Genomic DNA, 113549 nt, shown 5'->3' with positions numbered 1-113549 from the left:
TATTTGACCGGAAAATTTTTTAATTCGTTTTATGGATTGGGCCATACAATTCAGGAAAAAAATAACAATGAACCCTTATCGGTTCTGTCACAATTAAAGCACGATATATTTAGAAATTAGTCCCATATGTTTCAAAGCGACGGGTAAAAATTTACAAAAAAAAAAAACCAAATATCCACCAAATTTAAAAGGACGATGGCAAAATTACCTCTAAAATCACTTGCAAAAGCAAATACCGAATGCATAAGTAATACTTAAAAAAACATACTATAAGAGTAGACAAATACTTCTGAAAATGAAAACTTATTAAACAATAGAAGACAGACAAAAATATATATAAAACTTAAAACTACATAAGTCCAAAACATAAACAAATTAAGAAGCTGGCGAAAACCCATATACTTTTAAAAAAATCAATTGGTGATCAATAGAATTACAAATTATAAAATAATAAAATTAAATAAATTAAAATGCCTTGAGTCTTCAACCATCACAAGATATGTTCCAAGTAATTAGAATCGCTACTTGAACTTGTATTTTAGTTCGAGTAATATACACCAATATGCATTACTTTATTTGAATAACATTTTGTAATAGAATTTTTAGATTTCACAAGCTAAGTTAAGGAATTGACAGATATTAATAATATAGTAAAATATTCATGATAATTTTTTTAAAATTTATTGTGAAAAAATTACACTATATCAAATATTAACCCAGTTTTAATATCAATTTAAAAAATTATTTAATTTTTATTAAATTAAAAAAAATTCGCAGCAAAAAGTTGCAATATATCCGTCTAAAACTCTTCAAATCTTATCTTACCCGTAAAAGAATCAAACTATTTGACCAAATTATTTTGATTCCTTTTTATAATTTTAATTCCATTTCTATGTAATGTAATTTCTCGATCCTGAGTTAATGAATATCTCGTCATCTAAATAACAAATTCATAATATGCTTTTTAGAAAAGGCAACTCGTTTTAATTAAGTTGTAAATTTTAAAATTTAATATTCGTATGAATTTAATCTCTCCACTCGTATTTCAAAATTTATGTTCAGCTGTTAAATTTAAGTTTACTATAATGTTATTTTTTTAATTACATTACTATCAAATAAATATTCTTATATTTCATAATATATCCATCTAAAACTTTTCAAATCTTATCTTACCCATAAAAGAATCAAATTATTTGACCAAAATATTTTATTTCGTTATTATAATCTTAATTCCAGTCCTATGCAATGTAATTTCGTGATCTAAGTTAATGAATTACAATTATTTAGTCATGTTTCATCATCTAAATATCAAATACATATACTAAAGTGAATTGCTTTTTTTTTAATCAATTCAACATGTAATATTTTGATTAAAATACGTCATAAATCTTTTCTCTTCATAAATTTTGAAATTTGATATTTGTACTTTTATTTCTATGAATTTAGTTCTTCTACTTATATTTTAAAATTCAGATCAAATTGTTATCACTGTTAAATTTATTTTGTTAAATTTAAGTATGTTATACTGTCATTTTTTGAGTTACATTGCTATCAAGTGAGTTTTTTTTTAATGTCACACTAATAAATTTAACAAAAAGAAAAATAGTTTTAGCAATTGTACCTGAATTTTGAAATTAAAAAATAAATAGACTAAATTTCTAGAAATAAAAGTACAATAACTAAATTTCAAAAATTTGAAGAGTACATGTTAACTCAATATTTATATAATTAACTCAATATATATTTAAAGTTGAAAATAATATTTAAAATATATTAGAAAATAAATGTAAATTCTAGCTGAGTGTAATGGCCCAAATTTGAGGTTATCGGAACAGTGGTTTCGGAACCACAAATCCGATGAGAAAAATTTTATTTTTCTTATATTTTTATGGTCTAAAATTTCACAAAATGATTTTTTGAAAATTTCGTTCGAAAATTTCGACGTTTGGGCACTCAATTTAGTCAAAAGGACTAAATTGTAAAAAGTGAAAAAGTTGAGTTCTACATGTTAGAGGTGTCCAATTGTTATGAAACTTTAAATTGGAGGTCCTTATATGGTAATTATACCATTGGTAACTTGGTAGACAAAAATGGACGTGAGATAAATGAAATAGAAAATTTTTAAGTTAGGGGCAATTTGGTAATCTAGTAATTAAAATGAATTAAAAGGGAAAAAGATGGCAAAAATCATCATCTTCTTCATATGAACGAAATCAGCAAGGGGGGAAGCCATAGTTAGGGTTTTCAAGCTTCCAAGCTCCATAGTAAGTGATCCCAAGCCCCGTTTTTAATGTTTTTTACGTTTTTGAGATCCCGGTAGCTTAATTTAGCTTATTCTAGCAATAATTTAACCTAGGGTTTATATTTGGAAAAATACCCATAGGTGAAAAGTGTTTATTTTGATGTTTTATGATAGAATATGAAGCTAGAAATTATGTTAAACAACTTTTGCTAAGCGATTTTAAGTGAAAACGAGTAAAACGACATAATCGGTAAAAATACCTAATGTTCATAAGTACATGTTAGAGTGGGAATTTGATGTTGCCATAGAAGGGAAAAATGTTCAGAATGTTATAAAACATAAGAATAAGAGATGAAGTTTAATTTCCGAGCCTTGGGGTAAAAATGTAATTATGTAAAAGTTTAGGGGCAAAATTATAATTTTGAAAAAGTTAGAGTCGAGGGCTGTTTTAATGAATGTGATTATTAAATAAGTTAAATTTACTATTTTAGATCAAGAAGTACGAAACTCGAGGTTAGACAAAGGGAAGAATAAAGTTGAAGACTAAGTTGGTGAATTTGGCTATAATTGGTACCGAGGTAAGTTTACGGTAAATAAATGCAATATTTCAATATTTATTATTAATGCTGTTAATTTCCAGCAATTATGAATTTATTTTATGAATTTATTTGATGATGATCCAAGCATGAAATGATAGAGAATTAAAATTTAAAAGTCCCGTTGATACATAAGGATGGTACTGGATACGAATGTCATGACATTTGGGTAAAGAGATCCCATGTAAGACCATGTCTGGGACATGGCATTGGCATCCTTAAGATCATGAGAGGTCCCCTGTAAGACCATGTCTGGGACATGGCATGGGCACCGAGACGAGAGGTCCCATGTAAGACCATGTCTGGGACATGGCGTTGGCACCGAGATGAGAGGTCCCCTATAAGACCATGTCTGGGACATGGCATGGGCACCATCACGAGAACATCCCATGTAAGACCATGTCTGGGACATGGCATGGGCACCATCACGAGAACATCCCATGTAAGACCATGTCTGGGACATGGCTTTGGCATGTTATTATCAGAAGAGACCCGAGTATCCTTATTATTCCAATGTAGCTCAACGGGCTTGTAAACGAATCATGTTCATGAAAGTTCAGTTTAAAGCATAAATGGCAAGCTCAGGTAAGTTGTAAGACTTAAGAACTTATTATACTATCAATTGATGTTCAACGATGCAGCAAGGATTGAGTAAGTTATGCACACAAGTATTCTAAGTAAACAAGTAAGAGAACTAGTATGAGATTAACTAAAGAGTAAACTAGAGATATAGACATTGAGTTTAATTATTTAAGTTAAATATTGTTATTTATTTGCTAGTAAACTTACTAAGCTTTATGCTTACTTCTTTTATTTCTCTTTCTCTTATAGTATTGCAAAGCTACTTCAAGGATCCTAAAGAAGTCGGAGATCGTCCACACTATCAACTACAACTGCTCGGTATTTTATATCGAAACACGTTTGAGTTATGGCATGTATAGGGATTTAGTTATTTTGTATGTTTGTAATGATGATTTTGCTAATGAGTGATGTGTAAGTATTTGATGATGTATGGTTATTAAAATGATTAAGGATGAAGGTGTTTGTTGTTATGAAAGATTAGGTGATAAATTATGGAAATCATGAAAGGATAAAATTTTGCAAAGAAACAGAATTCAGGCAGCACAGTGACGTGAATTTGAAAAATCACCCAAGATAGTATAAAATGAATTAGAGGGTGAATGATATATGGAATTAAAGCTTGTTGAGTCTATTTTCATGGAAAAATAACGGTGTAGAAAAAGGAAATTTATATTTTAAGATATGTGAATTTAAGTAAGATAGGGTCAGAACTATTTTTGGAGTCCCCTGTTCTGAGTTTAGAAAATAATTACAAATTGTACAAAAATGGTTATGAGTTGAAATTTACATGCTTAGATTTCTTAATGAGTCTATTTTCTGTAGAAACAAGTAAGAACTTCATATGAAAATCCTCCAGTGAGAAAACTTATTTTTAGTGACTAGAGGTCAGGGCAGTCAGGTGGTGAAACAGGGGAGAATTTAACTAATAAACTGTACTAATTTGCTGAACCAAAAATTCTAAAAATTTTATGGTGAGTAGATATATGAGTCTAGTTTCAGGGAAAATTTACGGAATTAAATTTTGAGTTCTGTAGCTCATGTTATAATTAATTTAGTAACTGCTGCGCGATTGGACAGATTTGCTGCGAATAATGAAATAAATTTTCAAACCTAGTTTTTATGCTCCGAATTGGTAAGATAAGCTAAGTAATGCCTCGTGCTCGACTCCGGAAACGGTCTCGGGTAAGGGGTGTTACATTTTATTGGTATCAGAGCAGGTTTAGTCGGTTCTCGAAAATACTCAGTAAGAATAAGAGTCTACCTATACATGCCATACATATATATTTTGATAGTGTGACGACTCCTGACGATTTTAAAATGTTTTCTTTTATAGTTATGAATCCTGAACGAGCTAGTACAGATGAAGTAGAGAGTAATGCACCTATTCCCGCAGAAGGGACGGTGCCATCAGATGTTAATGTTAGTGAAAGACCTGCATCAGATAGACAGGGAGGAGGAGCTAGAGAAGCCTTCTTCCAAGCCATGACTGATTGGTTTGCCGAGTTCGTTCGTACGAATCCAGCTGTAAGACCTCCACCCCCTCAAGATTCACAGGTTCCCCATGTAGCTTCCCCAGCTGCAGGTATATTTATCAGGGAGAGACCACCTGTTGATAAGATTAGGAAGCAAGGGGCTGAAGAATTTCGGGCTACCAAAGATGACGATGCAGAAAAAGCAGAATTCTGGCTTGAGAATACCATCTGGGTTTTTGAAGAATTATCTTGTACACCGGAAGAATGTATGAAGTGTGTGGTCTCACTTCTCAGAGATTCCGCTTATCATTGGTGGAAGACTCTCGTGTCTATCGTACCGAGTGAGAGGGTTACTTGGGATTTCTTTCAGGAGGAGTTTCGAAAGAAGTACATCAGCCAGAGATTTACAGAGCAGAAAAGGAAGGAGTTTCTTGAGCTAAAACAAGGTAAGATGTCCGTGACTGAATATGAACGCGAATTTGTCAGACTTAGTAAGTATGCTCGGGAATTTGTATCCACCGAAGCCAACATGTGCAAGAGATTTGAAGATGGGCTTAATGATGACATCCGACTATCAGTGGGTGTATTGGAAATCAGAGAGTTTGTTGTTCTGGTAGAAAGAGCTTGTAAAGTAGAAGACTTGTTAAAAGAAAAAGAGAAGAGCAAAGCTGAAGCTGGAGCGCAGGATACAAAGAAGAGGCAAATGAGTAAATCATTTCAGTCTACATCTAAAAGGCCTAGGGAGCTCTCTAGCGGATCACATTTTCCACATATATATTCTGGCCGAAGCAGAAGTAGAAGATTCGAGGGTTTTAGAGCTCAAACCACTACAGTTGCAAGTACTGGCAGTACTCGACCTCCTAGACCGGAATGTCCTCAATGTGGGAGACGCCACCCCGGAGAGTGTAGAGCAGGTGAAAATGTTTATTTTAGATGTGGAGCATCCGATCACTTTATTCGGGATTGTCCTGAAACAACTAAAAGAGAATAAATAACGAGTGCGAGATCAGGTAATGCTCCTACCAGAGGTAGACCGCAGAGAAACCCAGGAGTGGGGGCAAGTAATAGGGGTGCATTCAAAGATTCAGCGGTTAGATCAGATGTTAGAGCACCTGCAAGATCATATGCTATTCGAGCTCGTGAAGAGGCGTCCTCTCCTGATGTAATTGCGGGTACATTTTCTCTCTATGATACTACTGTTATTGCATTAATTGATCCTGGCTCTACACATTCATATATATGCACAAAATTAGCATTTGTTAAAAATTTGTCTGTTGAACCTACTGAATTTATGGTTAAAGTCTCGAACCCCCTGGGCCAGTTTGTGATAGTGGATAAAGTTTGTAAAAATTGTCCACTGATGGTAAAAGGTATTTGTTTCCCGGTTGACTTGATGTTATTGCCTTTTGATGAGTTTGATGTGATATTGGGCATGGATTGGTTAACTCAGCATGATGCAGTAGTAAACTGTAGACAAAAATATGTTGTGTTGAAATGCCAGAATGGAGAATTACTTTGGGTTAAATCTAATCAGACAAAGGGATTATCCGATATGATTTCAGTTATGACAGCTCAGAGGTGTGTTAGAAAAGGGTATGATGTTTATTTGGCGTATGTGTTGGATACTAAGGTATCTGAGTCAAAGATACAGGCAGTGCCAGTTGTATGTGAATTTTCTGATGTATTTCCAGAGGAGTTACCAGGGTTGCCACCAGAAAGAGAAGTGGAATTTTCTATAGATCTGATTCCGGGAACTGCCCCAATTTCCATAGCTCCGTATCGTATGGCTCCTACAGAATTAAAAGAGTTAAAGGCACAGTTACAGGAACTTGTTGACAGAGGTTTTGTTCGTCCGAGTCATTCACCTTGGGGTGCTCCAGTTCTGTTTGTGAAAAAGAAAGACGGGTCTTTGAGATTGTGTATTGACTATCGGCAGCTTAATAAGGTAACTATAAAGAATAAGTACCCATTGCCTCGAATTGATGACTTATTTGATCAACTGAAAGGTGCCACAGTATTTTCAAAAATTGATCTCCGATCGGGTTATTATCAGTTACGGGTAAAAGAGCCAGATGTGCCAAAGACAGCTTTCAAAACCAGGTATGGGCATTATGAGTTTCTGGTTATGCCGTTTGGGTTGACTAATGCACCTGCAGTATTCATGGATTTGATGAACCGGATATTCAGACCGTATCTAGATAGGTTTGTAGTAGTTTTTATTGATGACATTTTAGTTTATTCTCGGGATGAAACTGAGCATGCAGAACATTTGAAAATAGTGTTGCAAATTCTGCGTGAAAAGAAACTTTATGCTAAATTCAGTAAATGTGAATTTTGGCTTCGAGAGGTAGGTTTTCTCGGACATATTGTATCCGCAGAAGGCATCAGGGTAGATCCGAGTAAAATTTCAGCTATTGTCAATTGGAGTCCACCGAAGAATGTATCTGAAGTTAGAAGTTTCTTGGGTTTAGCTGGTTATTATCGGAGATTTGTACAAGGGTTTTCTATGATAGCTTCTCCAATGACCCGTTTATTACAGAAAGATGTTAAATTTGAATGGACAGAAAAATGCCAGCAAAGTTTCGACCGATTGAAGGAGTTGTTAACGAAAGCACCTGTGTTGGTACAGCCTGAATCGGGTAAGGAATTTATTATTTATAGTGATGCATCATTAAATGGTTTGGGTTGTGTCTTGATGCAAGAAGATAAAGTAATAGCCTATGTAACACCCCTTACCCGTATCCAACACCGGAATAGGGTACGAGGCATTACCAAAACACATACACTTGTAAACGTATTTAACCGAGTTATAAAATTTCATCAAAATTAAAACTTTCAAAATAATTAACATGTTTCTATAACTTTTCACAATATATCCTCAAAATATTATAATCATAATAATTAGGGCCTGCGAGACCCGATACATACTCATGCAATTTAATGCTTCATTTCCATTTCATTCAATTCGCAATTTCTCATGCTCATAATTTAAATCATATCACTAGCAATTTCCATTTAATTCACGTACAATTCAATGACATCAAATTCAAAACTAATACGTATTTACCATTTAACTCAATGTTTATTGATTATACCATTCAATAACACATTTATGAAATTCTCAATTTAGCAATGAAAATATCACTTTAGTTTGAATAACAACATCGTCCTGATATAAACACACTACCACTTATCCATTTACTTTAATTCTTTTGGGCCCATTTGTCACTTACCATCCTTAATCAAATTAGGGAACGGTCACGGAAAATTGAGTACTTCACTTTCACTTTGCCATAGTATAACTATGGTCTTACGTATGATCACTTATCACTTGTCCCTGATCAGATAAGTGTAGCCACCTATCACTTTGTTTCTTGATCAGATAAGTGTAGCCACTTATCACTTTGTTTCTTGATCAGATAAGTGTAGCCACTTATCACTTTGTCTCTTGATCAGATAAGTGTAGCTAAAGCTATCACTTATCACTTTGTCTCTTGATCAGATAAGTATAGCCGAAGCTATCACTTATCACTTTTCACTTGTCACTTGATCAGATAAGTGTAGCCGAAGCTATCACTTATCACTTTGTCACTTGATCAGATAAGTATAGCCGAAGCTATTACTTATCACTTTCCACTTGTCACTTGATCAGATAAGTGTAGCTAAAGCTACCACTTATCACTTTGTCACTTGATCAGAAGTACTCAAATCCGGCGTTCCGCTCAATTTGATCATTTATTCATATATCAGGCTTACCAACATGTGTTAATTCATAAACCATTCATGGTATTATTTCATGCCAAATCATATACTGAATATACCATACACACATACTATGAAACTTTATTTTCACACATGAGCTTAAACCATGACCAATAATGCACAAAAATAAGCATCATTCATATTTCATCGTTTATGAGTTATAATCAAACATATGACCATTTATACACGAATCATTCATATATTTCCCAATTTTCCTCCTCCTCCTCTCCATTCCACATCCTTAATGTGTATAACACACTTAAACAACATTAACCATAATTTCAACACTCACTAACATGTATATTCAAAGCTGTTTATCCGAGTCAGAGTCACTAAATTATTTTTATCCGGAGCTACAGAGCTCCAAATTAAGATCCGTTAATTTTCCCTGAAACTAGACTCACATATCTTCATACCATAAAATTTTCATAATTTTTGGTTCAGCCATATAGTACAGTTTATTCTTTAAAATTTCCCCTGTTTCGCTGTCTGACAGTTCCGACCACTCTTCACTAAAAATTAATTATCTCATTGTACAGAATTCGGATGATGTTTTAGCTTGTTTCTTCTAAAAATAGACTCATTAAGGATTCTAACCATATAAACTATAACTCATAATCATTTCTGTACAATTTTTAATGATTTTCCAAAGTCAGAACAGGGGAACCCGAATTCATTCTGACCTTGTCTCACAAAATCTATTATATCTCATGATTTACAATTCCATTGCTCACGTCATTTCTTTTATAAGAAACTAGACTCAATAAGCTTTAGTTTCATATTTTATTCATCCTCTAATTCAATCTCTACAATTTTTGGTGATTTTTCAAAGTTACACTACTGCTGCTGTCCAAAACTGCTTTAGTGCAAAATGTTGATTTCCATTTTGCCCCAAATTTCACAGTTTATACAATTCGGTCCTTTCTCAATTAACCCCTCAATTAATCTAATTTTCTCAATTAGTACTTTACTAGACATTATAAGTTGTTACACAAATATTGAAATTCAGAATTTCCACATATAACTCTATCTTCAAACTCTTTTACTATTAGGTCCCAAACATTCACTTTCTATTCAATTCTTTCAATAAAATCAGCATATGAACAATTTAAAGCTCTAATTTCATGCTAAATCATCATATACTTCCAGCACATATTCATATCAACTTTCAACTTCTTTCATAAAATCAAAAACTAATGGATTTAACAAGTGGGCCTAGTTGTAAAAGTCATAAAAATACAAAAATTTCAAGAAATAGTCAAGAATTGAACTTACTTGTAATAAAAATATGAAGAACCAGCTTGAAGAAGCCCTTCCATGGTGTTTTAGCTGATGAGAATTCAGAAAAATGAAGAGAAATCTAGATAATTCCACTTGGGTCCTAACTTTATTAAGCAAATTTTGCAATTTTCCAATTTTGCCCTTAATTCTCCTTACTTTCTTGCTGATTTCATGCCTCTGCCGTCCAGCCCAAATAGACCTTGGGTCTATTTGCCTTTTAAGCCCTCTTCCTTTTATCATTTAAGCTATTTAATCATTTCCCAAAATTTTGCATTTGTTACAATTTAGTCCTTTTTGTTCAATTAATTATCGGAACTTTAAAATTTCTTAACGAAACTGTAATACTAACTTTTTAACACTCCATAAATATTTATAAAAATATTTATGGCTCAGTTTAAAATCCCCGAGGTCTTGATACCTCATTTCGATTCTAATTATTTTAATATTTATTTCTAGTGCACTATTCACTATTTCAAAAATTTTCCTAACTTCATATTTAACTTATACTTACTAAATTAATAATATTTTCTACCCATTTGTCGAATTTAGTGATCTCGAATCACCGTTCTGACACCTCTGAAAATTCAAGCCATTACATTTTTTTTTCGTCGGATTTGTGGTCCCGAAACCACTGTTCCGACTAAGCCTAAAATCGGGCTATTACAGCCTATGCTTCAAGACAACTTAAGCCACATGAAAGAAACTACCCGGTACATGATCTCGAGTTAGCTGCTATTGTATTTGCATTGAAAATATGGCGGCATTATTTGTATGGTGAAAAGTGTCATATTTATACTGATCACAAAAGCTTGAAATATTTGATGACACAGAAAGATTTGAATTTGAGACAACGCAGGTGGCTTGAATTGATAAAGGATTATGATTTGGTTATTGATTACCATCCGGGTAAGGCTAACGTGGTAGCTGATGCTTTGAGCCGAAAATCTCTATTTGCTTTACGAGCTATGAATACCCGGTTGTCACTGTCTAATGATGGTTCAATCATAGCTGAATTGAGAGCTAAATCGACATTTCGTCAACAAATATGTGAAGCTCAGAGGAATGATGAGAAATTACAGGCTAAACGGGTGCATTGTGAGTCAGGTAATGATTCAGAATTTCAGATTGGAACTGATGGTTGTTTATTATTCAGAGGCAGAGTATGTGTACCGAAGAATTCAGAACTTGTACAGAAGATTTTACACGAAGCACACAGTGGTATTATGTCCGTACATCCGGGAGGTAATAAAATGTATAATGACTTGAAAAAGATGTATTGGTGGCCGAGTATGAAACGTGATATCTCTGAGTTTGTATCAAGATGTTTAGTATGTCAGCAGGTTAAGGCTGAACATCAGGTACCTTCGGGGTTGCTTCAGCCAATCACTATACCGGAATGGAAATGGGAAAGAATCACTATGGATTTTGTATCTGGGTTATCGTTATCTCCGAGGAAGAAAGATGCCATTTGGGTAATTGTCGACCGATTGACAAAGTCCGCGCACTTTATCCCAGTATGTATGGATTATTCTTTAGATAAATTGGCTGGATTGTATATATCTGAGATTGTTAGACTACATGGAGTGCCTGTCTCCATTATATCAGACAGAGATCCCCGATTTACGTCTCGTTTCTGGAACAAATTGCAAGAAGCTTTGGGTACTCAGTTGTATTTCAGTACTGCATTTCACCCTCAGACAGATGGCCAATCTGAGCATGTAATTCAGGTATTGGAAGATATGCTCCGATGTTGTGCATTAGAGTTTCAAGGTAATTGGGAAATGTATCTACCTTTGATTGAATTTGCTTATAATAACAGTTATCAGTCCAGTATTAAAATGGCTCCGTATGAAGCTTTGTATGGTAGAAAATGTAGAACACCATTATATTGGACAGAGCTCAGTGAAAAGAAGATACACGGGGTTGATTTGATTCGGGAAACAGAAGAAAAAGTAAGACTGATTCGGGATAGTTTAAAAGCAGCTTCCGATCGTCAAAAGTCATACGCCGATCTTAAACGAAGGGAGATTGAATTTCAGGTAAGTGATAAAGTATTCTTAAAAGTGTCTCCTTGGAAGAAAGTTCTCCGGTTCGGTCGAAAGGGTAAATTGAGTCCAAGATTTATCGGACCATATGAGATTATAGAAAGAATTGGACCAGTTGCTTACCGATTGGCTTTACCACCGGAACTCGACAAAATTCATAATGTATTTCATGTATCTATGCTACGACGGTAGCGATCAGATCCTTCACATGTTATTACTCCAACAGAAGTAGAAATTCAGCCGGATATGACTTATAATGAAGAACCGGTTAAAGTATTAGCACGAGAAACAAAGGAGCTTAGAAACAAAAAGGTAAATCTGGTGAAAGTGCTATGGCAAAAGCACGGGATTGAGGAAGCAACATGGGAACCGGAAGAGACAATGAGGAAGCAATACCCGAATCTCTTTACTGGTAAGATTTTCGAGGACGAAAATCCTAAAAAGGGGGGGAGAGTTGTAATGGCCCAAATTTGAGGTTATCGGAACAGTGGTTTCGGAACCACAAATCCGATGAGAAAAATTTTATTTTTCTTATATTTTTATGGTCTACAATTTCACAAAATGATTTTTTGAAAATTTCGTTCGAAAATTTCGACGTTTGGGCACTCAATTTAGTCAAAAGGACTAAATTGTAAAAAGTGCAAAAGTTGAGTTCTACATGTTAGAGGTGTCCAATTGTTATGAAACTTTAAATTGGAGGTCCTTATATGGTAATTATACCATTGGTAACTTGGTAGACAAAAATGGACATGAGATAAGTGAAATAGAAAATTTTTAAGTTAGGGGCAATTTGGTAATCTAGTAATTAAAATGAATTAAAAGGGAAAAAGATGGCAAAAATCATCATCTTCTTCATATAAACGAAATCAGCAAGGGGGGAAGCCATATTTAGGGTTTTCAAGCTTCCAAGCTCCATAGTAAGTGATCCCAAGCCCCGTTTTTAATGTTCTTTACGTTTTTGAGATCCCGGTAGCTTAATTTAGCTTATTCTAGCAATAATTTAACCTAGGGTTTATATTTGGAAAAATACCCATAGGTGAAAAGTGTTTATTTTGATGTTTTATGATAGAATATGAAGCTAGAAATTATGTTAAACAACTTTTGCTAAGCGATTTTAAGTGAAAACGAGTAAAACGACATAATCGGTAAAAATACCTAATGTTCATAAGTACATGTTAGAGTGGGAATTTGATGTTGCCATAGAAGGGAAAAATGTTCAGAATGTTATAAAACATAAGAATAAGAGATGAAGTTTAATTTCCGAGCCTTGGGGCAAAAATGTAATTATGTAAAAGTTTAGGGGCAAAATTATAATTTTGAAAAAGTTAGAGTCGAGGGCTGTTTTAATGAATGTGATTATTAAATAAGTTAAATTTACTATTTTAGATCAAGAAGTACGAAACTCGAGGTTAGACAAAGGGAAGAATAAAGTTGAAGACTAAGTTGGTGAATTTGGCTATAATTGGTACCGAGGTAAGTTTACGGTAAATAAATGCAATATTTCAATATTTATTATTAATGCTGTTAATTTCCAGCAATTATGAATTTATTTTATGAATTTATTTGATGATGATCCAAGCATGAAATGATAGAGAATTAAAATTTAAAAGTCCCGTTGATGCATAAGGATGGTACTGGATACGAATGTCATGACATTTGGGTAAAGAGATCCCATGTAAGACCATGTCTGGGACATGGCATTGGCATCCTTAAGATCATGAGAGGTCCCCTGTAAGACCATGTCTGGGACATGGCATGGGCACCGAGACGAGAGGTCCCATGTAAGACCATGTCTGGGACATGGCGTTGGCACCGAGATGAGAGGTCCCCTATAAGACCATGTCTGGGACATGGCATGGGCACCATCACGAGAACATCCCATGTAAGACCATGTCTGGGACATGGCATGGGCACCATCACGAGAACATCCCATGTAAGACCATGTCTGGGACATGGCTTTGGCATGTTATTATCAGAAGAGACCCGAGTATCCTTATTATTCCAATGTAGCTCAACGGGCTTGTAAACGAATCATGTTCATGAAAGTTCAGTTTAAAGCATAAATGGCAAGCTCAGGTAAGTTGTAAGACTTAAGAACTTATTATACTATCAATTGATGTTCAACGATGCAGCAAGGATTGAGTAAGTTATGCACACAAGTATTCTAAGTAAACAAGTAAGAGAACTAGTATGAGATTAACTAAAGAGTAAACTAGAGATATAGACATTGAGTTTAATTATTTAAGTTAAATATTGTTATTTATTTGCTAGTAAACTTACTAAGCTTTATGCTTACTTCTTTTATTTCTCTTTCTCTTATAGTATTGCAAAGCTACTTCAAGGATCCTAAAGAAGTCGGAGATCGTCCACACTATCAACTACAACTGCTCGGTATTTTATATCGAAACACGTTTGAGTTATGGCATGTATAGGGATTTAGTTATTTTGTATGTTTGTAATGATGATTTTGCTAATGAGTGATGTGTAAGTATTTGATGATGTATGGTTATTAAAATGATTAAGGATGAATGTGTTTGTTGTTATGAAAGATTAGGTGATAAATTATGCATGGAAATCATGAAAGGATAAAATTTTGCAAAGAAACAGAATTCAGGCAGAACAGTGACGTGAATTTGAAAAATCACCCAAGATAGTATAAAATGAATTAGAGGGTGAATGATATATGGAATTAAAGCTTGTTGAGTCTATTTTCATGGAAAAATAACGGTGTAGAAAAAGGAAATTTATATTTTAAGATATGTGAATTTTAGTAAGATAGGGTCAGAACTGTTTTTGGAGTCCCCTGTTCTGAGTTTAGAAAATAATTACAAATTGTACAAAAATGGTTATGAGTTGAAATTTACATGCTTAGATTTCTTAATGAGTCTATTTTCTGTAGAAACAAGTAAGAACTTCATATGAAAATCCTCCAGTGAGAAAACTTATTTTTAGTGACTAGAGGTCAGGGCAGTCAGGTGGTGAAACAGGGGAGACTTTAACTAATAAACTGTACTAATTTGCTGAACCAAAAATTCTAAAAATTTTATGGTGAGTAGATATATGAGTCTAGTTTCAGGGAAAATTTACGGAATTAAATTTCGAGTTCTGTAGCTCATTTTATAATTAATTTAGTAACTGCTGCGCGATTGGACAGATTTGCTGCGAATAATGAAATAAATTTTCAAACCTAGTTTTTATGCTCCGAATTGGTAAGATAAGCTAAGTAATGCCTCGTGCTCGACTCCGGAAACGGTCTCGGGTAAGGGGTGTTACACTGAGTCTTAGCCTGGTTGGTTTCGACATTATTGTCTGTGCATGAGAACGTGAGTTTGAGCGAACTGAAACACGTTTATCCTCTTGTTTAAGAGTTAGGAGAAATTATGGGTAATTCCAAATATTATATAAATAAAAAAAGGAATTATGTAAATATATGCTATAAGTATTTGTACTCTTTGAAAATATGAAATTTAACCCTTATACTATCATTCTAGGAATTTAATTACTTAACCTTTTAGATTTTAAAATTCAGATTCAACTGTTAAATATTGTTAATTTTTTTGTTAAATTCAAGTTCATTACAATGTCATTTTTTCATTACATAATTATCAAGTAAGTTTATTTTTTAAATGTCACACTGACAAATTTAATAATAAAATTAACAATATCAATAATTGAACTTAAACTTTAAAATCTAAAAATTCTTAAAAAAGAAAATATAAAAATTAAATTTCAAATTTTTAAAAAGTACATGAACTTATAATATATTTTATCCTTAAGATTATTACCTAACATCTTAAATATGAAATTTATTTCAATTCTATGAGTGGATTTTAAAAACTTATATATTTTTTCATTTATTTAAATTTTTTAAGACTATTAAATTGTGATATACTTACGACATGAAAAAAATTTATATAAAAATTATTTTTATTATAATCTATGAAAACTTGAAATTATAAAGTTAAAAATTTAAAAACTATGGTGTTACGTTATAAAAATTTTATGTAAAAATTAAAAACATTCATATAATAATATAATTTATTTTGTAAAAAATAATTAAATTTCAAATAAAATATATTTAAAAAATAAATAAATAGTTAAGACACTCATCATTTTAATCTTATTTTGAATTTTTTACTTTTTCAATAACAATATATTTAATAAATTCTTTTAGATATCTAGACAAGATGCACTACAGATTTACTTCCATCACCGTTACTATACCAAATAATTATGGTTATGATTATAAATTAGTCAAGATTACTTTTGTAAAAACAGAAACAAACAGGGGGCGGGGCAATTCCCAGGCAATAAGAAAAGAAGAGAGACCCTACCCTAGTGTTCTTGGGGGAATAGGTCAGCATGCCCTCAAACCAAAAGTACCACAAAAAAGTACACTTTATTTTTGGATGCTCCCTTATGGTGTACGACAGGGGGGTAGCCCCCCCCCCTTGCCCTGCTATCACCCACGTTCACAATTTATTGGCTTAAACCGTCTATAGGTGGGACCCACCCTCAGAATGAAATGCTATGCTTGTTGCAGCCTTTTTTGATAATGACACATCGGTCGCAGGATATCAGAGACTTAAAATTTGCTGGGAATTTGGAACTCTCAGTCTCCACACTACTCGTATGTGTATAGTATTACAATACGTATATACTGTATTAGATTTGATGTCAGTCTCTATTTGTTTTTTTTATATAATGACTTGAGTCATTTATAGTTATTGTTCTACTCTTAAATAGGAAGATAATGTGTTTTAATACACTTAAATTCATTTCTTCCTACGCTGACAATAATATCAATACTAATTGAGTTAAGACTCAATCGACGATAATAATTAAATCTTAATTCTAAATTATAATATTAGTAAATTAATGATATAAGATAGAGAAATTAAAGGAATTATAAACTAGAGATTGCAATGGTTTTATGGTTTATATAGAGAGAGGATATTGTACATCTGATTTTAGATCTTAGGTTGCAATAATTTTAATATAATGAAGTGTTCCTAATTAGAGATTTAAAACAACCTTTAATTACATGCCAACAACCTACAAGTGACGTATAGAAATATGTTGAGATTGACATTATTGTTCATGTGAACCTCAAATTAACCTCAAAGTAATAATATTACATTGCATATGTAGAAAGGAGCCATAGCTTAGAAATGCTAATGAAAGATTAAGAAGGGTCATGTCATAATAATTAACAATTCATAATAGACATCAACAAAGGGGAGAAATGTATAATGTGATGAAGCAAGTTGCTTAATGATTAATTAATACTTTAATGCCATGACAAATCTTTCACAACTTTGGTTGCCATCCAGCTAAATACAGCAAAGCTTTGATTGGTTTTCATTATTTTATTATGAATTATAATAATATTATTATTAGCCTACGGGTCAAGTCTTTCTTTCAAACTCACAAATTAGTCCTTGCCATGGCTTCATTTGGATTGAGATACAATTAGTCTAATTGAATATATTTGGTGGTTGGATTAGCCTTTAATTTAGGAACGCAGCATTGCTGTTTGATTTGATAATTGAAAACTTCAAGTGAGGTGTTATACCAATGTAAAGCAAGCTACAGGAAATTAATAAGAAAGGGACAACTTATTGTCCAGATAAACAAATCTTAATCTAATATAATCTAATTCATCACTAAAATTAGTCATTCTATTAACTGCGGGAGTTAGTTGAGGTGGCAAAAGTCTCTCCTACCTTAACTAATGGTTGAGGGTTCAATCTCCCTATTGGGTATAGAGTGGCTTTAAAACTCGTGGTTAGCATTTATCCCTTAATGAGCCTATAGAATATGAAAAATTAGTTATTAGGTTCGCTGTAATTTAAATATAGTATTTTTGAAAAAATTAAATTACTATGGTCAAAATATTTAATTTGATTAATTTTAAGAGTGGTACCAATTAACGCATTGGCTTAGAGTAGTTCAAGACTTACTAAAGCTAGAGTGACAGGTATGGGTTGTGCACATATATCAGGAAGGTAACCAGCGGCAAACCTCGTGGCTAAACTAGCCACTGAACAAGGAATGGGTTTACAGCTGGTTCAACACCCGCCGGAGGAGCTGCTACGGGTGCTGCAGGCCGATAAAGAGGGTTGGTCTATGCCCACAACAATTTTCACATTATCTTGGTGACCTGTTTCGAGTTTTTGCTTTATTCATATTCTTTGAAAATGATTATTGATTGAACTTTATTTTTTAAATATCAGATATAAAAAAACAAGAAATAAAATTCAAAAACTCAAAGAATACAAAAAACCGTAACAGATCAAAACGTGTTTCAACAAATAATTTTACTGTGAAAAATTTTTTTTGATCAAATTCAAATTGGTCCAGCTGTAGCCAAAAATTTATGATGGGATCTGAGGGGTAACAATCATACTAGGGCTGTGGGGCAGACTCAATTTCATGGAACAATCTGGCCATCTTTTTATCATAGAAGTGCAACAAACATGGATATAATTCCAAATTTTTCAATGAACTGATGGAAGGTTGTGAGATTAATGATAAAATTAATAAAGCAAAAAAGTTGGGCGAGATTTTGATTTTTCAATTCACTTTAAGTAATACAACAACAAAAGTAAAGCTTACTAATATTGGTCCATATGAGTGGTGATGCACTTCATGGAAACATTAAACAGATCCATGAAACTATCATAATTAATCCCAAATAAAAAAAGTTTGGTTATCCTTTTTTATTGAAATTAAATTCCTCGCAAGCTTTATAATTTTATCAAAATTTCCATTTTCTCCTTTGAATCTGAATCATGTAATTTATCACTTTTTTTACTCCATTCTCCCCTTAATTGTGGATCATATAAAATTATCTTAATGATTACAACCTTTTTTCCGTTAAAATTTACAGTTTTATATAGAAAATATTAGCCTTTTTTTTCTCATTAATTAAGATCATAATTCATAGTTGGGTGTGTTCCTAATTACAATTTACATTTTCAATCCATCTTTTATCCAGTTTTTTTTTTTAATTTAGTGAAATAGGTCGTTTTGGGAGAGGATGTGTGAAAGTGTGCTCAGCTGAACAAGCTTTCCTGCTGACATGCCAGGGAAAGTGTGTCCAGTTGAATGCATTTTCCGATAATTACAAAGAGAGCTTGTTTAGATCACGCTTTCACACACTCTAAAAAATATTTTCCTAAATTTTCAAAAAATTGACTTATTTGATTAATACTTTTTTTACATATATGACTAATTTAACCTTCAATTTATCTTTTAACTTATATATAATATATATTTAAAAATAGGATAAATATTATAAAACAGTAATTTAAATATTAAGTGTCAAAATAAATTTATGACTTGAGAATGGAATTGTAATTAAACATTCAAACAACTTGTTTGGTGAATTTTAAAAAAAGTGAAGTAAAGCAAAGTGGATGTGATTGTGAACAAATCATATCAAACACTTGAATGCTTATGACTTATTATTTTATTTTATGCAGGGAAGCTCTTTTATTGAAGAAACGGAATCCATTTGGCTTGAAGTGAAAGTCAAATATTTACAAACCATAAGAGCTAAGCTCAACATAAGGGAGCGAGAATAAAAAATCTACTCTTTTAAACAACATGAAGGATGACTTTTCATTTTGATATGTCAAACCAAAACGTGATGATCAGAAATGACAAATCGGTTACTGTATTTAATAAAAATTATATGTTTTGTTAATTAAAGATAAAAATAGTAATTTTTAGTATTTAATTTGGGTTTTATTAAAAATTGATTGTTAATATTATTAAATTTGAATTTTTCATTATTTGTTAATAAAATAAATTTAGTGTTAATTATGAATTTATTTATTTTTATGTTTAATTTGTCAAATACAATCTTTAAGATATTTTCATCAAATTAACTTTACAATCTAAAAATTTAGATTGATACATTAAAGTATCAATCAAATGTAAATACATAAATATTATATAAAAAATGTGAAACTCATATACTATCATGTACATTATTTATTTGAAAGAAGCTTGTATCCGTTCTAGGCTTGGGGTATCTTCCCTTTTCCTTTTCCAATTTGTTGCTGCTTGTTGTAAGCCATCCTTTCTAACGTGCTTGCTATTAATAAAGATTACTTTCTCTATTAAAAGTAACACTTTTTCAAAGTGGAAGTCCTTTTTTAAGTAATAGTTAGTATACTACATAACGGGTTGGATCACATGTTCCTGTTTTTTTTTTTTTTGGAAAGTAACTAATGTGAATGTCATTAATGAACAAGGAATAGATTAACACGCAATTAGTCAATAATATTTGGACTGATACCAAAGAGAAAATGTGGTTCCGATTTTAAAGACAATATTATTAGGAGGGACACTCACGAACCTCGAATATGAACCTTAAAATAGATATACATAATATCAAAAAAGAAATATTTGAAATGAAGCAAGTTTTAAAGGCATAACTCGCTTTTTAAGTGTGCTTAGTTGTAATTTACGCTTTCAAAGTTGTGAAAATAAAAATAAAAAGTTGATAATGGGAACAAAAATAGAAGAGTAAACTCTACAAATGGTTACTCAATTATGTTTGGTTTAAAATTTTTTAATTAGCCTTTAACTTTTGAATTTGTTCATGTTTTAGTCACTCGCGATTAAATTGATAAGGGAAAGCCTTATTCTAACTGGTACAATAACACATTTAGTCCTCAATACTTACATTTTCTATCAATTTGATCCTAATTCTAAATAATTCAATAAATTTAACCCTTCACATTTACAATTTGTATCATTTTGATACACAAACTTCTCAACCAAAGCTTTTAGCTTTTAAAATAGAGGCATTTCACATCTACTATTCTTTTTATTTATGGTTGAAATTATCCAATTCGGTATATTACCTTTTTTTTATATTTTTAAGAAGTTAGTGTTAGAAGTTAACTAAACACCATTAAAAATAATAGAAAATAAAAATTCTAAAAATATAATATATATAATAAAATTATATAAATAATTTAATATTTTTAAAAAAATAATTTCCACTTTGACTAGCATAATTTTAGAAATATCTTTTAAGAAGTTGGATCTAGAACCCATCAAGGTACTAATTCGAAATAAAAGATTGAGCCAATCAATCCGCGAACCAATTGAGTCCGACTAAAAATTTCATTAAATTGACGATTGAACCGATTTTCTCTATTTTTTTCTTTAAAATTATGCTAGCCAAAGTGAAAAATATTATTTTTTACAAATGTTAAATTATTTATATAATTTTATTATATATACATATATTATATTTTTAACATTTTTATTTTCTATTATTTTTAATGGTGTTTAGTTAATTTCTAACACTAACTTCATAGAAATATAAACAAAAAGAGTTATGTATCGAATTAGATAATTTTAACCATAAATAAAATAATTAATAGAAGTGGAATGCCTTTGTTTTAAAAATTTGAAAGCTTTAGTTAGGAAGTTTGAGGACTAAATTGATAGAATTTGTAAATGTGAAGGATTAATTTATTGAACTGTTTAGAATTAGGATCAAATTGATAGGATATGAAAGTATTGAGGGCAAAATATGTTATTATACCAATTAGAAAAAGACCTTCTGTTATTAATTTAACAATGAGTAACCAAAACAGTAACAAATTCAAACTTTAGTGTCCAAATTAAAAAATTTTTAAAGTTAAGCGACTAAAACAGAAACACAGGCATAATTGAATGACAACTTATAAAACTTACCTATAATATTAAGATAGAGATGGAAGTAACACGGTTCAAATTCATGTCATAGTATAAATGATTCAGCTAAATGATTTTATTAAAATTTAAATGATTAATATTAAAGGTAACATCTCCACGTAACTTACATTAAACTAAATGATTTTAATAAAACTTTAAAAAATTAAATAAGAATAATTTTATTTTTGATAAGATCATAAATTTATTCCATCATTAATATATAAATTTATATAAAAAGAAAAAAGAATTCATGTTACCTTCCTTTTATGATGATATCTTCTGTTGGTTACGGCTTTCATTTGCTTGGTATTCATTGCCAGTGGCGTCAAAGAATCTATGCTGTTTTGTCTGCATGTCTTCCAAAAACTTTCATGTTCCCTGGTGTAGGAATTTCTCGCACACTACATGCTTTTTCTTTTTGACATGCATTTGACTCACATATGGATGTTTTTTTTTTCTATTTCTATTTCTGTGATATATTTAAATGTTAATTTACGACAATTTTTCACCATTATTTTTTTTAAAATGTAACTGTATAATATTTTCGTCTAAATAAATAAATAATGTGGTTATAATAGTTACAATGATGTTTGTAAATTTCAAAAACGAAGTCCATTTAATAATAAATATTACTAACCTTTTAATTTGTTGATTAATGATTCTAAGCATTGGAGTTAATTATAAAAAAAATTGAAAATAGAAATTGCCCTAATGTTGTTGTCAGTGTCTTTCACAAGAATATTCTCTATTGCCACATTATGGTTAATGGCATAGTGAGAAGTGGGCTTCCTAGGAGCTTCCATTTTAATGCATAAATGTTTATAAACTTTATAATAAAGTAATTAATGTAACTTAGCCTTAGCCACGTGACGAGCCTAAAAACAAAATACAGATGTAGCATTTCACTAAAAATTTGGAATCCTTAAAGGTGGGGAAGTTGGCAGTTTGTTTATTTAATAGAAGTGTTAATCATATATTATTATAAAAATGCAATTAATATTTTTATATAACTTTTTAAACTATTAATATTTTTTTAAATCTCTAAATTGAAGTTATTATACGCATAAATACGCTTAATTTCACGTCCTTCAATGTATTACAATAACACCGATGTCAATAGAACTAAGGCTCAATTAATTAAATTATTATCTTTCTAATTAATATTGTTATAATTAAAGACGATAATGATGGTAGAAGATTGCAAAGCAATAAGAAAAAAAATAAGAACACATAGATTTTACGTGGAAACTTTTTTGGAAAAAAAATCACGGGCAGAAGAGTTTCAACTACATCTATTTTAAGGGTTGAAAAACTCAGTTCTAATCAAAGTCCGATAGTAGAAGTATAGTTTTATACGGACTCAACTTGTGCAGTATGATCCGTACCATGGGGGCTCCACCCCTACATCCGGTCGCAACCCCAATCCAGTTTTGTGCTTAATGGTCCACACCCCAGCTTCCACAGATCCCCTTATTTTATCACTGTATTTATTTTTTCAACAAGTGACAGGATTCGTGTCACATAATCTTTAACAAATATAAAAATGATGAATTCAATAAAAAAGAAATATTTAACTAATACCTAAGCATAAATGATTTATTTAATTGTAGCTAAAATACTACTCTAAACATTATCTTAAATCTTAGAGTTAGGAGCTAATAATGACTGATACAAATTATTAATGAATAATTTGTTTTGGGGGGAGGGTGGAGGTGAAGTGCTAAGATGTTGATTAAAGAATAGTAACGAAAAATTTGTATAAAATTATTGAAACATTAATTGGAACGTATATCTTCTTGGTTGTAGATACCGCAAATCTAGCTTAGCTAGCTGTCATTTGTTGTTCCTACATCAAACACTGAAATGATAGAAAAGGAAGACCGTGATCCATTTACTGTTAAAAAAATTTATAAAATCAATTTTAGTCCAGTAATCCTAAACTTATCTTATTTTGATACCAATAAATTTGAGTTCATTCCAATTATTATTTGAATATAATTCTAAAATTATTTTTATTTTTAAATTTAATAAATCAAATAATTTATTTTATTCGAATTTGTTTTAATGTGGTCATGTATAAATCCATGGTTGAGAAAGAGGGTTTTTTCCCCTAATGATTATAGTTGTAAATCATCGATTTCAAGCAAACCTTCTCTACATGTTTAATTTACTAGTTTGCTTTATAGCCATCTCTTTCTAGTGTATGTGGTGGCTGATTTGTGGGCGACATGTTTACAAATCATTATCCAATTTGCCACAAAGCTAGCTCGGTTCCAGCCATGCAACGCAATCTTCACTATTGTTTAATCAAAAATAGTAATCATATCATATTAGAAAAAAAAAAAGAAAGAAAGTCCGAAATCTTAATTCTTTAGCCACTTCTCGTCTCGAGTAGCTGAGATAGCACTCAATCTTTGCTCGTTTACCACTATAATCATTAATATTTGCTCGTTTAGTCTTCAAACCTGAGTTTGTTCCAAAGATAGAAATAATGGGTCGGTCCCCGATTTTGAGGAATTGGGTATAAATAGAATACAATAATTTATGCACATATTGGGTCCTCTTCAATGGGGGTTTGGACCTTAGTCCAGTGAAATTTCGAGGAGCATTTATATTTCACTTTAAAATTATACACGAAACCCTAGACCAAGAACCATATGTTCTCCGTGATATATTTTTCTGATGGAACACTTGGACGGCCATAAATGGTTCAAAATCAAAGAGACTACATATATCTATGGTTCCTATCAGCTTACAATGTTTTATTGAAGCCGATCAACATCAAAGCTCAAGGAACCATGGCTGCCAGTCCCTCGGTGATGAAGTGAGTCGGATGAACTGTAGGAGACAAATGAGTAGTATTATCTACCTGTTCTGAAGCATTTATTGTGGTTAGATTCTTCTTCTGTAAAACTGGGTTTAGAATCAATCTCCTTGTCTGGTTTCGTAATGGATTTCTTCTCCATGGCATTTATGAACTTGCGTAGATGTTTAATATACTCGGGATAAGTTTCCAGGTTGCAAATGGCCGCCACCTTTCACCCATAAAGGCTCCTATTTTTCCTTCATAAGCTCCCATAATCGTTTCGCATGATACCAATCGACAACCTCAACGTTTTTGCCATGCAGACATTTGTATAACTAAAAGTGAAGAACTAAGGAAGGTAACCAAAATAATGATGCAATGGAAAAGATACTAACATGTATAACTGGATTAGAACCGGACAGTTGACTCGTCGTATTTTGTCTATGTTCTGCAAATATTCCGACCGAATGATTTTTAAGGATTGCAGCAGAAAGGAAGTGTTTAGAGTTTAGAGGAAGGTAAAAATGCTTTGAAAATATCAAACCAAAATGCCCGAAAGGGTGGCTCCCCTTCCAACAGATTGGCCATATCCCTATATTCCTTCTTCAAACAATTGTACACTGCCTTCATGTAGGGGAAATGAAAGCAACTTATCATATAGAAATTTATACATACAGGTAAAAACATTTTTCTACCAAATAAAATTTTCAATCAATTTAAAAATCAACGGACACTCGTCGATTGAGTCTTAACTCAATCAATATAGACATTGTTGTCAATACAAGAATGCGTGCGCTCGAGTTCATTGAAAAGAAATTATGAATAATTTTAGTCATTGTATAATGAGATAATTAAAAAAAAATCCGGAATGTTTCAACGTTGTTTACCCTCAAAACAAAGAGAAAGACAAGAAAAAGAAAGAAGACGAATAGATACAAACTTAAACACTCTTCTACCTTGCGGGAAGATCTTCATGTCCTGAATAATAATAACTGCAAAATAAATAGCATTGTAGCGGGTATAATTTAGTGGTAAAAGTGTGATTCGTTCTATTAATCCTAAGAGTTAAGCGATTCCTTGATTTGATTTATATTCCGAACAAAAATTTTATTTTTTAAAAGAATTTAATTATTTACCTCTCAACGAAAGATTTGAGGAAGAATATAGATCGTCGCTATTTGGATCTAAGGGCCAATTAAATTATATATATTTAATTATATTCTAACTAAAAATTAAATTATAAAATTATGAAACATAATTTTTTCTTTCAATTGGATCAAATACTTTCAATCGAATAAGTATGAGGAAAAGATTCATAGGTAAAGATAGAAAAATGTATTTCTAATCACAACTAAATCTTCATTTTTTTATGGGATAGATTGAAGCAATAATAATAACAAAAGGAATAACACAAATAAGATAATTGGACATAAAAAAAAAATTGAGGATTCATTTTTATGCTATAGGAGCACCGTGAGTATCGGAAACATGCATAAATTCTTCTCAAATATCCTTAATTTTATTTTCTATTTACTTATATAAGATGGATCAAAATATGGGTTAACCACATTTGTGTTAAATGCAAACAAAGAAGAGTTTAAGCCATTTCATGAAAAGCTCTTTGAGGAAAAAAAAGAGGGCTTGTGTTCGGACATTAAATAAAATGAAAATTCATTTATTTATCCATTTTTATTTTTTTAAGGGAAGAAGATAAAATGGAGAAGTTACAGCCGGCCAACCTGAAATTAAAAGCAAGCAAAACAAAATAAAAAAAGAAAGCGTTGAAGGAACATGTTGCTTCAACACCAAGCATCATATGTCTTCTGACATATCTTATACACACAACAAAATAACACAAAACATACAAACAAAAACAGAACCAGGGAATCCGCTCGGCAGAATGAATGATTCGTATTGCCGTTATTATCGTATCTGCTATCTCCCCACTGTTGCTTTGTTGCATAATCAATATTCAGAATGATATAATTATTTAGGCCAACATTGGAGATGTCTCCTTTAGAGTCCCCCAAATTTGCTGATTTTGCCTTGAAAGAATAAAGATCAAGAAGGCTGTTACTAAGGGATGCTTGATTTCCAAATGCACCACTATGTTTCGTTTGTTGTGTGTTTGATTGTAACAACAAAGGGTTGCCTGAGGAAACATGTAGAGTATTACACGAGCCACCAACCGCCATTCTGGCATCTTGGAAGTTCGGATCATTAACACGATTAAATTCTCCACAACCGTTGGTGGGCTTGTTCTGTGTCGGTTGATTGAGATCTACCGATGTTGGGATCCCATGAAACAAAGTTCCATTTTTTTTCTGGTTTGCAGGTACCACGGCTGGCTGGATCTTCCCAGAACCATTGATCAGATTATTCAATGTTTGACAATGTCCAGGTTGAATCACGCTAGAAGAAATCCCATGTAGGGTTAAAGCAGCTGAGGAGTTCAGTCTCCCAAACATTCCACCTGGTTGATAAGATGGCAGAGAGGCACTTGAAATCCTTCCAGTCACTGTGTGAAAATATCCAAAGCCGTCCAATGGACCCATGCGGAAGTAAGACGGATCTTTACTGCCTAATGCAGCAACAATGCTGTGTCCTATGTAAAGCCTATATTTCTGCAAGACAACATAAGATAGTAAGCTTAAATACTGCACACTTTATAAAAGCTCATACTTCAAGTATATGCAATTCTCCCATGTGTATGGCCCAGCCTAACTCTTACAATAGCTTGAACTGAAGTTGCAATAACTTCATTAACAATGTGCTAATTCTAACAAGGAGTAAAACGGTAACAAAACACTCTACTAAAACTAGCAGATTGGTTGTTACGTTTTCCCTTGTGAGCCTCAGCATTCATAAGGACATTACCTGTAGATGGCTTGCTACAGTTTCCCTTTTGAGGCCTTCAACATTCATAAGGTCAAGAACTTTCTTCGGAACAGCCTCTGAATCATTTAAATGAAGAGAAAATGAAAAATTAAAACTAAAAATGAGGCTGGTATGCTGCGTCACAGTAAGAGACACTAATCTAAACAGCATAAAACTCACTATCAAGACCCAATTCGTTGACAGCTGAAACAAACTTCCTATGCACCTCATCAGACCAAACAACTCGAGGCTTTTCCTGGATCGAGGGATCCTCATCTTCGTGTCCGTTATCTTGGTTCAGTGCATTAACGTGATCTTTAAAGTCAGGTTTGTTTTTTCTCACAACGTGTTGCCATATGTTTTTTAGCTCCTCGATGCGAACTGGCTTCAATAAGTAGTCACAAGCGCCATGAGTAATCCCCTTCATTACAAGCTCTGTATCGCCATGAGTTGACAACACTGGAATTTCATCAAGAATGAGATAATATGGTATAAATCGCTCTCAAACACTTCTAATCTACTATTCAAATTTAGATCCAGGATAATTATGGGTTTATAAAACCATCAAACTTTACCCAAAAAAAAATTTCATTCATTCCACAAATAATTCAAAAGACAAAAGAGGGGAAAGAGCAAAATCAAATGGGAATAATTCAGTGCCATAAAATGGAAAAAAAGGGTAAATACTTACTGATTACAGGTAGGTCCATTTCAAGCCCCACGAGTTCAAGAAGCTTAAAGACATCCATGTCTGGCATGTTAACACTAGTAATAACCAAGTCATATCTGTTCCTGTTTTCCCTCAACATTTTGAGGGCCGTAGTTGCCTGATTGGTTGTGGAAACTGCAGAAAAAGAAAACATGCATGATATGTCAAAAAGAAGCCCACTGTCTTAGCATTGTTACAAGTCAAACCTAGCATTCTACAATTACAAAGACCCTAATCACTTCAAAGCACAAGACACAGATCTTCCTGACAGAAGCATTTATTTAACATTTTGAGAACAATAAATAAAACTTTGAGTTAAAGATTGAGAATAAACAGAACAGTAAACACGTAACTTGTGAGCAGAATCTAGATGTAAATTTCAACCTTTGAGATAAGAATAAAGAAAAATTTTCAAGAGCATTCAAAAGGGAAAACAAAAACAACCACTAACCATGATATTGGCATTTACGAAGGAGATTTTCCAAAACTTTGAGACAAACAGGATCATCATCAACTGCTAAAACATGCATGCCAATTGGAAACCGGTCCTTACCACCATCTTCACCATTGGAACCACCCCTTTTCTCCTGCAGGGTCATTGATAAAATAAGGGATCCAAACACCCACCCAGATACAATCTTTGTCAAGTTTATCGACTGTGCCTATCTAAACTCAGATAGCCAAAACAAAACTGAAATGGTGGAAAAGGAAAAAGTAAAGCTTTGCAATTAAAATGATAAGTAATTCTAGTACTATAAATAACAGACTTTACTATATCTGCCCTATGACTCGATCAATTAAGTAATCTTAACCGTGGATTTGGGTTTATCCTACAGAAATTTAACAGTTTTATAAATATTTCATTCAAATGTGGTGTAACATCAGTATTATTTTTATTTTTTAAATGTTACTATTAATTTAAAATTATATTAAATGTTATATAAAAATTAAAAAAATTAAATTAAATTAATACTTGGATAATTATTATTAAATATTTCATTAAATTTAAAATTATCATATAATATAAATTATTTAATTTAAATAAAAATAGATATATAATTTTTTTATTTTTAAAAGTTCTAAAAAAATTATATAAATGTCCATAACTATTGTATAAAATTGTTTTAAAGAATAGTATTTTAATTTCTCATTTTTAACATTTTTTTATGCTTTTACTTTCTTCAATTCTTTTAAATTTTTTAATATTAAATTAAAAATAAATTATAATTTAATTAATAAATACAATCAAGTATATCACACAAAAAAAAACTAATATATGTTATATTACGAGGTTTTAATGAAATAGTTATGTTTACATTATATTTATATGACATTTGATATAACGTATGAATGGCATGTATCTTTTTAAACATTTAAATTATTTTTAAGTGCTTTAAAAATATAGTTTTAACATATATTTAAATTTTAAAATATTAATCCAAATAATTTTTGGGAATATTTGAAATAAGTTTATAAAGAAAAAAAGTTGAAAAAAATATTTATTTAAAACTCCTATTCAAATACAATTAAGAAAGAAAGAAAAAATTTAAAAATGTTTCTATAATAAAATTTTCATATATTTTAAAATATATTTTAAACAAGTCATTAAATATAGGCAAAATGAACATTTTAATGACATAATTTTTTTGGTGTTATTCATGTCTGTTTTATGGTTCATGGTTGCCCCTTCCAACAATTTTATTAAAATATTTATGTTTTTGCTTGCCGCTTTGGACTATCTAGGGTTAATTTATTCATCGTATTAAGTGCTTGCAATCACTCCAGATATGTCGTGATTGAGTTGTGATAAAAATAATTGTTAATATGTGATAATGCTTTATTGATGTTGAGACTAAAACCTTTGTTGTGTTGATAGAGCTTGTCTTCACCATCTACAACAAGTGTTTGTTATTTTTTTTCCTTGAATTGTATGGTTCATTAATTGAATGAATTAATGAATTTATCTTTCAAAAAAATATAGGATTTAACATTTAAGAATATTTAATTTAAAATTAATAATACAGTTTTTAAAACAATAAAAAATATGTTTAAAATTTACAATCGTTATTTAAATAAATTAAATTAAATAAATATTAAAAAATAAAAAGAAGTATTTAATCTAATATATACATTAATCTTAATTTTTTTAAGAATTACAAAATAAAAACTAAAAAACAAATTAAAAAATTAAAGATTTTTAACTAAAATTATAAAACAAATTATATTAAAAAATTTTTGTATAAATGTTTTTTTATTAATATTTGACATAAATATTCTAAAAATTAAACACTTATATTATTTTATTAAGTTCTCAATTATAGTATTTTTGAGATGCTGTAAATTTTGTAACAAAAGTTTAACAAATGAATATAATATATTTTAATTTATCTATACAGCCAAATCCATCCATCACAAGGGATAAAAAAATTAATTTATAATGAAAAATTAAATTGTTTAAAAAAAATCAATATATGATATTTATATAATCATTACCATTAAATATTTCAAAAAAATTATAAATAAAAAATATTATTTTAAGAAATATAATTAACGTATTATATTTTAAAGTTAAAAATAATATTTTTTTGATAATTGGAGAGGTGGAAAGGAGTTGCTTAAAATTAAACCCCAACTTTCATGCCTATAATATAATACTCTAGGTATTAGGCCAAAAATTAAAGTTATTATATGATATATATGATATAATAAGTGAAACATATTTTAACTCTACAATAATTAAGATTGTTGAGGCATTTTTTTGAGCAATCACAATAATAGTTACAATATATACATATTATGATTCATAAATTTTTCTTATTTGTTGCATATTTTACCAAAGTTATTTTATCCTTATTGATTTATTTCAATAACATGCAATCACAATAATATATGGGTTGACTTTATAAAGATTTATCTCAATACTTTGTATTAGACCTGTCCATGGGCCGGGTCGGTCCCGGGCCCGTGTGGGCCTAAAATTTTGCCCAGGCCCGGCCCGGGAAAAATAATAAGCTCGAGCCCGGCCTGGCCCGATTTTTAATAAACACAAAAGAATCTTTTAAAAATAAAAATATTTTAAAAGTATTTTAAAATTAAAAAATTAAAAAATATATTTATTATATTCGGGCCGGGCCGGGCCGGGCTCAGGCCAAAAAAAGTTGAGCCCGAGCCCGGCCCATTTTTTAAACGGGTCTCATTTTTTTGCACAAGCCCATATTTTGGGACTATATTTTTACCCGAACCCTCCCATATTTCGGGCGGACCGTCGGGCCGGGCCGCCCAACCCATAGACAGGTCTACTTTGTATCCTTATTTTAATAGTAATTGATTCGATGAGAATTAGGTAGATCATGATGATTTGCTTGGTGAAGATGGATTCTAGATCTATACAATTAACCCTCTTTATAACAACCTTGTATGTTTAACAATATTTTGAATGTTACAGAGAGAAGACTGTTATACATCTATATCAACATTCGAGACACTTATAACAATATTTGAGATTTAAATCATATTTGAATTTTTTAAAAATTCAAATTAAAAAACTATAATATATTAATAACATTTTTAAATATTGAGATTTAGATTTTATCTTTAATAAATTTTACAAATATAACTTCATCTATTAAATATTATTTTCATTTAATAAAATATAATTGATATATTTTTATATAAAATTTAAATATTTTATTAACTAAAATTTATTATTTTCGTTTCACTTAAGATTAAAACTAAATTTACTAAAATTTAATATAAGAGACTGTTATAGAAACTAATTTAATAAATACCTTGTTATTGTTCTTGACTTCTTGTTTTAAATGAAAACTTGTTATTAAAGGTAAAAATAAAACATAAAAAGTGGTTTTACAACAAATTTAGTTGTTACAGTTAGATGATGTTATAGATGTGTTGTTGTAATGAAATTATGTTATAGACACTGCCTATTATAGCTGATTCCAGTGGTTGGTTTGACCGATTGATTTTATTAATTGATTTGACCAACTAATTTTATTATCTGTTTATTTAAAAATGTTTAGTAAAACTTAGTTAATAGCTGAAAAATTGATGTGTAAAATGACAAATAAGAACATGATACATTTTATTGTGAAGTATTTATTTATTTATAATACTTTAGTTTTTATTGGGTGAAATTATTGAAATAAAACATTATTATATACCAAGGAATTAAAACATTCATTATAGAAATTAATTAGAGAATATTTTTGAAAATTTAAATAAACAAATTTCTTAAGTTCATTATTTGCAAACATTAACTTTGTGGAAATTGATAAATATTAATAGTGTATCGATATAATTGTACACTATATTCTCAGTGATAATTATGTCATGTTCTTAGTATGTAAATTAGTGATAATTATGTCATGTTCCTAGTGATAAATTAGTATGTAAACTTTAGATTTTAGAGATGAAAGTGAAAATTAGAGAATAGATGATACTAATATCTTGACACCCTATTAGATCTGAGAGCATATGACAATGGGAGTAATTTTTGGACAAGTATGATCAGATATATCATTCCACATATCTCATTCCCAATCCATTGTGAAAAAGTAGTTCATCCCTGCCTTATTTGTTTTGGAGGTTTTAGCTCAAACTAACCTTCATCTACCAAACGCTATAATCAAATGGTTTGAATACTCAACCTTCTATTTATGTCCAAATCTCAAAACCCTGTTTATTAAGCACCTTGTAGTCTAACTATCAATTAATAAAAGTAAAAATTTTAGTTTATTAGAATTAACAAATCAAATTATTATTTGAATTTAATTATAAAATTATTTTTAATAATGAATATTATAAAATTTTATAAATCAAATGAACTTGTTACAAAGATTGAAATAATGGGTCGGCCCCGATTTTGAAGAATTGGTAGAAATAGAATACAATAATTAATGCACGTATTGGGCCCTCTTCAATGGAGGTTTGGGCCTTGGACCAGGGAAATTTCGAGGAGCATTTATATTTCACTTTGTAAAATTATACACGAAACCCTAGATCAAGAACCATACGTTCTCAGTGATATTTTTCTATCAGACCATAAATGGTTCAAAATCAAAGAGACTACATATATCTATGGTTCCTATCAGCTCACAATGTCTCATAGAAATCGATCAACATCAAAGCTCAAGGAACCATGGCTGCCAGTCCCTCGGTGAATGAATTCTAGGAGACAAATGAATAATAATATTATCTACCTGTTCCAAGGCCTCACTCCTTTTTGGAACCAGCTACCTTCTTTTTAAGTCTCAAGCATTTATTGTGTTTAGTTTCTTCTTCTGTAAAACTAGGTTTAGAATCGAGCTCTTTCTCTGGTTTCGTAATGGAAATCTTCTCCACGGTGTTTATGAACTTACGTAGATGTTTAATGTACTCGGGATAAGTTTCCAGGTTGCAATGGCCGCCACCTTTCACCCATAAAGGCTCGTACTTTTCCTTCGAAAGCTCCCACAATCGTTTCCCATGGTACCAGTCGACAACCTCATCGTCCGTGCCCTGCAAACATTTGTATAACTAAAATTAAAGAAGAGTAACTAAGCAAAGTAACCAGAGCAATGATGCAATGGAAAGGATGCTTACATGTATAACTAGAACCGGACAATTGACTCGTCGTATTTTGTCTATGTTCTGCAAATATTCGGACCAAATGATTTTTAAGGATTGCAGCAGAAAGGAAGAGATTTAGAGTTTAAGAGTAAGGTGAAAATGGAACTTACTTTGAAGATATCAAACCAAAATGTCATCTTGACAGGATAAAGGACCCTAATGCCCGAAAGTATGGCACTGTGAAGAACAACTCCTCTTGGTCTCTGTAAACGAGAAGCCAAATGTAGGGTGGGTCCACTTCCAACCGATTGGCCATATATTATCAAATCTTCCTGCGTAACCCCATATTCCTTCTTCAAACAATTGTACACTGCCTCTATGTCATAGTATGTGTTCAGCTCTGTTGGCTGTCGCAATTTCAGGGAAAAAAAAGGAAGCAGCTTATCAGACATAAATTTAGACATACAAGTAAAAAACTAATCCACAATGTTGTGGTGTTGTTGACCCTCAAAGGAAAGAGAAAGACATGGAAAAAGAAAAGACGAATAAACACAAACCCAAAGACCTATTTACCTTACCGGATGATCCTCCATATCCTGAATAATCATAACTGCAAAATGAAAAGGAAAATAAATAAATAATATCTAACAGGTTTTGCCTTTAAAAAACCATTTTAGCTACTTTCCCCATACAATTCATAAGATAATTGGACACAGGGTGAGTATTCTTAATTTTAATATTTATCTACATATTTAAAAAAGATTATTCGAATATGGTCAAACACATGGGTGTGAAACGCAAACAAACAGAATTGAAGCCATTTTCATGAAAAGCTTTGTGTTCAAACATTACTTAAAATTACAAATTATTTATTTTTTAAGGGAGGAAAAGTGATAGCCGGCCGACCTGTAATTGAAGCAAGCAAAACAATGATGGGCTGAAATTGGTTTTAATAATAATAATAATAATTTAAAGTTGACAAACAAGATTGGTGGTTCTCAAATATGCAAAGACAAAGAAAAACAAATTAAAAAAGAATTCCATAAGACAAAAGCGTGTTGCTTCAACAGCAATTATCATAAGCCTTCTGACAAATTTTATGCTGAAAACAAAATAGTACAAAACATATAAACAAAAACAGAACTACCGAACTCAAAATACATTAAACTCGAAAGGCAAAAAAAAAAAAAGAAAAAAAAAAGAGAGAAGAAGAGTTGAACATAATCAAAATCCAAGCAAAAGATGAGAAACGAATAAAAAGATAAAGGAAGGTACCTCATAATATTGACGCGGAGGTGGGCTCTGAGCTCAATGAAGAGTTCATGCATTTGGCCTAAGTCAGCGGCATTGCCATGGGAATACAAGAGGGTTAACTTGGCAATAGGGTGTTTCCAATAGTTGGCTACGACTTTATTGCCGCCTTTGGTATCGAGCAAATGAACATCCATGTTCAAATCAGCTCTGATCCCCGGCAAAACCAGCCTCCCATCTGAATCCTTGCAAACTTCGTACGTTGGTGGATCTGGTGGGAAAAACGCAAACTTTGCGGCCACGCTTGACGTTACGTTCCCCATTAACAAGACGACGGAAGAGAACGAAAGGCACAGTTTCTTTCCCTTTTCTTCAGATACGAAACTGGACAATACATGCAATGAACATACAGGCAGGCAGGCCGGCGAGAATTTGTTTTATGATGTTTGGTTCGAAAGGGTATTGTTTCCGTTGAGTTTCCTTGAGAGTTTTGTCTTTGAATTTCCGTTGGGTTTTGGTGATTGGTGATAGGTGAATTGGTGGTTTATTTGGTTTTTCCTTTTTGGAGGGTTTTTGTTTGTTTTATTACTTGGTTACACTGAGGATGATGAAATGCCAAAATCCAAATAAAGGGGAAGAATCAAAGGATAATTGGATCCGATCTAAGCGGGTCTGAGCTGGAAGTGTTGCTGGAGAGGAACATAAGCCTAGAAATATAGCTATACTATTGCTAGCTAATAAGCTTTTTTTTTCCAAGTACTCTACTTAGAAGCCATGGATGTCTTCAACATGATCTGGACTCTTTTCCTTCTTTCATTTTCTGATTGACAATACCTAGTTTTGGAATTTTACCACCTTACCCTTTACTAATTAAGTATTTTGATCTTAATTTTGAATGAAATTAAAGATTAGTGCTGTCTTTATTTGAACAATTATCCCAAAAAAATGATTTGGATATAAAATATAAAAAAATGTTGTGATTAAAAAATGTAAACAAAATTCTATAATAATAAATTAACACCTATAAATATCTGATAACAAATTCATGCTAAAAAAGTGAAGGGTGTTTTTGACATTTAAATTGTAAAGTTGAATGTTCCCTTTATCCAAAACAATGGGTTGTTCTTAAAACTAGTGCTCTAGAGTTGGACGGAACAGATATTAAAGAGAAAATGAAATTTGTAAATTTGGACGGCTGAGGTTCGGTCAAAGGCAGGTGGGGATCTTTAGGAAGGAGAGAAGATTTCAGAAAAATATGAATAAAAAAATTTGTCAGAATCCGACATTTCTTTTTCCTTTCGTTGCTTTGTTGAGTTCAGTTTCAGCCCATGTTTTTGTAACAAACGTCTTCCAACTTTGACCATTTTTACCAACAACCTTTTTTACTGTTTGGTCATCTCCAAAATTTACTACTCTTTTTCATTTCAACTTTTTACTTAAAATTTGGGTCTCCACTGGAGAATGGATTTTTATATGAAAAAGAAAAAGAGAGAAAATATAGTATTGTAGTAAATTTAGTGATTGTCTAAGAAACAAGTGGGGGTTTTGAGTGGTTTTAATAACTAAATAGAGATAGGTGTATCCTCAATTATTGATGTTCAGATAACGTAGAATTAATTAATTATGATGAATGTTGGAAGTGAAATTGTGAACATGGGGATTATGGAGTGACATTGGGAGAAACTAAAATTAATTGATTGGCCTTTGCCTGTCTGTCTTTCGGCTTTCAAAAAAGAATGGATGATGGCATTACCAAGGGACAGGTAGTGGTCCTCCTAGGATGTCTCTGCCATGTTATCAATATCCACGGCTAGTGAAAATGAACGGTTTTGGAGAGATCCCCCCATAATTATACTTCGGCAATTACTAAAACTGAATCTAATTATTCATTACTACCTTAATTAACACTCAAATGATTATAAAAAAAAGAAGAGAGGCTACAGTTCCATGCAGAAGCCAAGATTACTCTTACTAGAAGTACAAATAAATTATTATATATAAATATGTCAGTGATAATTAATTTAAAGTATTAATTGACATTAAAATTGAAATTTGAATCTAGACGATCTTATATTAATATAATACATTCTAAAACATAATTACGAAATAATGAAAATAACAAAAATGTCATGATAACAGAAAACTGGATCTAGCTTCGGTCCAAAGGAAAGGAAGAGAGTGAGTCAAAAAGGACATAGAATATAAGATAAGTTGGTGCACAAATAAATATGAAAAAGAAAGAGAAAGAGAAAGAGGCAGGTCTTAAGTTAAAGGTGCTATAATAGTATGACTAAAGAAAAAGAATAAAGTTTAGTCTGAAAATATGTTTAAGTATATGCAATAGAATAAAAGAAAAAGAAAAGGGAAAGGAAAAGTGACCTGTTTAAAAAGTGTTTAACAAAAGAAAGAGTCTAATATTTTACAATATATGCTATAAGCCTATAATCATGATTGAAGAAATCTAGGTAATGGATCATCACTTTCATGTGCACAAATCCCTTTTTCATTGCCAAATATAATTGATTATTTTAATCCATTTCTCTACCTTGGCCATCATTAACTAGTAGGTTATGGTAACAGTCTTATTACTGCTACTTTTTCAATTCAATGTATTTGAACATAAAATAGGATAATATTATCCTTCAGGAATCAGGTGTATGTATGACTATATTTTATGAGAAGATAGAATATATCAACGTTATAGAAATGGTTACGGAGTACTGAATCAAGATGAAACTGTGAGCACATCAAATCATAAATTAATTGGTCAGCCGTTGCCACCTGTCTTTCCTTTCACCACACTCTTGCCAAAGAATAGGATTGCTTTGAGGGAGCATAAGCAAAATGATATCTAGTCCCCTGCAAAGTTAAACCAGCCAATTGAACAGCAAAAAAATCGAGCCAAGCTGTTCATAAACCGTTTTACAAATGCTCTGTTTTTATTTACAATCCTATCGGTCAGAGATTGGCTGTGCGCCCTGGACCCTGTTTCAGGTTGTCAAGAAAACTACAAGCTGAAAGCTAGCAGTTTTTTTTATCATTTCCAAACATATAAAGCAGAACTCTCCATATCACATTAACAAATGTTTACCAGAGAAGATAAGTCATATTCCTGCTACATACGGATGACCAGTAAGCAAGATTCAAGACTATTATTTAGATTTTAGCAGATTAATTCTGTTGCTGGTCTCTAAAGAGTGTAAGAAGTCAAACTCAACACCAATCAGCGAGAAGACTCTCCGTTCGATTTGAATAGTATGTGCTCCTCCTCTAATGTTGTCTCATTTCCAACAACAGACACCCAACTTTCGGAGATTTTATTCACTTGTCCATTCAATATCTCAACTAAAGTGAAGGCTCGGTAGGTGCCATCAGAATTGGATGCTTGCAGGGAGGTCTCATTTGTGGATCTCTTAACCCTGGGAACTATGGCCCCATTCAGGTATATGATGTTGTCAGTCCCGACTACAATCATTTTACGAAGACCATTCCCATGTGCCAATTCCTTATGCATGTGACCAAACACAACAAGTGGAATGGAGACGTTAGTAGTCTCTTTCAAGTGGGAGATGGCTTGTGCTAGATCTGTACCAAAAGATATTTTTGTTAGCTTTGACAAAATAAGGCCATTAATCTATTTCAAACATAGACAAACATAGTTGCATGAGGAAGGACATTTGATTTATTAGTTTTGACACTCCTACATCTGGTCTTCAGCTTCATATTATTCCACCGATCTTTTCAAGCACAAAACAGAGTGAGATAATTAAATTATTTTGAAGGGAAGGTAAAACACTGTATTGAAAGGAGCCTAACTCTGATAAATTACCTGGATCACCATGATCACCACCACCAAACACCCAGTCTTTTCCACAAATGTCATTCAATTCACTGCCAAGACCTGCAAAAAGTAACGCCTAATGCTTTTATAGGAATACCCAATTGGTCTTAAATAATGATTGAAATGGCAAGTCCATACACCTGTGGGTCCATTATGTGCAAGAGGTATAACTAGATGATCTTCTGGGGTCCCAAGCGCAGCTTCATAGATTCTCTTGGCACTTCCTTCCATATCTTGGATTCCATACCTAAATGGCACTCCAATTTGGTAAATTGCAACATGCATAAAGATTGTAAGACGAGAGCCAAATTCCACAATTAACAATCCCATTAGCACAGCCAGCTTAACTTATTAGATTGTTAGATTACAGAATAGTTTAAATCTAATAAAGTCGATTCAAGTGTTTTGCAAAGTTAACAGACAAGCCAAACAAGATTTATCTAAGAAAGGAAATAGTAGACAAAGGTTGAAATACAACCTTGCAGAAAAGTGAGTCATTGTGGGGAAAGAGTAAAAGTAACCAAACATACAACAAGAGAAAAGTATGAAAAGTCAACAAAACAGGTAGTAAATTAACAAACAGCTGCCACTATGCAATACTACCTTGCAGACAGAAGCCTTTTCCGAAATATTTGTTGACCACCGCACGAAAATGGCCGTCCACCAACAATACTGAGCTTTAGTAAAGGAAAGTCCAGACGTTTGTAACCTACATGTTCCTGTCCAAGACTATAATGTGAAAGTAACATTATTATCAACTGATGCCCTTCAAACGCTACAACTTACAAATGATTATAATATGCTAAAGGACCATATGATGACACATACAATAAACTGTGTCAGTAGCCAAAGTCCTTATCCATATGTTCTCATTTTTAACTTTTGGCAACAGAACATCATTATAGCCAAGAGATTATATTGATATTTGAAACAAATGTACTGGACTAATCCAAGCCTCAAATTTTCACAGTTACCATCTAACATGGAAGAATAAAAGGAACAGCGAAAATTACAGAAGCATGCATTCTCAAAATTCCTTTTTATAGGTCAGCAAAGCTCACCATTCTAGCTGAAGTTGAACTCGATCCTTCTTCCTAAACAAGAAAAGATGTGCTGAATTAGAAATCATTAGATTGTCTAATGCATAGCTAGCAACTTAAGACATGAACAAGAACCACCACATCAAAATCCAAACACACCCAACAGGCATATTAGTCAATCCATCGGGCATAAGTAACTCACTTAGAAGAAAACTGTTGAGTGCTCCAAGAATCATGATTCCCCAAAATAACTGCTTTGGGAAAGTTGAGAGCAGCGACATCTTGAACTAGTTCGAGATTTTCATTACCAAAATCACCTGAATGAAGCAAAAGCATGTGAACAAGGAAAAAAGGGGAGAAGCAAAAGCTTGACGGATGTAACAGGTTGTTCAGGTAGCGCTAGAGCTAGACATTGGCTGCATGATTTAGGCACATAAGCTACAGTTATCTAATTTCTTTTAAATGAATGAACAACTCTAGAGTGTCTCAGACATATCCGAGAGTGTGAAATGGAGCCAGAGTCTAGCCACAACATGGTTACAACTTACAATACATGTTTCTTTTCAACATGACTCACCTATTGGATCTGGAAAAATATTAGAGGGAAGACTCCAAAAGTGACTAATCATAGCACACATTGGTTGGATAAAGAGGAAAGAGGAACCTGCCTGTGAAGAGCACCAAATCCGGCTGCATTTCCACGAAGTCTCTTATCAGATAGGTTTTTGAGATCCGTATGACACTTTTAAACATCAGAAGAGTTCATATAAAGCCAAAAAAAAGCCAATAAGAAGACAAATCTTTAATTTAACGGGAACTTGAAATCTATCAATGGGATCTGTGAAAATGTAGTCTGGCAACTTGTACAGTTTCATTGAACACATGTAATCAGGGAATTTGGGAATAAAATTCCCAAAGCTAGAGTGCCGAGTTAATTAAAAGCACCCAAATCGATAAGCAAATTATATTATTGAATTCCTCTTATGTTTATTTTTATTTTTCACATTAAAGCAGAATCCTTAGCGCTTTTTTTTTTACTTATCTAAAAATCCGAAGGTTTTTTTTTAACAAAATTTAATCTTTACCTTAAGAAATTGAAGGGCGTTTGCATCTTCTTCAAGGTCCCAATCATCGTGCTTCAAAAAAAAGCCCAAGTTAAAAAATATATAAACGGAAAGGAAATTTCAATATGATACATATGATTCAATAAAGAAGAGGAAAACCGACAACTTACGACGTCACCAACAACAGCGATTCGAACCAGGGAAGAGGAAGCCATGGAAGAGAGACAAGGGCGGGGATTTGGCTGAGGTTGAGGGGAAGAAGATGAAGAGCAAAGAAAACTTAGAGTAGGCGCGTGGAGAAACGCGCTAAGCATTTGTTTTATGGTACTCCTCTTTCCCGGTTATAATTTACTGGCAATAGTTGATAGGCTGAGTCCAAAGAAAGTCAACCCTTTGTTCTCTAATAAATAAGTAGTGTAAGGAGCCCTTGTGGCCGTCCAATTTCAATCATTACTGGCCGTCCGATTTTTTGTTCAGTTTGTGAAAACTCTGGCATAATAGGCACGGCACTTTTTCGATTTCATGATTTTTTTTTCTTTCAGAAAATAATTTTAATTTGTTGAAATCAAAGTATTTTTTAGGTTTATTTTATGATTAATGAAAATTAATTTTTAAAGTTTAGTGATTGTTTCTTTCAAGAAATTTTATATAATAAGTAAAATGTATCACAAATTTGGTAGGTGGATTATTTTTCTCGGAAGTAAAAGAAATAAAAATTCACACAAATGTCGTTATGCGATAACTATTGTGTCATGCAGATAAAAACTGACGTAATATACGTCTAGAATACGAGATTGTAATTACTTTTGTTTCTGTGTATAGTAGGCTGCTGCTGCTAAGCTTGCTTGCTTCACTGCTCCACTACCTTTTAACTTTTAATTTTATATCATGGCGGAAAATCCATGAAAACTCTCAACATTTTATTATATTTTAGCTAAACGGTAGCTGTCAAAACATCTTTTCTACTTCTTTTGTTTGTCTGTTTTCATACAAGTGTCCATCATCAAATGTCAAAGAACTCCCTTGCTCTCTTAATTCAATATAGCATTGATTGAGTTAGGTCCTATGACAGCCACCCACAAAAACCCAAAGTCTTGTCGATGTAGAATATAGAAGAAGCTGCGGTGGCTTCCTCTTTCATTGCGGGAACCATTGACGGGCCGGTTAATACCGTAGTCATTTAGAAAATGGGGTTTGGAATGGACTTTGGAGCGTGGTTTTCGATTTTCAAGTTACGGGTAGGTGTAGTACATATTGTATTTGCCAGTTTACAAATCGGGAAGCCTCTTTAATGTAAAAGTCACTGTTAACACATGATGGTATATTGACTTTGAAGAACAGATCTTGCCTTTTAAGTTTCCATGGCATCCAAAATTATCTTCTTCTTTCTTTTCATCTTATTCCCTTCTTCTCAATTCCACTTGTGTGGAGCTCAAACTTTGGTTAAAGCTGGGTACTGGTATGCCAGTGGTGAATTTCCCATACAAGACATAAATTCTGCCTTGTTCACTCATCTTTCATACGCTTTTGCTGATGTGAACGCCTCAAATTATCAGCTCCTTATCCCCTCTGCCTCTCAACAATATTTGTCTACTTTTCCAACCATAGTCAAACGGAGAAACCCATCGGTTAAACCACTGTTATCCATCTGGAATGGAATATCTGCAACTGGAAAATCTATTGCTGGTGAAAATGTTAATGACTCAGTTTTATCTTCAATGGTTTCAGCATCTTCTAAAAGGAAGTCTTTCATTGATTCCTCTATAAAAACAGCTAGGCGTTATGGTTTTCAAGGCATAGACTTGTTCTGGGTCTGGCCTAACAGTACAGATTTGTCTAATATTGGTGTTTTATTAGATGAGTGGCGAGCTGCCATTAATTCAGAGCAGAGACAACCAGGTGAGTCGCAATTGATCTTAACACTAGCCATTCTTTACTTGCCAACAATTGAAATGGTAAGTTATCCAATCGATTCCATAAGAAGAAATGTAGATTGGGCTCATGTTGTGGCATATGACTATCATTTGCCGACAAGGGAGAATTTTACAGGTCTTCATGCTGCTTTGTATAATCCATCTAGTAATGTCAATACAGATTTTGGGATTAGGGAATGGTTAAATAAAGGAATGCCACCTAGCAAGCTGGTTTTGGGTTTGCCTTACCATGGGTATGCATGGAAATTGGTGAGCAGTCAAGATAATGCCATTGGTGCACCAGCTTCAGGTCCTGCTGTCAACATTGATGGTTCCATGGGTTATAAAGCTATCAAATCATATATTCGAGATTATGGTTATGGAGCTACTAGTGTATACAATGCAACTTATGTAGTGAACTTACTAACTACCCCAACAATTTGGATCAATTTTGATGATGTAGAGACTATCAAAGCAAAAATGTCCTATGTAAAGGAGAAAAAGCTTATTGGTTTCAAAGCTTTTCAGCTTTCCAATGATGATAATTGGGTGCTATCACGGGCAGGTAGATATTTTCAACCATCTCAGAAGATTTTTGAGCTTAAAAACTCTGCACTAGAGAGTTAGGATTTGGTTTCTGTTTGCTTGTTTTGTGTAGCTAAAAACAACCTTCATAACTTTTAGCCAAATCAATCTTTACATAAAGTAAACAAAGTAGATAAACAAAAGTGCATCAACTTTGATGACAGATCCTAATTAATGTTGCTGGTAAACTACATTGGCAGCTCAAGAGGGGGAAAATCAAGCAAACAAGCAGCAGTTGTTGCTTAAAATCATCCTTCCAGTATCTCTCATTGTTATCCTTGCTGTGGCTTTACTGTATTATTTGCGTAGAAGAAAGGTTCAATCAGAAGGTAAATGGCCTTCAACTTTGAGGATAGGAATTGGAGCAAATGTTTTGGTTGATAGCAATGCATAAAAGGAAAGATTCTTTTTTTTTTCTGAGTTTTCCTTATACATTTTTTTGGTTGCTTTTTACAGCGGAAATGGTTTTAACGAGCATTCCTAGCCCAAGAATTAATGCACCAGCTGCTGAAAATTTTGGCAGTGATGCTTCCCATTTGCAAGTGTTCAAGTTTGCTAACATCAAAGGGGATACAAATAATTTCTCAAGTGCAAATAAGCTTGGAGAAGGTGGCTTTGGTCCTGTGTACAAGGTAACATAAACAGTATACGGTTGGTCAATAGCATTTACATTCAGTGCTGAAGCAAAGTTGCAGACACCAGCAAATGATGATTGAGTATCCTTTTTGGATTTTGATAGGGTAAATTACCAGGAGGCCAGGAAATTGCAGTGAAGAGACTTTCCAGAACTTCTACTCAAGGACATGAGGAATTTCAAAATGAGGTTACATTAACAGCCAGGCTTCAACATGTAAATCTAGTAAGGCTGTTGGGATATTGCACAGAAAAGGAGGAAAAACTGCTGATATATGAATTCATGCCAAATAAAAGCTTAGAACTCTATCTCTTTGGTATGCTATTAAGTTGATTTTAAGTCTTTAATTTTAGTTTAAAGCACATATTGGTCACAATTTTATACTTGATGCTATGATCAAAAGTGTGGGGTTGTTGCAGATCCAGTCAGGCGGTATGTTTTAGACTGGGAAAAGCGTGTGAGGATCATTGAAGGGGTTACTCAAGGACTGTTGTATCTTCAAGAATATTCGAATATTACGGTGATTCATAGGGATTTAAAAGCTAGCAACATATTACTGGATTATGATATGAACCCCAAGATATCAGATTTTGGGATGGCTAGACTTTTCAAGAAGGATGTAAATGAAGCAAACACTGGTAGAATTGTTGGAACATAGTAAGTTAAACCTTTTTCGAAACAGGGTTTCCTTTTGTTTGATTTGATGTATATTGCTTAGCATTTTAATGACAAACAAATCTCAATTCAGTGGCTATGTTCCTCCTGAATATGTAAGAAAAGGTATATACTCCATGAAGTATGATGTTTACAGCTTTGGAGTTCTTCTTCTGCAAATTATAAGTGGCAAGAGGAATACATGTTATTATGGCCCACAGGAGAACTTAAACCTTCTTGAATATGTAAGTTAATCACCATGAATTCATTAATGTTTAGACTTTCAAGGTTTTTCCAAATGCAAAAACAAACCCATTTAAGCTACTGAATGAATGACATTAATAGGCTTTCTTTTTTTTCTTTTTTGATGATTTGCAGGCATATGAGTTGTGGAGTGATGATAGAGGGACAGAATTCATCGATACATCACTTGATGATTCATCTTCAACTTGTAAAATCATGAGATGCATGCAAATCGCATTGCTTTGTGTGCAAGAAAATCCAGAGAATAGACCAACCATGTTAGAAGTTTTCAGTATGCTTAAGAATGCTTCAATGGCGGCAACTACGCCTAGAAGGCCAGCTTTCTCTGTAAAAGCAGATAAAAATACAGGAAGTACGTCTGCATCACAACAAGAAATTTGCTCATTCAATGACCCTCAGATTTCACAATTGGAACCCCGATGATTGCCGCTGCAAACAATGACAACAGATGATTATTGATTTCCTTGTAATTATTTGCAGTGTCTTTTTTTTGTTGTTTATATTTTTCATTGTTAATAATTTCAGAGCTAATACTAGTACATGACTTGTTCTTAAATTTTTATCATTTTTTCAATGACCAAGTACTTGAAAAAATCATTTATTAGTAATGCAACATGAGAAAAAATATCTTAATTATTACGTACGCATATACCTGCTTCTTCATGTGGTAATTGCTTCATGGATCTTGAAAAGTGAAAGGGTAACCCGTAAGCCTCCTATTCAAAATTTTCAGTGAAGGTACCTAAAAGGTTCTATAATTGGTTTAAATATGTTAAGAGAGTTTTATACTCTTTTAAAGTTTAAAGTTTTATCTTATATTTTACTTTTGAAACATTAAATTTTGATATTTTATTAGATTTGACAATTTTGTATAAAAACTAAATTTTAAATTTCGAAATAGTAAGAACCACTAACATATTTAAACCATGATTAAATTAAGCCTTCTATTATTAAAAGAATTGGTTTAGTTCTTATATTATTAAAAATAATCAAATAAGGTTAAATCAAAATAGAGTTCATATTTACTGTTTAAAAAATATTATTTATTGTTTAACAGGATTAATATTTTTAATTTTTTTGTGGTTCTGAAATGAGCGAATCTAGAAAATTTTTAAGAGGGGCTGAAAATTAATTATAAATTTTTGAGAGGTTAAAAACATAATTTAATCATTTATAATTTCATCATTTTTTAATAGGTTAAAAAGAAGTTTTTATTTTTGGGGGGCAAAGTGTAATTTTACCATATATTATTTTTAGTTTCATTATTTGGGTAACAGAAATAGTAATTTTTTGTTTTTGAGGGACCAAAACCCCCCTTCTTAAATGAGATTTTTTGTATGAAGTTGAAATGCAATTGAAAAAAATTTCAGGATAGTTTTTATAAAAGAATTTTAATTATATTACATTGATTTTATTTGATTCTTTTTAATAGTATACAGAGTAAATTGATTATTTAAAAATAGAGGGATTAACATTACTTCCCAATACTTTGACCAAAATTTTGAAATATAGAATATAAAGACTTCTCCACTTGTCACTGCCTTCACACTTGCGTTCATTTCATCTCCGCAAGCAGACGTTAGTGCCCAGACAAAAACGAAAGGCCATTATATAAGGTTCAAGCACATACTGACCATTAAAGTATTTGTTCTATTTTTTATGTTTAGTGTTGTTTGAACAGTTAACTGTGTATGTATATATATACGTGTGTGTTTTTATGCCGTATATTGTGAAAAGCCTCTGTAATAATGGCTGCCCTCATCATATATTTTCAGCTGTTTTCCATTCTTAATATCGTTTTATTAACATTGCCTACAAGATCAGTTGCCATGGCGTTTGCACCGGCTATCAAAGCAGCTTATTGGCCTTCAGATTCAACTTTCCCACCATCAGCCATAGATACATCCTTGTTTTCTCATATTCACTATGCTTTTCTCATGCCAAGCAACGTCACCTACAAATTCGAAATATCAAATTCAACAGCCCTACTGATGTCAAATTTTACTACCACCCTGGGCCACATGAATCCTCCGCCCGCAACCCTTTTCTCCATCGGCGGTGGCGGTTCCGATTCCCTTCAATTTTCTCGTATGGCTTCAAAGCCAAAGTCACGTAAAGCTTTCATAGCTTCAGCTATGGAGGTGGCACGAAATTTTGGGTTTGATGGGATGGACTTGGACTGGGAATACCCCAACAACCCGAAAGATATGAAGAACTTAGGCCATTTGTTCAAGGAATGGCGACGAGCTATCAAAGTTGAGGCTAAAGCAACATGCCGAGCACCTCTACTTCTCACGGCGGCCGTGTACTTCTCAGTCGAGGTTAACTTTGATGGAGTCTACCGAAAATACCCAGCGAACTCTATGGATAAAAATCTGGATTGGGTTAATGTAATGTGTTTCGATTATCATGGAGGATGGAACACTTCAGTGACAGGAGCTCATGCAGCGCTTTATGACTCGAGCAGTAATGTGACTACGAGTTATGGGCTTAGATCATGGATCAAAGCTGAGGTGGCTAGAAGCAAGCTAGTTATGGGATTGCCACTTTATGGAAGAAGTTGGCAACTAAAGGACCCAAGTTTTCATGAGATTGGATCAGCCGCTGTTGCAGTAGGGCCAGGAGATAATGGAACAATGACATTTCTGGAGATAGAGGAGTTCAATAAGAAGAACGGTGCCATTGTAGTACATGACATGGACAGTGTCTCGACATATTCTTATGTTGGTTCATCTTGGGTTGGATATGATGATGATATAACAGCGACGTTGAAGATTGGGTTTGCACAAGCACTTGGAATTCGTGGCTATTTCTTTTGGGCTCTAGGCTCTGATAGTGAGTGGAAAATCTCTAAACAAGGTAACAATAAAGTTGGAACATTTTTTACTCTTCTTATTCTGATTTAGTTAATTAACAATTTAGTGTTCTTTGGTTGATGTTTTTGCAGCTTCAAGAGCGTGGATTCTTGGTGAATGAAGATTGAAGCTTCCTTGGTCTCTTTAGTACTACCAGAATGAAACTGTTGTGATAAACAAAACATGGTTTAAAACTATATATTAATATATCCTTCATTGAGTAACAAATCTTTTTCTTTTCTTTATTTTTTTTTTTGCTTAAAATAACAAACTGTAAAAAGGAAAAAGGAACTATTAATGAATGCAGAATGTATAAACCATCGGAGGACAACAAAATTGCAGCTTTAACCAGAGAAAAAGGTTCAGTAAAATCAGTTTAATCAGTTATGATATGAGCCAAGCTCCAAGGTTGCTGTGGTTAGGTTTTCCACAAGGTCTTGTCCTGTCGACAAATTAATCAAAATGAAAATTTTATAGTTCTTTAATACATTCAAGGGCATAACATCTAAGGGACACACAGAGAAAGCATTTACCATATGAAATCAGCAATCTGCAAGACATACAAAAAATGGCAACACTAGCTATGCTTTTCTCTCATCCATTCAACATAATTATCAAGGATCAAGGGCCAAGCTTGGGTTGCATCATAGTTTTCAAGATCTGGAAAGCTAATCTGTTCTAGCAAAGATTCAAAGTTATTATAGATGCCTCAAGGTTGCTTGAGGAAAAAGAAAATTATGATAATAAAAGAAACTAATGCCTTTTCATCAAATATCAAGTACATACGTCAAGCATGTGAAATCTAGCATGTATTATTCATATTTTTACATGTCATTTTCTTTTCTTAGTTTTTCTTCATTCTGGCAGCCAACACTGACTTCCAATGCAGATGGAAAGAAACTTTATGGTATTGAGTTATGGCGGCAAATGGGAAAATAAAATTAGCAAACTTGTACATTTCCAAAAGGTTTACCTCCTTGCAAAAACGTAGAAAATTTATCCACTGGTCTGAATTTATTACTTTGTAATCATTCTGGACCTAGAAAATCAAGTCCAAATATCATAAGCACGCATGGAATATATGCTCCAATAAAAAACAGTGCATCTAATTATCATTTCCTTTGCTAAAAATTAAAGAATAACAGCCTCAAACAAAATTGGCTGCCTACCTTCAAATATTCAATTAGTGAATCAATCTGAGGACGAAATTGAACCCCTAGAACAAGATTCAACAATTCACAGATGCTTTCTATGTCCACACTCTTTTGCTTCTCCTCTGGGGAAGAGGATAAGTGTTAGCTTTTTATTAAAAACTAATCCTAGAAAAGTGAATCTGTGCACTGAGGAAAAAAAAGGCTGCTTTCATTCAATTAATAGGAACCTGTCAAACAGTATCGAAATGCATAGGTATAGAAATCCTCATAATTGGATGGCTTCTCCACCTATTTTTCAGATATATAAAAGATCAAATCAGTACTACAACTAAATTGCTTACTTCAGAAGGAAAATGGAGATATCCTAGTTAGGAAATCAATCTATCTAGGGTTCTATTTTCTATTTATGAGTCGAGGGCTCCATTTCCTACATCAACTTTTCTATCAGAAAATGACTTTACAATGATTGTAATAGCCATTGCAACATACCTCTTTCTCCAAATCAGAGAGCGCCTTCTTTAGTTTGCTAAGTGAATCAACCCCCAATGCTTTAAGGCCTGTTTGCCACTCATCCTGGTTCAGTGCAAGTAAAAAAAAAAAAAAGAAATGGCTCATCTAATGTCAGTTCACTTTTTCTATTAAGGCATCTGTTGAATGTAGCGAGTCATATAAGTAGTTCTTCTGCTTACCTGGGTAAAATAGCCCTGCTTTTCAGCTTTTAGTTTCCTGAGATATCCAGAACACATTTGTTAGAAGAAACTCTCACCAAACATTAGGCCCAGTCATGGTCCACAGAATAGAACATACCAAGCGAGCATCAATATCCTGACATCAGTGTAGTCCACTCCTAGATCTGAACAGAGTGCTTCAATACCTTCTGGACTGCTCAAGCAAACTAAGGGTATTAAAAAAAAGATATGTATGTAATTCTGTAAAGAAAATCATTCTTTGTGCATCCATGGGACTTGTCTTCAATTGTTTCATACAAATTAGGTTTGCATCTGTGTGACCTCACATCAAACTAATCAGACAAAAGGAAGTCCTAAGCATTTGTCGGTAAGTACCTTGATATGAAATATAACTCTATGTATCATGCAATAACATATGAGACATTATGTTCAAACAACAATTATGAATAATGTAATTCCTTTAAGAACCAAAAGCTGAGAGAGATGCTTGACCTTGAAAAATGATAGCAGCATGATTTGGATAAGTATAATAATTTTATTTGACATTTTCTTTTGTATTTATAAATAATTACACCAATTGATCATTGAGCAAGAGCAAGAAGTTCATATCACCATATCAGTAACTCTAAAAATATAAAAGAATGCAGACAATATGTACTTACTCAATCATGCCCAAGGAACTATTTGCATATGTATTGAACAAGCGATCTATTTTTTCCAGCCCCTTTATTTTAGCTTTACTTGAGACTGAAACAAAGAGTAGCATTATCTAATAAGAATACCGGGCACCTCACAAGAAAAACCCGAAAACTTAGTCGATTAAATATTAGGGGACTATCATTACCATTACTGTATCCACTAACATTCAAGTCAGATAGCAATTTGAATGCCGGTTCATGTCATTTTCAGAAGCAAACGTCATGCAATTAATTCTCTATAAAAATTATCAATATTCTACGTATCAACCTTCTCAGAATGCCACTTCAGTTATTATTAAACCCTATAAGGCTATTCACACACCAGTTAGGGGACCGAAAAGACACGAATCCTACTGACAACAGGAAAACGAGTCCAAGTTGGGCTCATTACATGGAGAACCATCATGAACAAAAAGCAAAATCCTTTTCAATAGTTTGAACCTATGTCTTCCTCACTCCTAGCATTAACTTTCAGCTCTAATGCTAAAAGGCCCTATTTTTTATCTCCCTCATACGCTATTTTTCCCTAACTTGCTGTGAAAAAGAACCTGTAATATTAATTATAATATTGATAAATCCCAGGAGATATGTTCAATAATTCAATCAAAGAACGAATCAGATTTATATGGCCATCGATTGATTTAGACTGTATCCTAAGAAGCTTCCTAGCCTAAAAAAGGAGAAGATTTAACAGAAGATGATTAAAATATAGTTAGTGCACAATTCTTCAATTTAACGTATTCTCTTTTCCCGCGGTTTCTGAGAAGCTAATCTGAGTGAAGCAGTCGTCATTCACACACCGACAAACCAAAATAAAATAAAAGAGAGTAAATAACAATGATTACTGTTAAGAAATAATCGGGTATTGTACGATTTTCGCTTAAATTCTTTTACTTTCATTGATCTTTTTCCCGCGCTTTCTCGGTTACCAAACAATAAAACACATAAAAATCACTTTTTTTAAGGGAAAAAATAAAATAAGAAAAGGAGAGGGATGTACCAGAACGACCGTCGGATGATGTGACGGATGAGGAATTGGGTGGGGCAGATTTACGCTTAGATGCGCGGGGAGGCATTGGTGACAAAAGAGATCGGACTGAAGCCAATGATGGAACAACCACAGCCACTCGATTTGATGACCAATGACCAATTGACTGAAGAGGAAAAAGAAACCCAGAACCCTAGATCCAATGATATTTAGAGAGAGGCAGCGAGACTGTACTAACACAACAGACTAACACAAGATAGAGATAGAGATATAATTGGAGTAGCTTTTGAGATAGAAAGAGATTAATCAGTAGTATTTAAAGATCGAAATAGAGAGGCTTTTGCACGCGCCACGCAACTATCCGCTGCGAGTGGAGGTTAAGTTTTTGAACTTCGGAGAAAGGAAATTACTATTTAGTAATTAGAATGTTTTTTATTAAATACCAATTGGGAAGGACTGAAATATTCTAAATCTTGTACTGTATATTTAATGGAGTGATAAATTATTTTAAGGACTTTTTTATATAACTATTTAATTAAAAAATATACATCAATAAATAATTTAAAATTTATAAAAATTAAAAAATATAAAAATAACACAGAATACATGAAAAATGTGACGTGGACTTTTGTACGCCACGCGAGTATTTGCTACATGCAATAAGTCATGTTCAATTTTTTCTTTTATAATTGAGGTTGAAGAATCTTATTTTCTACACTAATAAATATTTAATTTTACTTTATTAAAAAATATAAATTATCCATTTATAAAAAATAAAATATTTAAATGATTATATTTATCTTTCGTCCAAAGCTATAAAAAAATATAATATATTATATTAATAAGATTAAAATTAAAAAAAATAATTTTAAAAAATAATATTTACTTTTATCAAACAACCATATTCAATACATGTATTTATTAATTTACCAAACAACTTTTCAATATAAATTCAACTCATATAAAATTTAATAGTAAAAATTTAATACTTAATTTTTCTGCACTTAAAATTTTAATTTCAATTATTATTATTTAAAATACTTACTTTTTAAATTATTAAACATTGAATTAAATGAGTAATTCAGCCTTTAAATTACGCTACCCTCAACAACGAATATTGAATTTTTTTTTTAATTTTTCATCTACCATTGATCTTCAGCCTTTAAATTAGTGTATAATTTTATTCCCCAACTAGGTCTCAAATAAAAATAATGTATATTTTTAAAAAGAGTTATTAAATGAATACGTATATAAATTTTCTTGAATTAATATAAAGATGAAAATAAAATTCACAATTAAGAAAAACTAAAATGAAAATTGGAGAGGGCCCAAACGATGAAGAGAAGTGATCCACTGGAGCGCAAATCCCAGAATCAATTGGTCCAAAAGTCATAAAAAAGTCAACATTCCCAAATTCATAGTCCACGTATGGCCCAACAAGGTAAACCCTAGAAATCCCAGATTCAGTACAAAATTGTTAGGTTTTTCACGCTTCCTGTTTTTAAAGTCTCACCCAGCAGCTTGAGAACTTTAGTGCCGCATCCCTCTCAACAGCTGAAGTGCCGAAAATGGTAATCGCGCTCCCCCCTACCTTCCTTTCTTCCTTACGTTAGAAAATAGTTGTGCTATTCATTTTTAAGCTTTAATAGCTGTGGTTCTTGCTTTCATTTTCCCTTTGCAAAAATGTTTGGTTATATATATATATCTGTATGTGCAAAGAACAGTTGAGTCTCAATTTTGAAAGGTTTAATTTGACAGCCTTCGCACAAGACCTTCATGATCAAGAAGAAGCTGGCCAAGAAGATGAGGCAAAACAGGCCCATTCCTTACTGGATCCGAATGCGCACCGACAACACCATTAGGTCTATATTTGCTTCATTTTTTTTGCTCAAACATGCTTACAAGTTTTTGTTTTTGTCTCACTTTTAAGGTTTATTCAGATTATTTATTGATTTTTTTTTTCAATTTTTTTTTGATTGAAGGTACAATGCTAAGCGTAGGCACTGGCGCCGTACCAAGCTAGGGTTCTAAGTTCGATGGGCTTATTTGTTTCCAGTATTTTCTTTAAGTTTTCTAAGTTTATTTTCGGACTTATTTTATTTGGGATTTAATATTGGGAACCATCGAGAATCTTTGTATTAGGGATTTTGATGAGATTGTTAGTGGCTTCGTTTTAGTTTGATTTTATATTATCTCATCTTAATGTGAGTGCATGGTATTGAACTTTCCTTTGGTAATTGCTTTAATTTACCTTATATGTTAAACAATTCTCACCTGCATGATAGCTATGTGCTTGAGGGTGGCTTTATCAAATTTATTACTTTATTTTAACTGAACCATTGTGGTATTATGAACTAATGATCTTGAAATGGTTAGGTAATATTGTTTTTCTTTAAGGCAGAATTTTGAGTGACATGGCTTGTTGTATTGAGTTCTAGAGAGCAGTGTTGATCATATCACATGCTAGCGAAAAAATCTGTTGGTGGTAAGATTAACTATTAGAGACAATATATAGGGTAGATTTGTAATGACCTGACCCAGCCTACTGAGCTGTGTTGTGAGATGCAAACCAAAATTGTCCTTTTGGGCGCCCACAGCTCTCTTGGGGAGTTTGAGGATTTGTAAGCGAATATGAAGGTAATAAAACCTTGAGGGATTCGTGGGTACGAAAGAGGATAATTTTGGTTTTTGTCTCATGATGTGGTTAAGCGGGTTGGGTCTGGTCATGACAAGACACAAGACTTTAGTTTAGAAAGGAAGAGATTTATGCCTTGTATGCATTGTTGTTTCTAGACGGGGAGATCATTTAGGTAATTTGACAAGGAAAATGATTTTGAGGGAATCATTTGATTAGGGAAGGTTTAACGTTAATATGGTCTGCAGGTGTTGTGGAAATGAAGAGTTTATAAACTAGTGTACAAGGCAACAAGTAATGAATTGGAACTACGGAGATGGGTTGTAATGGTCTTTACATGTGCCGTTTATGATGGTTACAGTCGATTGATGGCTTGTGTGTTTATGATGTTTTTGAGGAACAGAGTGCACTTTTATGGAAGGAAAAGTAATTTTTACATGATGAGCTTGGTTACCAATGTAAATACTTGAATTGGAGTTATGATAACTGGATGTAATAATACTTGAATTGCACTTCTATGGAAGGAAAAGTAATTTATTCGTCTGCTTAAATGGGTCGTATGGAAAAGATTTGTCCGCTACCCAGCTTCCTGCTAAGTGTGAGCACCAGCGCATGTGCCCTTGTTTACGAAGCATTTTCAAGTTTGCTGAATCAAAATTTCGAGCTTGACAATGATGGATCAGTGGAGTGGAATGTGCGGTTGAAGTTATTAAAATCAAGATGTCAGGAATGGTAGGATTGTTATTCTATAGCAGGCTTCTAGCCATATCGGTTATCATTTTCACAACAATGAAATATCAACTAATAAGGATGAAATTTTGACCTGTCTCTATTCAATTATCCGAATATCGTAATTTTGGCGTGCATGAGCCATCTGTTCGGCTTGGTTTGATCTTAATTGATTCGACCTGCGTTTTGGATAAAATTTTAATAATTAAAATTTGTATTTGTATTTACATTTAGTTAAAGTTAAACTACACAAAATCACTAAACTATTTTGATTATTCAATTTCAAAAAATTACGAAATGGTCATTGAATTATTTGAAAGTTTTTATTTAAGTTGCTGGGTTATTAAAATTAATGTTATATGGCTTTTTTTTATTCGCATATCATTTGAAAGCTTTCTTCTCCTTTTTTATAATAAATTTTTTTCATAAAATAATTTTGAATATCATGAATCTATGAATTGAAATTCAAATAGCTCTCTTTCTCGATTTTTGACACAGGTCTTCGATGGGTACTCACCTATCATACTAATTGTTGAATCATTGCTTAGAGCTCGTTAGTCGGATTTAGAAAAAAAAATTTAACCGCTTAATGACTTAAATAAAAACTTTTGAATAGTTTAGGGACTTGAATAAATTTTTTTGAATAATTTAATCATCATTTTGTAATTTTTTGAAATTGAATGAGTGATCCAAATGTAAACTTACTAATAGTTTAATGACAAAGTGTATAGTTTATCCAAATTGGATTGTGGTCTGACCGGATCCGTACTCCTCTAACTAGAGACAAGATGCAAAGAGTAAACCCTCCATTCAGTTCTGCTAAAAATATTTGCGCTGAATTCAGTGTTTCTTTCCAGTTTAGTGGGCAGTCAGCAGAACCCTATAAAAAGCAAAACATCGGTTTTAACTTCTAAGCTAGTTCTGACTTTGAAAAGGAATTTGGGAGGGTGGCAATTTTCTACGACACAAACCTTTGTTCAAAACTGCATGGACAAGTTATTTCTTTAATATAAAAGGCTGTTGGGTGATGTGATGAAACAGTTCATGCAAACTAGAAACAGCGCAATTTATGGCAAACCACACAGCCTCCAAAGAAACTAGTCCAAAATTCAATGTCGTTACTGTCTCCCTCTCTCATTTGCTTTCGAAGCTCGGGTTAATTATATAAACACTAGTTCATTCAAGCCAAAATAACACTTCCAATAATAACTAAGCTCATCATCTCATTGCCAATGGCTTCCAATGGCTTCCAATGGTGATATCTCTTTGGAGCAGATCAAGAACGAGACTGTTGATCTTGTAGGCATTTTGGATTCCATTCTTATTCGTTTTCATGTTGCTTTTTTTAGAAAGAATAGATACTAAATTACAGTACTTTGTGTTTGCTTTTATTAGGAGAGAATCCCTGTGGAGGAGGTTTTTCAGCAGCTGAAATGTACAAGAGAGGGTTTGACATCAGCAGAAGGAGAGAAAAGGCTCCAAATCTTTGGCCCTAACAAGCTTGAAGAGAAAGAAGAGAGCAAATTTCTTAAGTTCTTGGGCTTTATGTGGAATCCTCTGTCTTGGGTGATGGAGGCTGCTGCTATTATGGCCATTGTTTTGGCCAATGGAGGTGGCAAGCCTCCAGACTGGCCTGACTTTATCGGTATCGTTTCCTTGCTTTTCATCAATTCAACCATCAGTTTCATCGAGGAAAATAATGCTGGCAATGCCGCAGCTGCTTTGATGGCTGGTCTTGCACCCAAAACTAAGGTATATTTTGTTTGCTGATCCATACATGTATGTCTATTGCTTGTCTGGAGTTCCTTTTCTAGGTTCCATCAACTTCATGGTTCACTTTGTAGGTGTTGAGAGATGGCAAATGGGGTGAGCAAGAAGCTGCAACTCTGGTACCAGGAGATGTAATTAATGTTAAGTTGGGAGACATCATCCCGGCGGATGCTCGTCTTTTGGAAGGCGATGCACTCAAGATTGATCAATCGGCCCTAACTGGTGAGTCCCTGCCTGTTACCAAGAATCCAGGTGATGAGGTCTTCTCGGGATCCACCTGCAAACAAGGTGAGATCGAGGCTGTTGTCATTGCCACTGGTGTCCATACCTTCTTTGGCAAGGCTGCTCACCTTGTTGACAATACCAACAATGTTGGTCACTTCCAAAAGGTACCTTAATCATGGTTGTTTAGGTATTATGATGTAAATCCATCATGTTTGGATTATTTAATAACCCACTGCTTATTGGTACAGGTATTGGTAGCCATTGGTAACTTCTGTATCTGCTCGATTGCTGTGGGAATGCTCATTGAGATCCTGGTGATGTACCTGATCCAGCACAGGAGGTACAGAGACGGTATTGACAACCTTTTGGTGCTTCTCATCGGAGGAATTCCAATAGCCATGCCCACAGTCTTGTCTGTGACAATGGCTATTGGGTCTCACAGCTTGTCACAACAAGGAGCCATCACCAAGAGGATGACTGCCATTGAAGAAATGGCAGGGATGGATGTTTTGTGCAGCGATAAGACCGGGACTCTCACCCTCAACAAGCTACCAGTAGACAAGAGTCTCATTGAGGTAAGTTATTAGCATTTTTCCTATCTTTCTAACATGGTTTCATGAGCATGAAGTCGGTATTTGTATCCGCAGGTGTTTGTAAGTGACATGGATGCAGACGCCCTTGTACTGATTGCTGCAAGGGCTTCCAGGGTTGAAAACCAGGATGCCATTGATGCTTCGATTGTTGGGATGTTGGGAGACCCCAAAGAGGTATCTGATACAATTCACATTTCCATTCATACCACCTGTAATATCTCTGCCATTGCATGTGTTACTGATTTTGCTGCTTATGAAACTATAGGCAAGGGCCGGAATCACTGAGGTACACTTCTTACCATTCAATCCCGTGGATAAGCGCACAGCTATCACCTACATTGACAGAAATGGTGAGTGGCATCGTTGTAGCAAGGGTGCTCCTGAGCAGGTAAGATAGTACATCAACTGAATTGCCATTGTAGTTCATTTCTAATCTTCAGAGTAATCACCGGTTACACAAGTTTGGCTCCTGAATTCAAAATCTTATCATGTGGGTTGGTACCAGATCATTGAGCTATGTGAGCTCACCGGTGGCTTGAGGCAAAAGGCGCATCATGTCATTGACAGTTTTGCTGACCGTGGCCTTCGGTCCTTGGGAGTTGCTAGACAGGTGGATGACCCTAAAACTAAATGATTTCATCATGAATATGTATATTAAGATCAACCACTTCTCTAACTAATTTATTTGGTCTTTGCACAGACAATTCCAGAGAAAAAAAAGGAGTGTGCTGGAGGACCATGGGAGTTCGTGGGCCTTTTGCCTCTTTTTGATCCCCCAAGGCACGATAGTGCCGAGACTATTCGACAGGCTCTTGACCTTGGTGTCAATGTTAAGATGATCACAGGTGACCAGCTTGCCATCGGAAAAGAGACGAGTCACAGACTTGGAATGGGGACGAACATGTATCCTTCTTCCTCCCTCCTTGGCCAGTGTAAGGATGAGGCTATTGCTACCATTCCCGTCGATGAGCTCATTGAGACAGCTGATGGATTTGCCGGAGTCGTCCCTGGTAATTGAATAATCATCTTAAGTCTAAAAAATAAAAAGAACCAACTATATTCATAGTAGATTTAATGTTTTTGTAAGGTCAATTACTTAATTACTTACAATTTGTTGTGTGCAGAGCACAAGTACGAGATTGTTAAAAGGCTCCAAGAATTGAATCACATATGTGGCATGACAGGAGATGGTGTCAACGATGCCCCAGCACTTAAGAAGGCGGATATTGGTATTGCAGTGGCTGATGCAACTGATGCTGCGAGGAGTGCCTCGGACATAGTCTTGACCGAGCCAGGATTGAGTGTGATCGTGAGCGCGGTTTTGACCAGCAGAGCCATCTTCCAGAGGATGAAGAACTACACAATCTATGCCGTTTCCATTACAATCCGTATCGTAATGGGATTCATGCTGATTGCTCTCATCTGGGAGTTTGACTTCTCACCATTCATGGTGTTGATCATTGCCATCCTCAATGATGGAACCATCATGACTATCTCCAAGGACAGGGTCAAACCATCTCCTACACCCGACTCGTGGAAGTTGAAGGAAATCTTCATCACTGGGGTCGTCCTCGGGGCTTACATGGCGATTGTGAGCGTGATATTTTTCTGGCTGGTCCACGACACGCTGTTCTTCACTGTAAGTGAATCACACTGACCAAAAAAATCAACCAAACCAAGAGGGGAAAACGAAAAAGACAAAATGTGAACATTTTCTTCCATATTTGCAGGAGAAGTTTGGAGTGAAACCGATAAACGAAAACGCAAATGAGTTAACTTCAGCTCTCTACCTTCAAGTGAGTATCATCAGTCAAGCACTCATATTCGTGACAAGGTCAAGGAGCTGGTCCTTTGTTGAACTCCCTGGTCTCTTGCTTCTTGGAGCCTTCCTCGCAGCGCAGTTGGTCAGCATAATATGATGTTATATTTCCAAATTTCAGTTTTATGCATTGTTTATGTATAATTAAAGATAAGTTGAATGTTAAAACAAGTGTTTGTTACTTGTTGAACAAGGTGGCTACTTGTATTGCGGTGTATGCAAACTGGGGGTTTGCCAGGATCGAAGGCATTGGATGGGAATGGGCAGGTGTTATTTGGTTATTTAGCGTTATTACATACATCCCTCTTGATATCCTCAAGTTCATCATCCGCTACTCTTTGACCGGCAAAGCCTGGGACAATCTGCTTCAGAAAAAGGTCAACCACATTTTCTTTGTTAAGACATTAATTTCCTTCCTTTTTCTTTTCTTTTTTTTTTTAATTTTGATTTTGACTAAATTCCTTTTTCTGGTTTAACAAATTAAGGCCGCATTCACAACAAAGAAGAATTATGGAAAGGAAACGAGGGAGGCACAATGGGCAGCAGATCAACGTACCCTTCACGGCCTTTCACCCCCAGAAACCAGCTGGACCAATGAGAAGGACCACCACGAGTTGTCAGAAATAGCTGAGCAGGCTAAGAAGCGTGCTGAGATTGCAAGGTAATTTCCTTAAACAATCACCATTGTTTAGAAGCATGCAAGCTTTTGTTTATTTTCTTTCTAAAACTATACGCACAAATTAATTAAGTTTGGCTTTGATTTTGGAAGGCTGAGGGAGCTCCACACACTCAAGGGTCATGTTGAATCAGTGGTGAAGTTGAAGGGGATAGACATTGATACAATCCAACAACACTACACTGTATAATGCAAGGCTTAAACAAAATTATTACATTGGCAGAATGCCATTTTCACCTGAAAAAAGGTCGTGGGAATAGTTACCGTTGTTGAGTGCCATTTCAAAAATGTGAAATAAAGAAAGGGAATGTTAAGTAGTATGATTATGATATTTATTGGATACCTACAATCTTTGACTTTTCAAAGATGAATAGTGGCAGAAAGTTGGCACCGAAAGTAGAAAGTAAGATTAGTTGGCATGGGATAATTGCAATTTTGGTCCCTAATTGTACAGGGACATTGCAAGTTGATCCTTAAACCTCAACTATAAATAGGCCTAACCATTTCTTACTTTCTTCATCCCACACTTGCAATTCTCTACTTAAGGCAATTGTTTTCTCTCCCTATTTGTAAACTTTCACTTGTATTTTTGGAGTGAAATATATTTGGTAGTGCCCGAGGACGTAGGCAAAATTTGCTGAACATCGTTAAAATTCTAGTGTTCTTTATTTTTTGTTCTGCATGTTTTGCAAGTGTCATTGTAGTGATTTATTGTGCTATTAAATTACGATAGAGGGATATTCTGGCTAGGAAAGATCTGGTATGTAAGCGATCCTCGTGATCCACCTCTCTTTCCTGGGAATTGAACTTAGTGTGATTTTTCAGTACAATAATTTTACTCTTTCATACGCTTCCGCAAAACAATTGGTACCAGAGCCAGGTTCGTACTTGGGGAATACGACCGTTTATGGTACTATTCACGTATACAGCACTATTCACGTATACAGTACTATTCACGTATACGGCACTATTCACGTATACAGTACTGTTCACGTATACAGTAGTTGGGATTGAGGAGAAAAATGTCAGCAGCATCGTCATCAGCAAGGACTACTGTAACAAATGCAAAATTTGAAGTAGAGAAATTTGACGGTACCAATAATTTTGGTATGTGGCAGTGTGAGATCCTGGATGTCTTATGTCAGCAAGAGCTGGATATAGCCCTTGAAGAAAAACCTGACAAGATGGATGACAAGGAGTGGGCCAAGATCAATAGACAGGCGTGTGGTACAATCCGCCTATGTTTGGCCAAAGAGCAGAAGTACTCCGTCATGAGGGAGACATCAGCGAAGAAGCTGTGGGATACATTGGAAGAAAAGTTTCTAACGAAAAGTCTTGAAAATAGGCTTTATATGAAAAAGAAACTTTTTCGGTTCACGTATGCACCCGGTATGTCGATGAATGACCATGTGAACTCATTCAATAAAATTTTAGCAGACTTGCTAAATTTGGATGAGAAATTTGAAGATGAAGACAAGGCATTATTGTTGTTGAATTCCCTTCCTGATGAATATGATCATCTTACCACCACATTGCTTCATGGGAAAGATTCAATCACATTTGATGCAGTCTGTAGTGCGTTGTATAGATCTGAGACTCGAAAGAAAGATAAAAGAGATCACAGAGATACAACTGCAGAAGTCTTAACAGTAAGAGGTCGTTCACACAGCAGCAAAACTGGTAGAAGGGGTAAGTCCAAAGGGAGACCCGCCAAAGATGAATGTGCCTTTTGTCGTGAGAAAGGGCATTGGAAAAAGAATTGTCCTAAGTTACAAAAGGGCAAGTCTATTTCTAATGCATGTGTAGCGGAGCATGATGAGGAGTCAGACTTTAGCTTGGTTGGCATGGCAATGGCATGTCAAACGGATGAGTGGATATTGGATTCGGGATGTACTTACCATATGTGTCCTAATAAGGACTGGTTTTCTAGTCTTGAAGAACTAGAAGGTGGAGTTGTTTTTATGGGCAATGATAGTGCCTGTAAGACAATGGGTGTAGGTACAATCAAATTGAAGAACCATGACGGCTCAATCCAAGTTCTGACAGATGTTCGCTATGTACCCAGCTTGAAGAAAAATCTCATCTCATTAGGGGCCCTAGAATCTAAAGGGCTCACAATCACTTTGAGAGATGGATTACTAAAGGTAGTAGCTGGGGTATTGACGGTGATGAAAGGCACTAGAAGAAATAACTTGTACTATTTAAATGGAAGTACAATTATTGGATCAACATCAACAGCTTCTGCGAAAGATGCAGATTCAGAGGCTACCAGGTTATGGCATAGGCGATTGGGACATGCTGGTGAAAAAGCTTTGCAGACTTTGGCGAAGCAAGGCTTGTTGAAAGGTGCAAATTCTTGCAAATTGGAATTCTGTGAACATTGTGTTCTGGGCAAGCAGACGAGGGTAAAATTTGGTTCAGCAATTCACAATACGAAAGGAATTCTGGACTATGTTCACAGTGATGTGTGGGGACCTACCAAAGTGGCTTCTTTGGGAGGTATGCACTATTTTGTCACTTTTCTTGATGATTATTCAAGAAAAGTATGGGTGTATCTAATGAAAAGAAAAAATGAAGTTTTGGATGCATTTCTGAAGTGGAAGAAGATGGTGGAGACTCAGACAGGTCGAAAGGTCAAACGACTTCGATCAGATAATAGTACTGAGTACAAAAATGATCCATTTCTACAAGTATGTCAAGATGAGGGCATTGTGCGACACTTCACTGTTCGAGATACACCACAGCAGAATGGGGTGGCAGAACGCATGAATCGGACTATACTGGAGAAAGTTCGATGTATGTTGTCCAATGCTGGATTGGGCAAGGAATTTTGGGCTGAGGCAGTTACATATGCATGCCATCTAATTAACCGATTGCCATCAGCTGCAATAAATGGAAAAACTCCTATGGAGATGTGGACTGGTAAACCTGCTACTGATTATGATTCTTTACATGTTTTTGGTTCCACTGCATATTATCATGTAAAAGAATCTAAGTTAGACCCAAGAGCAAAGAAAGTATTATTCATGGGTATAACTGGTGGTGTAAAAGGATACCGTCTCTGGTGTCCTGATACAAGGAAGATTGTTTTCAGTAGAGATGTAACTTTTGATGAATCAACCATGATGAAGAACGAGGATTCACAAAAGGATGACAAAACCAGTAGTACTTTGCAGCAGGTGGAGTTTGAAAAGGTTAATGATGATCCAGCTAATATTGAAAGAACAAATGATGAAGAAGTTTCGACCCAAGAACTTCTACAGCAACAAGATTCAATTGTATATAGGAGGCCAAGAAGAGAGATTCGTAAGCCTGCTCGCTTTGACGATATGGTGGCCTATGCACTTCCAATTGCAGATGATGATGTTCCTTCCACTTACACAGAAGCAATAAGTAACTCTGATGGTGTAAAGTGGAAGCAAGCTATGAATGAAGAAATGCAGTCTCTTCATAAAAATAGGACTTGGGAGTTGGTGAGACTGCCCAAGGGAAAGAAGGCAATTGGATGCAAATGGGTATATGCAAAGAAGGAAGGATTTCCTGGTAAAAATGAAATTCGATACAAGGCTAGATTGGTAGCAAAGGGTTACGCTCAGAAAGAAGGAATAGACTACAATGAAGTGTTTTCTCCAGTTGTGAAGCATTCGTCTATTCAGATTTTGCTAGCCTTGGTTGCGCAATATGATCTTGAACTAGTTCAGCTTGATGTGAAGACTGCGTTTTTACACGGTGATTTGGAAGAGGAAATCTATATGACTCAGCCAGATGGATTCAAGGTTGCTGGAAAAGAAAATTGGGTTTGCAAACTGACAAAGTCGCTTTATGGATTGAAGCAATCTCCGAGGCAGTGGTACAAGCGATTTGATCAGTTCATGAAAGGGCAAAGGTACACAAGAAGTAAATTTGATCATTGCGTGTATTTTCAGAAGCTACAAGAAGGAACTTTCATATACTTGCTCTTATATGTTGATGATATGCTAATAGCATCTAAGAGCAAAGTTGAGATTGAAAGATTGAAGACTCAACTCAATCTCGAGTTTGAGATGAAAGATCTAGGAGAAGCTAAAAAGATTCTCGGCATGGAAATATGTAGAGATAGAGCTCATGGCAGAGTTAGCTTGTCTCAGAAGCAGTATTTGAAAAAAGTACTACAGCAGTTTGGCATGAACGAGCAGACCAAACCTGTAAGTACCCCGTTGGCTTCTCATTTTAAGCTTTCTGCACAACTATCTCCTTCGACGAATACGGAACGAGAATACATGTTGCAAGTTCCGTATTCTAATGCAGTGGGTAGCTTGATGTATGCAATGGTGTGTACAAGACCCGACATTTCACAGGCAGTTAGTATAGTGAGCAGGTATATGCATAATCCTGGAAAAGGACATTGGCAAGCTGTGAAATGGATTCTACGGTATATTCAGAAGACCGTGGATGTTGGATTACTGTTCAAGCAGGATAATACACTTGGTAAAGGTGTTATTGGGTACGTTGATTCTGACTATGCCGGTGATTTGGACAAGCGAAGATCAACCACCGGTTATGTGTTTACACTTGCTGGAGGACCAATAAGTTGGAAGTCTACACTACAGTCTACAGTTGCATTGTCAACCACAGAAGCCGAATACATGGCTGTAACAGAGGCTGTAAAGGAGGCTATTTGGTTACAAGGTATGGCTAAAACCTTGGGGTTGGTTCAGGAGCATATTAACGTGTATTGTGATAGTCAAAGTGCTATTCATTTAGCAAAGAATCAAGTCTATCATGCACGTACAAAACATATCGACGTACGATTCCATTTTGTGCGGGAAATTATTGAAGAGGGGAAAATTTGTCTTCAGAAGATCAAGACTGCAGATAATCCCGCAGATATGATGACCAAGGTGGTAACAACAACCAAGTTCGAACATTGTTTGAACTTGATCAATATCCTGCAAGTTTAACAGTTGAAGAAGGCACTATCAAGTATTGTTGTCAAAGGTAGAAAGAATTGTGTGAAGATAAGATTATCCTAATCAAATCTTCAAGGTGGAGATTATTGGATACCTACAATCTTTGACTTTTCAAAGATGAATAGTGGCAAAAAGTTGGCACCGAAAGGCACCGAAAGTAGAAAGTAAGATTAGTTGGCATGGGATAATTGCAATTTTGGTCCCTAATTGTATAGGGACATTGCAAGTTGATCCTTAAACCTCAACTATAAATAGGCCTAACCATTTCTTACTTTCTTCATCCCACACTTGCCATTCTCTACTTAAGGCAATTGTTTTCTCTCCCTATTTGTAAACTTTCACTTGTATTTTTGGAGTGAAATATATTTGGTAGTGCCCGAGGACGTAGGCAAAATTTGCTGAACCTCGTTAAAATTCTAGTGTTCTTTATTTTTTGTTCTGCATATTTTGCAAGTGTCATTGTAGTGATTTATTGTGCTATTAAATTACGATAGAGGGATATTCTGGCTAGGAAAGATCTGGTATGTAAGCGATCCTCGTGATCCACCTCTCTTTCCTGGGAATTGAACTTAGTGTGATTTTTCAGTACAATAATTTTACTCTTTCACACGCTTCCGCAAAACAATATTGTCCTTCGACTTCTCTTACCTTTTTATTTTTATTTCTTTATAATTTTTACTCTTTCTATTGCCGTTTATATATATTAACAAAAACAAGTTCACTCGTTCCAAACAACAATACAGACAATGTTTGGGAGGATATTGATGTACATCCCTTTAAAACAAAAATATCCATCATCATTTTGATTTTAATATAACAATTACATGAAAAGCTATGTGGTAATGTACAAAGGAATGAAAATTGTACATGTTGGGTTTGGGTGTGGTTCAACTCGCTCAAAGAAAATAAATCAACAAATAAATATATTTAACTTATTAAAATTAACTGGGTTACCATGTCATCTTCAGATAAAATTTACATGCCAAAGCCTTTAAGGCCATGCATCTCATGCAATACATTAGTGAATATAAAAAGGCTCGAATACAGTAAACCTCGACTTGAAAAGGCTGCTGCTGCAAGTAGCATTATGATGAATGGTGAGAACATCTAGATTTAAGTTACTTACCATTGAGTCATTCATACCCATTCTAGTAAGATCATCAATCAACCTTTTTTCGGATATGTGATTTCCAATTCCCAATCTTCTCTTTATCTAGTTTTCTGCTTGGTGTATACATCAGATTTTGTTAACTAAAATATGAGAAAAAAATTCAGCAATAATGTAAAAGGATTGGTACTAATGTCTACAAACCTTGATGTCATTATCCATATCAGGAGTGAAATGAATGTGTTGGTTTATTCCAGAGCGTGCTGCATCCATTGTAGAAACTTTGAAAAGTCTTAATGCTTCAGTTACGTCACTTTCAGTGGCAACATGTGACCTAAAACACATTTTTAGGTAACTGTTAAAAGGGGGCAAAATTTTCATCAAGTTATATCAAAATAGAGTTAAAAAATGTCACTCTTCCAGTTTGAATTTTAAATTTAAGCATTCACAACTCAACTTGATTAGCTAAAATCAGTGCTTACAATTTCATTTTTGCAAGAGACTCGTTTAACCTTATGATGGCCTCTAACTGCATCACCGTGATGGGGATTGCAGCAGCTTCTCCAGTCTCATTTGCTTGCTGCCTCATTTCCTACAAGAATAACTCCTGTTGATGACTAATGTTAGTTAGCATGTTAAATAACCTTGAGATTATTATTCTAAAATATATTTCAACTTCTGGTGTCAATGGGCAGTTAGGGAGCCTTTTTTATTAGTTTAATTTAGGCACAAACATACTAAGACAATACTCATTTATAGCCAAAGTTTGAGATTACCCTTCTCATATCAACATAATCACTCTGAAGCTTAGCACATGCAGCTTCTGAAAGGCGAGGGTGGCATTCTGATGTCATCGCGTTGCGCCAATATTGCGTCCCAGAGACCTCCAAAACCGTTATTGCGGCCGCAATTTAATACCATGCTCGAACTAAAACAGTTATTATTAACTAAAAATAATAAGCAATAGAATGTGTTTTGATAGAATTGATACTAATACTTGCAAGAGTGTTTTACCAGACGCAGATAATCGGAAGGAGAGAATCGAAGGAGACAAGGTCTTCAAGATTGACCACTAGAAGTTCAGGGTTATTCACGAGGCTTTCTCTGTAAGGGAACACGTTCTTCTCCTTCTAGAAGTTTCTGATGAACTCCTTGAATTTAAGGAGCACGGAATGGCGACTCGAAGTGGCCGATGCGGTGGCACTTCCGCTTCCGAGGAGGCATCTGTGAATTGCGTCTGGTTGCTGTAATGCACCCCTCCTTCGTCCTATCTTGACATCTTTTTCTACTACGATTATTTTTTATTTTCGTTCTCTCTGAAATGAAGAAGCGAAATCGCTCCTTCTGAGGCGTCTCCTTTTCCTTGATGTTTTCGGCAGGAAGGTGATGGAGTTTTGGCGGGGACATGGCTCACACGTGCGATAAACTCGTGTGACTAAAGATTGAATTTGGATTAACTGGTTCGCTGAATAAAATTTGATGGTGCCCGTCAAGGAATCGCATGACGAAAATGTTTCTTTTTGTTCTTATTTCTCCTCGATATGAGATCATTTTCGTCTTTATTTTTTACTCAAGTAATATTCATTTTCAATGTGATTTTACATTATATTAATTTTTTCCCATATCAGCAGTTATATTCTATGTTAGAATCATGTTAGATTTCAGATGCCACCATTGAAGACGACACAGGGGAAGCTGATAATTTTGCATCAAATTATATTCTATATTAGATTGTATAATATTTTCTTTTTTTAACTTGTAGATGTGTGATTGAAATCGATACATTAAAATTTTAACTTTTAGATTATCGAAGTTTGTCTAATAAACCAAACAAATTTTTTTATCAATAATTGTTGGACAAAATACATGTATAACATATCATTGTCCATGTGTCTTAAAATGCATATTATCCATATTTTGTCCCGAGTTTGTTTTAGTTAACAAACGCCCAAGAAAAGGAAAAATAAAAATAAAATAAAAAAATCAAATTTTGATACTGTTCGAGTTTGTTTTAGTTAACAGCCATCAATACAGACATCATCAAACATATTTGAGTTTGAAATCTAAATTCGATCATCTTATTATCTCAATTGAATAGCTTTAATCCTCTATCTCGAGTTTAATAAATTTAATCTTTTACACTTTCATGACACAGCACCAGATACATGGATTGAATTAAATTGGGCTCCTTGTTGGATACATGGACATACCAAAAATGCCACGTTAACAAGCTCGAAGCAAAATTTTAATTTTGTTGTTAAATCATCTTTTATTCGACTTCTAAAGAAAATGCTGGTTTTAAGTTCATTAAATAGGGGATGAAGAGAGAGATTAGAGCCATTGAACTGAGATAGCAAAATGACTAAATTCAAACCTTGATCTCCATTATGTCTAGCAATGAGGTTCAGTCGGTTAAGTTGACCTATTGTAAGTATCCTCCATGTTTTAAATACCAGAGTGCACCTTCCGCTGCATGCTCGGCTGCTGCCTTCTTTGTGGTCCGAGGACTGCTGAAGCACTCCAATATCATATCTGGAGCTTCTTCGATTTCAACTATTACCCTGTAAGTGAATCTGCAAAAGATTTTGAATATATAGGATTTGAGTAAAATTATTCAAGAGGGATGTAGTTTGAAGTTCCCATCTTTCGAACTGTCCTAATGGAGACTTTTCAGCTGTCTTTTCTAGTATATATGCGTCGTGTACTTACGATCTCAAATGACTTGGTCCTTCCTCTTTGCAACATTCAAACAAAGGGGGTTTCCAGCAATTGATAGCACAGATTTCGTATAACTGTGATCTAGCAGTACGACCATGTGATTCACCTGAGAAATTAAGAGACAAATAAGATAATTGCTCCACACTGACTAGTCACAAAAAGTGTAACAATCATTTACCTTTGGATGGCGAGTCAATCCCACAACTAGGATCCACAATGGAGCAATTGGGGGATTTGCCTTTGGCTTCAATACCAGAGGCTGAACCCCTTGCTGCTTTTACTTCAAAAGAAGGTGGAGGTCTGCTACCAGGTGAGATGCAAGATACACCGCTAGAAGTTGTCCTTTTACTAGAACGGGTTTTGGGGTTGAAATCATTCACAAGAGATTCTTGCAATTTCATGTTTTCAAATCCAACTATGTCAGTAACACTGACATCAATGGATGTTTCATCGTATCCAATCAGCTTGGCTTCATTCTTGGGGCTTCCCTTCAAAACTTCTTCCAAGGACTTTGATTTGGGTGCATATCCTAGAGCCTGTACATTCAAAGACAAGAAGAGACAGGGATTAAGTCGCAAATTCACAATCATTTATCGACCAGCAATATAAGGCAAGCTTCACAAGTTTGGAATATACCTACACTAAGACTGGGCTATAAATGATATTAACTTCTAAAAGGAACCAAATATGAGTACATATTCAAAAAGCATCATGTTTTAATGGCATCAAGAAGAGGGAATAGGAAAGTATGCAGGGCACCTGTTACCTTTAACTTTACATATAGTTGATGTGCAGTAGTTCTGATAGCTTCTTTTCTATTAATGTTGCTGGAAGAAACACATAGAGGTACATCTCCTGCATTTACCTTTGCATCCACTGAAAATTTTCTACCAACTTTTGCAACTAGAAACTGCAAATCCCAGTTATAACGCTGGGAAAGCTCCTGTACTTCCCTGATAGGATTGAGCTGCACACTTGAAAGGCTCTTGATTGGATCCAGAATGGATAGCATTATCTTCCAAACACGGTTCAAGTTGAACCCTGTATCAAGGAGAATAGCACCGAAACAAGACTCTACCAAGTCACCAAGAGCCTGCATCAATACATTAAAGCTATTAAATTAAAAACCCTTCTTGAAGGTATTGTGCAGCAGCATTGTGTTCTTACACAGATTTGCTTTTATCATAATATCAGTTCCACCTAGCTCTCATAAATCAAACTCAAAGAAAGAATCAAAATCTGCCACCCACATCTTCGTCCTCAAACAAGAAAATAGCATAAAATTAAATCAGCTCCAAAAAAGATTTGCTTCGATTATTATACTGCATTCTACCAAATGCTCATAATTATTTTTTAAATTTATCATAATCCAGCATATGTATTCTCTTAAACAAATAAGACAATAAGCATGAACATAATTTAGTTGCAAGCTTTGCATTAGTAACTTGCATTATATAAAGATGGCTAAAATTCATTATATCTTGGGGGGAAAGAGGAAAGCATGCATGAGGGGGCATAAGATACAACAGCTAGTAATTCTTACCTTCGGATATTTTGGCCCTTCAAACAATCCCCTGTCTGGTGATGATGATGTGATGAAGTCAACATATTTTTCTATGGCCTCGTTGAGGTGACAAGAGTCACACATAAGAAATTTGTGTAAGCGTCTGTCCACGGCAACATTGGCAAAGGACTTGTTGTTCACTGACACTGATCTCAAATCAGTCAACTGACCAGGTTTCAACTTTGGATACAGTGAAAACAGATATGATGTAATTAAATAATCTAAGACAGCATCTCCAAGAAACTCCAATCTCTGGAAAAGTATCAAAGTATTATTAATTGTTGCATCAGAAAATAGAATGTTATAAAAATGACAAGGCAGGTGAAAAATACAAAACATAAAGAGAGTCTGATTTCCTTAAGTAGAAAAGCAGACATATTGCATACCTGGTAGCAGCCTCCCCCATGCCTATTAAAAGAAGGATGCACAATCGCCTGAAGGAGGAGACCCTTATGAAGAAACTGGTAACCCAACAAATTTTCAAGATCTCCAATATCCAATAGGGAGGAAAGTGGCATAAATCTCTTGCTTGCAGCGCAAATACTATTAAGTTGAGAACCTTGGAAGTCCACTCGTATGCCTATCCATCTAAGAAATGCTGTTGCCGCTTGGAAGCCCCTATCAACTATAAATGCTCCTACAAGAGCCTCAACCACATCAGAAATTGTGTCCTTATGTAGCCAATGGTGATTTCTACTACATCTGACTTCACTCTTTGTATGATCTACTTGACAACTAGATTGTGGGTGAACAGTTCCTTTAGTTTCTTTTGTACAAATTACTGGGCAGGGATGGCCCAAGGGAAAGAACTGATAAGGATCAAAAGGTTGATCACGTATGTAAACCTGAAATTTAGTGGAAACACAGAACCGTAAATATTTATTATTTATCTTAAAACACCAAATAGACATAGACATATTTAATCTTCTTAGGTTCAAATTATCCATTCCAAGTGGCATGAACGTAAAGCATTTGAATACACCCAAAACTCCTTCAACGGCTGATGCTAACAATTCCAAAATCAAGGAGAGGGTTCTAACTACACACATTGTTTCTTAGTTTAATCATTTTAGTAAATACCACATTTTTCTATAATCTTCTATGTCTACAGGTCTAAGATAATTTATCCATATTGGATGAGTGACATGAACATGCACCTTAGCATTTAATGCAACTACTCCACATTTGTTAGCAGTGAAGAATGGCAGACTGGAATCGTAAAAATGTTCTATGTTTGAAATAGTATGTTGACCAACAGGTAAAATTTCTCAAAAATATAACAATTATGCTATTCATAACAGAAGTCAAAACTTCTGTATAAGAATATCACTTTCTAAAACACAATCAAACCTGTAAATTTCGCCTTGTTGCCAGCTTGAATAAATTAGAATTATTTACAACATTAATCCTTCTCCTAGTCAATTCCCCTTCATCAAGTGCATCATGTAAAAGAAAAAGATGGCGGGCCACAGCAAACTTGAGGAAGGAATCACCAAGTGTCTCAAGCCTTTCAAGAGAAAAACGCTCTTGACACTTCTCTGTAGTAAGTGCTTCTAGGACCTAACACCATTTCAAACTGTTAGTCATAGATAACGTTCATGGAGATGCTTGCATTTCTTGATTAAATGATTGGACTAGCACAGTAACTAACTTAACAGACACTTAACCAAAAGCACTAGTCATAATATCACGTGGACTTAGGTCTTACCCTAAGGGCTGTAACTTCAGCTCCCTCGGCAAATGAAGCAGAAAAAACATGCTTCAGTTCAATAGCCACAAGCAAGTTCTCCAGGCGATGCATAATTGATGGTAACAAAGAAAGCGAACTCCCTATCTCTTTGGAGAAGCCTATTATTTTCAGCTGACAAAGCTCAGGAGGCAAATCAATGAAGTATTCTTCCAGTTCATTTGCTTCTGTTTACAACAAAGAACAGCCTTAAGAAATGAAAAGACAGAGAAAATCAACAAAACATATTTCCCTTTTGTTTGATTTACTGATAGAGAAAATGAGAAGGACCTTTTTTTCCTTTGGGGGGCAGGGGGGATCCAGAATGACTCAAGCTTTTGATACTAAAAAGGTTGTATTAAAGATAACATTTTAACGATATACTAGTACATTTCCAGGGAAGATTCAGACAAAAACCAATAGCCCCATTAATCCAAGTGCTGAAGCAGATTAAAGAATGGCCAGCAAGGCCGGTTGTAAAGCATTTTATTGTTGCAATAGCCTGATTCTACTTACAAGCTAGTAATCCTTAAGTCTAGGATTGGAAAAGAAAGATTAATCCTCAATCTTCAGCGCCATGTGAGAACTCATAGTCTCACTCAATCGCCCAACTTGAGCATTTCTCATTTCCAAAAGAATACAGTTCAAGATATCTCTTGCACATCAAATAAGCTGCATGGATATTAGGCTACTTCAAATTGGTAATTTCTTGTTTTCTAGTGTTTTCTGATGATGAAGAAGAAAAATCAGAAAAGGACAATCATTAACAAATAATTAACAATAAATCAGGCATTTCATGTCAATTACAGGCAATGTAGCACTAATCTATCAATAATGAACCATAAATCTTGTTCCCATCATGAAAAAATAATGCAATCTGACAAAACAAATAGCAATATACCCATGAAGATGGTAGCAAGGTCTAGAATATCATATCTTGAACACAAATAATCCAGTATAACAAGCAACATACTTAGTGAAAAGGGAACAATGACAAGAATGAAAGCAAAGCAAACGAGAAGCTACCTGAATCCTCCGGCTTTCGGTTGTGGAGCAAATTGTGCAACTTAAAAAGTGGTTTTGCATGCAGAAGAGGTTGTTCAGGGTACTTAAGATGAATGCCAGACCTGATTGACAACATTCAAGTTAACACTTTATCAATTGAATACTAGATAAAAACCTAATCTAAACAACTTGGTGAGCATAACCTCCCCATAAACTATTCTGATAACGTTAATAACAGTTGTGAATCAAGAGTGGAGCTACCAACATGTTTAAGTGCTCCACGTGATTTAAAGTGCCTGAATCTCTATATGGGCTGTAACCATTTTTTTCACCAACAATGCTAGTAATAAAGTAAAAGGCCCTCTTGTGTGTGGCATACACCAAACTATTCTCAATGTCTCTTATACTCCTACAACCATTTACAAGGTGCAAGCAAACATCTGAAGGGAAATTTTCAATCTTTGCAGCTGCAACAGGAGGCTTAAAAAGTGGAGACGACAAACATCTTTGCACAATCCCCCAATCCACTGTCACTTTATTCTCACAATTGGAGAGAATAACAGGAAGCAATAAATAGAATGTTGAGGAGCTTGATGAAAGAAAGACATTTCCTAAAGTAATAAATTCAGAAAGGAGTTCTGATCTATCAAGGATGACCTTGAAGAACATTTCTTGAAAATGCTGTGCCTGCATGATCTGCATATGCACAGATACACAGTGAGTTTTGGTAGTAAGATAATTAGAACAAAGTATGACAGAAACAAAACATTGTTACCTCTTCTCTCTTAAATTCTGCAACTCCAGATGGGGTAAGCTTTGTCATCACCGACCTACGGCGAGATAGGTGAAGATCCAGCTCCATTCTCTCAGCCTCCTTAGGGAGAGGCGACTTGACAAAGAGAGCAAACTCTTTATAGCTCCTGTCCTTAGGATTCGGATTAAATTTTATATAGTAAGCATAAAGGAGGACACAGTTCTCTAAGTTAGTCCATGATTCTTTAAGCACAGCAGGAACAAGCATCTCATGTAGTTCACCTCGTGAATCCTCATCTGCTGAAAAACAAAATCAAATTTTGCTGAGATTAAAGACAAGCAAAAGTGATTAATTCTATACCAGTCACCCAACCAAAAAGAAGAAGAAAAGAATAAGACTACAAAGTTGCTCTGCATCAACCTTCAGAGCTCCCAGAATCAGAAGACACCAGCAATGTTTCCTCCTCAAGAACACTGTTCTGCAGTGGCAAGAGATGGTCAGTCAAGGCTCCCAATTTATGCAATTCTTCAATTGCTTTTAGACAAGCATCTTTTTTGGCAGCATTAACTGAAGATTGAGGTGTACTGGCAATTTGATTTATTGGAGCATTCGAAGGTAATATTATATTGCAGATTGTTCCTCCTGAATCTTCAAAATAATAAAAGCTTGGCTTGGGGAAAAAGTACCTGAAAATTATATTCACGTGGATAATCTAAATTAGTAAATGAATTTCCACAAGAAACATATATAGTGACATTATAAGTTCAAAAGCAGGTAAGAATGAAAAAGTAAGGCATACTCATCATGGGGCAGTTTTGAGCAGTAATGATGAAGTAGAGAGATACTATATCCTGAACTGATGGAAGCACCAGATGAATCAACCATATAGATTCTCTCCTCAAGACCGATAGAAACCTCAGTAGATGTTCTGAAAGAAATTTCCACATTCATACGATCTTCATCTTTCTTAAAATTTTTAATCAAATCTAGTTCCTTCTCGTTCCCACTGCAAAGTTAAGAGAAAGAGATCTTATTTTTTCCCAATTACAGAAAGAGAACCAAATTGACAGACCTTCAAATAGCATATACTTTTATGAATAGCACCTGTTCACCAGAAATGCATACTCAGAGAGAGGCATTCTTGCACGTCCTCTTGATTGGATAAAGCTCGCAACAGTTTCTGGAAGGTCAAAACGTATCACAAGGCAGCATGTCTGAATGTCAAGTCCTTCTTCACCGACTTTAGTTGCAATCAAAAGATTCAACTGCCAAGTCAGCATTCAAGGAATCAAAAATAAATTAGTGTAAAAAAACCAGACAGACCTGCCAGGCAAACTGGTTGAACCAGGAACCAATTGCCTGTCTGGTCCAGTATATAAAACCCATTTAACCAGTAAAAAACGTAAAAACAGATGTTGGACTTTTCTAAATTTTATCGTATGTGATGAGATTAGAACATTTATTCCCTTGAATCAACATTAAATCAGTTTTATTAGATATTTACTATATTCAATAATTATTTAGCACAACTAGCCAGTTCAACCAGTCTGCCCAGTTGAACCAATAAACGGAGGTCTCACTGGTTTGACGTCTAGTCCAGTTTTTTAAACATTGGAATAAATTAATTCAACTGACACAGAACCGTTAACAATACTTACACAAGGTTTTCCTAATTGTTACCATTATCCTTCAAACATCACATAAGCTACAACCAACTAGAACTAGAGGCTCAAATTACAAGAACAAAGACTGAATGAATGAGCTTCTGTCTCATAATAACTTCGAGACATTAGGAAATGCACTTCCTTAGGAAAACATTTATAGAAATGATATGTGGATGTCAAAAAACACAAAATCTGCCCACGTTGTGCCTAAAGGATAAACTGAGCTAGTCCGCTAAAATGCAGAGATAAAAGTAACAATTCAATGATGTGCAAATTCACGAATTGGAAGGAGCTGAGTGACCAAGGAATATTAACACTAACAGAAGGGTTACCTCTCCTGTTCTGAACTTCTCAAGAATGTTTTTCATTGTCTTTCTTGACATACTTTTAAGTCCAGAGTGGACTCCCACAAGAAAATGGCACTTCCAAAATAATAGGAACTTAAGGTTTTGCAGTATGTATGACAAGGATCTTGCAGTAACAATCCTATTCACAAAAATTATGCATTTCATATTTGGCTGTAACCTGTAAAAGTAATTATAGAAGTTTGTGAGAGAAATATGTGTATGATACACCTTGTTAGTTAAATAATGAGAAAAGCAAAAAGCTTAAAGGCATGAAAAAATGCAGCAGTAAAGTTTGTTTGAAAGTAACCAGATAGAAAGAAATGAGACATGTCAACATAGTTAAAATGAATTAACATCAGTACATCACCCCTCATGCATTAAGTCCCTTCTCTTGCAATCTCTTGCCTCCTAGTGTTGCAAGAACTACATAAGTCATAATATTTGTTTACCAAGTACTATAACCATTGAAATGGTCCGATAGAGTTTCCATGCAATATATCTATCAAATAACCAAAAACCACTATACATGCTTGAATACAAACCTGAAGGTGGAAAGAATTCCAACAAGACGTAGCAGCTTTTTCGAGAAAAATGGCTCCTTCAAAATCTCTACATCAGATAAATCGTTTGCAGATCCATCTACAATATCAGCAACAAAGACTAATAGCTCAGATTCTTACTCAAGTTGACTGAAACAATAAGCAGAGCATATAAATTCAAAAATCTAAGGATCTCCATTTATCCCAAAAAAAAAACCCACTGATTACTAGAAGTTTAATACATACAAGTTACAATGGTGTAGCAAATCATAATGCGGCCATCAATTAACAGAGACAGAAGGCAGAATTAAGTTGAAGCTACTACTAAAAAGTTCCTACACTGATCCCATATCTCTCCTGCATAACTGAACTTTGATGAACACATAATTGGGTATAGAGCCACCAAGAAACCAGACAATAGCTACAACGAAGTTGAAGCTAGAATTTAAAAGGCCTAAAAAGATTATACCTCTCGTACAATCTGAAGCAAAAACATCAGCAGCATGAACAAGATATCGATCACATACAGAGTCGTCACTTAAAATCCCTTCATCTTCTATCAATTCATTCCTCTCAGAGTTATTACCAGTTAAAAGAAGTCGGCAAGCCTACAAAATGCAGAAGGTGGAAATAAATCAGAATTTCCTTGGATACTTTAATCAGCAACTACCTGCAAGTCTGCAACAAGCTAGAACTGATACAAGTTAAATGAAAGAATAAAAAATAAGTAGTCACTGCTTATTGGCAGTGCACAAAAAAAAAAGTAGCAAGTAATGACCTATGAATAAGACACCTTATAAAAATAAAGCCTTATTAAATAGCATGTGAATCTAATGTTCTACTCTATTTGGTATTCTCCAACATGATTTTGCCAGAGTACAGAGTTTGTGAATATAATTCAGATAAATAGAAAAAAGTTGCAGAATATGAAATAAGAATCAAAGTAACACTAATAGCAGATTATTTAATTGCAAGGGAAAGGCTCTCAACTGCAAATTAACAGAACCAAGAAATTCAATTGTTTTCACAAGATCTTACTTGCAATGCTCCCCAAATGCCCAGATTTTCTAAGCAAAATATTATATTATCATGCATTCTGTTGAGCAGCTTTTTTGTGTTCCTGGCAGATTGAATATCACCATTCTTCCTGACAAAAGGTATGCACTGCTCTTGCCATAAAGAAACAGAAAAAATAAATGAATAAATAAATACAACTTCTTCCAAGATAATCAAGAGAGTGCAAATGTGTCACTGAAACACACCTGGCGCTTAATCTCCTCAAGTTTACTACAATAGATAATGGTGGAACAAGAAGAACCAAAATTGACAGGACCATAATCATATACTCTAACCACAGGAGATGCTACAAAGCTTTCCAATTCCTCCTTATCTCCAACTGAATATACCTACAATTTGCGGCATGTGAAATATTAGAAAATTGACTACTCTGAGCATCTATATCAGAACAGAAATTGGTTTAAGAAAAGAATCCCCCCCCCCCCCCGGTTTTGATTATAACTAAAAAGTCTAGTTTATGGAAACATTCCTCATTGAAAAGGAAACTTTGGTTTTTGCATCTCCAAAGATATATGGTAGCACAGTCACACAGAGCAAGGGGATGAGGAAGAGAAAGAGAATGATTACGACGATATGACAACAATAAACATTACTCCACCTGGCCAAAATTACAGTGGTTGCTTGAATCCTTAAAACAGTTATAGTAACATTACTGACCACAATGACTCAAGGTAAGATATTTCTGTACTTCAACCTAAGCAGTTCTACTGGAAGACTGATTAGCGCAATTATGAAGAGGACCAAACACATTTGTCCACCAAACGGAAGAAACAGACAGTTCTCCTATAGCTAAACATGTATGTTAGTGAGATCAAGTAAATAGGGATCAGTTGCACTGAAGTGAGAAGGCAGAAAGCCAAATAGATCTTCTTGTCCTCATTGACTCACTAAACCAAGATGAATTATGACCTGCCACTACTCCAGCTTATGAAAGTCTGGAAAAGGTTGACTGAACCAAAGTCCTCAATTCAGGCTAACAAACACAAGTTAAGTAGGCATAGCATTTTCAAACAGCATTACAAAAACCCAGCTACATAAACTAAGAATAGTATCTTCACAAGCTACATTTATTCTAATTTAACAAGGAAACGTTTAGGCACCAAACATCTTCCCATGACATACACGAAATGCTGTTTACGAGTTTTATTCATCATGTAGGAATTATGATTGAACTTAGCTCCCTATCTTCAACCATAATTAGTTTTTAGAAGGAAAACAAGAGACTGCACCAAACCAGATTTCACAAAGTGAAAGTTTCGAAGACTCACCTTAGCATCAAGCAAGTTTTCGAGGCTGTTGATGCTTTTAGGTAAATTTACTTGACTGGAAGCATCTGAATGCGTAAGATAAGGTAATCAAAGAAGTAGCTATCAAAAGATGAGATAACAACTAATAACTAAAACAGCCTATCGATTAAAGAGGAAAATATATCATTGAAGAGCACTACAAGATGCAATATCATCCAATATATTTGTATCATATAAACTGAAAAGCGTAGCATAATTGAAAATGGAAACAAGTTTTTAGAAAACAATAATGAAAATGGGTTCAAATATGAGAATAAACAACCAAAAAAAAAAAAGACATCTTTTCAATTTTGAAAACACGGGATGTCCATTACTTCTTTGCTTGGCACTTTGCAAGTTAAGTTGACTCATAATTAAACACTATTTGAAGCCATTAATTAATAATATATGTTAATACTTATAACTAGAAGCCATTAGCAGTAATTATTCCCTTAACTGCTTTCTTTTTCCTTTTTTGTCTCTAGAGGCATCTTGAACTATTTACAATCTCATTTGTTCCTGTCTACTCAAATCTCTTTAACAAAAGCTTATGAAATTACAAAAGAAAAAGTTGAGAAATTTGAAATCAAGAATAATATCATTGGATGTTTTATTTATTTCTTTAACCTTTCCTCTCATTTTTAAATGTTTAGTGATATCAAACATATTTCACGGACATTTTTAGAAAAGAACATTTGTTTTCATTTACCAAACACATTTTCCATAAAAAAGTAGGCATTCGAATTTATTTTCTTGATTGATTCTGCCTTTACACACAACACATTTCAAAACACCTTTAATTTCTCGTACTTCCAATGGGAAAAGTTTTTGTACCGAAAGGAATTGAAAAGGAGATGGCTGATCCATGTAATAATTCAGACTTTTGTTTCAAAAGAAATGCAATTTTTAATTACCTTTACCAACAACGGGAGATGCTGTCATTCCAAATATACGAGGAAGCATTGATGCAGTAGCTTTATCATAAAAAACCTACATGATTGTCAAGTAATCTACAGAATCAAAATACATCAACTGATAAAGACTAATATAAATTTATCATTGAGAATACAAATGTGACTTCATGTAGCACTTTACTTTCATGATTTCTGCATAAGGATGGTTGCTTTTAATTTGAGCATGATGACACTCATCAAATATCAGAAGAGCGATTAAGTCCATCCTGATGAAGCAGTGATACAAGCTACGAAGTAGTATTTGGGGAGTCATAACAAGAACCTGTACAAAAAATTCAACATGAATAGAAATATAAGGCGAGGATGATGAAAGCCTCGAGGGTCCATAATCCTAATTAAAAATCTTCTATAAGGGGGAGGGGGGTGGAGGAAGAAAAACCGATAACATATTTGGTCAAGTGTAATAAATTAAAATTGGTAAACTTCATAAGACATATCTCTTTATAGTTAAGCTTTCAACATAGGATGTCGAATGACACGTGGACAACATAGGACGTTGAACAACACGTGGACAACATAGGATGTTGAACAACACGTGGATAAATTATAAACTTGCGTCAATCAAAGAACATAATAACCTCATATTCTTTGATCTCTATTTCCCAGTCATGATGGTTCTTCAAGTGTCTGCAGTTACCACAATAAGTCCCAACCTTGAAATCAAGAGAATCTTCTATAACCCGGGCTTGCTATAAAACAATAACAAATTCCATTAAAAACCATGCATGGTCCACTGCTGCAAAGAATCCACAATTGACGAATGATGATCCAAGTTGGTTCCTAAATCCCAAACTTAGCCAAAACAATATTATAAACTAATAATTCCCGACAATCGAGTATTAATGCAGAAAATCATAGAAAGTAGCTCACCTGCTGAACAAGAGCCACTGTGGGAGCAAGAAAAATGCATACCCTATTCTGAGGTTTCCGTATCAAATGGCCAAGCTCATAAATAAGCAGAACTGCGATGTGGGTCTTCCCACAACCAGTCTCCAAATAAACAATTATGTTCTCTTCCATGGCTTTCTTGCATAACTCCAGTTGATACCTTAAATGAAAGCATAAAACCCGACGTGATTTTTAAATATATAAAAACTAAATTAAATATATAAAAGCTTCTCACAGGTTGTCGGAAACAGCACCCAAATAAACAGTGCATTTTTTTTTTATTTGGCTTTCGATGTTTTTGAAACAGAAACATCTAACAAGGTTTTTTATTTTTCATGTTTTCCCTCCAACCCCCTTCCCCCATCTTCCCACTTCCCTCAAGCCAAACAGATAGCTCTCGTTTAATTTAACTCGTGCAAAGAAATAAAAAAATAAATAAAGAGAACCAAGGCAAAGCCACATTGCATAAAGAAAAAACCGGAGCAAATATACATAGATATTTACATGTATAGGGAAGTGAAAGAGGGACTAACTTTCTAGCAATTTTTCGTGGATCCTTCTCTTTCTTTTCCATTATAGGTTCATCTTTTCGGCTGATTTCAACGATCGGCGACGGAGTAGAAAAGGCTTTAACTTTAGAGGCCATGAACGGCTCGGTCCCGTCGGTGGACAATTCGCCGCCCGGCATCAACGAGGGAATTATAGCCACAGCGGTGAGAAGACTGGTAAAAATTGCTTATTTTCCAAGTCTCAACCGCTAAGCAAAAAGAAAAAAAGATTATTGTTTGCTTTGATCAAATGGACAAATAGATGTCGAAATCCCATTCGGTTTACTAAGCAGAGCGGTCTCCTAGGATTTCTTGTAATGAATTGTGCTCAGTCAATGGAAAGTCAAATCTAGTAACTCCTCTTCCAACAATTTTTTATCATTACATTTGTTCGCTTATTAATGAGTCGAACTGCCGAATCTCGTCTCCCACTCGGAAATCCGAAATTTCATAAATAAAATCAAAATTAAACAGTGGAGAATGGTTTCTTTTATTCTCAAAAACAAATTAATAAACAATATATTAAATTCCGCTGTTTTTTCTTTAATTTTGAAATTTTAGTCTAAATTAAATAATAACCATTATATTTATTTGTTTCAATTTAATTATTAGTCTTGTACAATTATAGATTTAATTCATATTTTTCAATTGAATCATTCTAAATCGCAAATTTTAAAATTTCAATCTTGACCCAAATGACAATTGTTAATCCATTAACTGGATTTTTAGTAAACAATATGTGAAAATAACAAGCTGACATGACATTACACATGTGATAATATGTTTAGCGCATTAAATTTTAGAAATAATAAAAATTAACTTAATGAATTTAACAGTTATCATCAATTTTAAATTTTAAAAAGTACAAAAATTAAAAATGATCAAATTAAAGTATCAGAACTCAATCCATAACTTTTACAAAATACGAGGATTAATAGCAAAATTTAACCTAAAAATCAATTACTTAATTTGTAATTTAAACAACTCCTAAAGTTACTTTACTTTTAAATATTTTTTATGGATAATTTTATGATACTTTAAAAAATAAAAACTATACTTTAAAAAATAAAAACTAATTAAATAAGACAAGTAGCAGTTTTTTTATTTGTGGAGTTAGAAAACTTTGCCATCGTATACATAATGGCCAGCAAAGTCAAAAATCTAGTTATATAAAACGGAGAAAGTAGTCGAAGATTTCGGTCTCGAACTAAACATAGCCCCAAAAGGAAAAATAACTTAAAATTTATGAGGAATAAAACGAGCTTTCTTTGTTTGAATTTGGCCTCCTTATTTAAATCATAAATAATTAAAGACGCTGGCATGTTATCACAACTCTTTCAGCCAAACGACACTCTCAACCATCAATAAAAATCACGATGTAGCAAATCTCCATACAAATCATTACTCATGTGGTAGTGGAAACATCTCTTACTTGAAACAACGGATGCAAAAGAGCTCCAAACAAATCGAGTTTTTGTAGAAACTCTATGAACCATAAATCACCAAGGACTTAGAGAAATTGATAAGCTATAAAAGTAACATATTTAATCTCATTTTAATGCATTTTTGGATGATTAATAATGTAAATTAGTGAATTTGATGCTCCTAATATCTTAAATTCACATTTCCATACTTAGGAGAGCATTTGGGAGCAAAAGGAACGAAAAATGAGAAAAAATCGGACGAATAGAGCTGTTTCCAGAATCCACACGGCCTGGGCACTTCCACATGGGCTGGCCACACGCCCATGTGCCAGCCCATGTCGATATCGCACCTCATTTCCCAAACACGCGGAAAAAACCAATTTTTAGGCTTTTTGAACATTCTAAAGTCTATAAATATCAACTAGAAGAATATCTAAGGGGGTATTCAGAGAAGATTGAAAAAAAGACTCGAAGAACACCATCGGAATTAACTCAGAAGCAGATCTCCTTCAAGATTGAAGATCTCCATTTAATTTCCTTGAAGTCTTATTGAGTTTATTTATGTCTTGTTGTTATCCTAACTTTGAGATGTTTGTATTTAGGATTATGAACTAAATTCCCTATATACCTAGGATGGATCTTATTATTTGATTTTTGATTTACATGATAAATATTTGATTCTTGTTCTCAATTATGTATGCTTATTTCGTGTTTTAATATTTTCAGGATATTAATTCATGTTTAATGTGCTTATTTCAGTGGAGCAAAAGTCCCTGTTTAAGAGTATATCAAGCGTAATTGAGAGGAGTTGCATACAATCCTAGAGATAGAACAACATAAATCTACCAGATTAGAGTCAAATCTAATAAGGGAATCCATAAATTGAGTTAATGCGACAATAGGGGTTTTAATTAGAAAGATATTTCAATTAATTAACCTAGAGAACAAGGCATAAGCGAATAAATCATTTAATTCAGATTCATGATAATAAGTAAAGTCTAGGTGGATTCTTTCTTGGATATTGTCTATTTCATTAGTATCTTCGATAATTTTCCTATTTTATTCTCTGCTGCTTTATTAGTAAATTAGTTTAGTAATTTTAGATTAAAAACAATCATTCCAATTTGCAGGCTAAATAATAGAAAAGTAGTAATTACTGGTACTTTTAGTCTTCGTGGATACGATATTCCCTACTCACCATAACTATACTACTGTTTGATAGGTGCACTTGCCTTAGTCGTATTTATAATTAGTTTGTGAACATTAAAAACCCAAGCACAACAAGACTAGAGTGTCACAACAATTACCGCATGGCCCTAAATCATGATTGAAACCTTAGGCCAACAAAAAGTATATATTATTAAGATGATTTAAAAAGAAAATAGTTGGAGTCTGACATTAAAACAAAACCAGGGGTAATACAAATGATGGTGGTTGGCTGTTCCACGCCCATAGATTCAACCACTGTGAAACAATAAAAATTTCTAAGACTAAGAACCTAAACATAAACGATTGGCATATTCGATCGGAGATTCAAGTAATTAGACATGTTGAATTGAGCAAGATCATCGATTTGAAAATTTGTGAGCCGACAATGAGAGGGAGACTCCCCCTAATCGTTGGATGCAGACCTAGAAAGCATTGAATCTCACATTGCTACTGTTGAAATTTGAGACATTTATAGAAACAAGCAACGACCAATGAGAACAACAAACGATAGCGAAGCAAAGCATCGTTGGCCTAAGCCAATGAGTGACAACCAAAACTTTTCATTAATAGGAACTAAAAGTGGATTAGTATATAGATATGATATAGATTACATATCACTATAAATCACTATAAACAACCAAAAAATGATTGTCTTGAATATAGCCTGATAGGATAGAGATATAATTTGGCAATAATATCTATATTAGAAATTGTAGATGCATCAAATTGATCAACCGCCAATAATTACATATTAACCTATTGTCGCCAATTTGCTTTGATGACAAAACTCTGGCTAACCAATTGAGCACTACCAAAAGTCCACACAAGACTCTACCCCATTAGTAGTCCACAAAAATCATATCTTAAGTGGATTATTCTCCTCATCCTAAGTCCAATCTTGCATCCAATATCATGTTGATCTGTCTAGAATTGTTCCTAACATATTTGGCTACACACTTGGTAATTCTTATATGTATGTTTAGAGGTAACACTAAGGGGATTAATAAGAGATTGGTCACAATATATTTTTTTTCTCTTTAGCCCTTTTAAAAATTTTAAATTTTAAATTAATACAATGGTCAAATTGTACTTCGCGCCCCAATTTAAAATTTATTTTTGATCCATGTAAGAAGTAATTTTTTTTATCATTCAACACTTTAAGGAAAATGTAAAATTTTACATTAATACAACTATAAAATTACATTTAATCCTCTTAAAAATTTATAATTGAAATCCATATTTTTTTTTCTTCACTCCGTATATGCCACAATGCAGTAAAAAGTTTATATTTAAAAAGTTAAAAGTAGGAGATAACTTATATAACTGTAATTCAACTCACTCACTCAGTCACTTCGTAGGTAAGAAAATATATCTTTTTAAACATTATTCTATTATAAATAATTATATTTTGAAAGAAAAATAAATGAAAATTAAAAAATCAAGAATTTCAAGTGATGGGTATTTTTAATGCTAGCTATTTATTATTACAGATAAATTTTTTTTTAAAAATCTTATGGGTTGTCTTCTAAGAGAAAATGACATAATATTTTTGGTAAAAACACTTCTTTGGTCTTTCTCAATTTTGATATTGAGCAATTTGATCCTTCTAAAAAAATCTGAGCAATTTAATCCCTCAATTTCAAAAGTGAGCAACTAAGGATAATTTGTCATGACGTTGATATTTTCTATCAGTTTACCATTTATTCTAGAAAAATAAAAATAAAAATAGTTGTGATATTTACACATTCTTTGATGCCTAAAATTACTATTATACCAATCAAAATAATTGAACAAAAACATTAACATGGTGGCAATTGCCTTTAGTTTTAAACTTTCAAAATTGATAGAGAGCAAATTACTTTTTTTTAGATAGACCAATTTATTGGATGTCAAAATTACGAGGAGCTAAAGAGATATTTTACATTTTTAACTGTTGTTATTTGTTATCTGTCAATATCCCACGTATTTAGAAAAGTATCTATATATTTATAGGTGCATTAGATTATTTGCCATTTAGAGCGTGTCCTCACATAGACATAAAAAGCAAACAATTAGCTGTACCTGCCTAAAAAAATTAGGATGATGTAATTACTTATATTCTTTTACTTAATTAGCACCTTACTAAATATGAAAATGAGATTAAAACACCAAATTTAAGAACCTTACTGCAGATGAAGAATTATATCTTTCAAAATGTGAAATGAAAAAAATAATCTTAAGGTGTTGCTTATAAAGAATTGAGTCTAAAATGAGTCTACCTATCGTTAAATTAGGGTGAGTTTAAATGAATGATTGGGTGCGGTGCATTTTGTAACATCCTTAACCTGTACCCGTTGTCAGGATAAGGTTTTGAAACATTACCAAAATTTACAGATCAAACAGACTGAAGTTTCAAACATTTCACAACATATACTATTCAGACCAAAAACTAATCAAATTCATATATATTGTCCCTTATTTGAGCCCTCAATGCCCAAAATACGCGTTAAAAATAAGTCGGGACTAATTCGAAAACTCAGAAAAAATTTTAAAGCTGCAGGGTTTACACGGCCATATGACCAGAATGTACCTTAAATAACAATTTTAACATTCCCTACAAGCTTTGACATTAAGCAATTCAAAAATCATTCGTTTAACCAGTTCAAAACACAATCAAACACATTCAAAACATATTAAAATGATCATCCTAAGTGCCTAACCAATGTACCCTAATTGGTACCACATTTATATCATCAATTTATATTATCAAAATATCATTCAAATTCAAATTATAAACATACTTAATTTAATCCATTTTACCTAGTTTATGAATATTTAAACATCAATTTAACATGCCATAATAAAACTTAAAAAACAAACACATGTTTATATGTACATACCAAACCAATATTAAATTTATAACCTCATTTACATTTAATCCACAAAATATCTATTATTTAGACACCCTAGGTACATGCTGACACAAATGGATAAACATCACCACATTTGAGATCGGGATCGTTGTTGGATACTGAATTGGTGATCAAAAGTTAAGTACCTAACCTGCGCACGGAAAACAAAACCGCACTCAATGGTATTTCTATAATCCGAATAATGAAAGACAGTAGATTACAAATGTATAATTGAAATATAGACACATATTAATATTTAAAAATCATCACAACTACCATATGCCAACTCTTTGAATTCATACATGATAACATATCATAATTCATATGTTTCACAATATCCCAATTCTCATACTTGCTATACAAATAGATTTTCACAATTTGATTCACATTTCATTTAAACAATGTCATTATCCATTACATATTAAATTCATGAGTATATAACTCATATATTCCATGTATTTACAACACATTTCACATTCTATTTTCAATTCACTATATCACTTCCATTTCTCATACCATGCCATTTCAATATCAATTATAGAACTTTATTATTTATTTACCATTATTAACACGACTCGGACTTAGACGGATACACGGATCCAACCAAACACACCAGTGTTGTGATAGCCCGAAATAGGGCCTAATCGGAATAGTGGTTTCGTAACCACAAATCCGAAGTGAAATAGTTTAATTTTATAAATTTTTATTAGTTGCTGATTGATTGAAATATTGTGTGAAAATATGGATAGGAAATTTTAATGCTTTAGTGCTTAATTGAATTTTTAGGACTAAATTGAGAAAAATGCAAAGTGTGTCTAATTAGTGATTAAATGACTTAATTGAATTATTGCATGAAATTGGAAGTGTTTATGTGGCAATTAGACCATAAATTAGTGTTATGGACACAAAAGGGTATTTCTAGAAAAATATCTAAGTAATGGGTCAAGGGCATTTTTGTCCAAATTGGGTAAAAGACAAAATAAAGAGAAAATAAGTGTCCATCTTCTTCAAAAAAATCAGAAGCTTGCTGCCGAAAGTTTCAGGTTACCATAGTTAAGGGTTTTGATTTTCCTAAGCTCAATTGTAAGTGATTTCTTGCCCCGTTTTTAATTATTTTCGTATTTTTATGCTTATTGAAGCTTGAATTTCATGTTTCTACTATTTAATTTAAATGAAATTAAAGTTTAAAAATTGAACCATTCATGATATAATTGTAAATTGATTAGTGATGTTAGATAATGAATGTTTGAAGTATTAATTACAAGTTTTACTAGATGAATTTCAATGAAAAATGTTGAAAAAGGGCTAATGTAACACCCCTTACCCGTATCCAACACCGGAATAGGGTACGAGGCATTACCAAAACACATACACTTGTAAACGTATTTAACCGAGTTATAAAATTTCATCAAAATTAAAACTTTCAAAATAATTAACATGTTTCTATAACTTTTCACAATATATCCTCAAAATATTATAATCATAATAATTAGGGCCTGCGAGACCCGATACATACTCATGCAATTTAATGCTTCATTTCCATTTCATTCAATTCGCAATTTCTCATGCTCATAATTTAAATCATATCACTAGCAATTTCCATTTAATTCACGTACAATTCAATGACATCAAATTCAAAACTAATACGTATTTACCATTTAACTCAATGTTTATTGATTATACCATTCAATAACACATTTATGAAATTCTCAATTTAGCAATGAAAATATCACTTTAGTTTGAATAACAACATCGTCCTGATATAAATACACTACCACTTATCCATTTACTTTAATTCTTTTGGGCCCATTTGTCACTTACCATCCTTAATCGAATTAGGGAACGGTCACGGAAAATTGAGTACTTCACTTTCACTTTGCCATAGTATAACTATGGTCTTACGTATGATCACTTATCACTTGTCCCTGATCAGATAAGTGTAGCCACCTATCACTTTGTTTCTTGATCAGATAAGTGTAGCCACTTATCACTTTGTTTCTTGATCAGATAAGTGTAGCCACTTATCACTTTGTCTCTTGATCAGATAAGTGTAGCTAAAGCTATCACTTATCACTTTGTCTCTTGATCAGATAAGTATAGCCGAAGCTATCACTTATCACTTTGTCTCTTGATCAGATAAGTATAGCCGAAGCTATCACTTATCACTTTTCACTTGTCACTTGATCAGATAAGTGTAGCCGAAGCTATCACTTATCACTTTGTCACTTGATCAGATAAGTATAGCCGAAGCTATTACTTATCACTTTCCACTTGTCACTTGATCAGATAAGTGTAGCTAAAGCTACCACTTATCACTTTGTCACTTGATCAGAAGTACTCAAATCCGGCGTTCCGCTCAATTTGATCATTTATTCATATATCAGGCTTACCAACATGTGTTAATTCATAAACCATTCATGGTATTATTTCATGCCAAATCATATACTGAATATACCATACACACATACTATGAAACTTTATTTTCACACATGAGCTTAAACCATGACCAATAATGCACAAAAATAAGCATCATTCATATTTCATCGTTTATGAGTTATAATCAAACATATGACCATTTATACACGAATCATTCATATATTTCCCAATTTTCCTCCTCCTCCTCTCCATTCCACATCCTTAATGTGTATAACACACTTAAACAACATTAACCATAATTTCAATATTCACTAACATGTATATTCAAAGCTGTTTATCCGAGTCAGAGTCACTAAATTATTTTTATCCGGAGCTACAGAGCTCCAAATTAAGATCCGTTAATTTTCCCTGAAACTAGACTCACATATCTTCATACCATAAAATTTTCATAATTTTTGGTTCAGCCAAATAGTACAGTTTATTCTTTAAAGTTTCCCCTATTTCGCTGTCTGACAGTTCCGACCACTCTTCACTAAAAATTAATTATCTCATTGTACAGAATTCGGATGATGTTTTAGCTTGTTTCTTCTAAAAATAGACTCATTAAGGATTCTAACCATATAAACTATAACTCATAATCATTTTTGTACAATTTTTTAATGATTTTCCAAAGTCAGAACAGGGGAACCCGAATTCATTCTGACCTTGTCTCACAAAATCTATTATATCTCATGATTTACAATTCCATTGCTCACATCATTTCTTTTATAAGAAACTAGACTCAATAAGCTTTAGTTTCATATTTTATTCATCCTCTAATTCAATCTCTACAATTTTTGGTGATTTTTCAAAGTTACACTACTGCTGCTGTCAAAAACTGCTTTGGTGCAAAATGTTGATTTCCATTTTGCCCCAAATTTCACAGTTTATACAATTCGGTCCTTTCTCAATTAACCCCTCAATTAATCTAATTTTCTCAATTAGTACTTTACTAGACATTATAAGTTTTACACAACTATTGAAATTCAGAATTTCCACATATAACTCTATCTTCAAACTCTTTTACTATTAGGTCCCAAACATTCACTTTCTATTCAATTCTTTCAATAAAATCAGCATATGAACAATTTAAAGCTCTAATTTCATGCTAAATCATCATATACTTCCAGCACATATTCATATCAACTTTCAACTTCTTTCATAAAATCAAAAACTAATGGATTTAACAAGTGGGCCTAGTTGTAAAAGTCATAAAAATACAAAAATTTCAAGAAATAGTCAAGAATTGAACTTACTTGTAATAAAAATATGAAGAACCAGCTTGAAGAAGCCCTTCCATGGTGTTTTAGCTGATGAGAATTCAGAAAAATGAAGAGAAATCTAGATAATTTCACTTGGGTCCTAACTTTATTAAGCAAATTTTGCAATTTTCCAATTTTGCCCTTAATTCTCCTTACTTTCTTGCTGATTTCATGCCTCTGCCGTCCAGCCCAAATAGACCTTGGGTCTATTTGCCTTTTAAGCCCTCTTCCTTTTATCATTTAAGCTATTTAATCATTTTCCAAAATTTTGCATTTGTTACAATTTAGTCCTTTTAGTTCAATTAATTATCGGAACTTTAAAATTTCTTAACGAAACTTTAATACTAACTTTTTAACACTCCATAAATATTTATAAAAATATTTATGGCTCAGTTTAAAATCCCCGAGGTCTTGATACCTCATTTCGATTCTAATTATTTTAATATTTATTTCTAGTGCACTATTCACTATTTCAAAAATTTTCCTAACTTCATATTTAACTTATACTTACTAAATTAATAATATTTTCTACCCATTTGTCGAATTTAGTGATCTCGAATCACCGTTCCGACACCTCTGAAAATTCAAGCCATTACATTTTTTTTTTCGTCGGATTTGTGGTCCCGAAACCACTGTTCCGACTAAGCCTAAATCGGGCTATTACAACTCTCCCCCCCTTTAGGGATTTTCGTCCCCGAAAATCTTACCAGATGGTAGGTTAATGATTTACTTCCACAGTATATTTCAAATTCACACATGATTTTGGATTTTCATATCTTTTACAGATAATCACATAGAATCATAAGAAAATCAAGATAGCGATATTTCAGCATCTGAAGCTACACAAAGTATCGAAAAATTACAATCCATATAGAATGATATCCATTTTGATAACCTGAGTAGTTTTCAGAACTATCAAATATTTCTCTCTTTTTATATTGTCCTCATTTTCTAATTCATTCACTTTTCCGACCACATTATTATTCTCCCGTACACGAACTTCTATAACACTACACTCGTAAGTTTATTCAACCAAAATCTCACAAATTTCATTGTAACATTTTACTAATATGGGGGTGAGTGTAGTAAAGCCTCAAATTTATCTTACACATAAATGCGCATAACACATACCATCACAAATAGCCAATTCATTACTAAGTTCACATTCTCAAAGCATTTAATAAACATTTGCTTTTAATCACTTTTGTTCTCAACACAAAATTCTAACTCAAATCACTAATTCACAATCAAAATTTCTATATAGCATCATAATCCAAATATCATAACTCATATGCTTCGTTTTCTCGATGCCATAGTCCAACTATGGTCTTACACGTAATCACAAATCACATACCGATGCCATAGCCCAACTATGGTCTTACACGAAATCACATATCACTTACCGATGCCATAGCCCAGCTATGGTCTTACACGGAATCACATATCACACATATCACTTACCGATGCCATAGCCCAGCTATGGTCTTACACGGAATCACATAATCACATGTTCACATGTTGCCATGGTCAAACCATGGTCTTTTCCGTCAATTCATCACATATCACTGAACGAAAGTACTCATTCCTGCGTTCTACTCAATTTGACTTCCAATTCAATTTTTCATACTATTATAATATTCATGGTTTAGACATAAAACAAAATATCTTATTATCTTTAATTTAACAATTAAACATAAGATTCTATCATATGAACATACTAATTTCACTTATTCAAGCAGATGTACATACACACGTTCCATCTATTTAAGTAAATTTGCTTATCATATTCACTTAATCAAATATGTTAAGCACATAGCATTATATAATCACCAACATACTTGGATGAGCTTGTCACAACATAAACTTTTTTTTTTAACTTATAGTCATCTCTTTTCATACATGAACACATCCATATCACAAATTTTTATACATACCTTTCCAAATTCCAACATAACGTGAGCATATTTCATTTATCTCAATATCATTTTTAGCATTATCGAAAATAGCTCGATTGAAAATCATCTCCGTCTTAACAAAGCAATTTCGTTAGAGCCCGGAGATATCACATCATCAAGAGTAATAACGTGGCATGTATAGCTAGGCTCACATATGCTATGTTTGGTCCGAGAACCGACTAAACCGTAGCTCTGATACCACTAAATGTAACACCCCTTACCCGTATCCAACACCGGAATAGGGTACGAGGCATTACCAAAACACATACACTTGTAAACGTATTTAACCGAGTTATAAAATTTCATCAAAATTAAAACTTTCAAAATAATTAACATGTTTCTATAACTTTTCACAATATATCCTCAAAATATTATAATCATAATAATTAGGGCCTGCGAGACCCGATACATACTCATGCAATTTAATGCTTCATTTCCATTTCATTCAATTCGCAATTTCTCATGCTCATAATTTAAATCATATCACTAGCAATTTCCATTTAATTCACGTACAATTCAATGACATCAAATTCAAAACTAATACGTATTTACCATTTAACTCAATGTTTATTGATTATACCATTCAATAACACATTTATGAAATTCTCAATTTAGCAATGAAAATATCACTTTAGTTTGAATAACAACATCGTCCTGATATAAATACACTACCACTTATCCATTTACTTTAATTCTTTTGGGCCCATTTGTCACTTACCATCCTTAATCGAATTAGGGAACGGTCACGGAAAATTGAGTACTTCACTTTCACTTTGCCATAGTATAACTATGGTCTTACGTATGATCACTTATCACTTGTCCCTGATCAGATAAGTGTAGCCACCTATCACTTTGTTTCTTGATCAGATAAGTGTAGCCACTTATCACTTTGTTTCTTGATCAGATAAGTGTAGCCACTTATCACTTTGTCTCTTGATCAGATAAGTGTAGCTAAAGCTATCACTTATCACTTTGTCTCTTGATCAGATAAGTATAGCCGAAGCTATCACTTATCACTTTGTCTCTTGATCAGATAAGTATAGCCGAAGCTATCACTTATCACTTTTCACTTGTCACTTGATCAGATAAGTGTAGCCGAAGCTATCACTTATCACTTTGTCACTTGATCAGATAAGTATAGCCGAAGCTATTACTTATCACTTTCCACTTGTCACTTGATCAGATAAGTGTAGCTAAAGCTACCACTTATCACTTTGTCACTTGATCAGAAGTACTCAAATCCGGCGTTCCGCTCAATTTGATCATTTATTCATATATCAGGCTTACCAACATGTGTTAATTCATAAACCATTCATGGTATTATTTCATGCCAAATCATATACTGAATATACCATACACACATACTATGAAACTTTATTTTCACACATGAGCTTAAACCATGACCAATAATGCACAAAAATAAGCATCATTCATATTTCATCGTTTATGAGTTATAATCAAACATATGACCATTTATACACGAATCATTCATATATTTCCCAATTTTCCTCCTCCTCCTCTCCATTCCACATCCTTAATGTGTATAACACACTTAAACAACATTAACCATAATTTCAATATTCACTAACATGTATATTCAAAGCTGTTTATCCGAGTCAGAGTCACTAAATTATTTTTATCCGGAGCTACAGAGCTCCAAATTAAGATCCGTTAATTTTCCCTGAAACTAGACTCACATATCTTCATACCATAAAATTTTCATAATTTTTGGTTCAGCCAAATAGTACAGTTTATTCTTTAAAGTTTCCCCTGTTTCGCTGTCTGACAGTTCCGACCACTCTTCACTAAAAATTAATTATCTCATTGTACAGAATTCGGATGATGTTTTAGCTTGTTTCTTCTAAAAATAGACTCATTAAGGATTCTAACCATATAAACTATAACTCATAATCATTTTTGTACAATTTTTTAATGATTTTCCAAAGTCAGAACAGGGGAACCCGAATTCATTCTGACCTTGTCTCACAAAATCTATTATATCTCATGATTTACAATTCCATTGCTCACATCATTTCTTTTATAAGAAACTAGACTCAATAAGCTTTAGTTTCATATTTTATTCATCCTCTAATTCAATCTCTACAATTTTTGGTGATTTTTCAAAGTTACACTACTGCTGCTGTCAAAAACTGCTTTGGTGCAAAATGTTGATTTCCATTTTGCCCCAAATTTCACAGTTTATACAATTCGGTCCTTTCTCAATTAACCCCTCAATTAATCTAATTTTCTCAATTAGTACTTTACTAGACATTATAAGTTTTACACAACTATTGAAATTCAGAATTTCCACATATAACTCTATCTTCAAACTCTTTTACTATTAGGTCCCAAACATTCACTTTCTATTCAATTCTTTCAATAAAATCAGCATATGAACAATTTAAAGCTCTAATTTCATGCTAAATCATCATATACTTCCAGCACATATTCATATCAACTTTCAACTTCTTTCATAAAATCAAAAACTAATGGATTTAACAAGTGGGCCTAGTTGTAAAAGTCATAAAAATACAAAAATTTCAAGAAATAGTCAAGAATTGAACTTACTTGTAATAAAAATATGAAGAACCAGCTTGAAGAAGCCCTTCCATGGTGTTTTAGCTGATGAGAATTCAGAAAAATGAAGAGAAATCTAGATAATTTCACTTGGGTCCTAACTTTATTAAGCAAATTTTGCAATTTTCCAATTTTGCCCTTAATTCTCCTTACTTTCTTGCTGATTTCATGCCTCTGCCGTCCAGCCCAAATAGACCTTGGGTCTATTTGCCTTTTAAGCCCTCTTCCTTTTATCATTTAAGCTATTTAATCATTTTCCAAAATTTTGCATTTGTTACAATTTAGTCCTTTTAGTTCAATTAATTATCGGAACTTTAAAATTTCTTAACGAAACTTTAATACTAACTTTTTAACACTCCATAAATATTTATAAAAATATTTATGGCTCAGTTTAAAATCCCCGAGGTCTTGATACCTCATTTCGATTCTAATTATTTTAATATTTATTTCTAGTGCACTATTCACTATTTCAAAAATTTTCCTAACTTCATATTTAACTTATACTTACTAAATTAATAATATTTTCTACCCATTTGTCGAATTTAGTGATCTCGAATCACCGTTCCGACACCTCTGAAAATTCAAGCCATTACATTTTTTTTTTCGTCGGATTTGTGGTCCCGAAACCACTGTTCCGACTAAGCCTAAATCGGGCTATTACAGCTAAATTGTGAAAGATGGTAAAGTGTGCATAAAGTTGTGATTTTGTGAAATTGAGGCCCGTTATGAGCATGAAATATGATTTAGTGAAGTTTGAAATTTAAGAATTTAGAGAATTTTATTTTTACGAGCTTAGGGACAAAAGTGGAATTTTTGAAAAGTTATGGGGAAAAATATAAATGTGTCAAAATGTTGTGTATGAATTGTATTTGAATGGAATATTGATAAAATGTATTAAATTGTGTTAATATAGATCAAGAAAGAAGAAATAGTGCAAGTGATCGGGGAAAAGAGAAAGTTATCGACTAAATTACAAAAATAGTCGTTTTGCATCCGAGGTAAGTTATATGTAAATAATAGTTATATTTGTATAAATTGTGAATTATATTTGATATGTGAATTAATATTGAATGTGGAAGGAAAGTTGTTCATGAATTATTCAAGTGATAAAGTGTTGAAAATAAAGTGTTAAGTGTAAATTCCCGGTTGAACTTAGGAATAGAATTGGATACAAGTGACATGTCACTAGAGACCAGTGTTACAGTGTTACAGTGAGTCCCGGGTGCTGGGTGATCTAGCATGTGTTGCAGACACCTGACAGCTTGTGTGAGCAGACCCGTGGACATTTCCAGTGTTATTGATCAGTGGTAGCTTCGGCTACATTTCAGTGGTAGCTTTGGCTACATCCAGTGGTAGCTTCGGCTACATATCAGTGGTAGCTTCGGCTACATATCAGTGTGGCACTTATGTGCTAAATCTCTACGTATCCGTGTATATTCCAAGTGTTTAACGGGATTAATAATGAATTAAAGTGAATATGAAATGTTAAGTGTGAAAATGTATATGCAAGTGAATTGGTAAGATTGTGTATGTGTAAGTGATTGAAATTGCTAAGAAATGTTTTGATTAGTTATATGTTAAAAGTGTTAATTATTAATTGAGTAATTATTGTTTACATGTAACTTACTAAGCTATTTATAGCTTACACATCTCTTTCTTTCCTTTGTTTTATAGTGATTTGAACTTGATCGAATAGTGGACCGTCGGAGCTCGTATCACACTATCATAACCATCTCGGTATTATGTGCTTTTCAAAATGTTTAAACTATGGCATGTATAGAGTCTTAATCATTTTGAGCATGTCCAAATGATATGGCTAATGTTAGCTATTGAAGTAGTTATTAAAGAATATGTTTTGGAGTTATGTATGTTTAAATAGTAACTAATTCAAAGAAACAGTTTCTTTGACAGCAGCAGTGACATGAATGTGAAAAATCACCATAAATAGTAGAAATGGAATTAGAGGGTGAATGATATATAGAATTAAAGCTTATCAAGTCTATTTTTACATGAAAGAAACGGTGTAGGCAAAGGAATTTTATATTTTGAGATATTTAAATTTTAGTGAGACAGGGTCAGAATGGTTTTTGAAGTCCCCTGTTCTAACTTTATAAAATCATTATAAATTGTACAGAAATAATTATAGGTCATAATTTATATGTTTAGATTCCTTAGTGAGTCTATTTTCAAAATAAATTAATGGTAACCTTATATGAATTCTGTACAATTAGATATTTGATTTTTAGCGCCAAGAGGTCAGATCTGTCGAGCTGTGAAACAGGGGATACTTTAATGAATAAACTGTACTAATGTGCTAAGTCAAAAATTCTGAAAATTTTATGGTAAGTAGGAATATGAGTCTAGTTTCACACAAAATTTACGGATTTAAATTTTGAGTTTCGTAACTCAAGTTATAATTAAATTAGTGACAGTTGCGCAGGTGGACAGTGTTGTTATGAACAGTAAATTTAATTTTAAAAGCAAATTTTTATGCTCCGAATCGGTAAGTTAAATTGGATGACATCTCGTACTCGATTCCGGAGACGGTCTCGGGTAAGGGGTGTTACAAGTGTGACACCCAGTGCCTCATTAGATGATTCGAAGTAGTAAATTGACACCCAGTGTCTCATCGGTTAAACCAAAGTAAATTGGCACCTAGTGCCTCATCGACTCGAAGTCGAATAAATCTCTGAACTTTTCCAATCCTATGGCTTGACATCTATATCTGACTCAGCCCAATACAATTAATAGGATTTAATTTCACATTTCAAAAACAACCAATATTCAGTATCAATTTTTCATATAATCACATATACATATGAATTCAATTCAATTCAAATAATCAATGCATTCATAATATATATATCAATTCAATCAATTCCCGTCAATTTAAAATCAATTCAATATCAAAATGCCAAATACTCACCTCAACTACTTATCATGAGCATTAAATCAAAATTCAACAATTAATAACTATATTTGGAGTATAGAAATACAAATCAGAAATTCCAAGCTATTCCCCATCGACTTTATCTTTCCCCTTTTTAGTCGAGGATTCCGGTACAACGTTAGCTACAGAATTAAAACAATTAAAATTCATCAATACAACGCAATTCAATTTCATATTGCATATTGCAATTTTTGCTCAATATTTGTCTAATTTTCAATTTAGTCCCTAAACCGAGACTAACTTTATATCTTTACAATTAATCCTATATTTTCATACAAATTTCAATTTAAACTAAATTTAACTCCCTATTTTCACTTAAATCCATAAATTTTAAAATTTTCACAATTTAATCCCTATTACTCAAAATTTACAATTTATTCTACAATTCAATCATTTTTCATTTCTAACTTTTAAATCTATCAATTTAATCCCTAATACTAAAATTATTCAACATTAACAACATTTAAAAACTCAATAATTGCTAAAATTTTGACATAGGTCGGATAGTATTTAACTTCAGGATTCAAAAAACATAAAAATTACAAGAAAAAGGGACTAAATTGACTAACTAATTGAACTTTGTAATTTTGAAACCCCTAGGCCGTGCGTCTGCTTCTTTTATTTCTTTTTCTTTCTTTCTAATTTGGTTTTACTTTTGTCTTTTATTACTTTTTTTCTTTTACTTATTTGACTTAACAATTAAGATAACCTATTATAATATATATTTTAACTTTAATATTATAATATATATATATATATATAAAACAAATTTACACATGTAAGTTACTAATACCGTCCACTTAATGGAATGAAGTATAATTGTTTCTTTAGTCCCTTTAATTATTCTTTAATCTATAATTCAATTTTTACCCTATATACAATTTAGTCATTATACTTAATTTAATTTCAATTCAAGTAAATTCACTTAACCAAAACCTGATTAACTACACAAATAGCTTCGTAAATATTTTTAATAAATATTTACAAGTCCGATTTACGGGAAAGGAGTCCCGAGAATGTACTTTTTTTTCAATTTGGTCATTTTCTCTTAATTAACTACCGAAACGTTAAAATTTATTAACGGAACTTTAATACCACCTTAATGACACTCCGTAAATATTTATAAAAATATTTACACCTTATTTTATAAAAACAAGGTCTCGAAATTACTGTTTCTGATACTATTGAAAAACGAGCTGTTACACATTTAACTTATTTTTTGTCTCATGTTATGGTATCAGTATAATATTTAATCTTATTATCACTATTATTTTTATATTAATCGCAGTTAAATACATTGCTCAACTAAACCCACTATTAGAATTGAAATTTAATAGAGAAAAAAGGGTCCATAATATATTAAAATTAACATATTTTGTTTGGGCCTTTGCTTTGCCCATCATTATATGGGTTTTTTCTTAGACGTACACTTGCACTTTTCCAGCATCCAGGCACCTACCAACCAGCGCAGCAAATTTTAAAGGATAAAATAAACAATTAAAAAATTAATCATTTTTGGGTTGAAAACTTAACACTTCACTCAGATTTTTTTGAATGGTTAATTTGGATGGATGTTTATTTTTATTATGGTGAGTTTAATTATTTTTTTATTTTTAATATTGTTATATTATTTAATTTTATCGTCACCCATATTTTTATATTAATTATAGGTAAATACATCGCCCATATAAAAGAATCCTTAGACAGCCAAATGTTAAACAACCTTATATAACAATATTGTTTGAGTGAAACATATACCTTGATCATTGACTTATTAACCTCACTTAGAACAGACAAATTGACGGTAAAAATATTATACAGGCTTTTATATTAGGAGTTAGATTATATTTTACTTCTTTTATTAAAAAATCAGCAAATCGAATCCCGTTTGTTGGCTTGATGGTCAGAGTGTTCCGGTGTGACTTAAGTTTGAGTTGCGCTAATCGCGTTGCTGTTAGGACTTTACTCTCCTCTTATAATTCACCAAAAAAATAATAACAGTAAATTAAACAACAAACTGACTCAATTTGCTAGTCACTACCGAATATAATTCAAACCCATGAAGGCCCATACGAAAAAAAGAGAGGCTTGCATCAACCTCCTTATGGTACCTTTTTTTTGGTCCCCCAACACAGTCCAGACAGGCGCCTCAACCTTCCGTGTTGTTCCCTTAGCTGCTGTAAGTCGCGAGGTTGCCCTCAAAGCAGATGGGATCTTCTTTGCATCGATCCCAACAAGTTAATTGTCTAGCATGGGATCTTCTGCATCTGAATACTCGTTAATATCATAAAACAAAAGGAGCAAAACTCTTCTTCACTACTATCAGGAATGCTACCATGTTAAAGCAAGCGGTTCCTATAGATGGTTTTTCAATCAGCCTGCGTTACCTACAAATCTCGGAGAATATATATATTGGTGCTGTAGCTGTTGAATTTGCCAAATTGGAATTCAATATTTTAAGAATAAACTCCCTACAACAAATCGGTGTTCATGAAAGTAGTTTATAACTTTGTATCATTAGGAGTGATGAGTATAATGGTGACATCTCGTAAAGTTAAATTTTAAACTAAAGTAACATTAATCATTATTAGTTAGTTTCATTCATATCTAATTATATTCACGTAAATGATGTAATCTAAAATAAAGGAAAATAAAAATAAAGAGAAATTAGTTAGTAATATAAAACAATTGTTCAGGAAATAACTATAGATATTCGTTGATATAAACAAGCTGATCAACCAAAACCAAAATACAAAAATATGTATTTACTACATAATTGGCAAAAAAGGAAAACCATTTTACTATATTTATATAATAATATGTTTCTTTTGAGGTCCACCTCCTTCCATTGAAACGTGAAGCAAATATTGAAAGCTGAAACTCTCCTTCAAAAGTATTTACTATTGTTTACCTTGTCCTTTCAACCCTGAAAAAAGCTTCAATGCATCTTTCATGGATGGCCTATCAGCTGGCCTGCTTCTGGTGCAAAGCAAAGCAACATCAACAACCTGTTTTATTTCATCTTGCAATGAGTTGGCGGAATCATCAGTTGCTTCATTTTCACTATACATTTCTCTCAAAACAACGTCCTGCGGTTTGCTTTGAACGATTTCTCCACCATTTGTCAGCCTACCATTAGTTAGAATTTCCAGAATTATCTCCCCAAACCTGTAAATGTCCATGTATAGTTCATCTTTGATAGCTTCACTGGACCGACCTGTTTCAAATTCCAAATAAGAAATTCAAATTGTTGTTTTAGAATAAATGAATCCAAGGAAAGTAAATGGTTGACTTGTACCTTTGATAAACTCTATCAGATACTTGAACCCGAAATCAGCTAAACGGGGTTCGAAATTATCGTCAAAGACTATGGTACTTGAGTTCAAACCTCCATGAGAAATTGCAGGATTGCAGTCATGGTGAAGGAAGCAAAGTCCTCTTGCAATCCCAGTTATAATTCTGCACTTGGTTGACCAATCTCTAGGCATTGTTACCTTATCAGCCAAGTTTCCATTAGGCAAGTAATCATACAACATATAAGCCATATGGTTGTTGTAGCAGAAACCAAGTAATCTGATCAAATTCCTATGCCTTGCATTTCCCATTTGTGTTATGAATTCTATGGCAACCTTCATTCTTTTTGGCTCCCATTCTATCTTTTTCACCAGAACTGTTATTCCAGTAGGTAGCACTGCTTTGCAAACTGCAGCAGATAGCGGTGGCAGTTTTTCCATGGAATCGGCCGAACTGAAACTCCTCAAAACATCATTTGCTGTAAACTGTGGGAGTCCAATAAAAGATTCCATTTTCCATTGGCCTTTGTTTCCTTTGCGGAGATAAACTAGCCAGAATAACAAGGCTGCAATGAGTATGGTTACTCCTGCAGAGAGCAAAAGAACTAACCTGAGTTTCCCAGTGCCTTTGCTTCCAAAGATCGACATTGAAGCTGAACATGATCTAAGAGGTGCTCCACACAGCTCCCGGTTTCCAACATATGCACTTCTTCCCATTGATTGCAGCACTTTTTCAGAGGGAATGGCACCAGAAATATCATTGTATGACACATTTAGAAGTAATAAGTTTGTAGATTTCCCAAACTCTGCAGGGATTGAACCGCTGAAATTATTATGCGACAAATCCACAACACTTAGAGCAGGAAGACTAGCAAGCTCATCAGGTATATGACCATTTAACTGGTTGCTAGCTAAATTAATGATCTCAAGTGCCCGGCAATGGGAAACACTCTTTGGGACAACTCCAGACATATTGTTTTTCTGCAGTTCAACAGCAAGCATGGACCTGCATGATTTGAAAGGAGGTAGATTCCCTGAGATGTTACAAGATGATGCAGAGAAATTTTGAAGAAGTGGCAAAGACCATGTTTCTTCAGGGATCAGTCCCCCTAGTTCTGGATTGTTAGAGACATTGAAATACTGAAGCTTTGAAGCTTGAGAAATATCAGAGGGAATTCCACCAGTAAACTTGTTCCTGGAAAGGTCTATGTATGAAACATCAGGAAGATGGCTAAGTGTTAAAGGAATTTCACCTGAGAATGAATTGTCCTCGAGTCGAATTCGAACCATCGAAGAACAATTGGATAGAGGTGAAAGATTGCCTGTAAACTTGTTGGAAAACATGATTAATTTAAATAGCTCACCGCCTGCACAAATATGGGGAGGAATGCTGCCAATGAAACTGTTGATTGAAACATCCAACCATCTAAGTTTTGAGTTCTTGCCCAAGTTTCTTGGAAGTGAGCCAGTGAAGAAATTGTTCCATATAAACAAAGTATCTAGTGATGGAAGTTCAGCTATGCCATCTGGGACAGTGCCATTCATTTCATTGTACATAAGACTGAGCAGTCTTAGATTCTTCAATTCAGCAAAGCTCTCGGGAATAGGCCCAGAAATGAAGTTATCAGAGAGATCCAAATTGGTGAGAGCCAAGATTCTGCTGAACTCCCATGGAATCAATCCAGTGAGCTGGTTTCTGAAGAGAAAAAGTGACTGAAGCTTGGTGAGATTAGAGAGCTGCTTGGGGATTGATCCCGAGAGATTTGAACCAGCAATATCAAGATACTGAAGCTCACTCATGTTGCCCAACTGCCATGGGATGTTCCATTCGTAAGAATTGTACCCTATCTCCATATGTGTCACTGTTTGGAGATTACCCAATTCAGGTGGAATGTTTCCAGTGATAAAATTCCCAGCTAAGTGAAGAAATTCAAGTCTCTTGAAAAACCCATATGCTGATGGGATTGGTCCACTGAAGTAACTCCCAGCTAAGTTGAGAACCTTAAGAAATTCAAGCTTGGAAAGCTCAACAGGCAATGGACCTGAGAAACTATTACTGAAAGCATCAAGAACAACCAGGTTTTGAAGACCGGTGACCCCTCCTTGGAAATGGCCAGAAAAATTGTTTCTGCTTATATCTAAGCTTCTTAAGTTGGTGAGGTTGAAGATTTCAACGGGAATTTCTCCAGAGAATGAGTTTTGACTGATGTTGAGCTCAACAAGCTCAGTGAACACACTGAATTGCTTCCCAGGTAACTTACCTGCGAGTTTCTTCGTAGAAAGGTTTAAACCAATAACAATTGTGGAGTTGTTGTCGCATTTAACACCAGACCAAGAACATGCATGAACTTTCCCTGAAGGGTTTCCACTATTGGGCTCTAACCAATCATCCAGATTGTGAAAAGGATCAATAATCTCGGATTTAAAGCTCAATAGAGCATCTGAATATGGATCAGCAGCTAACACCACAACGATTAACATGGAAGAAAAGAGGAGATTCAAGTGTGGCCACTGGAAGATCTCCATTGGAACTCGTAGTGAAGAAGAAAGATAGACAAAACTATAGTGCAAGCTGTGTTTTCTGTGCTTTCGTTAGATGAACATGGTGCATGGGAAATAGCGAAAGGAAGCATAAAAGGAGGGCATGAAGCATGAAATAAATTGAATGATGTTTATTTGGATATATGAGAATAATATTGGGTTGCTTTTGGGGACAAACGTGGGGCCTTGCGGTCCTAAGTTTACTTGGATTATGTTTGCCACCATTACCGAATAAAGCTTTCTTATCTTTGAGCCATCTTCAATTTTGCTTTGCTTTTTCACTGGAGAGAATCCTATACAAATTGATTGCCATTGTCTTAATTTGATTAGTGATCTCAACACTGTGGAGGCATCACTAAATCATCCTATAATTCTTAGTTAAAGAAATTAAAAGAAAAAGTTTTGCATAATCCATTTTAATTGAAGCAAAAATTGCATAATCAGAGATAAAGGTGAATCGTTTTTTAATAGCAAGAATCTATACTTATTAGGCAATTAACATGACAGCTACTATCAATTATTCTTTAGATCGTTATGATTATGTTAGTACAAAACTCCGGTAAGGAAAAAACTCGAACACACGATCGGAACTCGAAAAGAAAAAGAAGAAATAGGACAGGCTCCAAGGCATGTATCAAGCCACTATCTTTAAGGTTATATTCGCCTCCACTTATCTTCAGTGTGCAAACGAGTTCCAAGCAAATTAACCTCGAGGATACAATGAAGCCAATGACTATTTGCGTTTTGCACTGACGAAAATAGTCCACTATGCACTGAGTAATGTATAACAAAAACTCAATTTCTACAAAGGATTTCTGCAGCAATACTTTATAGAATAATCTAATAATATTAGAAAATGAAGGAAGAGAAGAAATAATATTAGAATTTGTTAATATGATTTCCAAATGAAATCCATTCCTATTTATAGGAATTTTCATGTCTCTTCATAGAGACATCTTTCAATAGGTGTCTTTATGAATAAATAAATAATAATAATTATTCATTTAATTTTATAACTATTCAAATAATATTTTTTGAATAGTTATAATTCTTTTTTTAAAAAATCAAATGATATAACTTTTGACCAATGACCAAAAGTTTTATCTTTTGATTAATTACACTCATTCATTTATAGTTATTGGGATACTATAAATATTTGAAAATATTCCAACAGATTATAGTTTTTATAAATTATTTTAAAAAAGATCGTGGCGAACATATAGTATGTGTATATATATATCAGTAGGTGAAGATCGAGGAAAAAAGAGGGAAAACTATAATCGTATATTATTGGGGAAGAAAGAGGTAGGGAGCTGTTTACACTTTACAAGGTAAATTGTTGAGGGTAAAAATAGATAGAGAGCTTTATGGATAGTTCACATGGTGTTGTATGGGGAGTCATAGAAATGCTAAGTGAGGGAGATAGAAGAAGGCTTCAATGTAAGAGAAAAGTATTTAGAATACGGGTATGTTGGAAGGAGGTGGAATAGAAATAACCTTTGGGAAAGAAATGAACTCACTTTGTATTAAATTTTGTCTTCTCTCGCTCTCTCTTACTATGTCTCACATATAACTATTTATATAGCATGTATCTTAGTTAAGTACATGTATAACTACTAAATACATTTACTCTAAATACAATTAGAGCAAGTATATTTTAGAATGTTATAAATTATAATATTCAACGAGATCTTGACATGTGTCTGGCGTAAGTTTTATTATATAATCAGTCACTATAATAATATTTTAAGATGAACTAAATGAAACCCAACTTGTGAGTCAATGACCATGTTTATTTTTTAGCAAGGTAGGTTAAAGAAACTTTATATATTATGATTATGTTGCAGGAGGAGGTGAAACTTAATTTTATTCCATCAAATTTTAAAAATAAGGAATAAACGATGATGAAAGGCAGATATGTCCTTGAAATCTGGTTTAAATGATGAAAGCTGTTGCTGCAGATTTAAAAACTGTTACAAGAATTTGACCAAGTATGAATCCCAATATTCCTCACTTTAAACCTTTTTAATCCCTTTTTTGGTTTCCATTCTTTTCACCTGAATGTCTAGAATCCTTCCACCGATACTGCTAAATAACAAGTTCTATTTCTATCCTATCACAACAAAACAAGCACAAATTCATTTTATGCATGGAATGAAAGAAACAAGTATCATGCAGTAAAAAAGAACACCTAGGAAAAAGTAAATATTTTTGTTGGGTTTTCTAATATAAAAATCTAAATACACAAAAACTAACGTGTATATGCAGGGACTAATTGATGTTGTTGAAAAGACAGAAGCAGGTGCAGAGAAGGTAAGAAAAAAAGAGGAGAGGTGTAATAAAAGCGAGAAACCAATTCCCTTGATTTACGATGAGCCTAGCCTTTTGTGCCTTTGGAGGAAATTAAAAATAAAAACAAACAAAAAAACAAAGGTAACCCCCTCCTCCTTCCTTGCAATGCGTGTTGCTTGGCAGTGACTGCTTAGCTTCCTGGTCCACATGCGATCCAATGATTACAAATATATAAAGGGAGTGTGAAGAAAGTATCCCTAGAGGGAAGTTTCAACCATCAATAATAGAGGCTTTTCTTACGATCAAAGTTTAATTATATTTGGTTGGCCTAAATTTAAAATTAAAACTTAAAAAATATCGAATTTCTAATCTTAAATATATATCCAATTTTTAAAGTTTACCTTAAAAGGTCTAAACATGAACCCATAACTTCCTAATAATAGTAACATTAAATTCTGCTACTAATTTTTATATTTTTATTTGATCAATTTTAATTTTTATACTTTTTAAACTTTAAATTTTCAATCATCGCCAAGTAATAAATATTGAATCCATTAAGTGAAGTTGATATGCTAAATATATTATCATACGTATAATATCATGCCAACTTATTATTTCCATATGTTATTCATTAAAATCTAGTTACTGCATTAACAACGACTGCTTGTGTCAAGATTGAAATTTCACAATTTAAAAAGTATAGGGATCTAAAATGATCCAATTGAGGAATACAGATAAAATCCACAACTGCACACATAGGACAAAACTAGTAATTGATTTTAACTAATTTGATTTAACTGCTACTACTTAGGTGAAATTTCAAGTTTTAAAAAGTACAATGGTTAATATTGATTAAATAAAAGTATAAGAACTAAATTCACAATTTTTTTACTAAATACAGGGACTAATAGCAAATTTAACCTAATAGTAAATTTGACTTAAGTCAGAGTAGTGTTGCATTGCAGCTTCATCTTGACCACGTAATCTTTGTTCTCCATTTGTAGTGTGCTTTTTAGCCACTCATTTACTTAATGGGGAGCACTAATTCTTACATGATTACATCATTGTTCTTTAATTAGTAGTAACATTTCCCATCTTCCCTATCCACGAAAGTAGGTAACTTGATATAGATGCAAGTTGGCAAGCACAAAGCGAAAACTTCCCTGGGTTTTGTTTTAACTTCATATTTGTGAACCTAAATAAATGGGATTCGGTATCTATAATATATATTTTTTATCTTCAAACTGCGATTTTTCTTTTAAATCTATAAAGAAAGAAGGGGAAAAAAAGAAAAACAAAGGAGTACAGTTTCAGTAACAAATTTTGGACGCAGTAGGGAGAACTTGTCCTTTTATGCGTGTTTGTTCATAACTTGAAAAAAGTTTAGGTTGTGTGTTTGTTTCCATCACTAAAAAAATTGGGAAGCTCACGTCCATATTGATGACATTTATGGAAGGTAGTGGAAAGGGTCTTAAATACTTGGAACCCACAGCCATTCACGAGAAGCAGGGGGCAGAGGCAGAATCTGCAGAATTTCACAGTGGCCCCGTGATGGTGAAGAATCCCATTTGCGAGTTATAATTATGTTTCAATTAATGGGGTTGATAAAATAAATTAAAAAAAAATTCTGCCATTGTTAAAGCTACTATGAACTCCACAAATACCAAATGCAAATTATGCAATACCCCAGAGTTAGAGAGAGCTTTCATGTGCCATTAAATGCCTAACATTATCATTACTTGTTGTTTCCTTTTGGTATGGCTTATGGAGGCACATTTTCAAGGTTTTTCAACAAGTTTTAACTTTTAACTGGTGATTACACACTAATTATGTTGTTTTAACTTTGAGCCAAAAAAAAAAACTTCAAAAGGTGATTTCGTAAGGTTACGTCTAACTCACACGAGGGGCACACGAGGGGGGATTCAAGAATCAAAGATTGATCAACTACTGTGAATTAATTATAGCTATAAACCATGATTAGTAATGAGAGCTTGATGTGTAAAAAAAAAAAAAGAAGAGATATAAAGAGTTTTCACCCTGAAAGGATTGAAAAGGACACTGCACCAACTGCATGCATGGCCGTGTGACGTGGGAAAGAACACATCTTTTAAGGGGTAGAAAAAAATATTGAAGTTGAAATGAATTAGATTCCCACTCGAGTAGTCAAAAAAGGAGCTTAAATAGGTTCATATTTGATTTGATTTCATATCTTAATCAAAAGTACACCTAAACATGTTTACCAACTAATTGAGAATCTCTTCTTTTCTCAACGGTAGGGTAGTGGCAGGCACCCATATGTAATCAAAACATGACCATTGGTTAGCCTTGAGTTTGGTTTGAATGAAGGGTAAATTTGAGTTTCCATGGTTTCCTTTATTGAGCAAGGTGGGGGTTGGGGGGACATTTAGGCTTCGTTTGGATGGGCGATTGACTGTGGTGCGGTGCGTTTAACTTACTTTTTATCTCACGCTACAGTATCGCTACAGTATCTAATCTCACCGCCACCGCTGTTTTTACACTAACCGCAGCTAAACGCACCGCCCATCCAAACTCACCCTTAGTCAAAAATAGGTGGTGCTGAAACAAATGAGCCAAAGCACAACGGGATAAGCATTCAACAAGAAGAAAAACACCATCATCAATATTTATATTTGAAACTGATGAAAAGTGAGAAATTTTATTTTAAAAATTTTAGATAATTCAATGCATATTAGTACATCAAAATGATTTAGACAGCTTTAGTCTTTTCACATATTTTCACCGGTCTCTTTTATCTCCTATTTTTTCATAGTGAGTGGAGCTAGTAAGGTGATTAATCATTAAAGCAATGTGCCTTTAATTGAAAAACCTTTCAAAAGAATTCTCTAATAAAAGTTTTTTGTTTGTTGTAGGACCCGAAACCATGCAATTATAGGACCAAAGTTCCTAACCCGAAAACGGGCATTCATCAGAGAACAAAATAATAGTCTCCCTATGGAAGTTAAGAGAACTGATAACTTGTGTAACATGATAATTTAAGAGAGCAGTGATTGTCCTTTAAGGACAAGGTGTCAAGCAAGAAAGCTGGCCTTTTGGAACAACATGACAGTCCCCCTATATGGAACATTATTTGGACCGATTCTTCAGGCAAAATGAACACCAGTTCAGATCCAAATATATATAGTAGACTCACTCTCAACAAAAAAATTGTAGCAAACTATTTTGGATTAAAAGATTACAATAAGCCCAACGGCCCTTGAAAGGAGTCCCAAAAGTATGTGGGAAGTCTTTTGTACAAATGAATATATAATATTCTCAAATATATATATTGTTCATGTTTTCAAAGGAAAAATTGATCTTGTTCATGTATAAAACAAGGAAACTACATACTTAAAAGATACACAATTTGGGATAAAAATATGGCACTAAAAATTGGAAGCCAACTCATCAAATAAGCCTTGCGCTATACCACAGGAAATATTTAAAACTGAAGGTTACTCGTAGTGATGGCAACCTTGGAGCGCAAGATGCTTAAAGACAGGCAGGGAAGATGTGAAAAACGTTCACCCATCCAGTGGTACAGCAGATTCAAGCCTCACACGATTCAGTCGAACACTGCCCAGAATGTACTCAGGCAATTCTGCCGCGTCATTTGCCTGCAGATGGAGGGGAAAGTATCAGTATCCCTACCATTCACAAGCTCAGGTCTAATGCAAAGCTAGAACCCCATGTTAGAAAACAGTAATTTCTCAGATGAAACAGTACGACATGGCACAAACCTCTATTAGTATTGCAAGATCCACAACTAAGCTTGTGACATATCCAAGGACAAGGCCGATAACACTTCTCGCTACAGATGATGACCCAATGTCCACGTCAATCTGCACAATAAAAGATTCAGCAACAGTATAGGATCAGAAACACCTCATCTAACTAATCGATAAAACTTCATACCAGTCTAGGATTGCTTGTCAACTTTGAAAACCATGAGAATACGCATTAACAACTTAAAAATAGAAATATACTAGAGATCATTGAACCATATATCATTGCCATGGAACAAATAAATATAGAGATATCAAAAGACTTTATAGATCCTGATACTGTGTAGGCCTCAAGACCGAGGCAAGGAAAATAGCAAAACCTCAAGTGCATTACCTCCAGAAAATTGTCTTGCCTGAAATATTTGCATGTAACAGCTTTCCCAAGTAGGCAAGCTTTTGTTCCAACTGCACGCTTGACCATCCAATACCCCTTTGAACATTTAGAAACAACTCAGCTTTTCACTAGCATTAGAGCATAGATAACAACTAGGTGAGATGTTTACAATATACAATTTCATACCTCAACAATGCTTGGTATCAGTTTAAATCTTGCATCACGAAATTGATCCGTTCCATCTGCAAACTTTTCCAGTAAAGAATCTTTCCTCACTGGCCTTTCAGCAGCATGGTAGAGGACCAAACTATAGTTTGGTTTTGCAGGAATCTGGAAAAAAGAAACCAAAACATATATCCTCTTTGAAAAACCAAGGTAAAACTTGTTGCAACCTAAAAATTAATTCCATAAAAATTCTCCCCATGCTACAAATATTCCCATTGTATCCCCCAAGGTCGGTATTTTTGGGAGAAAAGTGGAAACTAGAAGTGAATCTGAAGGTCAGAGCATGATCTGCATTGACCATCCAGAACAATAAAATTTGTTCAAATTTTCAACTTTAATCTTCGTATCATCCACTTAATTACATGGCTATTTCAGGATTAGAATTTCTTCGTATGAAAACATCATTTTGTGTTCAGAAATATGGCTCAAGTGTCATTACCAATAATGATCCCAAACCTATATGTCCTAAGCAAACAACTTCGAGCTTTTAATAGTTAGTTTTCTGCAGGACTAAGTTTTTAAAATAGAAATCATTTTTCATAACCATCTTATGCAATTGTAAAAATTTCCAATGTATTGACAGTTTTGTTTAAATAAATATGCAGATAAAGGAGGTAGAATTGCATCCGCATGCGTACCTCGAGATTAATCACAAGGATAAATGGAAGATTTTTTCCGGCATCAGACTGAAAATGAAAAATAGCAGTTAGGTCATAATTCATAGAACTGTTTTTCAGTCAAGCAAAATCATTCACGATGCCTCCAATATTCTCGAATCAGCCTTTTCCAACAGTGAAGGAACATTTTTGTTCAGTGTGATAGAGAATATGATGTGCTATTTGTCTGCAACATTCGGAGTACATAGATGCAAGAATAGATAGTGTGGCTGTCCCAAAACAAATGATAAAGTCCCTAGCAGCTTGTAGGAGTAGCAAACCATTTGCTAAATTGTCCTATGTAGAAACAGTCCATTCTCGAATTAAAATCTGCAGACTGAAAGAAAATTCTTACATCTATGGATCTGCCAGGCATTTCAATAGCTGTTTAGCTAAGTCTCATAATACATAGAAGATGTTAGCAGTTCAGATGAGGATGCTGCAATGGCTGTGTGGATATACCAGAAAGACAGGACAAGAAACAGACGATTTGGGAAAGATGGGGTTAGCGAAATCAAGGACAAGGTAAGGGAGATGCATTGAAAGTTGGTAAGCGCCTTGTTTCTTATTGTTAGATAAAGAAATATAAATGGTTTGAGAAATAGAAATTGAAGGAACTAAATACTGTTTAGATCACCAGAAAGTTCGATAGTTGTTTCATCAAGTCTAAAATACTAATCGAGTTCGGGGAAAATTAATAAAAGCACAACTGAAGGCATCTTCTTTTTATTTCAGCCAAGAACAATCATGAAGTAAACGTAAAAGAGGAATAACAAGCATGCAAATTGACTTCCTGATACATGAATCTCTATTCATTCATACATAAGCAAGGCTAAAAGGGGACTTTCTAGGAACAAGATGCATCTTATAAACAAAACCAAGAAAATACATAATGTTTTGCTTAGAATAAAAAAAAGAGAGTATTCTTTTAGCATAAGAATGGCTAAGCCATAGCATGAAAAACTGTGAAACCAGGAAAACCACTAGTTCGTTTTATAGGTTTTAGCACTGAAAATTGAGACTGTAAAATGCACATAGTAAGAAAGATTTCAAAAAATTATATTAGCATGGCTAATCTGCAAAGAAATTACTGGAAAGAATTTGAAAAAAGTAAATAACAAAAAGAAACCAATCCAAGCAGAAAATTTGCTAAGAATGAAGCAACTTTTACATGACTTTCATAACATTGACACCTTCAAAGAAAGGGAAACAAAGTACGAAGCCCGGTTTAATACCTGAGCTAGACTCTTTGGATGCAATGCAATTTTATCTGTTGCTTTATCGACTTTGAACCAATCAACAGCTATGAGCTTGAGAAGGGGCTTTCCACCCATTATCTGCGAAAAGACTTGTAGGTTACTCAATTGATTCTCTACAGAATATTAGCAAGAACAAGGAATGCGAGGAAGAAATTACAGATATAATAAAACCATGGAAGAGGACTGTCAGCTATAAAGTAAAAGGAAAATTTTCATCATAGAAAAAATCATGCTTCCTCATTTTCTGTATTTGAAACTTTACTTGTGCAGCAGAGAATTCATTAAGCAAGATAAATATAGTTAAAAGCAATCAAAGAACTCATACATTAAGAAAGCTAAAATTAATAAATGGGCCAAATACAATAATGATTCAAACAAAGAACTTCCAACTACTGAACTGAATGAGAGGGTCTCAACCTTGAAACCAAACAAAGAATACAAGGTAAGACAGAAATACCAGTAAAGCTATAAATGTAAAGTCGATTTTGGTTACTTAATCAAATTTAGAAACCAGACCTGGCAAGATTAGGTAAATGAAACTGCATCACACCAATAGCTAACAGAATGAATATGAACTGACCAATAGAAGCATATGTATCAACTCAGGATGAGAGCATAACGAATGAGTAGAACTACACACCAAGCAGACAACTGTCATTCCAATTTGTATCTCAATTTTCCATTATACTAAGCCAGATACTCTTAATTTCATGCTTTCATGATATAAGATGATGAGAAGAGTGCACTCAGAACAAATAAAAACAATGGCAAATGCATGTCAAATGATTAACAAGGGTAGAAAAACCTCACCTTGGCACTATTTTTTAAGTATGTCTGTCCTCTTATCATAAATCCCGCACCACCAGGAGAAGTCCAACAATTTGTGTCAGCATCATCCTTTCCTTTATGGAGAACACTGTTGAATTGACTTGGATCAACATGAATAGGAGGTACACTAAGATCTAATTCCTTACTTGCATTTTCAGCTGCATCTGCAGTGACTTAATACTTAGTATACTTAATAGCTCACAAAAGGATCAAGGATAGAATATCTTTTAAGCTATAAGATATTATTGTTACCAAAAAAGAAAAGAAAAAGAAAAAGAGAAGGCATAAATATAAAAAATATTTCCTGGATAGAATCTCCTTTTTCCCAAATAAAAGATAAAAGCAGGTTGATCTTTCCAAATACAGAATTAAGAAAATAAAGAACCTGAAGCTTGCTTCAAAGCTGTGCTTGAGATGGCCGCTGGTGCAGGCTTCTGCTTAATTGGTTTTTCCTGATAAAGTTGAGAGCAGATTATCAATAATAGAGTTTTTCATGAAAACGATTAATGAATAGGTTACATCAGTCCACAAATAGAGCAGTAAATTTTAAGTCTTTTTTTTGGAGGAGGGGAAGGCACTTGTGGTGAAGAGGAAAGGATTACCTCCTTCTCTGATTCATCATCGCTCTCTTCATCTTCTGATGTTGAAGATGAGTCACCAGCAACTGCATCATAGAATTCATCTGGCGGATCGCCTTCAGAATGTTTTGAATGCAATGCCAGGGAGGAAGGTTCACATTTGAGCGATGGAT

At 33.6% G+C, this 113549-nt stretch overlaps 10 protein-coding genes, 1 long non-coding RNA gene and 1 pseudogene across 21 annotated transcripts in view; 4 read left to right on the top strand and 8 right to left on the bottom strand.

Moving 5' to 3' along the window:
* Positions 1-26163: 26163 nt before the first annotated feature.
* On the bottom strand, positions 26164-28817 carry LOC107906920 (two-component response regulator ORR24). Its single transcript, XM_016834069.2, has 5 exons — positions 28547-28817; positions 28078-28230; positions 27567-27845; positions 27387-27463; positions 26164-27133 (listed from the first exon to the last, which is right to left on the bottom strand). The coding sequence occupies exons 1-5, from the start codon at positions 28692-28694 to the stop codon at positions 26309-26311; spliced, it is 1482 nt and encodes a 493-aa protein (XP_016689558.1). The 5' UTR covers positions 28695-28817; the 3' UTR covers positions 26164-26308.
* A 4243-nt stretch (positions 28818-33060) lies between these two features.
* Positions 33061-35777, bottom strand: LOC107906921 (alpha/beta hydrolase domain-containing protein 17B). Its single transcript, XM_016834070.2, has 5 exons — positions 34936-35777; positions 34234-34270; positions 33831-34067; positions 33694-33741; positions 33061-33609 (listed from the first exon to the last, which is right to left on the bottom strand). The coding sequence occupies exons 1-5, from the start codon at positions 35232-35234 to the stop codon at positions 33325-33327; spliced, it is 906 nt and encodes a 301-aa protein (XP_016689559.2). The 5' UTR covers positions 35235-35777; the 3' UTR covers positions 33061-33324.
* Positions 35778-37963: 2186 nt separating this feature from the next.
* LOC107906922 (uncharacterized) lies at positions 37964-41239 on the bottom strand. Of its 6 annotated transcripts, none has more exons than XM_016834071.2 (9): positions 41027-41238; positions 40878-40928; positions 40461-40482; positions 39995-40109; positions 39814-39846; positions 39356-39481; positions 38893-38999; positions 38741-38812; positions 37964-38496 (listed from the first exon to the last, which is right to left on the bottom strand). In XM_016834071.2, exons 1-9 carry the CDS (start codon positions 41168-41170, stop codon positions 38135-38137), a joined length of 1032 nt encoding a protein of 343 aa, XP_016689560.1. In that variant the 5' UTR covers positions 41171-41238; the 3' UTR covers positions 37964-38134. The 6 variants fall into 6 exon arrangements, with proteins under 6 accessions (XP_016689560.1, XP_016689561.1, XP_016689564.1 ...); XM_016834072.2 differs by having other exon boundaries at positions 40370-40482; positions 41027-41175; XM_016834075.2 differs by having other exon boundaries at positions 40461-40534; positions 41020-41160.
* Positions 41240-41742: 503 nt separating this feature from the next.
* On the top strand, positions 41743-45480 carry LOC107906924 (putative cysteine-rich receptor-like protein kinase 20). The gene is made up of 7 exons (XM_016834076.2): positions 41743-43334; positions 43555-43683; positions 43811-43986; positions 44094-44304; positions 44408-44645; positions 44737-44887; positions 45021-45480. The coding sequence occupies exons 1-7, from the start codon at positions 42218-42220 to the stop codon at positions 45327-45329; spliced, it is 2331 nt and encodes a 776-aa protein (XP_016689565.2). The 5' UTR covers positions 41743-42217; the 3' UTR covers positions 45330-45480.
* A 957-nt stretch (positions 45481-46437) lies between these two features.
* On the top strand, positions 46438-47989 carry LOC107906925 (class V chitinase CHIT5b). The gene is made up of 2 exons (XM_016834077.2): positions 46438-47765; positions 47854-47989. Exons 1-2 carry the CDS (start codon positions 46655-46657, stop codon positions 47880-47882), a joined length of 1140 nt encoding a protein of 379 aa, XP_016689566.1. The 5' UTR covers positions 46438-46654; the 3' UTR covers positions 47883-47989.
* Positions 47990-48085: 96 nt separating this feature from the next.
* Positions 48086-51591, bottom strand: LOC107906926 (DCN1-like protein 4). 3 transcript variants are annotated; one of them, XM_016834079.2, is made up of 10 exons: positions 51303-51590; positions 50267-50351; positions 49723-49797; positions 49605-49641; positions 49405-49488; positions 49143-49203; positions 48931-49037; positions 48735-48800; positions 48295-48434; positions 48086-48203 (listed from the first exon to the last, which is right to left on the bottom strand). In XM_016834079.2, the coding sequence occupies exons 1-9, from the start codon at positions 51376-51378 to the stop codon at positions 48339-48341; spliced, it is 687 nt and encodes a 228-aa protein (XP_016689568.2). In that variant the 5' UTR covers positions 51379-51590; the 3' UTR covers positions 48086-48203; positions 48295-48338. The 3 variants fall into 3 exon arrangements, with proteins under 3 accessions (XP_016689568.2, XP_040949134.1, XP_016689567.2); XM_041093200.1 differs by having other exon boundaries at positions 48086-48434; positions 51303-51589; XM_016834078.2 differs by having other exon boundaries at positions 48086-48800; positions 51303-51591.
* A 1110-nt stretch (positions 51592-52701) lies between these two features.
* On the top strand, positions 52702-53498 carry LOC107906927 (60S ribosomal protein L39-3). The gene is made up of 3 exons (XM_016834080.2): positions 52702-52861; positions 53049-53152; positions 53273-53498. The coding sequence occupies exons 1-3, from the start codon at positions 52859-52861 to the stop codon at positions 53319-53321; spliced, it is 156 nt and encodes a 51-aa protein (XP_016689569.1). The 5' UTR covers positions 52702-52858; the 3' UTR covers positions 53322-53498.
* A 2398-nt stretch (positions 53499-55896) lies between these two features.
* On the top strand, positions 55897-60072 carry LOC107940855 (ATPase 8, plasma membrane-type-like; annotated as a pseudogene).
* Positions 60073-65576: 5504 nt separating this feature from the next.
* LOC107906928 (uncharacterized) lies at positions 65577-67435 on the bottom strand. The gene is made up of 3 exons (XR_005913672.1): positions 66571-67435; positions 66277-66401; positions 65577-66128 (listed from the first exon to the last, which is right to left on the bottom strand). It is a non-coding gene; the product is annotated as an uncharacterized lncRNA (long non-coding RNA).
* A 329-nt stretch (positions 67436-67764) lies between these two features.
* LOC107940856 (dicer-like protein 4) lies at positions 67765-81321 on the bottom strand. Of its 3 annotated transcripts, none has more exons than XM_016874315.2 (25): positions 80870-81321; positions 80319-80496; positions 80027-80137; positions 79570-79710; positions 79389-79464; positions 78457-78521; positions 77374-77517; positions 77150-77275; positions 76581-76719; positions 76115-76211; positions 75558-75750; positions 74666-74826; positions 74361-74567; positions 73982-74247; positions 73583-73860; positions 73073-73503; positions 72829-72929; positions 71785-71990; positions 71427-71636; positions 70463-70921; positions 70056-70328; positions 69279-69605; positions 68691-69048; positions 68504-68618; positions 67765-68367 (listed from the first exon to the last, which is right to left on the bottom strand). In XM_016874315.2, the coding sequence occupies exons 1-25, from the start codon at positions 81022-81024 to the stop codon at positions 68217-68219; spliced, it is 4968 nt and encodes a 1655-aa protein (XP_016729804.2). In that variant the 5' UTR covers positions 81025-81321; the 3' UTR covers positions 67765-68216. The 3 variants fall into 3 exon arrangements, with proteins under 3 accessions (XP_016729804.2, XP_016729805.2, XP_016729806.1); XM_016874316.2 differs by having other exon boundaries at positions 73583-73857; positions 80870-81309; XM_016874317.2 differs by lacking the exons at positions 80027-80137; positions 80319-80496; positions 80870-81321 and having other exon boundaries at positions 79389-79484; positions 79570-79708.
* Positions 81322-100224: 18903 nt separating this feature from the next.
* On the bottom strand, positions 100225-103548 carry LOC107906930 (leucine-rich repeat receptor-like protein kinase TDR). Its single transcript, XM_016834082.2, has 2 exons — positions 100866-103548; positions 100225-100784 (listed from the first exon to the last, which is right to left on the bottom strand). The coding sequence occupies exons 1-2, from the start codon at positions 103384-103386 to the stop codon at positions 100468-100470; spliced, it is 2838 nt and encodes a 945-aa protein (XP_016689571.2). The 5' UTR covers positions 103387-103548; the 3' UTR covers positions 100225-100467.
* A 5333-nt stretch (positions 103549-108881) lies between these two features.
* LOC107906932 (protein ENHANCED DISEASE RESISTANCE 2-like) overlaps positions 108882-113549 on the bottom strand; it is a 10695-nt gene continuing 6027 nt past the window's right edge. Inside the window, exons 14-22 of one of the 2 annotated variants that reach the window (XM_016834083.2) lie at positions 113401-113549; positions 113184-113250; positions 112781-112962; positions 111947-112048; positions 110694-110741; positions 110017-110160; positions 109831-109926; positions 109452-109553; positions 108882-109328 (exon numbers count right to left, since the gene is read on the bottom strand). The exon at positions 113401-113549 is cut by the window's right edge and continues 24 nt beyond it. In XM_016834083.2, coding sequence (XP_016689572.2) covers positions 109236-109328; positions 109452-109553; positions 109831-109926; positions 110017-110160; positions 110694-110741; positions 111947-112048; positions 112781-112962; positions 113184-113250; positions 113401-113549 — 983 coding nt within the window. In that variant the 3' untranslated portion in view covers positions 108882-109235. Of the gene's footprint in view, positions 109329-109451; positions 109554-109830; positions 109927-110016; positions 110161-110278; positions 110344-110693; positions 110742-111946; positions 112049-112780; positions 112963-113183; positions 113251-113400 lie in introns of those variants that run through there. The other variant, XM_016834085.2, reaches the window with a different exon arrangement.

The sequence above is a fragment of the Gossypium hirsutum genome, chromosome D05 (assembly GCF_007990345.1).
Source record: "Gossypium hirsutum isolate 1008001.06 chromosome D05, Gossypium_hirsutum_v2.1, whole genome shotgun sequence".
In the NCBI taxonomy this organism is placed as follows: Eukaryota; Viridiplantae; Streptophyta; class Magnoliopsida; order Malvales; family Malvaceae; genus Gossypium; species Gossypium hirsutum.
The sequence above is the reverse complement of the archived record's forward strand: the minus strand, read 5'-3'. Positions and strand labels throughout refer to the sequence as shown.

Excerpts from the sequence above, each read along its gene's own strand:
- LOC107906925 (XM_016834077.2), top strand. The coding sequence starts at position 46,655 with ATGGCTGCCCTCATCATATATTTTCAGCTGTTTTCCATTCTTAATATC. Across the intron at positions 47,766-47,853 it reads GTGGAAAATCTCTAAACAAG|CTTCAAGAGCGTGGATTCTT; the intron begins GTAACAATAAAG and ends ATGTTTTTGCAG.
- LOC107906926 (XM_016834078.2), bottom strand. The coding sequence starts at position 51,378 with ATGCCTCCCCGCGCATCTAAGCGTAAATCTGCCCCACCCAATTCCTCA. Across the intron at positions 49,489-49,604 it reads AGCAGGGCTATTTTACCCAG|GATGAGTGGCAAACAGGCCT; the intron begins GTAAGCAGAAGA and ends GCACTGAACCAG. Across the intron at positions 49,204-49,404 it reads TCTCTGATTTGGAGAAAGAG|GTGGAGAAGCCATCCAATTA; the intron begins GTATGTTGCAAT and ends TCTGAAAAATAG.
- LOC107906924 (XM_016834076.2), top strand. The coding sequence starts at position 42,218 with ATGGCATCCAAAATTATCTTCTTCTTTCTTTTCATCTTATTCCCTTCT. Across the intron at positions 43,335-43,554 it reads TTGGGTGCTATCACGGGCAG|CTCAAGAGGGGGAAAATCAA; the intron begins GTAGATATTTTC and ends CTACATTGGCAG. Across the intron at positions 44,305-44,407 it reads CTTAGAACTCTATCTCTTTG|ATCCAGTCAGGCGGTATGTT; the intron begins GTATGCTATTAA and ends GGGTTGTTGCAG.
- LOC107906921 (XM_016834070.2), bottom strand. The coding sequence starts at position 35,234 with ATGGGGAACGTAACGTCAAGCGTGGCCGCAAAGTTTGCGTTTTTCCCA. Across the intron at positions 34,068-34,233 it reads ATGGAGGATCATCCGGTAAG|CCAACAGAGCTGAACACATA; the intron begins GTAAATAGGTCT and ends AAATTGCGACAG. Across the intron at positions 33,610-33,693 it reads GTCCGGTTCTAGTTATACAT|GGCACGGACGATGAGGTTGT; the intron begins GTAAGCATCCTT and ends AAATGTTTGCAG.
- LOC107940856 (XM_016874315.2), bottom strand. The coding sequence starts at position 81,024 with ATGCCGGGCGGCGAATTGTCCACCGACGGGACCGAGCCGTTCATGGCC. Across the intron at positions 79,711-80,026 it reads TAGAGATCAAAGAATATGAG|GTTCTTGTTATGACTCCCCA; the intron begins GTTATTATGTTC and ends TTTTTTGTACAG. Across the intron at positions 75,751-76,114 it reads GGAATTCTTTCCACCTTCAG|GTTACAGCCAAATATGAAAT; the intron begins GTTTGTATTCAA and ends TTACTTTTACAG.
- LOC107906930 (XM_016834082.2), bottom strand. The coding sequence starts at position 103,386 with ATGGAGATCTTCCAGTGGCCACACTTGAATCTCCTCTTTTCTTCCATG. Across the intron at positions 100,785-100,865 it reads TCTGATAGAGTTTATCAAAG|GTCGGTCCAGTGAAGCTATC; the intron begins GTACAAGTCAAC and ends AATTTGAAACAG.
- LOC107906922 (XM_016834071.2), bottom strand. The coding sequence starts at position 41,170 with ATGCTTAGCGCGTTTCTCCACGCGCCTACTCTAAGTTTTCTTTGCTCT. Across the intron at positions 40,483-40,877 it reads ACGCCCTTCAATTTCTTAAG|CCGGATTTGGTGCTCTTCAC; the intron begins GTAAAGATTAAA and ends GTGGAAATGCAG. Across the intron at positions 38,497-38,740 it reads TGGTGATCATGGTGATCCAG|ATCTAGCACAAGCCATCTCC; the intron begins GTAATTTATCAG and ends CTTTTGGTACAG.
- LOC107906920 (XM_016834069.2), bottom strand. The coding sequence starts at position 28,694 with ATGACCCTGCAGGAGAAAAGGGGTGGTTCCAATGGTGAAGATGGTGGT. Across the intron at positions 27,464-27,566 it reads CAACGAATTGGGTCTTGATA|AGGCTGTTCCGAAGAAAGTT; the intron begins GTGAGTTTTATG and ends TAAATGATTCAG. Across the intron at positions 27,134-27,386 it reads CTGTAGCAAGCCATCTACAG|AAATATAGGCTTTACATAGG; the intron begins GTAATGTCCTTA and ends GTTGTCTTGCAG.
- LOC107906927 (XM_016834080.2), top strand. Across the intron at positions 53,153-53,272 it reads CGCACCGACAACACCATTAG|GTACAATGCTAAGCGTAGGC; the intron begins GTCTATATTTGC and ends TTTTGATTGAAG.